This window comes from Salvia hispanica, chromosome 3, assembly GCF_023119035.1.
Source record: "Salvia hispanica cultivar TCC Black 2014 chromosome 3, UniMelb_Shisp_WGS_1.0, whole genome shotgun sequence".
Lineage (NCBI taxonomy): Eukaryota > Viridiplantae > Streptophyta > Magnoliopsida > Lamiales > Lamiaceae > Salvia > Salvia hispanica.
The window spans coordinates 2457897-2594812 of record NC_062967.1 but is presented as its reverse complement, the minus strand read 5'-3'; the positions used below and the strand labels follow the sequence as shown (position 1 = coordinate 2594812).

Here is a 136916-nt window from a genome sequence, read left to right as displayed (position 1 = left end):
CAACTCAATCACTAGTTTCACTTGCAGTTTCGGTTACATTTTGGTTCATTGCAATTTTCAGTTTTAGCCCTTTCTTTTATACAAAGGTACTAAGAGAGGAATCCATCAATTCTATAACCCTATAATGTCAATTTCATTGCAATTATATAATAGGGCGAAATGCAAGCAAAAAAACTCCCTTACTCCGCCGTTAAACGTCACATTTTAACCAGGCATATGATGTTTAAAAACTGTAGTAATAGAAAGTGAACTGAAAAAATTAATATTATTTGAGTTATATATTATATTATTATTTGTTTTACAGTAAAATAAGAGGAGATTAAGTTAGTAGAATATGAAATCCAATAATAAAAAAGTAAAAAATAATTGTAACAAGTATCGTCGTACGGATCAAATGGAAACTAATGACAAATAATGACTAATGGAAGGAATAATGATTAGTCAAATTGGTCCTTCCGCAATTTTAAAAATTAGTTGGGAAAATAACTTACGTCGAAGCTTTAGTATGGGCTTTGGGGAAGTGACATTCCGGCCAATACATTATCGAAATCAAAAATCTCATTCTTAGACGAGATATCTGTCCTACCAGACATGCACTTAATAGTATTCCCTATCAATAAACATAGTATCATTTTTTTAAAATTTGAGATTGTCCACAAAAATTAGCCCATCAATTTTTTTTATTAGTTATCTGTCAAATGAGGCAATGCTCGCTTAGCTAATCTCAAACTAGAAACAAATTCATTTTCAGCCGAATTATTTGCGTTTTCTCTTTCAGCGGCTGCAGCGACACCGCAAATGTGGTGGCGCTGCGTATTGAGTATTGATGGATAAGAACGTAACAATATCTAAAACATAGATATTGCATTTGATATTGGTCAAGGTAAAATAATAAATTGCACGTGAGTGGCAGGGGATGAGGTCACGTGACATCAAAACTGGAGGTTGGTGTGCGCCAGCGCCCAAAAACTGACGCTTACTTGACTATGCTCTTTCGTACCATTATCACTTCTTCCAACTCATCATCATTTCCCATTGTATTTAAAACAACATCTCAAATATGGAGTAGATATTTCGATTTTGCCTTTTTACCAGTATTTTGCATAATGATTTCATGATTATCGACAAAAACCAATGATGATTTGAACTCATCATTCTCCAATTATATTTGTGGCTCTTTTGGGGTGGGGGGGGATAACATGTTCGACTTTTGACTTGTGGAAACTTTTTCTATACTAAATTTTCTATACTACTCCATAATAATATACTCCTATTAATTAGAATCATTTTAAATTTTTCTAGGTTTATGTGCTTGGAAATTAGTAAATGAATACAGTTCCACATCCAAAAGCAAGCACTTGATACTGGAAGAATGAAGCTCTTAAATATTGCGGTTTCCAAGTGAGTGAAAACAATCCAAACCATTCAAATGGCATTAAAAATTGGCTACAAGATTTTTCAAAAGAGCAAAATCAATTTAATTAATGACTTTCACATAAAAAGAAGGGAAAATATTAAATCTTGATATGATAGATGTAGATGGTATGGAAAAAATGCTAGTAACAAGTAGTGAAGTGGGATCCAACTCGTACTGTGGTAGCTCAAATATTATTCTTTATATATTTATTATTTATACGTCACACACCTATCCCTAGCTAGCCACACACTCCATATTCTCTTCATTACAAGTCAACCAAATATTCTAACATAGGAGTAGTAAGTATTATTGCATCATATCTAAGTCTGTAGGTAACATTAATTGTCTTGATTATAGGTTGTTGACATTGTAATCTTTATAAGCGATCACTATTGTTATTCGTGCCTCTTTTTGTCCATGTTTGAGTTCATGTATAGCTTATAATCCCAATCTAAGAATGATTTTATAGATATTAATAAAATATTTTATTTTATGAAAAATTGAACTTTATAAGTTCTAGTGCTTATAATGTTTCAATTTTAGCTAGCGATCGATAATTTGGCATTGGAAAGTTGAATTTTCCCATCTCCTCGTGAAAATGTTATTTTACCATCTTCTCTATTTTATTTTTCTTAACGAGAATCCGAGGAGCTAAAATCATTAAAACTTGTGATGTGCACCGTTTCTCAAGTTACATATGAATGATGCTTACTTCAAACTTGATAATTTTAGTGAGATTCAGACTTATAGCAATAGATGTTCGCATGTGCAAAAACTAATTAAGCAAAAAACCCAAAAACCACCTCCAACCATGCTGCAAATCACATCACCTCAACATGGTATATATCACAACATGGACTTTAAATACCAATGTACTCCTATCACCTAATATTTACAACTAGTAGTAGTGAATTTACGATTATTGTGCTTTGACTATTGTGACTTAAATGTTACTGATAGTCCGCAATATGCTTTAGAGCTAGATGTCGGAGAGAGAGAGAGGTGGCTGAAGACTGGAATGGATTAAATTTGGAAGCTTAGATTTTATATGTGTCCAATTTGCTCCATTTGAAGTCACGATCGTATTCAACTTATAGAAAGAAGAAGAAAAATTAAACGTGATAATAATTTATTATCACTACTATGCAATGTACTGCCATTGCGTATGATTTTGAAAGTTTCTAATTTTGTTCTAGCTAGTTTCTTCCTTCATAAAATTATTATTTGATTTCACTTTTTTTCTATTTTGTTAAAAAAATCATGGAAGAAAAGTTAACCATCTACGATAGTAATTGATCCAGCTTGGGCTTATACTATGTAGCAAGTCCCAAACCACTTTATGTCTAAGATTAGCATCAATATGTGGTGTTCAGTTTACTAGATAAAATATATAGTAGTAACAATATACTATAATCTGGAATTAACTTGTGAGATTATTAAGTAAGAGAGGGTTGGCTATTACCCCATCCGTTCCATAGTAATAGAGTCATTTTGCCATTTTAGTTCGTTCTGATAATAATAGAGTCATTCCCCTTTTTAGTAAAAGTCAACATATTTTTCCACATCTGTTTTATTCTCTCTTACTTTATTCTCTCTCCATCTCTCTACCTTTTTTCATTTTCCACTTTACTCTTCATTTACTTAACTCACCTAACACAATTTTTATATTCTCCGTGTCGAAAAGAAACGTCTCCATTACTATGGAATGGAGGGAGTACTAATTATCACATGACTATCCATCTATAATTAAGTCACGAGATTCAATCTCATAAACCAAACATATATAATAGTACAAATTTAGTCATAAGATATAATCTTGCAAACCGAACACCCCGTAATTTACTACTTTTGCCTCCACTCTCATTATAATTGAATTAGAAAATCATACCGTAAAATTACAGACTTGACATCCCCATAAGATGTAAATACACATTGTAATTAATTTATAGATCTTCTATGTATTTGTAATTAATTATGTCTTCATTAATTTCCCAACATCCTAATCTCACTATCCATCATATATTCATATTTGTATGGATGATCCAATGATGAAACCCTTTAAGGAAACATATACTATAAAGTGTACCCCTTCCAACAACTCCACCCATTTCATGATTCTCATCCTCACATTACACATAATTATCATATTAATATTATTTGCATGCAAAAAAAAAAAAACAAAAATAATATCCCACTCCAGCAAATAGAAAAAGCGCGTGCCGTACAACTCAAATTCCTCAACAAAATCCATGCCCCTATAAATTCCCGATCGCCGTAGCACGAGAGTACAACACCTCAAAGCACACCCCCTCTCTCTCTGCAAAAGCCTGAGAAGAAGAAACCTCGAGCAACAGAAAACCAAATCATTTCCTCATCCAAATGGACCAACTCAAGTGCGTCTTCCAACACGGCCCCATCATCGTGGGCGCCGGCCCCTCCGGCCTCGCCGCCGCCGCCTGCCTCCACCGCAGCGGCGTCCCCTCCCTCCTCCTCGAGCGCAGCGACTGCATCGCCTCGCTGTGGCACCACCGCACCTACGATCGCCTCAAGCTCCACCTCCCCCGCCAATTCTGCCAGCTTCCATTCCTCAATTTCCCCAATTACTTCCCCAAATACCCCTCCAAGCACCAATTCCTCTCCTACATGGACGACTACGCCCGCCATTTCTCAATTCGACCCAAATTCAAGCAGACCGTGCTCTCCGCCCGCTTCGATTCCGTCACCGGCCTCTGGAAGGTCCAGACGACGGACTCAATTTACGTTTCGCGGTGGCTCATCGTGGCCACTGGCGAAAACGCCGAGCCCGTGATTCCGGAGATTCACGGGCTTGGGAGGTTTAAAGGGCCCGTGATTCACACGAGCGAGTACAGGTCGGGCTCGGAGTTTGCGGAGAAAAAAGTGCTCGTCGTCGGCTGTGGGAATTCCGGGATGGAAGTGAGCTTGGATCTCTGCCGCCACCGCGCTTCTCCCTCCGTCGTCGTCAGGAATTCTGTGAGTAATTATTCTACTACCAACTTTTTAGTTTAATTCATTTTTTTTTTTTTTTAATTAATTTTTTTATTAGGTCCATATATTGCCGAGGGAAATGTTGGGTGTTTCGACGTTTTCAATGGCGATGGTGTTGCTGAAATGGCTGCCGTTGAAGGTGGTGGACAAGTTTCTCCTCCTCGTTGCGAATTTCGCCATGGGAAACACCGCGAAATTGGGCCTCCCCCGCCCCAAAACCGGCCCTCTTGAGCTCAAAAACGCCACCGGAAAATCGCCCGTGCTCGACGTCGGCGCCTTCTCTCTTATCAAATCCGGACTAATTGAGGTACACATTACACTTCTATTTCATTTTTCACTAATAATATTTTAATATTATCGAGCTCTAATGTTCTAATGGTGTAACTTTTTTATCTATCCATCTTGTACTATTTCACCAAGTTCGCATTAAAACTCGTAATTTAATCGTATATAGGTAGTGGAAGGAGTGAAGGAGATTACAAAGAATGGTGCAAGATTTTGTGATGGCCAAGAACGAGAATTCGACTCTATAATTCTTGCTACGGGGTATAAGAGCAATGTGCCGACTTGGCTAAAGGTATTAAGATTAATTTTCAAATTTTTTCATAAAAAAAAACAAATAATTATTGGTTTATTTATTGGCAATCAAACATCGCTTTCGGCCTTACACATACAGTGGGCTACAAAACGTTTTCTTAGAAAAGAGTAAATTTGATGCCATTTGTTTGGATCATCCTTCCTACCAATGCTCACAAAAATAGTTTTTTTGTTCGCATTTTATGATATGTTACTGTCACTCAATATACACATTCTGATTTTTATTTTTATCTCTATTCAATTTGGAAATTTTTGTGTATTCAAGAAACTGAATCAGAAAAATTAAATGCCACAATTACTTCTAGTACTTGATTCCATTTTATTAATCTAATTAATTTGGTGAAAATGTAGGGAGAGGATTTCTTCACAAAAGATGGAATGCCAAAGACACCTTTCCCTTGTAGTTGGAAGGGAGAGAACGGATTGTATGCGGTCGGGTTCACGAGAAGGGGGCTTCTCGGAACATCATCCGATGCCGTTAAAGTTGCTAAAGACATCGCGGATCAATGGAAGAAGATTAATAACAGTAAATATTCAGCAAAGGAATTGAAGTTAGAAATATTGGGTAAAATTAGAGAAAATCTCGATCGTGAAGGAACTTTTTAAGCTTGTTTTTGTACTTTTTGTTTTGTAAATCATTCAGTTTTGTTTTGGGGGGAAATTGTAAGAATGGCGATGTTGATGTTTAATGGTTCTTTTTTCCAAAAAAAACTATGTATGATATAAAAAATGTCTTTATTTTAGCTCTTCATGCAAAAATTATTATATTAGTATAACATGTGTAAATGGAAAATAAATAAGTAAAGAGAATTGGTGGGTGGGGAAAGGACAAGAGGAAATCCAAAATTTGAATCTTACTATATGTACAGCTTTCAAGGACAAAATGAATTGTCGACTTCATATGGTTAAGAAATAACTTTGCACATCATTTATTGCCAATATAGACAAAACAAAAATAAAAAGCTAAGTCGAGGCTTTACGATTTTGGAACCATATTGATGATTAGAAATTCGTGCGACCCATAGTCATAAGCATGCAAATTTTATTCCATAAATATAACAACATTATTGTTCAAGAAAATGTTATGGTACAAGTCAAATGATGGGTTATTGACATTTAATTTTTAATCTAGATTCTACACGTTCTTAAAGAGTAAATTTTCCAAGAAAAAAATCTGAATCAGTCCCACTTGTGCTTAAATTCTTATATTTCATGAATGTATAGTATATACTGCCTTCGTTCATCATGTTTATGCGTAATAAATAATGTGATGGAAGAAATTGATGGCTTATGCCTTATGTTATACTAGAAGAATAAAAAAATTGACATAGATAGGGATAATATATTGTGTATATTATGAGAGTAAGGTTACAAATATATTTTCTCTAAACTCATGACGATCAATTCATTAGCCTTTGCCAAAGTTAGATATTGGTTATCTAAAATAAGAGCAAATTTACAGATTGCTACTTTCGGAATTTAGCAATTTTTTTATTCATTTATTTTTTCAGTTATCAAGTACACTTTTACACGCAAAAAAGAGAATCTAAGAAATTTGCTTTTTCTGAGTTAATGATTGCAACACGATTACATCACCAACCTCAAAAACTTTTTTCACTTTTTCAACTTTTTCAATTTATTTCTTTTCCAAATATTAATTAATTGAGTATATTTTATATCTAAAATTACACTCATGTCATTACAATACCATGTGTTGATGAAAAGGCCGATTGCACCTTAACCTTTTGTCTAAATCTCAGATTATAGTAATTTGCTTTTATCGTTACACAATTGACTTCACTTATAACAGTTTTTATGGTTCGTTAAAGATGTAATGCACGTCTCTATTCTCCTCTTTTAATTTTACTAATAACAGTTTGGGAAATATTGAAATATTACAGCGAAAGTCAATCCAATTTCTGAAGGCCATTTCCATTCCTTGGTTAACATTAAATTTAGTGTGAATTTTGCACCATTTCTCCACCACCTGAACTCTATTTCAAAAATTAACTTAGTTGCAAAAATGAATGTTATGAATCATGTTGATTAACTTTGACCCTTTGTATGTAGTCATAAAGTAAAACTAATCAAATTACATAATTCCTCAAAGACACCTGTTTATCCAGTGGTTTCATAATTAAATTGTTACAGTACTCTGACTTAATGTTAGTTAATCCAATCTGGTACATTCAGTTCCAAGTTAAGAGGATTTTAAAATCCTACTAATTAACAAGTGTCTCATGACAACTAATGGTAGTACTAATTAATTTATTTAGTACTACTAACATCGGAGTATTATAAAGAACTAAAATGAAAAATGTGCTCTCTCTCAATTTGTTGTGGTAATGCAAATAGTAGTGTAGCATGATGCATGCTGATTATAAAGACAGTGATGGGGTTCTGACAGGGGATTGTCAGAAAGCAATAAGTTAATCACCAACTAAACCCATTATTATTATAATCTATTAGGTGTTTGACTATGATAATTCAATACAATTAAGGACAAATTGCCACAATAACTATGAATTTTGGTCAATTGGTGGACTAATAATAATGATTAGAATCTCGAACGATGTATCACTAATAAACATCACTAAGTATATCTAAGGAATAATTGTTAGAATTCTCAAATATCAAACTCACTCCTCCAAAATTACTCTGGTTACAAATAGTTTACTCCCCCGTCTCCCCCACGATAAGAAGGTTCCACATTACACTAATCCACATCACTCGCATTTTATTATTATATAAAAAATAGATCTCATATTATACTAGTACTAATTTGTTCAATCCATTATTTTCTATATTTCTTATAATCTGTGTGTTCATATAAAAAGTTGATTCATATTACGTGATGAAGAGAGTATTTAATTTTAATTATATACTACCTCCGTCCCACATTAAAGATCACATTTCGTACGGGCACGAGTTTTAAGAAATATAAAGAAAAATAGATTGAATAAGTTAGCTGATTACGAGTCTCACTTGTATATATTAGTATTATAGTAATAAAATGTGAGTAGAATTGATTGGTGAAATGTGAGGTCTACTTATTTAAAAGAAAAGTGAAATGTGACTCTGACTCAACGAAAGGTAAAAAATAAGGTGTATAAGAGTGTCCACTATAGGGGAGCCGCGAGCGCCACGGCTCCCTATAGTGAGTAGGGTGGGCAGCTGCAGCGGCGGGGGGGGGGTGGGTGGGCGCGTGGAGATCGTGGCCCGGCCGCGGCTCTTGGGCGGGAGCCGTGGCCCTCCTATTGTATTGGCCACGAGCCGCGGCTCTCCATATTTTTTTTTTTTTTTTTTAAATTCTATAAGTATACACATTTTTTTACCTCATTCCTACACAAATTCTATAAATATACCCGTTTTTAATTAAATTATACACAAAATGAAAAAAATAAATTATTTGGTGACTTGGGCATGTCCACTGTAGTGTAAAACATGGGCGTTGGTGGTAAAACATGAGCGTTGCTGGCCCGGCCACGATTTTATGACTTGGCCACGTTTTATAGCTTGGCCCGGCCAACTATAGTGGACATCCTATGGAATGACGTGAGAGCAAATGAAGAGGGGAGGTTGGAGAATTGAATGTGAGAAAATAGAAATGGTGTGAGATGACACGCTTCCACAGCACGCCTTATTACAAGCGTCACTCTCTGACATTTTTTACTGACCGCCATTTCTTCTACTGTCCTCACATCATTGCACGAGGGTCTCTCTCTCCCTTCTGTAAAAAAATTCAACTCCAATTATTAATTCATCAATTAAATTGCCCTTTTTTTACCCATCTCATTTCACCTCTCGCATTTGTACTTTTATTTATTTTTATACTATTAACTTTATTTAATACATTTAGAAAATTAATTTATAAATAGGAAAATAATGTTTATTAAATAATGTGTAGCAAAGCACCTGATCTGACGTCGTCCTGTATTTCCCTCTAGTCTAGGTTGATGTCAAAACCCTTTTGCCTTTCACTTCACTGACATCTTTTTTTCTCTACTACTACTCCACACTACTTTTTCTTGCTTTCCATTTCTAAATCCTATAAAAAAATTCTTCACAGAATTTGTTGACTGCTAGTTACGTTTTACTCTATTTATTTTACTAAAAAATTATTTTTTACTACATGAGGTGAATTTGATTTTACATAGGCGGTAGTAATTTTGTTAATGGCACTCATAGCGAAATTCGAATTTTTGTCCATCATTTTGATGGTTTTAATTAACTTTGGTTGTTAAATAAAAGTACTCTCACCGTTTCTAATAATTTATCACCATTTAACTCTGCATGAATTTTAAGAAATGTAATAAAAAGTGGATTGAAAAAGTTACTAGAATATGAGTCCTACTTTTATATACTTTTTATGTTCCATTAAAAATAAAATATTTTTCTTTTTGGGTTGTCTCATTAAAAATAAAAATAAAACCATCTCTACATTTATATTTCTCTTACTTTATTCTCTACTCTTTAACTCAGTACAAAACAATCCTACATAAAAATTCGTGATAAAAAAGAAATATTTCATTTCTAATGGAACGGATGGAGTACTAGTTTTATGAGATAATAAAACATGAGTGAGAATGAGTTAATCGAATATGAGTCCACTAAAAATAAGAAAAAGTGAACTGTGAATTTTTTTTTACAACAAATAAAAATGGAAATTAGTAATATTGTTATTGGGATTTTCATAATCCCATCTATGCAAAATCTCAACTAATTTTAAAATATTTTAGTTATATATTCAAATTACATAATGAATAAATATATATATATATATATATATATATATATATATTAAATTGAAGACAAATGAAATTAATTGATCTGGGTATGAGTGCCCTGAGCGATAGTTTTCTTGATTTAATAGTGCTGTCTTAATTTTGGCCTATATAGAGTATTGAATTCGAATATTGAACGAGAGAAAATCATTCTAAGATTTGGAATTTGACTGGATAATTTATTGGCAGGAGTTATTATTCTGATTTTTTGATAACCCCCCACTTACTAAATTGTCAGGTTGATTCCTGCTTACGTATGAATATCAACATAAAACCAACAATAAACGAATTAATGCCTTTCTATTTGCCTCAGAAAAAGTTGTGGAGAAACCCACCATTTATAAAAGGAGGATTCAGGATTGCATAAACTGAATGTCATGAAAGAGACTTGAAGTTAATCATAAAATGAGTCCAATTTTTTTTTTGGTCGTTAGAACAATTACTAGTAAAAAATTAGTTCAAATTTTATTTATATATACGCCGGAAATACAATTAATTTGCATAAGTACAAACTGAATGTCATGAAAGAGACTAGAATTCATAAATAAAATGAGTTCTAATTTTATTTTTCTGGTCGTTAGAACAATTACTAGTAAAAAATTAGTTCAAATTTATTTACATATACTCTGGAAAAACAATTAATATACATAAGCACATAATTATATATAGGCAAGTTTACTATACATAAAATCAAATTAAATACCTCGTATACAAAACATACTTACTGAACTTATGCTAAATTAGAGTAATATTCGAGATCAACAATAGCTCGAAAAACTGAATTTAACATAATTTTCTCAAATTAATTGGGCGAGTCCGTTATCAGCCGACCCCGCACAACCCCACCTAGCTAGGATGTGTGTGTGAAAATATGTTAAATTGTGTGGAAAAGTGTGTGTAGAATGAGTCATACTAATCAAGAAAACAGTAGTTGGGCAGTGAGTGGCATGCATGCCATTTTGCCATGCATGCATTTCTCAGACGACAAATCCTCATTGTATCTATTTCCTGTCAATTTCTTCTGTCTTTCATTTCAGCCCCCAAATTTGATTCTTCCATTAGGGTTTCTTCTTCTTCTTTCTTCTTTTTATGTCGATACGATTTTGTCATCTATGTTGTACATACATAAATTTAATTATAGTTACTCACTTTATTTGTAAATTTACGGAATAGTGGTGTTTTTTCGCAATCGAGTTGGGCCTAGGCGAGATCCAGGACTAGCCAGGACAGCCGCATAAAAAAAATTAGCACTACATCATGCTATGCTTTCTAAATTTTATACGAAAATGTATTTTTTACGTGATTCAGATCATTGATAAGTGCTTTTTCATAACGATATCCAACGAGACTAGCTGCCGCGTGTTTTTGGGTAGGGCCCACAAGAAGGCAGAATGGGGGAAGGGAAAATTGAAATTCCATTTTGTTTGTAAGGAGAATTGGGTCCACAATTTAGAAGAGCAGTGGAATGTAGCTTTACCAACTGCAATGTATTGACTGCCTCACAAAGGAGGGATCGATGTGTGCTTCTATATGAATATCAGAGTATGTGTACCTAATAGTACCTCTGCTGCCTTTTACTAGAGAGACAACTCCTAGGATTGTCACATCCTTTTCACACAATATCTCATTTTCTTATTTTATTTTTATTTTATTACTATGCTACAATACACATTTTGGGAGAATTTCAAATTTTAAAATATTTGATCTCAACCGCAAGATACTATAGTGTATACACATGGCAACAAGGGGTACACCCGACGGCGATACAACGAATTCGGAAATATGCAGAAAAAACTCACGTAAAGTCTATTTTTTCTTGAATTTCTTCAAGCTTGTAGCTTTTAAACGAATTTGGTACATTGCAAGGTATTTTATGTATCAATTTACGTATAATTTGAATAAACTTTATATTAAAGTCATTTTTTTATTAAATTAAAGTTCCATATATGTGTGTACATCATAATTTCTAGTGATGGGCCGAAATCCAATAGCAATTATTGGGCTGAGGCCTTTATTGGGCTAAATTCAACATTAACATAAGAATTTTGAACTTTTATCTAATATAATTGGGTCGAGGCCTTAATTGGGCTAACCTGAAAACTAATGAAAATAAAGGCTCATATTTTAACGTGAAACTGAGTACGTTTGTGGATATTTGTTTTAAAAATCCCTTTTAAAAAGTACTACTCCATTAAAAAATTATGTCAAAACAAAACATAAAAAAAAGGGATTAATTAGAATCATGTCGAGAATCATATATGATATATAATTATGTTGAGTTTTATCGGAATTTTAAAATAATCATGAAATTAGAATGAAATACTAGTAGTAAATTTACAAAACTACAAAGGGGAGCAATGGGCCGAACATGCTTTATATACAATATGGGGCTGAGACAAATTTTTTTTATTGGAAATTCGCCTTTTTTTCTCTAATAAAACAGGCTTTCATTGATATACATACAAATCTGGCAAATATCTTCTAAGAGATTAAGTGATAGTATATCTCTTACAAGTATCACGAATCCTAACATATCTTTCAATCCACTAAAGAAAACAAAAACGAATGTTTTTTTATAAGTAATTTTAATTTACACGCTTATATTATTAATACCTGCGGAGATCGACTAGCAATGATTAGATTAGTTCGTCGCATTTATTTTAGTAACTAAATAAAAAAAATTATTACTTTGACCCACCAAACATGTGGTAACGCAAAGTTTGTTAAATTATAAATTTATAATCCACACGAGATTTTATTCTCTAATTATGATTATGGGTTGAACAGCAAGCTTAATTTTTTAAAATTGGGAAATAATTTATTTTTTGAAAAAAGGTCTCTTATTTCAGCTACGATCCAAACAAAACATTATTTTAGGTAAAGACTAAGGAAAAGGAGGTTAATGGTGGTGGGTAGGGAAACCACAAAGAAAAAAGGTAGTATCATCGAAATGTCACTCCATTGATCATTTACTTTGTTATATTCATGATATGATTGGATTGTGACATACTAGTAGTATGTATTTTACCATCGAAATTCTATTTCTTCATCTTGGTTATTTGTAATTAGTGGATGTTTTACTTTTTTGGACCTTTGTCTTAATCAAGATGGGTTTTTTTCTAGTGATTTGGAGACAAAACAAATAATAAGATACAATTCTATTTCATTTCAATTGTCAATCCTCATGTCATTTCAACTGAGTTTTTTTGGTGATGTTAATTGTAATTAACATAAAATAAGTACAAGTATTGTCGGACATATATACCAGTCTGTCTATCTTCATTTTCTGACATAAGATGTATACATTCATATTAAACATAATACAATTGTTGGTGAATAATTATCTTGGTAAAAGATAAGTGACAAAAGCTGTGAAAAGTGGAGCAAGCTCTGGTTCTACGCAAGCACATTAGATCATGTTTTAGCTTTCCATGTAAACAAAATTAATTAGTAGGAATATTGCATTGTCATCGAATTATTTAAGACGAATTAGAATAGCTAGATGGATACAAATAATAATGAAGCATTTGTAGGCAATGAGCATTCATGGACGGACGCAGAAAAAAAATGTTAGTAGAAGTACCATTAAGTCTATTTATTACGAATATATATGTTAATTATATTTAATGTAAAAATTGCTTTTAGCATTTTCTTTTTTCTCTCAAATTCATCTCTTAAGCAAAAAAAATTTAGTTCTTTCACTTGTTCAAGCATAACCTAATTCTTCACAATCCTTCAACCTAGCTATAACAATTTAATCTTTAATAACATCAATTTAATAAAAACTTAATATAGTATTAAGCAATTTTTGACAAAACTAATAATATTAATAAAAAAGATATTGGTAGGGACACAAGCCTTCTGCACTTGCGTCGATGCTTAGATACCAATAATAGTTTCATCTGATATAAAAAATAATTATTAGAAAATTAATTGTCGTAAATCATACTACTACTATTATAAAAACACAATGGAAACATTTATCTCTTCCCTTTGGAGTATTAATTTAACCATAATTCCTAAATAATGTTAGTGATAAAATGTTTGGGCTTTAATCAAGTATAGCAAGTCGCATCGCACTGTGTGGACCAGCTAATCACGTAGAACGCACGTGAAATTCTTTACATACAACAACCCCATTCTCACGTATTTTATATTTTTAAATGCATTTCACGAGTCACCACCAAATTCTTTACATACAACAACCCCAAGTCATTTTCTCTGACTTAAATTGGCTCGATTATTGAATAAATAGATAGAATGGGAGATTATGTTTGACACTCAATTACTACTATAATTTAGAACACATACTAATCACTATTTATGTTGTGACATTTTTTTTGTAGGATTATTCATATCTTAGTGTAGTCTATTTCGAGTGACATAATCTTTAATCGGATAATAATTCTATAAATAGGTTTTTAAGTTTATTAGACCACTTGTATTTCTCTATAAGATGCGTTTGGATTTAAAATGAAATGTGGCGAAGAAAATATGAGGTTCACGTGCACTAAAAAATTGTACTCCCATTATTGATTATTGAAATGATTGGGTTAATTTCTGACGATTTTGTTTAATATTTCTATATTTGACCAAAACATTTTGATTTTTATAAAAAGTGGGGGTTAGAACCCTAAATGTATATCTTGAAAATAAAAAAACATATTGAAATTAAGAATATTTTTTCTCCTAAAGAAAGCGGCAATGCCCGGATACAAAAAGGAACTAAAGCAGTAAAAAACATTGTATCTATCATGTAATAACCAAATTTTCATTCTAACGGCGGACTATCTAGAACATAAGAGCATCTCCAATAGCGGCTAGCCCACCGGCTAGCCGATTCGCGTCGCTAGCCGAACTATTGGAATCGGCCAGCGCAAAATCGGCGAGAGAATAGGCGAGCGCTGGCCGATGCGCTGGCCGCCATTGTGGCTGGCCGATCGGCGAGCGATCGGCCAGCGCTATTTTTTTAATTTTTTTTATATAATTTTTGAAAAACTATATAAACGCGATTCTAGATGACGGGCTAGGCCCAGTCAGCGAGACCCCTGTTCGCCTAGCGGCAAACTATAACAGATTCAAGGCATACTAATATTTTTTAATGTATTTTTTTAATAAATTAGTGAGGAGTAGAGTGGGGCGGTGGCTCGTGTGTGGAAGCCCGAATTTTTTTTTATTATGTAATTTTTTTTAGTTAATGTACTTTTTTTTATTTAAATAAAATTAACGAATTTTTCCCGTGTATGTGTCGTAAATTTAATTCTGTATTTTGTGTTTAATTTCGTAAATGTAATTGTTTTTGAGTTATTTTTATTGCAGCTAGCCTATGGCTGGCCTTAGGCTAGCCTATTTGAGTAAAATAATGATGTGGCAGGTGGTGATGACGTGGCAGAGATTGAGAGTGGCTGGCCTAAAGCCATTGGAGATGCTCTAACTCCTAGAAATTATACACGTGGTGTAACAGAAAAACAAAATCAAAGTTATCTCCATGTACACATGTTACCTTGGCCTGATAATTTATGGTTACGCTGAAATGTCCCATGACCACAACGACCCTAATAATAATCCATTCTCCACTATTAACTTAGAACACCATCTGCAAGAATAATTTCTGAATGTGAGTTTGATTAATGGAATGAAACCAAAGCATTAATGACATTATATCAAAATCTTTTACAAGTGAAAATTGGGTGAATAAATATAGCATATACTTGTGATAGAAAAAAAAATGTTGTGCGAGGATTAATCACTTGTTGACCCCAATCTAGTAAAATTTTGTATTACCAATGGCCTTAGAAAATCAAAATACTAAATAAATTATTTTTTAGATTACAACATTCCAACGGACATGAATTAAAAACAATAATAGCTTGAATTCCTTATCAAAATAAGGAAGTGTTGGACATACATGTATTAATTAATCAATGTTTAAGTAATTATACATTTAAAAAGATAATGAATGATTGGTGCTCCCTTTATCCCGTTATGATAGACAAGTAACATCTGCTAAACAAATTTAAATGACATGTTACATGTATATCCCATGAAATCAGGAAATTATATATGCATATTGCTACTTTATCTGCATAAATAATTACAATTGAAAAATATTCATGATTTTAAGTGAAGTGTAGTTTTGGACATACCTAAATGGCTAAATAAGATAAATATTAGCGTAACTTATATATTCCCATGCTAGTACTACATGTGAGGCTTGTGATCACGGTTATCGTTTATTTTGTTTTATTTATTTATTTATTTTAATTGATCACTCAAAAAATATTATTGATATCATTATTTCTATTGTAATATTTATTGCCTAAATAAAATGAATATATTTGGACCGGATATTAAGTTTATCTAAGACACCAAACTAAGCCACGTTTACGTGCAAACCACATGTAAAATTAATCACACCATATGGTGACTTCAGTCACTTTTAGTCACTTTATTCCGAGTACTAATTTTTAGTGGCTTACTCTTAATAATTTATATAATTTCAATTTAATTGTTTGTACTGTAATTTTAATAATTAGGATTCATTATGTTTAACTAGGACGTTTTCTTATTTTATCTTTTTGCATATAATTTGTGTTTTGTGTATTCCATGAATTGGTAATCATAATTAGTGCTTCGGATTTTTAATAAATGTCAATGAAGTTTCACTTTATTATAAGTATTTTGTATTTTTGTTATATAGTATAATAAATTTAATAGTGAGAATGAGACATAAAAACTGATCGAAAATAGAATGCAGAAAATAAAACACCGAAAGTGGCTTGAATGAATTTTTCTAATTAAATTGTTATAAGAGCATTCCCAATGGTCCGGCGATAACACTCGGCGATTTTTTCGCCGAAAATCGCCGAGTTATCGCCGACCGTTGGGAGTGTTTCGGTAGAATTAACGCCAACTCCCGTTTCATCGCCGATTTATCGGCGAATCATCGGCGCCCACTGTAGGCGCGATTAGGCGATTTTTCGGCGTTTTATTTTATTTTTTTTTCCAAAATAAGGGAGAAATAAGGGAGAAACCATTGGAACAGTTGACTAAAAGTTGGCTAAAAACTGGGGATAAATTTTGGCGCTGATGTGGCAGGAGTTAGGGAGAAATTAGAGAGTTTTTAGGGAGAGCATTGGGAATGCTCTAAAATCATTTATACCTCCAGTTCTAACTATATGTGGTAGATATATTCTAATTCTAGTAAGTATCTTGTTAATTTAATTTTACATAATTCATTAATTGTAGCCTAGATTCTAGCCTCTAATAAAATTATAAAATCTTATTTCCAACAAAAACCAGAGGATAATGTGAAATGGACTTGAACACATACTAAAATTATTCATACGGTCATAATGGGGTTGATCATACAAAGAACATTTTTATAAATTTTGATTGAAGAATAAGAAATATTGATTTTATTTAGCATTAAAATCTTTATATATATTACCTTTGTTTTATAGAGAAATATTTGATTAATATATGGCATAACAATACTAATAAGTGAATTAAAATATTCTGATGGACAAAAATACTAATTTTGAATTGGAAACGCAGGCAACTTTATATGTGGATCAATTATTTATACAATACTGATGCACCTAAGTGTAAAGTAAACTAACCATATCTGTAAATCGTTACTTTTGACTTTCTTTACAGTAGAGGAAGTGATCAGCTGTTAATTAAAAATTAAAAATAAATAAAGGACAACTCTATGTTTTTTCTTTTACTGAAAAAGAAATAATAAAGCATGACTCTTTTGAATAATATTCCACCTATATATAAACACACACAAATTCCTCATATTTCCTCTGTATTCGCTTTCTCTCTCCCACTCGCAGTTTCTCTCTCTACAAGTACCAATTCCCTTTTCCTCATTGGGTTTGGCAGAGATTCATTCCTCTCAAGTTCAACACACTGCAGCAGTAGCGAGTGAGAGTGAGTAAGAGAGAGAGAGATGATTACATGGCACGATCTCTACGTTGTGCTAACGGCGGTGATTCCGCTCTACGTGGCGATGATCCTCGCCTACGGCAGCGTGCGGTGGTGGAAGATCTTCACGCCGGATCAGTGCTCCGGAATCAACCGATTCGTCGCAATCTTCGCGGTTCCGCTGCTGTCGTTCCATTTCATCTCTAAAAACGATATCTACACGATGAATTTCCGATTCATCGCGGCGGATACGCTGCAGAAGATCGTGATGCTGGTGGTGCTGTCGCTGTGGGCGAATCTCACCAGCAACGGCAGCCTGGAGTGGTCGATAACGATTTTTTCGCTCTCCACGCTTCCGAACACGCTGGTGATGGGGATTCCGCTGCTGATCGCGATGTACGGCGAGTACGCTGGGGATTTGATGGTGCAGGTGGTCGTGCTGCAGTGCATCATCTGGTACACGCTCCTCCTCTTCCTCTTCGAGTACCGCGGCGCGAAGATGCTGATTATGGAGCAGTTTCCGGAGACTGCGGCGTCGATTGTCTCCTTCAAGGTGGAATCCGACGTCGTCTCTCTCGACGGGCAGGATTTCCTCGAGACCGACGCGGAGATCGGCGGCGACGGGAAGCTGCACGTCAGGGTGAGGAAATCCAGCGCGTCGCGGCGGTCGTTCTCCGGCATTACGCCGCGGCCGTCGAATCTGACCGGCGCGGAGATTTACAGCTTGAGCTCGTCGCGGAATCCGACGCCGAGGACCTCCAATTTCAACCACTCCGATTTCTACTCGATGATGGGGTTCGGAGGGAGATTGTCGAATTTCGGCAACTCCGACACCGGAAGGCTGTCGAATTTCAATGTCGGTGATATGTGCTCGGTGCAGTCGTCGAGAGGGCCGACGCCGCGCCCCTCCAATTTCGAAGAGAATTGCGCGCCGGGAGGGCTGATGACTTCTCCTAGATTCGGATACTATCCGCCGCAGCCCGCGGTTCCAACTTCTTACCCTGCTCCCAATCCCGAAATCGCCTCCGCCATGCCTAAATCCGCGAAATCTCACCACCAACCACTCAATAACAAGGCTAACAATCACGACGCGAAAGAGCTTCATATGTTCGTATGGAGCTCGAGCGCGTCGCCGGTGTCCGAGGTCGGCGGCGGCGGCGGCCTCCACGTCTTCGGCGGGAACGATTTCGGCGCTTCCGAGCAATCCGGGAGGTCGGATCAAGGCGCGAAGGAAATCAGGCTATTGGTCACCGATAATCCCCAAAATGGGGAGACCAAAGGTGAATCAATTTTGGTGCTATTCAATTTCAAGCGTGAATTACTGGAAATGTTTATTTAATTTCTATTTTTATCTATCTATGTCAGCAAGGTGTTTGATGATATGTCTGTGTTGGTATTTTTTATGCATTGAAGCCGTTCCGCAAGGTGGGGAGTTCGTTGGGGAAGACTTCAGCTTCGGGCGAGGAGAGAGAGATCACGGAGATGATCATCATCATGTGATGAGAGAAAAAGACGTTCCCCACAGGCTGTCGAAGCTGGGGTCCAGCTCCACCACCGAGCTCGACCCCAAGGCCGCCGCTGCAGGCGCCGCCGCCACCAACAAACACATGCCGCCCGCTAGCGTGATGACACGTCTCATCTTGATTATGGTCTGGCGCAAGCTCATCAGAAACCCCAACACCTACTCCAGCCTCATTGGCCTCATTTGGTCTTTGGTCGCTTACAGGTCTAATTTACAACCAATCAATTTCAATGTATTACTCCCTCAAATTCCAATTGAAGATTGATGAACCCTAATTTGATTTTCAGGTGGGATGTGCACATGCCTAAAATCGTGGAAGGGTCGATCGCCATCCTCTCTGACGCCGGCCTCGGCATGGCCATGTTCAGCTTAGGTTACTACTATTACTCAAATTCACTGGATCAAAATGTAGTGTTTATCCCAAAAGGGGCCTAATTAATTGAGAGCTGTGTATGGGCCCTTGTATGGTTGCAAATTGATTTTGATTTGATTTTGATTTATAATCAACAGGTCTGTTCATGGCCCTTCAGCCTAAGATAATCGCCTGCGGTAACTCGGTGGCGACCTTCGCCATGGCCGTGCGGTTTCTGACCGGCCCCGCCGTCATGGCCGCAGCCTCCATCGCCGTCGGCCTCCGCGGCAGCCTTCTCCACGTCGCGATTGTGCAGGTTAGCGCATCATTCATCACATCCTCAATTGTAAATTAACATGTAGAATTGAAAATTGAAAATTGGAAATTTGAAATAGGCTGCGCTTCCACAAGGAATAGTTCCGTTTGTTTTTGCCAAAGAGTACAATGTTCATCCAGCAATTCTCAGCACTGCGTAAGTCAATCGAATCACACTCTCACAATTAAGTTAAATGTTGCTAATTAGTGGGTGATTAATCTTGGATTTGGGTTAATCTTGTTCAGGGTCATTTTCGGAATGCTGATCGCCCTCCCAATCACTCTGGTCTACTATATTCTCCTAGGACTATAAGATTTTAATCGAGGAGGAACAAACAAACGGTGTCGTTTCATATAATTTTTGACTTGGATGATGATCCCCTGCTTCCTGGTATAAATCCGAAGTGGAAATGGAGGGAAATGCGGTGATTGGTCGGCTGCGGAGGGGGCGCAAATGCAGAGGAAAACAGGGGGATTAAAGAAGGCAGAGATAACCTAAATTATTATCTTAGTCTCGTCTTTTTGCAATGGGATTTCAATTTTTAATCTCTCTTTTTTGGTTTGTTAATATTTTTTTGTAATTTATCGTTTTGTGGAAGGGGAGAAGAATAGTTCTTTTCCTGTAGCGTTTCCATTTGTTTTGATCATTATTTTACTGTTTTGTTTAGGGCAATTACTTTTGCTGTGTTTGTGTTTTGTCGTTTATTTGACACGGTGTAAATTACTTTTAGGATGACTAATGATAATTATTCCAATATTTGGCGTGTTAATTACTTCCATAAGATGGTAATCATATGTTGTCCTGTTTGATATCCTATCTTCGAATAAAGTTAAACTTTTCAGATCTATAGTGAACTTTCCACTTTGTGTAAAGCATCTCACGTTTATCATTTATAATATTAATACTCGGTAATAATTACTATATCGTGTAATAAAGCGCAATTTGATCTACTATAGTATATTTTCGAAATTCAAATCGACTATAGTTCATAATTGTTGTAAGAATTAACACTTCGGAAAAATTTCGAGCATTAGAGAGTTCATGTGTCATGCCTTAATTAGCTAATTTGTGCAATCATGTAATAATAATAGTACGTAATAAATTAAGAAAGAAAAGCAAATGAAAAAGGGAATTCCTCTTTGGGGGAATTGATGTTCCACAATCCTACCTTGTGTGCCCCTTTGCTATTGAGTGGTCTATGGCCATAGCCCATAAGGTGATCATGGTGGTGCCTCAACAATTCCTAATCTTTTTTCTTCGATCTGACTTTTAATGCAAAATCGATAAAATATCATAGAAATATAGAGCAAGTGATTATAGGTATGTTTAATATGGAGAATCAGACGTCTCATTAAATAAAGAAATTCGTCAAAATTATAAAGCGATTAATTTTTATGGTCGAGCAAAAATGACAAACTTCGACTAGACTATTGATTAAGAATGAATTTAGTAGTACGTGGGAAAATGTTTGCACTCTGAGAAATACTTGTGTTAGATTAGGTGCTAGTATTATTTTTATTGTTGGTTTTACAATGTTTGCTTTCTTCGACGATTTTGTATGCTTCGAACTTTCCCGCTCGCCATTTTTATGGCCCCGAGCATTTTACTTAATGAAAAAGGCGCAACTTTTTTTGTACCATAACTAAATGTCGAGATTGTTCCCCATTTCACAAAAGTACAAGTGCTACGGTTCGAATACATAGTGTTCTTTCACAATAATTGTAGAAAAATAAACTCAATCGAAACCCTTTTTCCCCCACATTTTATTTGATTGGGGCACATTGCATGTTACTTGGTACTGTATGTGTACATATACATACATTAAATGCAAGAAGGCGTGACAGCATACATATATAGACAAAGAACACTGGATAGTTGTTATATATGTTTGTGCTGTGTTTGTTGTGTGTGTGTATTTTGTTATGTCAATTCTTGGCTCAAACGTTAGTGAGTTGTTTTAGTCTGAGTTTACTCACTACCATTTTCGACTGTCTTTTGTTTGTCCTTGTGCTTTACAGACAATATGGTCCCTCTCAATGTCTCTACATTTTGCTTTATCTCTCACACAATTTGCAAATCATTAATCTAATTTACTATTTGAGTTTCGATTGATGCTTTGTTGGAAACTACAATGGAGTTAGAACATAATGCAATTAAACCTCCAGTTAGATTAGACTAATCTTCGTTAATTAACTTGACTTGACAAATTTAATTAGGTATTCTTAATTTTATATATGATCAATTATCAATCCAAACTTGGATTGAGAGAATTTAATGAACATTATAATTGGGGATATTTTCTTGTTCAACATTATGTTTTGAGTGTATATCATAATGTACATTTCTTGTTTTGTTTTTGAGTTATGTAATTATACATCATAAATTTGCATCCTCAAACCAAAAGTTCTGGATAACTCATCGCATATGTACGTATATATCTACGAGTGTGCCTAGCACTACTTACAAAACAAAGTACACATCAAATTTAACCAACCATGAGCTCAAGGGTTCGATCCACTGACCATGTGAATGAAGCAAACTATTTGGCTAGTCCCCTACCGTTTAATACACTGACCGTTGGGATGAGACAAGACATTAGTCATCTAGTTGTCGACAAGAGGATACATCTAGAAACAAAAAAAAAGTACACATCAAATTAGATAGTTCCTAGTGTTCAAAATTGGTATGATTAATCAATAATAAAATTAATAAATGATTCAAATATATGTTTATTATGGAATTATCATATAATTTAAACAATTGAAGCAACTTATACACACACACACATGTAGGAGAAGAGACAAGTAACAACAACCTAAAAATCTAAAAAAATTAATTTCCACTACATGATATTGATAATTTGTGTATGTGTGTTTGAGTGCATGTGGGTCGGATGAATGAATGCATGGCGACAAGCTATGCGCATGGATGCATGCATGTGTCCATCGTCGTCGTCGCCGTCTTAGACCACCACCACCGCACCAGCTGTTTCCTCGCCCGTACACTTACCGGCTATAGACAAAGGTGGCCTCACCTCATGTGGATGCCCATGTCATGTTCATGTGTATTATTTTCTTAATTAGGGTTTTCCTCTATTCTTTTTTCTAGAATTCATTGATTGAAAATGTCACAAACCATGCATTATTGAGAGGATAGGGTTCCAAGTTGGTGTCACAAATAAATTTGGCAGAGTTTTAGTGGATTTTTGCTATGTAGTGGGGGCCGCCCCCTAAATATAAAAAAGTAAAAGTATTGAAATTAACTACTCCATGGCTCTGTCTCCATATTATGGTAAAGACTATCGAATTAGGCAAGAAATATGTATGGGCAATTGAAGCATTGCATTGAGAGAGAGGGGGAGTCCCCACATTGCTTCTTTTTCTAAAGTTGAATCTAAAAAATTTAATCTTGAACTATAAAAGAATAAGCTGGACATGTGATTAACCAAAAACTTTTTGGGTTGTATATTTATTATAGATTTATATCGAGTCTAAAATCGTACACCACGTGTGTTTAATATATTAATTGAGTGTGTAACATAGAAATATACACATGAAAAGAAATTTCTTTTGAGCTCAGAGATTTTTGTTAATTGAATGTGAAAAAAGAGATAGTACTACTAAATTAAGAAAGGATAAAATAATTAATTTAAAAAGAGTAAATTAGACGAATTAATAAAAGTACGAGGAGATTGCATTTGTTATTTTTTGGTTATAAAGGGAAATGAATTAATTATAGTAGGTGTTGAGAGTGTAATAAAGAATGATGTAACACTAATAGATAGAGGTAGACTAACTTATATACAAGCATATATGGCAATTTTTTTATGATGTAAGTATATACGATCATTATTTTGCCTAGTGGCAAATTTTATTTTTTTCGAAATATCATTATATACCAAAAGTGTCTTTTTCGTTATATTCTTGGGATATCGCTTGAGATGATCAATGTTACACACATGCATGTCATTATAGTGACACGGTGGTAATTTAAAAAATATTAGTAGCCCTCAAATTTATGATGGAAGAAGTGTTTTTGGACCAATTACATTTAAGCCGTGGCCAAGATGATGAATATGTGATATTTCATTAGTATTTTGTAAAAGCCTAAAACCAAAGATGGCAATAGCATATGTATGTATATATAGAGAGAGAAAGATGAGAGAGAGTGTGTAGGGTGAAAGGCGGACATGGGGTGGTGTGATGGTCTAATTTGGACCACTAAAGGTGGGTTTGATAAGGAAAATAGAGGGAAAAAGTTGCATGTCACAAATTCAATTTATGATCATACAGCTTTCATTCACATCTTGGTATATGCACATCTCACCCAACCTATGGGCCCTTTTGTTGCGTTACGCTTTTTTATTAAATTATAGTACTAGTACTATTTCATTTCTTATCTCATAACTTATATTGATTGAATATTTATAATTATACTAGTATCTATTTAATTCCTCAAAAATTAAATTCGAATTGGTAATATTTAGTAGTAGTAGTATTTTAATGAGGTGGTCTCTCGTGAGCGTGCAGATGGAGGAGGAGGAGGAGGAGATGAGGGAAACGGCGGTGGAGGAGGACACCGTGCACGCACTAGAGTAATTTTTTTTCTATGTTAGTCCTCTAAAATAAATGTATTTCAGAAGCATTAAAACACAAAACAAAAAATTGTGAAAATTTTTGCACCTTTGCTACAATGGCCCAAGTCCATATAAATAATCTTGGGCCTTTGAAAATATGAATCTAACTGTATTGATAAAACCATTCACTACTAGAAGCTCGATCTCTCCTTAGATTTTGTTATGCCTATCAAATTATTAAATGGGTGTTTACATTTTAGGTCCAAATTATTAACCCAAAAGATAATTTTAGCCCAAATTTGTGTGGGCTTGAGGTAAACGAGATGTTTGGGGTTGGGTAATTAAATAGTTTGTGCTAGGGATAGATTCAATAATGTATTTTTCAAACTCAGTTTTATTTAAATAGTTGTGTGTATACTCGGCCTTAGATTATGAAGGGAAAAACATTAGAAATGTAGATTAATGGATTTTATAGGCCCATTTGTCTATTTTCTGCAACAGCGAAACTGTATCACAAAAAAAAAGAGTGGATTAAGCATCATCTCTTTATAGTATGGTTAACACATTACATATATGGCAATATGGCATTGCCATTAACCCAAGAAAACTACACATTCTTTTCTTAAATGTTCCCCCGTCCATTATAGAATATCTGATTTAGCTAAAAAGTAAATGCTTATCATAAAATATACTTCCGTTTTCACTATTTTTAAAAAATACTATCATTCATAATTTACTAACTTATTCAACTCACATTGGTATTACAAGTGTAGTATATAAAAGTGTGACCTAGATTATATTAACTTCTTCTATTAATTGTTATATTATGTGACAAGTATAAGTGTGACAGTATTTGGTAGATGAATGGAATATTTTATTCGGTATTTCGGTTAGACTTCGTGTGATGGAATTCCCTAATATTGCCAATTCTTTTTCCTTTGAAATTCCATGTTTCTTCTCTTGTTTTATTAGATTAGACTCCGTGTGGTGGAATTCCATAATATTGTCAATTCTTTTTCCTTTGAAATTTCATGTTTCTTCTTGTTGTTTTACGGACTCTTTCTTTGGGCTACTAATCCGACTAGATTCATTTACATATATAGTACAATAATCAACCAACTGTAAAATTGACATATGTATTAATAAGTCAAATATACAAAAAGATTTGAGTCTTGAGATATTTCTTTTATTAATTTAACTAAATGAAACTATGGAGTAATTACTAATTATTTCCACCATAGTCTGTGACGTTAGCCTTGTAGTTTTATTTTCTATTTCTTGTAGTACTAGTTTGACCAGTACACAAGAGCTAATATTTCTAGTTTCGAAAATAAACAAACAATTTGATATTCATGATTTTTATTATTTTTAAAGAAAATTTATATATGTGCATTTAAAAGGGCAAAGTTGATGCAAACAAGTAATACCTTTGAAATTCGTGAGAGGTTTAACGGATTGATTTAATTATTTGCTCTTCCCAAACTTTATATTTTTATGATTTAGAAATTCAGAATGACCCACACTTGCAATAAGAGGAGCATATTTGATAAATTATTGTTTTAGTTTTAGTGGTCTAGTTTATTTGATGGAAACAATCAAATTTTTTTGATAAAGGGTAACTTTAATTATATCACAACTGTGGTGACAAATTCAACTTTTATATAACTGTTGCAAAATAAATATAACATGAACGGTCAAATGTATTAGAAAACCTAATTAATGCAATAGAAAAAACAAATTAGATATGACTACAAACTCGAGTCAAGAAATATGACATTATCTATTTTGTTCGAGTCGAGATCAATGAGGGTGTTTCGGGAATTACATATATAAACTTATAAACTGATTAAATTTATTTTAAAAAATGATTTATTTGGGCATCAATAGCTCGAACACAAATATCTTTAGCACTACATTATTTGCACAACCTTTATCATTATTCACAATCATTAGGCACTAAGGATTGATATTATTGGCATACTTTTCGTATTTCCTATTTATCTTATTGTTTAATTCATTATTATTCACTAATTATAATTAAATTGATTTACAAATGAACAAAACTACTAAAATCACAATAAAACAACGAAAATTTTATAATTGAAACAATTAAATAATTACAAATTTTAATGGGTATCATTTGAATTCACCAATTCAGTGATATTGTTCCATCACGTAGCTACAAAGATATTGAATTCTAATGAAATTGATTTACAAATGAAAGAATATATTTAAAATTACATTAAAACAACCAAAGAATATACTAATTATTCTAATTTACATAATTAGTAAACAGTTACGAAGTTCAGTAGGGCATCTATATTGAATGGTATATCCGACCACTTAAGTCACCGAAGCTTAAATATTGCAGCGATTGTGTTGAGTTTTCGTGGGGTGTATATAAGTTGGTCGATAATTTCTATCCAACACAATGACATAATTATCAAACAATACATTAAACTGAAAAAAGAATTTAACTTCATATTATGGGAGAAAAATAAGGACAGTGTGAAAGCTTGAGAAAGTGATAATGAAAGTATTTATAAATAGAAAAAAATAAATTAAGTGATTTTGCTTTAAAAAAACTAAAGCATACTATATGTAGTTTTGGGTTGACCCAAAAAGAGTGTGCTCAAATAGTGAAAATGATTGTCTTATTAGGACTATGCAACTTCGTGTTCGTGTTCAATAAGCACCTCGTTGCGAATGATCTTGTACCGAGAAAAAGAAGGAAAAGAAATACCCAACTCCTGCAACTTAACCTGACAAACACCAAAGGGTAAAAACGTAAATCACATACTAGAATAAAACTACGACAATCTAGAAAAGAATGAAGGAATGCGAGATTACCAAAGCTGAAAGGGTTAGAAAATAAATATGACAAAATACGAGCCCCCCAGTCGAAAGCCTGTTCCAAAAGCAAAAGACTAAATAAAATGACATTCTCACCCCCGCACCCTCCAGCCCCTCGGCGCCCCACAGGGCTATAATGGTCAATTCAATACTGGCCTCTTCTGCAACCATTGGTCAAAACAGTAAATTCGAGAAACTGAAAGGGTCTCGCGAGTAAATTCATGTCCGATAGCCATTATGATATCTGCAACAGCCCCTCTTCAATCCCACCAACAAAGCTAAATCCGAAATAAAAAGAGAATTTCTTCTTAGTTTTCTGCAAAACCGAACAGCTACAGCTACTTCCACTGCTGCTCTCTTCAATTTCATTTCATTCCCCTAAAAAACAGCGAGAGAATATAAAGGGAAAATAAAGAAAGAGAGAAGAAGAAGAGGGTTCTTCTTGTTTTCTTCTTCTTATTTTGTTATGGCGTTTATAGGTAATAATCTGTGTTTATCTTCTTTTCAAGAGATAATTATATTCGCGGATGTGCGTTTTTTTCAACCTTTTAGTGTGTGTTAATAGTTCTAATTTGGTTTTCTGGAGCTTATTTTGCACTTCTATTAAGATTTCGTGGTTGGAACTCAGTTGGTTGGGTGTATTTTAACCCTCGGTATTCAAATTTTGTACATCTTGGGAGGAAGTGATAAAAGATTGAATTTTTATCGTAATTGGGGTTATTTTGAATTGGGGTTTGATGCAATACTATTTGTTTCAGATGATAGAGGAGGGAGAAATTGAAGGAAAGATTGTTTCCTGAGGATCTGACATTTGTGTCCTGCTCTACTGGGCTGCGGAAAAATGTCTCAAACCAACTGGGAAGCTGATAAAATGTGAGTTTTTGTTCACTTTTCGGTACTACTTTTTGCCTGAAAGTTGTTCTTTTTGGTGGTTTATGTTCCTACTTCATCGTATTGTTCTTGCTGTTTTCGTGAAGGGTTTCTGATTTTTCAGGTTGTTTTACTAGGTCAGTTGGTTTAGGGAAGTTGTGTAGTCTTGGAAAGTATGTATGCTCTTATTTTGGGGTTAGGCAGGATGAATTTAGATTCCCCTAATAATAGGGTTTTCATTTGTGGTGTAGGCTGAAGATGATGATTATCGTTTATGTGTTTTTTTGTTTTGGATATGTAGCTATTCTCATGGTTGAATTCTGTCATTTCTGGCCTACATTCTTGGTTACAGAATCATAGTTGACCCTTGTTTAATGCATGTGCTTTGATTTTTATGGTTTGTGTATGCTTCGAGTAAAGGTGTGCATTTTAAAGTTGTTTCTTGACTCTGGTTGTTTTCAGGTTGGATGTCTATATTCACGATTATTTAGTGAAGAGGGATTTGAAGAAGACTGCTCAGTCTTTCCAAACCGAAGGAAAAGTATCATCCGATCCTGTTGGTCTGTACACATCACGCCTAATGTAGCATGTTTTGTTTTATGTAGAGATTCTAATTATTTATTTTTTGCTTGCTTCAGCTATCGATGCTCCTGGTGGTTTTCTCTTCGAGTGGTGGTCTGTCTTTTGGGATATTTTTATTGCCAGGACAAATGAGAAGCATTCTGAGGTTGCTGCATCTTATATCGAGGTTAGCTACTAACTCAGTACAACAGTGTTATAGGAGTAGCCCCTAAACAATATGATGATACTCCGTTTTGAGTCTGTTGGTTTTCTTGTAATATAAGCACCTATTTATTGTTTTTGACTTTTTAGTTTTTACTAATTTAGTGCTTAATAGTTGTTATTGCATGGTTATCAAGAGTTAGATAGTTCTTTTCATGATGAATATCTCTCTTGTGGTTGAAATCTTATGATTTTTTTCCCGAATAAATCAGACTCAGTCAATGAAGGTGAGGGAGCAACAGCAGCAGCAGCAGCCACCGCAGTCGCAACACCAACATCAACAACAGCAGCAACTGCAGATGCAGCAGCTTTTATTGCAGAGGCAGGCTCAGCAACAGCAACAACAACATCAGCAACAACAGCAACAACAACAGCAGCAACAGCAACATCAGCAACAGCAACATCAACAACAACAGCAGCAGCAGCAACAACAACAACAGCAGCAACAGCAGCAGCAACAACAACAGCAGCAGGCACATCAGCAGCAGCAGCAGCAGCAGCAACGGCGTGAGGGTGGCCACCTTTTGAATGGTTCGACTAATGGGATTGTTGGAAACGATCCTCTAATGAGGCAAAATCCTGGCACTGCCAATGCTTTGGCAACAAAGATGTACGAAGATAAATTAAAGCTCCCTGTTCAGAGGGATTCCTTGGACGATGCAGCCTTAAAGGTACAAGACTATGTCAGGCTTAAGAATGAACCACTACTATGAAGTCAGTTTCTAACACTGTGATATTTGCTTTCAGCAAAGATTTGGGGATAATGTAGGCCAGCTTTTGGATCCTAACCATGCTTCGATCTTGAAGTCAGCTGCAGGAGCTGGCCAGCCGTCTGGGTATGATAAATATCATATGGATGCTTTTACTTATTGATGCTTTTCTGACCAGTGGTGAAATTTATGTTTCAGGCAAATGCTGCACAGTTCTGCAGGTGGAGTATCTCCGCAAGTGCAAGCAAGAAGCCAGCAATTTCCTGGGTCTGCACCGGTCAGTATATTCATTGCATCTTTGTTTAGATTTTTTACTTGTATCTTAATTTTGTTTTATGCATGTATACACATCACCAGGAAATCAAAACTGAAATGAATCCTATGCTCAATCAAAGAGGTGCTGGCTCTGAAGGCTCACTGATTGGAATCCCTGGTATGCTCTTATTGTTCGTCCTGCTTCCAAGTAATATTTTTTGGGAATTTCTGTTAGTGAAGCCATTTAAACTTTAAAGAAACTAAAAGGCGAAATCCTAGACCACAAGCAGAGTTTGTACATGCCAGCTCCATTATTGATCGTATATGTGTTATAACTAATAGTACTATTCTGCATGTTTTAGGGTCAAATCAAGGTGGTAACAATTTGACGTTGAAAGGATGGCCTTTAACTGTAAGTACATTAGTTCTGACACATTGGTAAAACTCCCTTTGAAGCAATTTATGTTATGCCGAGGTTGGATACTTATCTATCCTCTTCTTCTTATGTTCTGTTTGTTTCTTTGCAGGGTCTTGATCAACTTCGTTCTGGTCTTCTCCAGCAGCCAAAGTCGTTTATGCCGGGTCCTCAACCCTTTCATCAACTACAGATGCTGACACCTCAGCACCAGCAGCAGCTTATGCTTGCACAGCAGACTCTGACTTCACCATCCGCCAATGATGTAGAGAGCAGAAGGCTGAGGATGCTACTGAATAACCGAAGTATGTCTATGGGGAAAGATGCGCTCTCTAATTCAGTCGGAGATGTAGTTCCTAATATTGGATCCCCACTGCAAGCTGCGGTTTTGCCTCGCACAGACCCGGAGATTTTGATGAAGGTATCTACCATTGACAGTTGTTTCTTGGGTCATTTCACATTATTCGAAACAGGTAAGTAATGGCATTTTTTTATTGTTGTATAGATGAAGATTGCACAAATGCAACAACAGCAACAGCAGCAAAGCAATAACCAAACGCTACAACAGCAACATCCACAGCACAGTCTCTCGGGTCAGCAACCTCAGAGTTCTAATCACAATCTCCAGCAAGACAAAATTATGGGTGGCGGAAGTGTTACGGGTGATGGTAGCATGTCGAATTCATTCAGAGGGAATGATCAGGTCTGTCATTTTAATTTTAAAATAGTACTTCATAGTAGTTTCTTCTGCATCAATCTGTGATCTCTTACCAAAGCCTGAATGCAGAGCTTAATAAGTGCATGTTATGAGTGTTGAGTTAGTGAATTAACACGGTCTTTCATGCGTTCGTTTCAAGGCTTCTAAAAACCAGACTGGAAGAAAACGAAAGCAGCCTGTGTCGTCTTCTGGACCTGCTAATAGCTCAGGAACTGCAAACACGGCTGGTCCTTCTCCTAGTTCAGCTCCGTCGACGCCCTCTACTCATACACCTGGGGATGTGATGTCAATGCCTAATATGCCACACAACGGTAGTTCTTCGAAGCCTATGATGATGTTTGGATCTGATAACACTGGTACCCTAACATCACCATCGAACCAGTTGGTGAGAACCGTAGCCACATCCTAGTTTTTATGGATTAAGTTTGTTCGATCCTGAAGTTTCTCATTTATTTGTTCGACAGTGGGACGATAAAGATCTCGGGCAAGCTGACATGGATCGTTTCGTGGATGATGTTGAAGACAATGTAGAGTCTTTTTTATCCCATGACGATGCCGACCCACGAGATGCAGTTGGCCGTGGTATGGATGTTGGCAAAGGTAAGTTAAAGGTTTCCAATGCAGCTTTCACTATATAGAGTCCCCTTGAGGAATGAGGCTTGGAAGATATTCGTCTTCTGGGAAATTAATATGTTCTGGTCCTATATTCAGGATTTACATTTGCTGAGGTCAGCTCTGTTCGTGCTAGTACAAGTAAAGTCGTGTGTTGCCACTTCTCATCAGACGGGAAGTTACTTGCCAGTGGTGGTCATGATAAGAAGGTATTCATTGGAATTGAGTCGTGATTGAGATGACTAGCTGTGCACCGATATGCACCTGTTATCGTTTTTGTCACTGCGATAACAAGTCATACTAATTGTGCAGGCTGTTTTATGGTTCACGGACACTTTGAAGCCAAAAACTACACTCGAGGAACACACTTCGCTTATTACTGATGTGCGCTTCAGCCCTAGCATGGCCCGCCTCGCCACATCATCATTCGACAAGACTGTCCGTGTCTGGGATGTGGAAAATGTTAGTCGAATATATTCTTCTTAAAAAATTTGTCTTCTACTAAGATTTCTGTTATGACTATCTTCGTATTGCAGCCTTCGTACTCTCTTCGGACCTTTACAGGGCATTCATCTGGTGTAATGTCATTGGACTTCCACCCGAACAAAGAAGATCTCATATGCTCCTGCGATGGTGATGGCGAAATAAGATACTGGAGTATCAATAATGGTAGCTGTGCACGAGTTTTCAAGGTACCCTACAGCGAAACGACAACCTCTTTCTCCGCTTTGCCTTTGTCTTTGCTTCACAGTCGAATGTTGTGTCTTTATTCAATGCAACAAAATTTCTTGACCTCCCTCGTCTGGTTGGATTAGGGTGGAACTTCCCAAGTAAGATTCCAGCCCCGACTTGGACGGTATCTTGCAGCCGCCGCTGAAAATGTCGTGTCAATACTGGATGCAGAGACACAGGCCTGCCGGCATTCATTGAAGGTACATACCTTGAGTCGAACAATTCCTTGCATGTTCGTCATTTTCACCTTTGTTCTAATCTTGAGTACAGGGCCACACGAAACCTATCCATTCAGTCTGCTGGGACCCATCAGGAGAACTCCTGGCATCCGTAAGTGAGGATTCCGTGAGGGTCTGGTCGATGAGATCCGGGAAAGAAGGGGAGTGTGCGCACGAGCTTAGCTGCAACGGCAACAAGTTCCACTCTTGCGTTTTCCATCCCACCTACTCCTCGTTGCTCGTCATTGGCTGTTATCAGGTAACTAACTCGACTCATTAAAATTGCTGTTGCTCATAACGTTGAGATTGACTGGGGCCATGTTGCGGTTTGTGTGACATAACAGTCTCTAGAGCTATGGAACATGACTGAGAACAAGACGATGACCCTCTCCGCCCACGATGGGTTGATCGCGTCGTTGGCCGTCTCCTCGGTGGCAGGCGTGGTTGCATCGGCCAGCCACGACAAGATTGTGAAGCTGTGGAAGTGAGAACCAGAAATGCTTAGCTTTTGTGGATGGATGTATTTTGTCTGATTTTGTGATTTTATTTTGAATTTTCTTTTCTTTTCTTGATAGGTTGTTATGGGAAACAAACTTGGTAGGTTTAGAACTAACTGTTAATTTGTTATGTTGCTTTTGCTACTCACTAAATTTCTACTGTTTATGTTGGTTCGTCTCTCACAACATTTCTTGCTATTTTTTAGTAATTTTTTTCAATGCACTTTCATTTTAATGTAAAATAGCTTCATTTTTTCGATATAAAAAACAACGGCTACTTCTACTTGTATGATTGTATTTCACACGTCTCTCTTAAAAAAATTATCTAACTTTTTTTTTTTTGCCATCTGTCAAATTTAATCTATTTGATGATGTGCCCGAAGTTTATTTTATGGGACGAGTGGAGTAACAATTGTGAAAACATTTAGAACAATACTAGAGTTCAATTCTTTAAATGTAGTGGAGTAACAATTGAGAAAACATTTAGAACAATACTAGAGTTCAATTCTTTAAAATACATTTAAATGTTTGATTACTAAAATAAGTGAAATCTAAAACTAAGGGATAATAATCGTGAAATGTATGTATTTTGAAATTTTTGTAAATATAATATGATTCAAAGTTCAAACTTTTTTCTAATTATAGAATGGAGATAGATGTTATGACGATATGCAAATTTGAACTTGCATGATACTCCAATTATTTTTAGTTAGTCAAAATGTGAATTATGTTATGGTATCTAATGAGTCTTTAGGGTTTAATAATATGATATTACTATTATTTTTTCTTTCTTCAATATTTTTCCTCTCATATTTACTCGCTTTCAATTGTAAATATCTTAACTATTTTTTTTTTCTCTTATCGATTTTGCAATTGAAATTCATCATCTACTACCGGAATTAAATTTTAATGGTTGATGGAGGGATTATAATTCAAAAGAACTAGTTATTGATCAAATTTAAAAGTCAAGTCCAAAACTTTAATACTAATATATACTCCTTGAACGTAAGATAAAATTCAATTGTTTTGAAACAAAACTCATAAATCATAACAAAAGTAAGTTTCACTCAAAACATTCACCTATAAATAGGCGCTACCTATTTTTCCTCATTAAAGAACTAAAAACTGGACGAAGAGCTCAAAAAACTATAACCAAATGTATATTGAAACTCGACTCATTTGATAAACGGTTTCATCTCTAGCAAGCCAGAGTTTGAGTCATCTCGAGTGTGTGTATCGTTGTACATAAATAAAAACATAATTGTAAACAAATGTGATGAATTTCTCCTTAAAAAGATAGGAAAAAAATGGGGACTCAGATGAAATATGTCATCAAAGGCATCAAAGCCAAATTATGAACGACGAGCGAACCAAATGATATTATCTTCATTGTCCCCTAAATTTCAATACTTTGATTTAACCAAAATATAACAAAAATCAAAGAAGAAAGAAGCAAAGAGAAGAAAGAAAATTACCCAAAAAACTTAGACATACAATAAGGGAACTAAACTAAGCTGAATAAAATGATTGAGATAGTACAATTATGTGGAGGAATTGAGTTAAATAGAGGTGTCATTGCGTTTCCTCCAAGTTGTGGATAATAATTAAATAGTCAATAATGTGACTTTATTCCATGTTGTGATATAATATTATCATTAATTTTGACGAGAATGATGGCTGGCCAAATATACCTCTTCCTTTTTCAAAGAGTTTTCATGCTACTATGCATATTCAATTTTAAATGTTAAGTGCCTTTTCTCTTTTGATAATTTAACAAGTATATATGAATATTGTTTAGAGAAAAGAAATACAAATTGATATACTAAATTCATATAGAGATGGGCGGAGGGAGGGTGGGGCCAGGGGGCCCATGGTCCCCCCACTAATTTTAAAAAAATCTAGGAGTATTTTTACAATTTCATATTAATTATAATTTATAATATATATATAATATTAAAGATAGATTTCAGCAAAATTATACTCCATAAATCGTTTCCTCTTAATTAGTTTTCTCCTTCTGCCGCAATTCTACTTCTTCTGCAGCATAATCTGAAATCTGGTTATCTAAAACTAGGTTTTTTTAAAACTCAAATATAATTCAATTGATTTTTCTATATATGTTGTTTTTTTGTTTGGCTGCAATAGTTATGTAAATCGAGACCTAAATAATCATATTCAAGCTCTAAATTGTTACACATAAAATTCAAATAGGGAGAAAGAAGATAGCTTATGTAAGTCAATGGCTACGGCGGTTCTGTGTTGAAATTCTTTAACCCCTATTCTTAATTTGATGTGTATGTATTAGTAGTTTTACACTATTTGATTAGTGGCAGCAACATTTTAGATTTGAGCATATTGTATATTTTGTTTACTCTTTATTCTTTTAGTTGTGAAGCATAAGATGAACTTTATCCTTTTTTGTGTATGATTTATATTTTGCAAACTTAATCAGTGTTGACTATTTTAATAGGCATATGGATCGTTATTTCAAGAAACTTAATTTCGTTGATTCTTCATCAGTTGAATGATTTCTTAGTTCCTTATATGGAAAATGATGTGTTTGTTAAAGTTACCAATGAACTTAATATGCAGCGATTTCAAAAGATGAAGAATAGAAGACAAATGTTATGATGTGATTGCATTTAACTTTTATATTTTGAACCTTATAATTTAATTTATGTAATTTTTTTTAAGTTTAAATTTGGACCCTCATGATGAAATTTATGGCTCCGCCACTCAGTTGTGTCTTTGACTCTTGATTGAGAAAGGTGACATATGACATTATAAATAAACAACATAAACTAACGTATAATGATTAAAGTGTTTGGAGTATTAGGATTTTTTTGGAGTATAATAATTAAAGTGTATCATATTCTTATTACTAATATTTTGTTGGGGAAAAAACAATCCTTTACAAAATAAAAATATTAATTATTACTCCCTTCGTCCCACAAAGGTTGTCCCATTTTTTCATTTCCGTTCGTCCCACAAAGTTTGTCTCATTTCACTTTTACTATTTTTGGTAGTGGACCCCATATCCCACCAACTCATTCCTCCTCACATTTTATTATAAAACTAATACAGTACTTTAAAAGTAAGACCCACATTCCACCAACTTTTTCAACTCACTTTTCATTACATTTCTTAAAATCCGTGCCGGATCAAAGTGGGACTATCTTTGTGGAACGAAGGGAGTATAATTTATGAAATTATGCATATCACCTTATAATATTATGCCTAGCACAAATCTTAATTATATCATATAAGCTCTAATACATTGCACCAAACAAAATGTCATTTCGTTCATACAATTTCATTCCTAAATGAGTTATCTGCTATATTAAACATGCGCTGATAGGAGTAGTACATGGCAGTAGTAATATAATAAGTATTATGCATTAGTACAAAACGGAGCTATTGCATATACATTCCATATTATGTCTTCACATTCCAAAAAAAGGTGAACTTAATTTATTTTTATGATATCACTCGATTTAATAATAGTATGATAGTATTCAATATTTTGAAGATTCATTAATTGACAGTTTGAAAATATATAGGACGTGTTTGACTAATATACTAATCACACTCCGATTTTAGCGAATTGTAATCAGCATTCAGCCAACTGTATTAGAGTAATGCAGATCTGCCAAACAGCGCCTTAATTGTTTCTCCAAAATAAAATGTCAATTTTTTAAATCCCGATTCATTTTTACGACATTTTTTAATCAATTTCTAAAAACTAAAACAATTTTTATAAATTCATGATAATTTAAATTTTTATATGCTTGGAAGTTGGAACTGGTTTCCTCCATCAGCTGCAAAATCCAAACAATGGAAAAAGACGAGGTAACTCTGATGAATTTGTTTACTCAATTCATCGAAGAAGATCTCTTTCATTGATCAATTGAATTTTACGCTTATCCAAACATGTACAGTTTCTAGAATTTTTTACTTGCCTACTTGAATTATCCGGTTGTGGGGAACTTGATTAATTTAGTCGGAGAAGAAAGTTACTCGAAGAATTCCAGCTATAGCGGTAGAGAATTGATTGATTCGGTGAATAATAGGCTGTATTTCTATCTTGTTTAGTTGTGATCGTTGATCTATGCTTAGCATACAGGAAAATGTAGTTCATAAACTCCATTTGAAGAATTTGGGCCTTTGTATGTATTTGCTGCTGTAGCGCTAGAATTAGATGGCAAGTATTGCAGAATGTGGTTAAATTATTAAATCGTGATTGTGTTTTGCTTATTATTGGGATGAACAGGAGGAGGATGTTATGGAGGAAGTGCGAATTCTACGCGAAAAAATCGATAAAGAGTGCCCTAATTCAATTGGATGGAGACTGATTTCACTTTTGGGGTCTATGAAGGTCATTTCACCTCTTCATCATGTGCTTATCTTCATCTCTAATTATTGGTTAATGATCACAAAGTTCATATCCCCGAGCGGAAGCTTGTTATAATCCTTTTTTATGCAATATGTTGAGTTAAATGATACGGAACTATCACATTTCTGCAGAAGTCTCATCACTTCCTTTGCAGCAGTTTCATTGCTGGGGCAGATTGTTATCTATGGCTGACTTTTACTTTTGTTTCTTAGGAGCTTGAGAAACAAGAATTAGATTTCCAGTCCCAATGCAGTTCAGACTGCTCAAGATTGCAGAAGGAGGTTGATGAACTTGATAAGATGTTGAATAGTGGTGCAAATTATGAACATTCTGATGCATTTCACCATTCTTTTCAAGACTCCAGTGAGAGACTTGAGTCGGTAAAGAAGGTTAGACGTAAAGCCTTTCCGCCTACCACAAGTAATAGATGGATATTTCATGAGCAATGCTTTAGCATATTTCTTGTCTTTGGGTAATCTCAATGAAAATTGTTGTATTCCTATTTTTTTTCTTTCAGTTGGAGACAATTTTTGTCAATCTGACATTTTGAATGCTTTATTTCTTTTGAGCAGTGGGAGATTTTACTAGTTATTTCTCCCACTCTAAACTGGGTGATCTTTTAGATTTGAGCCTGTGAATTTTTTCCTCATTTACTCTGCTTTGCTTCTAATTTTGTGATCTCGTCTTCTGCTAATTCTGCCTTCATTTAACTCGTATTTTATTTATGTTTTTCTGTTCTACTTAACTGAGTGCTGGTAAGCATTCAGCTTAAACGCTCTAATTGATGCTCTCTCTCGGTGTCAATTATAGGAACTCGCCACAAAACTAAGAGCGATTGTGTCACTAAAGAGGCAGCTTGATGAAGTACCATCACAGGCTGAACTAATACAGTACCCTCCTAAGCATCTCTTTCTACCACTTCTGAAATTAACCCCACAAAATTCTTACTTGCTTAGTTTCCATCGTTTTGTTTGAACTTCTGATTAATGATTCAGGTACGAACTTCGACTTTCTGAACTCAACACTCAAATTCAGGTAAAGAGTTGGCATTTTGAAACTATCATGAGCATTTATATTCTCTGTGTTATTGCTTATATATAAGGCTGAACTGCACATAGATTTGTTTTGTTTTTTTCCGTAGAAAACGCTCCGACAAACACGGAAGCACTATGATACATATAATGCTTTATTGGAGATTAAAGATTTGATGCTCAAAGAAACATCCTTGTTGAATTCAATTAATTTGCAGGTAAAGCTTGTAGAATTAGTTCATCTTTTGTTTTCCCTCAGCATCCCATTTTGTGCTTGGTCTTAATAATTTGCTTGATTCATTTTCATTGTGATTGGTACATTTGTCATGTTGAATCTGCTATTACTTCTAGTAAATTGCCTCTCTGAAAGTCGCCATATGTTTTAAAAATGACCTCATTCAGTCAGTTTCCCCCTCATTTGCTACTACTTACTGAGACCAAGTTCAGTTTAACATGCTATTAGTTCCCTTTATAAATACTCAACATGTCCATACATGTGGTGTTTACAGAACTACAGAAGTCATCAAGAAGTTTCACAAATTGTGCTCACAATTGAAGTTGAAGTTACCTAGAATCCAATGTTATTAAAGGATGTGAGTCTGTGACCCACTATCTGTTAATGCACTGGCAATGGCTAGTGTTACTAAACTACAGACGTAGGTGTTCCACTATCTCATTTATCTATAAGGAGTATTGCTATGGAGGGAGGACCTACAGGTTGGATGTCAGAGATAGTAAACAGTTTTTAAAATCAAGCTTTAACCCATCAAAATGCTGATTGAATAGGAAAATTTTGGAATGTTTGAAATGTGCGGTAGGCTTTTAGATGAAAGGAAATAGCATGTGAACAACATACCTTTAATCTCTTTACTGAAATTATGTCCCCATTAGCTTTTCTTTACGTAAAGTTTGTAGTTGAATTGTGATGGTGCCACTCACATTTATTATATGTTTGCCCTTGTAGTTCCAAAATGCTATTACTAGTGCTGATGGAAGGATAAAACTCACGAACTCCCTGGAAGGAATTTTAAACGGGACTCAACAGGTATCCATTTTGTACGTGCATTTCTACAAAAACTGAAATTAATCTAACCATATAACTTTAACTAGCATCTTGAAGATTTCATTCCATCCACTACTATCTTGGGAAAGTATATTTTAGAAAAATGCTTTGAGAAGGTTCATGCAGAGTATATAGATGAATTTGGAAAAGTGAGAGCTGGAAAGTTTGACCAGTTGAGTCGATAACTTGATTAGACATTTTATTTTGAGACGTGTTTGATTTACTTGGAATGAAATGACAGATTAAGAGAGTGTTCTGCTTATGGGCTTTAGTTGTTGAAAATTAGGATATGTACTCTTGAGAATAATAATATCCCAAACTCGAATGTGTATTTTTGTTCACTTAAGGAAATTCATCTTATAACAAAGAGTGAGTAGTGGGAACTCATAAAATGGTAACTGTAGATGCAAATAGTAGTGTCACCAGACTCACCCTTCTGTCAGAACTTGTGAAACTAAAATCTCTTTATCAGTTTCAATAGCCATAAACTTGATCTATAGAGTGACAAATGTTTCATGTTGCTTGTTATCATCTAAAATCTGCTGTCTGTTTCCGTTCATGATCACAACTTTTACAAAATTAAAGTTCTAAACCTCAACTCTAATCAACAGTTAACCTTTGAACACAACATAACTTGCTAATGTGAAAATTGGGTATGAATTTGTTGAGATGGTGTCGTTTCCCTTTTCCCTTTTCACCTTCCAATGTTCCTTGGTTTCTGGTGTTCACAACAGTTAGTTCGCCTAATTACTCACTGCTTTCTAGTGATATCCGCATGCCCTAATGTTACAGAAACTTGAGAAGGTGCAATTGACACATGAATTAGAACAAAAGTCTTGCAATTCTATTAAAGAAAAGTACACCGCTGCAATTTCAGAGCAAAGACGGAGCTCTTCTCTCGTGAAGCTTTTCCAGGTATTATATTCCTCCAAATTTTCACCTCCTAAACTAAGAGACCCTTGATTATATCTAGTTCGTACCCTTTTCATTTTAGATTATCAGAGTTCCCAACATTGTCGTATAGTTCAAGATCGGTTCGAAATTTTTTTGGCATAGTGTGCTCACTATACCTACTCAGTCAAAGATATACACGCAAATGATCAAAAAACGTTATCCATATCTCATAAGCAATTAGTCAATGATTCTTCTGTTTGGATAACATAGCATGTTTTTAATGCTCCCCCTTATAAGCAATTAGTCAATGATTCTTCTGTTTGGATAACATAGCATGTTTTTAATGCTCCCCATTGCACTCTCTATTGCTTTGATGACTCTAAAGCAACTCTTTTGTCTTATGTTGACCAGTTTCCTTTTTTTCGACTAGCTTTGATGTCGAATTCTCCACTTAGTTTTGATCAGTGTTTATTTATGCTACACCAATATACATTTTCAGGAAGAATGCGCAAGGAACGAAAGGCTTCGATCTCAAATGCATGAACACAGGATATCATAAATCATTTTCCCTCTGTATACTTAAGCACATTTTTGAATATGATAACATTTTGATTTTATAGTTTAACTAAATGATCTTTACATTTCAATATTATCACACCATTGTTTGTTTGTGTAGAGAGGATGGACTATATTTATTGTCTTTTTAATGATTGATGATGACTTAAAAAAGCCTAATGCAGCCAAATATCCCTATTCTTACATTAATGAGGAAAGAAAAAGATGGTTTCTCTTTGAAAAAATTACTATAATCTTGAAATGTTTTTGTTTCAGTTGAGTTGATGTTGACTAGTGGTTTAGAAGAAGCCAATCCACCCCATGTTTTTCTCAATAGTTTGGTAGTGTGAAGACAAAGCTAAAAAGACTAAAGTGATCAATTTTGGAACTATTAGTACTGAAGATTAATTAAATCGATTTGAGTACGTAATCGCAGCTAATTAATTCCTCAAAAAATTTGTCACTACTTAAGCATTATCATCTACGCTTGTGGGTAGCCACTAGGTTTGTTTTTTTGTGTGTTTGTTGTAGATTGTTAGTCTATTTAATTTCCATTTAGGCAGCTGATTAAGTGAATCAAACACAATAAGACGTCACTCTTAGATATCGCAAGTAATATTTAAAAAGTATATCATTCTCAACAATAATGTTCATTAAATAATTAATATATAGTCTCAAATTTTAATACACTCTCCAAATGTTAAAAGGTTGGCAAGCCATAAATATATTGATTATTAACATGTGGCGCATTTATAAGCAAATACATAAACCTAAATAAAGAAGAGAGCCAGATAGGTAATCTTTGTGTATGTATGTTAAATTAAAATTGGTCACTGAATTTTCTAATCTCTCCAAAGGTGATAAACAAATTAAATGGACTTAATTATGAAGTAATTGACAGAACCCTACTAGAATGGGGAGAAGTTTTGGGACCAGCACATGATTCATGAAAGTTTCCTAAGTGACAAAAAATGCATATATAGATTTTTGGATTTTTAAAATCAATATCACAATCAAGCTAAAAATAAATACAACAAGCATTGACCATTTTTTGACAATTTACTTTACATAGTTCTACAAATCATATCAAATTGATGCCAATTTCTAGCTTGCTAGCTCTTTTCTTGGTAAAAAGAGAAATGCACGAGTTTCATGCAATACTTGTTACAAAATACAAAATGAGGTGTTGTTTAAACTGCTAAATTAGTTCAACATATAATTAGCAACCTTATAATAAATAAAATGTGACCACAATATCAATTTTTCTAAAAAAAACCTAGTCAATCAAATCGAATGACAAATTAATTTTCAAACCACTAGCATGAATCCAAATTAATAATCAAGTTTGAATAAAAGAAAGAGCTTTTTCAAGATGCTTGTTCTTGAGGCCAATGTACTCCTTAACCGTGACGGCTCGGAACCAGGATGGCCCGGGTAGCTTAGGCAGCGGGGCCAGCACAGAATCAGCCGGAGGGCCATAGAAGTATGCCATGGTAAATCTATGGCTCGTCTCATTTGGGACAACACGATGGTACATATTGTTGAAAGTCGCGTTGGACAAAATGTGCATGAGGTCACCAATGTTGACGACTAGGGCTCCTGGGGTTGGTCGGATTGGAACCCATCCGACCCCCTCTTGCATGATTTGGAGGCCATTGGTGTCGTTCTGATGCAAGATAGTTAGTAGTAATGAATCGGTGTGTGGTGCTAGGCCGATCGCCTGGCTAGGGTTTGGGCAACTAGGGTACGAATTGAGTTGCAATGCACCATCTGATTGATAGAGAAATGACGATGAAAGTTTTTCATGATCTTCTTCGTCCACTCCCAATGCCTTGAGCATGATGAGCAAGATGTTGTAGGCTAGTGATTTCATCTTCTTCTGGTACTTGTCCATTGCATCACTGTACAAATAAGTACCAATTTCAGTCTCGAATTTATTTGATAACAATTCATATTAGCAATTAAAATTAGGATGAGCTATTGTTTCAATTTTGGCATGCCTTTTATGGGTTGCTAGACTTTTATAGATATATTCACTTTTTCATAAAAAAACATTTTTTTTAAAAGTGGACTTGAAAAGTGGTATGTATGATGATATGGCTAGCCTTCAATGGTGGTAAGGACGTGATATTTGTCGTACATAAAATTAAATTATTTGTAGTGCGATTCTTGAAGAACACAGACAAAATGAAAAGCAGTTAGAATAATAATCTAAATAAGATTCTAATAACAAAAGGAGAGAATATATTAAATATTCCGATTCTTAAAAAATAAAATTCTCTGACATATTATCAAATCTTTAAATTAAAAGATGCTCAAATGCATATTCTTATACACAAGAACATGACTCCAGGAAGAAGGGAAATCATATAATTTGGTGAAGTCCGATTTTCGAGGATTAAAAAATATGATAATCCAATGATTAAGATCCCATTTAGATCCAATCCATCAATCACACCCCCAACCAATTTGTGTTGCATTTGAAAAAAAACACACATATTTACGTTTATTTAGATGCAAACTCTACGTCAAACACTCCATTAACAAAACAAAATTTAACTTTGAAAAAAACAACCAAATAATTTCATTTCTTTGTAATTTTATTAGTGTATTAATGGGTTTTGCGGCATTACTCAATTCATAAACAAAATAGTACACAATCCAAATATTTTACACAATACATATATTTTGTGAGGAAAACCTAACCCAATCTTGTCTGTAAAACTGCAAATTAATAAAGCAAAAAATGTTAATTATGGAAACACCAAACAGTGTAAACTTAAAATAAACATTATATATAAAATACAGTAATAGTGCATGAACATACCAAAACTCTTCATATTGATGGGGCCAAAGCAGCTTGGCATGCTCCATGGCTGACCCCATAATAGTAAAGCCTTCATGCCACATTGATTTTGGGAAGAAAGGAGAAATCCGGGCGACACCGTACCCGGTCACCCCGTTCTGGGCCCGGAGCGCCTTCAGCTTCTGGTAGGTCGGAAGCTCGAAGAGCCTCTGGGCATGCGCCTCGACGTCCTCCACGAGGTCCCGCGGGACCTCGTGGTTCGTCACCTGGAACACCCCCCACCTCCGGCACGCATCTCCCACGAGCCCCACTGCGTCTGGGGCCCGCAGGTCGATGACCGGAGGGGATGCTGGTTCCGCACGTGGCTGGCGCGTCAGCCACGTGCGATGGTCATTACCTGAGTCGTCATCGTCTGTCCAGACGTGGGACTCAGGAAGTTGCAGGATTGACCCGAAATCGAGTGGGATTATGTCATTGAGATGGATGTTGGTGTCTTTGTAGGCGTTTGAGAGAGATGTGGTCATTTTTAAGGTGTGGGTTGTTAGGGTTGGAAATGAGATGCCATTTTATAGGTTTATGTCACCATTGTTGTGTGAGTGTGATAAATTTGGGAATTTGTTTAGGGGGGAGAAAAGTGGAGAAGGAATGATGATTTAGATTTGGTTTTTTGGATTTGTGATTTGTTGGACACGTGGCGTTTGGACGGCTGTGGACTGGGTGTTGTCGTGTAGTGGTTTTGGAATTTTGTGTGATTGCGAATCTGTGATGACCACATTCCAATGCATTAACGTTTAGGACATTTTGGTGTAGCAAAAATTGGAGTTGTGGTATTTTAATTTGTAAATGTAAATTTGAATTTATTGTAAACATTAAGTGTGCGCAATATTACATTAATTTAATGCTATTTTTATGACCGACCCTTCTTTATCTATATATACTCGTGATCAAATGGATAATTAATTTGTTTCACATATAGTATAATAAATTATACTAATATATAAAAAAAAGCAAACTATAATCACACTCTAAGACGCATTAGTATAATTTAAGTCAGTAGACATTTTAAGCATCTTACTAATTAGGTCTATGGAATCATTGAATGAAAGTTATATTAACCGATAGGTGAGCATTGAGGAATATAATTAATTTCTAATTCCATAATTAAGTATTATCAATATTATGAATACAGATGCACACATTAAAGTTTTTCTTTAATTTTTATGAAAGTGTTGGTCTTTCATGCTCGACAACCATGATATATGCAATAGATAATTAAATACATATACGGAGTATTAAAGTAGGACAATTTTCGAAACGAATATGCACTAGGTTTTTGATAAAGTCATTGGATTGGTGTTCCTATGAGATTGACCCGTTAGAAATCCAATAACTTTTTATTGAGTTGGGTTTGTTGACTCGAATTATTTTAAACACGAGAATTACTCGCCAGTGTACGGGGCTACTGTAGCAATAAGTAAGTACGGGTATCGTATCCACGGAGACAAATTGTGCAACTCAAGTACCACGAACCGATTTTGACTACTATCTAGAAAATCCAGAAAGGTTAGTTTTGATTTTGAAAAACAATTAAACATAAACAAAATAAAAGCACGCAACAAAAGACGAGTTTCAAATAAGAGAACAAGGTAGAGCCTTGGATCCAACTACAACGAACACGATGTGAACAACTCAACAACTTCGATTACCCATTTGAGTCTCTAGGATTACTAGGAAAGCCGCTAGTCTAGACTAAACCCTCTCTCGAGTGCACTTAACCAGTTGATTAACCATTAATATTGAAGTTTCCTTGTAATATTTCACAATTAACTCCTTAAAACAAAAGGCTCATTGATCATTCCTTGAGACACTGTAAACCCCGGAAGGTGACTGCAATGCGTTGTTGGGGTTCACATAGGAGAGGTTGGGATGTGGCTTATTCCCAAGTGGTTGAAACCTCCACCCCCTTGATTGGGGCGGGAGTTGTTATAGTATCTGTTGCCCCTTGGTGTATGTAGTTAACATCTTCTACACCTTCTAGATTCTCTTGCACCGATGATCCCATTCCCATAAGATCTAGCTTCTTGTGGATGAGCTCCAATTGATTCGCAAACTGCTGTCGGGACTGACCTCTGAGGCAAAGCTATTCTGTGCACCTTGCTCCTTTCATTAGTCCAGCCTCCATCATTCGAGGCAACTCTCTCGATCACCTCCATTGCTGCCGCCTCACCGATCTTTATTAGTGATCCCCCAGCGCTCCAGTTAAGCTCGCTCTTTGCATCAGGCAAACACCCCTTGTAGAATGCGAGGACTTGATGGGTTGGACTCAAACCATGATTAGGACACCGTTTCAAAAGGCCCTTGAACCTTTCCCACGCTCCTCGGATACTCTCTTGAGGAGTCATCTCAAATGCTAAAATCGTTGATTGCCTATTCAAAGCTTCACTCGGAGGGTAGTATTTTGCTAAGAATTTGGCCACCAATGCATTCCACGTACGGATGGAGTTGGGCTCCAGATTTTCCAGCCAATCCCGGGCGTCATCTTCTAGAGAAAAAGGAAATGCCCTCAATCTGATCTGTTCATCTGAAACTCCATTGATTTTCGTCGTATTGCAGATCTGGATGAACTTGGTGATATGTTTGTTAGGATCCTCCGTGGATCGGCCTCTAAAAACATTATTCTCTACCATCTGAAGGAGCCCCCTCCTGAGCTCAAAGTTGTTAGCATCCACGTTGTTGCTAACAATTGCTGGATTTGACACCCCATTATAGGCAAACATATTCTGCACTGGTATCCCATTCTGCCCTTGATCTAACCGCCTCTGCAATGATGCGAGTTGCTCTTGAAGTTGAGCATTCGTTAGAGGAGGTGGTAGGTTGTTATTCCCATTGTTTCCCCCGTCCATCAGAAAAGGAGGATGTGGCTCAAACTGAATAGGAGAGTGAACTGGTGACGGAGTAGGTGACGGTGGTTCTTGAACTGGTGAAGGTGACCGTCTCTGGACCGGAGAAGAAACTCGGATCCGCTGGTTTAGCCTCTTCAAAGCGTTTCTCCTTCTGTTGGATGCTTCGATTTCAAGATCGATAGGCTCTAAAGGTAAACCCTTAGAGCGTGTTTGCATACAACCTGAAAAAGACAACACAGATCTGAGAGCTCAAAAATAAAAACAAAAATTAAAGCAATAAAATCTAGAGTAGTAATCTCTATCTTTACCACGATATTAAGCTAAAAACACAAATTGTCCCCGGCAACGGCGCCAAAAACTTGACTCGATTTATTTTAAACACGAGAATTACCCGCAAGTGTACGGGGCTAGTGTAGCAATAAACAAGTACGAGTATCGTATCCACAGAGACAAATTGTGCAACTCAAGTACCACGAACCGATTTTGACTACTATCTAGAAAATCCGGAAAAGTTGGTTTTGATTTTGAAAAACAATTAAACATAAACAAGATAAAAGCACGCAACAAAAGACGAGTTTCAAATAAGAGAACAAGGTAGAGCCTTGGATCCAACTACAACGAACACGATGTGAACAACTCAACAACTTCGATTACCCATTTGAAGTCTCTAGGATTACTAGGAAAGCCGCTAGTCTAGACTAAGCCCTCTCTCGAGTGCACTTAACCAGTTGATTAACCATTAATATTGAAGTTTCCTTCTAATATTTCACAATTAACTCCTTAAAACAAAAGGCTCAAGCCCTCACTCTAGAATTCCTTCTCTCGAATGCAAATTATCTAGGTGTTGTTCATTCTTTTATCAATCCTAATTAGGTATCTCTCGATTACTCATAACTAGGTCAACAAACTCAATTGGTAGCTAAGCAATTGGATTGAAAAAGCACAAGAACGATACAAAGAAATCACAAGAGCAAAGGTAATCAAAAGTCCTTGAATTAATCAAAAGTATTCATTGTAGTCTTCACCAAAACTCTACAAATGATTTAGCTACTCATATTCAAAGCAAATTCACAAGAGAAATCCATAGAAAGTGAATTGAACATAGGAAAACTAATAGAGATACTCCCAAAGGTGAATTGAATGGGCAAATCGTCTTCGTCTTCAAACTTGTTGATGAATCGAACTCTTTGTCGCTTCAATCTGCTCTCAAACGTGGAAACTGCTTCTGGGGCGTGTGGAAAGTATGCTGGAGTCGAAACCCTAGGTCCCTTTTATACCCGGGGCGAAAATTAGAATTAAATCAGCTTACGAGTAAATCGCCCGGCCGGGCGATTTTTGAGTAACAAAACGCCCGATCGGACGTTCTTCTTAAAACCGCAGCTCGCTCAAAACGCCCGACCCGGGCGTTTTCCCATATAAAAACGCACGATCACAGTGAATACGCCCGGCCTGAGGAGCCAAACGCCCGGCCTTCTGTACATAAACGCCTGATTTGCTGCAGTCAATCGCCCGGCTCGATCTTTGGCTACTATTTCGTCCGTTTCCACCTGTTTTGACTACAAAAACTCGACAAACTTATCAAAACACTAAAGTAGGGGATCATAGAAGAAAACTCAAGTAATGTGACACATAACACTCAATTAAACACTTTCAAACATCCTAAACACTTGCTAAACTACGAGTTTATCAATAAATACTTTAATTTTATTCTCTAAGTTCATATAAATTAGGTCTAAATCATGTAAATCAGGTTTTATCGTGTAAAAATCATGTTTTAATAATGTAAATCAGGTTTTTATCGTGTAACATCAGGTTTTAATGCGTAAATCACATTCGGGCTGTTATTGTGTCGTGTCAAACAAATTATATTTTGTCGTTAACGAGTTCATGTCATGTTCGGGTTTGAAAATAGTAGGTCGGATTCGTGTCGGTTGAAAATTTCCTTAACAAGTCGGTCTTGCTTGTTATCAAGTTGATCCTATAAGGACTCAACTCGCACGATTCGTCACCCTGTAACTAATGCTTAGTGTCATTATATATTAATAACGATTCAATCTACATGATTTGTCATCATATAACTAATGTTGAATTTCATAATAAATTATAAAAAAAGTTGGAGCAAATGTAAAACTAATAACAATAATTAAAGTATTAAAATACTATTCACCCAGAATAGAAGGAAAACGTTTGTAAGCTCAAGAATCCAAGACACATATCTAATTAATTAACCATATCCATATGTTTGGTTTAAAATCCAATATGTATGTATTTACATAATGTGAATAATTATAAAATATTTTGGGATGTGATCTAGTATGAAAGTGTATTTATTCACACATATATTGTTACCCTACAAAAAAATGGATAAAGGTTGGTGTGATGCACATAGGCTAAATTTTATTTGGTTGGTGTGCATCCACATAGTCTAAATTTTAATTGGTTGGTGTGATGCACATAGGCTAAATTTGGATTCAAATACGACAAATATAAAAACAGTGCCATGTAGAAAGTGTAGTGGCATGGCCTGTCTAACAATATTATATTCCAACCCCATTATCTAACAATCGACGAATCGAGTTTTAGAATATTGCAATTTTTAAATATATGAATTAAATATTAATTTTTAATATAATTGCTTTTCTTTTCAAGATAATTACTTATTTTCAGTTGTTCTATTTAAGAAAAGTTGCAATATCCAATCCTAATTCCTATATATTGCGTTTAGATTCATTGTGCTCATTGACTAGTGACTGATTGGCTGATTATTGAATTCAATTTCTCATTTTTAAGAAAAAAAATTAAAAGCATGTGGTGAATCATTTCATATAATCATCGTGATTATAATGTTGGTGGATTGATTCAACTTTAAATTCATGACCTGTGTTATTTATATTAAAAGAAGAGGAGGAAAGTTTATTATGGTAAATAAGTTAAAATTGGTGAAATCGGCATCATGTTACGTATATATTTTTATTTTTATTTTGCTGAAAAACAATTGGACTTGCTGAATTAATTTAATTTGATTCAATCAATTACGTAGTTATTTTAGTTTATTTCCTTATTTCATCTAGAAATTTAAATTACTATTTCGTGATTTAAAATGTAATCTAAGTGTACAAAATAATGATTTCACTATATATTGGGCCATTTCTCATTCGATGACAAAAAATATATGTATGAATGAGCATAGCACTTGCTTAGTCAATCCCACAATTAAAAATCGAAGTGTGTCGGCAAAGACAAAAAGGTCATTAATCAAATTATCTAAATTATTTGTCTACTATTTTGTAAGTATGCAAATTATATTGCCATTTGTTATATTTATTTGCCAACTTAAATAAGAAAATGAATTCCTGCATTGTTTTATTTGAATAAGAAATTGAAGGCTATGCACCCTTTAATTTACTGATTTGGCAATACATTAACTTATTTCTTCTATATTTTGGGCTTAAAACTAAAGACTTATCTCATGGTGATAGTATGGGCCTCAAGGTCTTTGAGAATGCTTTTAATCTTATAATTAAAAAAAACATAATACACACAAACTAAAATGCAAAATATTATACTAAGAAGAGTGATAAAAATTAAGTCACCTAGCATTTAATTTATTTCATTTTATTTTATTTGGGTGTACAACAAAATTAGACTCAGTCCATGTAAAAACTGGTGATAAATTTTCTAATTAATTTGCTAAAACATTTTTTTCCTTCACTAAAAATGTGAAGTCTAAATGAAGTTGCAATAGTTACATAGCTAATGATGCAATATGACTGATTGTCTTCAAACTTAAATCAATCAATCAACAAATCAAACATAAACCTCAAACTCAGCTTCTCCTCCTCCTAGATTCCATCATCAAACCAAATGCAAGAAATTTTGATGAGATTCCCCCCCAGATTCTTGGGTGATGGATCCCTCTAGAAGTTTCCGTACCGATTGAGACGAAAAATATGTGACGTTCTGGAAGACTCGCTCAGTCGGCTGATGCAAAACCGCGGTGGGTGTCACCTTTGTCTGATGGGCCACCGTGCAGCTCCCTCAGCATAGCAATGCCGACGTCACTGTTGCTGCTAGGTAGGCGGTTTTCTCCGGTTGATGGCCTGACTGCTGAGTTGGGCGTGTAGGTTGTCGACCAAGATCCTCCGTTTGATCCGGCCAACGCCATTATCACGTCCGCCTGATGTGGATCACAAGAAACAAAACTCAAGAACTGCAAAAAACATAAATGGATGATAATAACAAAGTCTCTAATGTGCAACAAAATGAGACTGTTCTGAACAGTGCTGACATGGCGCCCGGTGTTCTTGTTGAAGAGAAAGACTACGCATGCAACAGAAACAAGAAAGGGTCTCATAAAAGGCTAGATCATCTAGAGGAGAATGAACGAGCGCCAAAAACCAACTTCATCGGCCATTCATTCTCATCAACGGCAAGCTAGACAGCATTAGTACTAATACGGAGTGTAAATATTCTAACAATTGGAACCAAAGTAGTTTGAGGCTAGCAAGCGAGCAGAAAATGTCAGATAGTGAATTCTATCTCTTGAAACACTTCTCCAGTGTCATACTTTCTTTTGACTCTTTCTTGAAAGTTGAAACGTAAACAAGTACAGAGAGGCATTGTGATCTCTAAAGCAGTCATCGGTGTCTAAATCTTTTCTCGGACAAGAGGACTTCTATCTTGTCTACTTTTTATGTTTTCCTTGTTTTAAGCTACCAATAGCCATGAGAAAAAATGTAATGAGATGTTCATCATTTCAGTTATGCGACAAAGTCATAGGTTTTCACTCCCTTATGAGCCATAAAGGCAAACATGATGGACCCTAAATATGAGTTATCTAAAAAGTGACGCTAAACTAGAGACGGTAGAGCAACCATATCAATCTAGGGACTAGTTTTCACTAAAAATTATTCAAGAAAATGCTTCTTGACACTTACAAGTTCAGAGAAGAGGAGTTCATTACACAGGCCAGAGAGTAATATATTAGGCTGATCAAGATTAGAGAGTGAAAGAGACTTTATTGCATGACATCATTTATCGATTCTGTTGATTTCATACTGAGAAATGCCCCTTGCTCGATCATATTACCATTACAACATACAGTTCAGCTCTCTTCGTCAACATCCCCAATGCAAGTCTATCACACCACAAAATAATCTTATCTCATAAACCAATTTCTCTACCAAATTTTCATAATTCTGGTATAAACATGTACATGTGTTATAGTTATATGTTTCAATTTCTATTGGCAATAAAATTTATGATCCATCTTCACTTGAATAGAAAAATCAAGTTCTAAGGTTGACAACATTCTCCGTCAAAGAATCAAACAAAACAAAAGTAGCCCACTTTTCTCAAATACTGCAATAGAAGTTTAACAATAGTCTCAAGGCATGATTAGCTCCCAAGAAGCATATAAAGGCACCTTATTTGGATGAACATTGTCAAAAACGTGCGCTTGACCTCCATAAAATATTGTCATTTGACGACCAGCAGATTCTGTTCCACGCCGGCTGTCATGAGATCAATCAAATCATAGTTTATCGACCTTGGCTCGATAGATAAATAGAACCTGAGTCCTGAACTACTAACCTGGGCGTAGTAGAAGATTCCGGTTCGGAAATGCAAGTGCCGGATTTACTTTTACCACTTCGTATGAGTACCCCTGCAGGCTGTCTCCCGGAGATAGCACCAGCTGCATTGACCGAGCTCAAAAGTCCGGATCCTTTGATTCCAGTCCGTGATCCTTCATCAGCAGCCGTTTGTGACATTAGAGAAGGACCGATGTTTGTTTCTTTAAACCTATTCGCCTGAGCATGGTAGCTAAACGGCATGACCTGTCCAGTACGTGGAGGATATTGCATTGCTGTCCCAGGGTTTAGCATTGTTGCTCTATCCCATTTGGAAGGATTGTTATCAGTTCTACCACCACCGGTTGAAGTCTGAGATATAAAAGAGGCTGAAAGTGGCCTCATTTGATGCATACCAAAGGAAGCCTCCTCATCATGTGGGCGTTTAGGCCGCTCGCCCCCTGAATAGCGTAGCAGCTGATATAGAACAAAACTCCCAATATTAGAGTATGCTGTGAACCACACGAAAATTAGCCTCAGCCATCATTAGACTGCAAACTTGTTATATGTGTAAACTGATTGTGGCGAAAAAGAGAAGATGAAAGGAACAAACCTTAGTTAAGAGCTGGCTGTCTTGCGAATCAGTAGGCCCTTGTGGAAATTTATCCCTTGACGACATCATGAAAGAATCAGAGTTGCTTCGTTTGTTGTTCATGAACCTATTACTATTTTCAGGCCCAACAACATCGCCTCTTGATCCATAAAACGGTATTCCTTCCAAGTGATTGCTAACATGTCTTTCTAACATTATTGATGAAAAAAACCATCAAACAGCAATCTTTTCAAGTAGTCATCAAGAAGCATGACATCATAGAACACCAAAAATGAAGACCATTCGATTTATTCAAGTTCTTCCGCATGCTAAGTTCACGGAAAGAAATCCAATAAACACAGTGCACAAACACATGCTAATGGACACTTTTAAAGTGGAGCAAAGCTTTTTTCCTATAATACCATAAAAACAGTTGTACAAATGCAATATATACCAAAATAAGTAGCCCAATGAACTACTCCACCAATGACCTCACACACGAAACCACTCCACTCTCAAAATAACCAAATTCACAAAAAAAGGGAGCTGCATAATTCAAGACTTCAACAAGTGGATTTACCCTAAGTTAACTCCAAATTAAACTTGAAACAGAAACATAAAGTCCGTTTATCATCTTGTGAGTGAAAATCCAGATCACACTCACTCTATACACCGGCCCAAACAAATTCGAGATAAAATAGCACAAATATATCTTTCTAACATGATTGATGAACAAAACTATCAAACAACAATTTCTTCGAGTAGTCATCAACAATCATGGCATTATAGAAACATCAAAGTAGGAACACCATTCAATTTAATTTCAATTTTTCAAGTGCTTCCATATGCTAATTTCACAAGGAAAGAAACACAACAAAACACAAATTATTGACACACATAAAAGTTGAGTTTTAAACCATAAGAAACTGTTGTCCAAATGTAAAACTCCATACAACAAAAGGAGATGCACAATGAACTACTCCACCAATGAACTCACACAAAACAAAACAAAATAACTCCACTCTCAAAGCAAATATCACAAAAAAGAGAGAGATGCATAATTCAAAGACTACTACAAACATACCTACCCAAAGTTAACTACAAACTGAAACTTGAAATGTAAGCATAAAAGCTACTCCACTACTATAGTCTATATAATGTTCCAAATGAAAATCCAACGCACACACACTCACAGCATCACACACATACAATACACTAACCAAAACTCGTAGAATTCAAAGCATGCTTGCCTCCAAACAACTAACTAAATTTTCCAGTTCCCACACAAAGGTAAAAACAAAAAATGGGTATTAAGTAAAACTTTCTTCTCACCAGAGCCCAGATCAGAAGTGGCGGACGGCGACACTTCCGGTGCCGGCCGGACACCCCCGGCCGGCGGCGGAGCAGAATCTTGGGGCTGTCCCTTATCGCCAAGAAAATCATGAAAAGTTGTGGGCTTCACTTCGCTTTCGCCGCCGGCACTAACAGCAGCAGCTGCTCTGTTATTTTTAGAGTTGCTGTGAGCATGAGCCATTGAGGGCTAGGCTATATATGCCGCATCTGAAGTAAAGATTGTATTTTTAGCATTTCACGATGAAGCCCGGAGCTCAAGCTAGTGGAAATTTCAATGGGATTGTGGCTGTGGTTGATGGGTTTCGAGAAAGGTGAATTCTTTAGCGAGGAAAGGAGTGAAACACTTGAAGGGAGCACGAATTTCGTGAAAAGAGAAAGAGAGAGAATTGTTGAGCTTTACTTTCTTTTTCCATTTTTTTTGAATAAGGAAAAGTATTTTTCTGGCATTTCACAGATACAGATGTGCTTTCTTCTATTGTTAACAATATCTTCTGTGTCTACAACTAAACTTATTTGTAGTAATATTAATTCCCACTAATATTTAAAGATAAATGTTCAAAATTAGTTAATACAGTATTTATAATTAGAATATTTTTTATTCTAACAAGAGTAGTATGAAAAGTAGAAATTTAAATTAAATAGCATTACTTCAAATTAATATTCAAATTAAAAATATACTTATAGATGTTGGATGTGGTAGTAGTATGCAATTTGTAAAATAGGAGAAATAAAGAAAAAAAATGCATATAATCAGAGATAAAACAAGAAAATTGAGTAAAATAGGAACCAGAAAGAAAAAATAGTGAAAAAATTCTATAAATTAAAATAAGACTGATTTTGTGAATTACAAAGAATAATAAAAATGAGATTAATTTTGATGGATAGACTTTTTATTGTCAAATTTGGAAATTTGAAAATGAAAAAAAAAATTATAAAGGGGCCTTTTGGGGAATGCAGTAGGCCCTGAATCTTTTCTACAATGATTGTGTTGGGGAAATCACGTGAATTTTTTAAATAATTTAATCTCCTATCCAAGAATTCAATTACTCCCACGGATAATTCGTCCCAATTTTCTATTTGTTCGTCCTACATAATTTGCCTTACTTCATTTTTACCATTTTTAGTAGTGGATCTCATATTCTATTACCTCATTCTTACTCATATTTTATTGTAAAATTAATATATAGAGGTAGGATCCACACTCCATTAATTTTTTTAATCCACTTTTTTATTAAAATTCTTGAAACCCGTGCTCGGTCAAAGTTATCTGAATTATCCGGGACGGAGGGAGGGAATATAAATTACTCCTCCCCTCTTATATTGGAAAAATAAAATGAAATTAACAATCAAAGGATATATCATTGAACTTGTGAAAAGTCCCATCGTTCATCATTTCATGTAATAACAACTTTAATTATGGAGCATGTTGGAGTTTGAGTGGCCAATGTTATTTTTAATATTAAACCGAATGGTGACAAAATTTAGTGAGCTTCACTCCTCGGATTTTAATAATGACAAGGCAATAAATTATGGAGTAGTTGTATTTATTACTGGACTTACAGTCATCGAATTTATGGTTTATATATAAAATAAATCTGGAAAGTATATATACCAAATTTGTATTTTTAAATTAAAGATTCAAATCGGGAGATCTCGAATATATATTATGGACTTACTCAAAACCTCGAATAATACTAACAAATTATCAATAATATAGAGAAAGAGTGTGCTATAAAATTCCTTCCCCACACACTCACTCACTCTCTCTGTCTCTCTCTCTCACACATACACACACACTAATGTTAGTGTGTGTATCTACCTCTCTCTCTTCGTCATATAGTGTATGTGTGTGTGTTTAGAGCGTCCACAGTGGGAGGGCCGCGGCCCTTGGCCCGGGCTTGGGCAGGGCACGGCCCCCCACTACTGAGCCGAGAGGTGGACGGGGCCATGTGGGGTGGATGAGAGAGAGCCGAGCTCTCGGCCAGGCCGAGGCTCTTGGGCACGCAGCTCGGCCCACCACTGCAGGGGCCGAGAGCCGCGACCCTTGGCCATCGATTTTAATTTTAATTTTAATTTTTTTTTCAAAATTTTTTATATATTCATCCTTTCTTCTCCATTTTTTTACCCCAAACCAAACTCCACTCTTTCCAATTGATTTCAATTTAGTTTCAAAACATGGATTCCGACGATGGAAATTTTCAACGAGCGATCGATGAGGAGTTCGAAGAACTCATTGCAACGGTGCAAGCTGAAGCCGACGAGGAGGAGGCGGCTTTGGCGGCGGTGGCGGCCATCCCTCGGCCGAGATACCGTCGCCGGTATATCAACCGTGACCATGCCGGAGCCGACCAGCGGTTGATGGAAGACTACTTCGGGGTTCAGCGTGATAGGGGTTCTCTTTGTTGTTCGCGTTGTATCAAAAATTTTCGTTGTATAATTTTCCATTTTATAATAATACAGCGAAAATTTTGTTATAATTTTTATTTATTTTAATTATTTCTATGTGTTTTAATTATTATATGCAAATAATATTTTTGATAGTTAAAATTAAAATATAATAAAAAAATGTTAAAAATAATTTTAATTGGTGGCCCGATGGGCCATCATTGTGGTGGCCAAGTTTTCATGGGCAGGACCAAATTTGTTGGACATACCCAAGAAATAGTGGCTTGGACATACACAAAAAGACCACCATTGTGGATACCCTTAGTTCCATAGAATGTTGACTGCACATTTTCTCTATCTTAGTTCCCTTCTTTTTCAATCAGCCCATTACTCAGCCGTCGTTTTCATACATAGGCCTTCATTTTCTACATTTTATGGATGAAGTTAGTTGTTTGAAATTTTGAATGCTCACGCATATACGAATACTTAAATCTTAAACACTAATTATTCAGATTTAGTATTTATTCATTCCACAATTTAAAGTTTTGCTTTAATTCAATACAATTGAGAAATAATGAAAGAAAAGGAGTGGAAGTGGATGATGAAATATGGATTTTTTTTTAATAAAATGTGAGTGCAATATTTCAAAAAAGAAAAGAAAAATGCATAAATAATTATCACTATATTATTACATTAGATTTAGACTTACTAAGCTACTACAACATAAATGACTACATTATAAATTATGCATTAAAAGTGATTTACACTTAAATACGTTTGTACGTATATTGACATGCCACAATCAAGTATTCAAGCATCAATCCATGTTCGATAAAAATTTGATCTTGGCTAATCAATGGGGCCATTGCCCTTTCATGTTGACAAATTATTCGTCACATCAATTTTTTCTCTTTAAAGCTCTTGACTTCTCATTTTCAATTATTTCAAACTAAAATCAAATTATTGGACACTCAAGCAATAATTAGATTTAACATCTACAACCAAACAATGACAAAAACAAAATGAGCCACATTTTTATTACTGCTATGATATAAATATAGAAATGAGTGCTGAAAATGTCCCTGCTCAAATTATGAAACATGCCCATGATCAGAAAATGGGCCCGATAAATAATTATTCTTCACATCTCAATAATGAAACAATAAAACCTTAACTCCGGCCAACAAAAAAAAAAGTCGTAGCTTCTTGTCTTTGTGGTCCAGTCCAAATCATGCCCACTTCACTAAGCATCAATTTATACAAATTTCATCATAATCATAAATCATAAGTTAAATAGGAGTAGTGAGGAGTTCTCTCGCCGTACCTAAAAAATATTAACTCTTTTTCTTTTAATTCGTCCTTGAAAAGATGAATTTTCTAATTGTAGAAACTCATTCTCTTTAACGAGATGAGTCTCATTCTCCATTAACAATATTTTAAAAACTTTTTTTTTTCTATCTCTCTCTTACTTTTGCCAAGTATGCATTAAAACTCGTGTCAAACCAAATGTTCTTGGCCTCAGAATTTTCTTTTGCAAATTGCATTCAATCATCGAATGTTCTCCACTAGACTTATCATCAATCTTGAATCCGGTATATCACACTCCTTACTCGATTTATTTAATAAATCGAATAAATAATCCCGTTCCAGTACAAATTTCATACAAACATAAAAACTCTAGTATTTTGGATTGCCTCAAGATCTTACATTTATATTTCTAGTATCAATGTTATCAAATGCAAACTCTAAATATGTTACAAATTCCAAACTATGATCTGTACCATTAAAAAATGTCAACAGATGACAAAATACCAACAATAGAAAATATCAACACAGTGTCAACGGTTGACATCATGGTAACATTGTGTTGACGCCAAAATATTGAAATTTTACTCTGTGTTGACACTAAAAATTTAGAGTTTGTACAATATATAAGTTTGCATTTTATCACTACACTATCATAATATCCAATATCTTTGGAATTCCCAAATGCAACAATTCTCTATTATCTACCAATACTTCGAAGCCGTGAAGTCGTGTATCTCCATGTGACCATGCTTTTTGAACATAAGTCCATGCTCGTTGTTCCCTTCAAGTACTCCCTCCGTCCCGGATAATTCGTCCTACTTTGACCGGGCACGGGTTTTAAGAAATCTAATGGAAAGTGAGTTGAAAAAGTTGGTGGGATGTGGGTCCTACTTTTAAAGTAGTTTTATAATAAAATGTGAGTAGGAATGAGTTAGTGGAATATGGGGTCCACTACCAAAAATGATAAAAGTGAAGTGAGACAAATTATGTGGGACAGATTAAAATGGAATACTGGGACGAATTATCTGGGACGGAGGGAGTATTTGACAATTTTTAACACAGCTTCCCAATGCCTCCTCTTGTAGTGAATGCATGAACTAACTCATTGCTCCAACTGCATATGCAATATCCGGTCGTGTACTGGATATTGGCGGAGTATCCAGTATGCTCGGACTAAGCAAATCCATCATCTGCTCCAGTGTGAATCTATCTGCTCATGAAACTATCTGCATCAAACAGGGTGGATTGGAAAGAGTGAGAAGGGATACAACTATCTGCATCAAACAGGGTGGATTGGAAAGAGGAAAGAGTGAGAAGGAGTATCCGAACGTGAATGATTAACCGCGTTCATGTTGAATGAGAAAACAAAAAAAATGTTTAATTAATAGAAAGGTCGGCCATGGAGCCAACCCTAGAAGTTTCCAAAAATGATGTCAGCCATATATGTCTTGATTTCCATACAGCACTAACCGAACTTGGGCTAGCATGGCATATTTAGCCAACCGACCCTTTTATTTTTCCACAACTAGTGTTATCACCCGTGCTATGCACGGGTCAAATTAGTTCTCACATAAAATGAGAAACAATATTAGTGTTATGTGCGCTTTAAAAATCAAATTTGTATATACTCCTTCGTCTCATCCTTCGTCGCATAAAAGATGTTTGGATGATAACATGATGTCATTTTAGAAAATGTTACACCCTTCATCCACAATAAAATAGAAAAATTTGTGTATGGCACGGGTTTTAATTTAGAATTGGTAAAGTAAGAGAGAAGGGAGAAAAGGTAATTGAGAAGTAGTTTTTGTGGAATGATGTGTAGGATTATTATTTGTTGAAAACTTTCCATAAATGAATGTGCTCTATTTTTTGTAGACATCAAAAAATGGTAAGAGCATCCGCAGCGGTACTCTTACCGCCGTCCGTCCGTGCCGCTGAGCAGGCGTTGTCCGTCTGTGCCGCTGAGCAGCTCTACGTGGCACGATTTGATTGGCCAACGGCTTAGCCGTTAACAAATTCAATTTTTCTTTTTTTTAAAAAAAAAATCATAAATAATTCGAAATAATACCAAAAATTGAAAAAAAATATATTTTTGGGTTCCCAAAAAATAGAGCCATTTTTTTGACTTTTTTTTGGATTTTTGTGATTTTTTTTATATCCCAAAATCATCTATAAATACACACATTCATCATCCACTTTTCACATCAAATTATTTCTCATTCATACTTTTTAGTTATGCAATTTTTAATTTTTAGGATTTTAATATGTAATTTTTAATTTTTAGGATTTTAATTATGTAAATTTTAATTATTTTATAATTTGTAATAGTATTTCGGGTATTTTTAATGTATTTTAATATTGTGGAAATGTTTTTATTTAAATTGAATAATAGAATGGTGAGACCCTTGAGCTTGGCCTTAGATAAGAGCACGGATGTGGGTGTCGTGCTCTTAGCTAATGACAAGGAGTAAAAGTGGGTCCAGGCCCACTTCCGTGCTCTTAGCTAAGAGCACAGATGGGGATGCACTAATTGTGCTCTATTTTTTATGGACGGAGGGAGTATTTTATTTGTAAAGTGGAGAAAAATATAATATATTTATATTAACATGGGGTGTTTTTTTTAAAAAAATGTGACATCTTTTGTGATACAACCTAAAACGAAAAATGTGACATTAATTATTTGACTTAAGAATCCGACTGTCACTAAAAAAAAAAGGAAAAATGTGACTATGTGGAGATGCGAAAAATGTGACATTAATTATGTGACTTAAGAATCCGGCTGTCACTAAAAAAAAGGAAAAATGTCACTATGTGGAGATGTAGTATATGATCAAATATATTAAAATTTGATGATATGTGTATAAATAACGATGATTTTTATTATTTTAATTTTAATTTTAAGAATTATATATTCTTTAAGAATTATATATTTTTGTTTTAATTCTTAAGCTTCCAAATTTATAATTTTATTATTAAATTATTAATATTTTGGAACAACATTAATATTATTAGCAATACAAAGAAAAAAACCTTTTCCTCGGTAAGTAAAATCATATGATTAAATTAACATTAAATTTGACGGATATGCAACTAAGTAAGCAGTTTAAAATATTCATAATGATTCCCATTTGATATAGATACAATTTTATAGATATGCATTAGATGAGCAAATCTTTTCCCAGAATCTCCAATAAGAAAGTAAAATATATTTACAGAACACTTCACTAAGTATTACAAAAATTTGTGAAACCTCAAAAATTAAACCAATCTCCACTACGTACTAAATATACTGCCTCTAGCACTTTAAATAAATATATAGTACGTGCTATTTACAAATTACACGGCTTAAATAGTTGATAATATCAAAGCCCAAAACTAAGTCTCATTTAAAGTAACCCTATATGAAAGTGGCACCACATTTCTTTCTCTCTCGATCGGCGCAACACGCATCGCTTCCACACCAACCACGCCTTCAGCTCCTCACTAAACGTCCTGATAGCCGATCCAGCCAGCCACGCCAGCTAACCTTCCGTCGCCCACCTGCTTCACAGCCCTGTCACATGGCGTGGATTCAGAAATGCTCAAGCCTCAAACGATTTCTTAAAAACCTTCACCTTTAATGCTTATTTCAAGAGGTTCGCTTTAATGAGAGAGAGAACGAAGAGGAATTTCTCCAATACTGGGAGAAAAAGAGGGCCGATTTTTGGAATACTCAATTTCAGAACCTCTCCGGCAACGGCGAGCAAATCGATGCCGAACTTAACTCCGATTGCAACTTCTTAATTATTGTGATAGGCATTTATATGATTTATCATCTGCTCCCGTATGAGTTCTCACCAGTCCAAGTAGTTTATACTTGGCGCGGTGGCGCTCGAGACAGTCTTAATTACCTTTCTAGATTTTCTTGCGTGGAGGCATCAGGAGAATTGTTCCAAAATTTTCTCCAATCCATTTCTCCAGTCTCCACCACAGCACTAATAAAGAATTATCTAAAGTAAAAAAGGGGAGTAAGAAATACTACTACGTACTTAGGTGAATTGTATCTTTACAACAATGTGAAACATCAAACCTAAGAAATTCCTAATAATGTTGATACAACCTACCAATTCACAATATCAATTCCAAAAAAACAAAACATTGTAGGGCCTTTCATTCAACTGAAAGGAAGAGAAAATCAACTTAGAGAGAGAATTTTTCGTTAATGGAGTTCTGTTAGTTTTGCTCGGTATTTATAGAAAAATATTTCAGTATTGCTCAATTTGCTCTCCTAGAAGTTGTTGGGCAAATTGAAAGTGTGGCGTGCAAACTTTTTTCTCAAGATTGCCAGCTTTTTTACTTTTTGGAATATGTACCATCTCTTGGCTACACACTGTTCTATGTGAAATTTACTTTTGCAAAGAAGACAACATCTATTTCTGTAGACTTCATACACATAAATCTAAAAACTTTTCCATATACACTCCCATTTTCCCGCCAAAATTGACTCCCAAAAACTGCCACTTTATATAATGAAAGATTCCTAACTAGGTATTTATACTGTGTGTTCCACTTCAACCCTTACTCCCTTACTTCGATATGGGATAATAATCGGCGATTTGTGACATCTGAGCTTGAGATTTTCGATGGTTCGCGAGGGTTTTTTGGAAAATGGTTGGAGGTGGGGATAGGAGGGATGAGGGATCGTTTACCGTGAGCAACACCAATGTTTTTGCGGCGCTGGAGACTTTGAGGAAGATCAAAGAAAGGGGAGGAGAAGCCGGTGTACTGGGCTCCGGCACCTCTGACAGTGAAGACGTGGGCGGATGTGGATGATGAGGACGACGATGATTACTATGCCACCACGGCTCCTCCCCATGCGATGTGGGGTGGTTCTGGTGTGGAAAAAGTGGATGAAACTCAGAAACTAGATCATTTGGAGGTATAAGGCATGAGCACTATGGTGTTTAATATGAAAATGTTTGTTTGCTTAAATGTTTGCTTTGGTTTCCTTTTCTTTACTGGGCATCTTTTGTCATTTTACAGTTAAGTCTTGTTACCTACTTGATAATATTCATGTCAATGTCCCTCATTATTTTCTTTGCTGACTTCAAACGATTTCTGAATTCTTGCATGATCCCTTTTCCCCACACCTGCACAAAATGGTGTTTTTTTATCAGAGATGTATTCTTTGAAGATTTGCAAATAATGATTTTGCCAATTGCATTTCAATTGTGCTTGTTTTCTCAACACGAGAAGTTATCCTTTCTTCTAAGGAATGGTTATTGTTGTGACTTCTGTTTAATATGCAACTTGACTGCTATGCTTCATCAACTTCATAATTTTCTTCTTCCTACTGAACTGATAATGCCAAAAGTGAGTGTAATATTGTATTTTCCCTTACGTTGTTATGTGATTTATGTATTTAGTTTGTTATAAAAAAAGTTGGACTGGCCTATCTGGTGTCACATGCATACAAGTGTTTTGGTCTATCATCCTTTCCTTTTGTTTTGTTAACATCTCCCCGATTCAATATTCTCCCTGTTCAGCATCATATAGGATGTATCTACATGTTGGTTGTATAATGATCAAACAATCTCAGACTAGTAATTATCATTATTGATCAAAATTGTAGCTTTTCAGCATGTAGTTTTCTCTTGTTCTATTGTACTGTTTCAATCTGGGGTGTCTCTCTCTTCATATCATTGTCAGTTGCACATTTATACTAATTGTAATGTAATCAATTGGGTTGTGTCTCGTTCGTTATCCTTGTTACTTGCAAATTTCTACTGATTGCTATTATGCTCTTGGCTCTTGCTGCAAGAGATCATCTGTGGATATGTAATGGCATTTAGAGATGTCACATGACTTCATAGGTTTGCAGAGTATGGTATTTGTTGCAAATAAGCATGTTGCTCATTGAGTTATGTTATATTGATTCCTTTTCTTCCTCTATTGGAATTGAGTTTGTGGTATGACTAAATTTTGTTTGGGACTTATCTCGATTTTCCATCCAAAATTTAGGAAAGTGAGAGTGAAGATGAGCTTCTTGATGAAGGTGATGAAGAACCATTATAACCAGCAGCCAATCCGGTAAGAAGAAAGTCAGAGGTGTGGTTATGGAGCTCGGATCAAATGGAGATAGATGGGTTTCTGTGGTTAATAAAACTCCGAGCTCTTGCCCTCTAGTTTTGCAGTAGACGAACTTCGAATATAATTTTGCATTTTGAACATGTTTTTTTAGTTTTTTTCTTTGTAGATTTGCCTCAGCTTTGGTTCTTTTGATGCCATCACAACTTTATATTCTCCTAATACATATCACATGTACATACTCCATATATTGATGGTGTTAGCATTTTATTCTATTGGGGAAGGCATATTGGGCTTTTATTAATTAAGTTGTTATGCAATTTATTGGTTTCTTGGGCTTATATATTCACAATTGTCATTTGATTGGTATCTATTTAATCAACATTCAAAATGTAATGTTTCAATTTTATCCACAATAACTTTATTTTACTGTCATATCATGTGTACGTCATATTCATTTCAATTTTGACCATTGTTGGACAACTGCAAAAATTAAAAAAGTTACGAGACTTGCATAACTCAGCGAAAAGTCATTGTTTAAATAATAGTAGGAGGGGAGTTATATCCATAAAAAAAAATTAAATACATATGGAATTAATATAAAATTGAGAATATGTGAAATTTCCAGTTGTGTTTCAGTACCACTAACATTAAGTGGTACAGTAAATATTCCAACTATAATTATCGCCTTTTTTTAGGCTATCGGGAAAGTTGCATCTATGTGTAAATATGTAAGTAGGTCTAATACTACAAATCAAATGATTGAACAATTTAATCGATAACAACTATTATGAAACATTAATTAATGCAAGTATTATATATGTATAATTATGCTGCTCTACTGTATTTAGCGGTGCATTATTGCATCTATGTATGCCTACTATGTTTCTTAAATTGGCATTAATTATAATCTGATAAATGATAATGACGTTTGACTTAGATTGAGGGAAAAAATAGACAAGGATGCACTTTTCAAAACATCAAATCTCAAAATAATACACTCTACAACTACTTGTCTAAAACAAACTGCCGCATTGTACGCAGACTAGATATCTACTTAACAATTTTTTCATGGTCCAATTAAAAAAGAAATTAGTAGCTAATTTTCGTGAATATAGAGAGTAGGTCTTTGTAACTTTTTGGAATAGAACATTTTAAAGCTAATAAAACATTTTAAATTGATAGAAATAAGCAGTATATTTCCATCTACACGTGTTTACTTAAGAAATGACAAATACGAAAGTAAGTAGTACTTATATAATTATATTGTTGAGGGTAAAAATAGCAGCTGTCATATTTATTTCTGAATAAAATTTCCACCACCCACTCACTATTAATTCATATACTATACATTATCCAGCACATGCACGACAATTTACCTAGTGTAGATGGCAATTAGTAGAATGCATTTATATACTTGAATAGTTAATGTACTTTACGAAATTTGAATTGGTTTGATTTGCTACAATCATTATTACTTGAATATTTGGAAACAGTGCTTTTATATTAATTTTATTACTCCTTTTTTTTTTTTACAAATACACCATCAATAACTACATTTTCTGTATTTTAGTAATAAACTAACACTAGTAACTTTTGATATATGTAGCCAAACTTTACTTGTCCAAAAACACATTCTAACAACTATGATGACTAATATTTAAAGACCAATTTGACGCTCTCTCTCTATCCAAATCACAAACCTCCACGTGTCCAAATAAATTTAATTACTTCTAATCATGTGAAATTTAAATTTGGTCTTTGGTCTTCGCCAAATAAAATATAAATAAATTCAACGTTTTATTTATACTTGTTGCGTACATATATAGAGTAATTTAAGTCTAGTACATTAACATGCTACGTTGTCAGAAATGGTCCAGATTAAATAAAATATCAAAGGAATTGTGGTGATCCACTTTGCTCAATAGTCTGGCCCAGATATTAAATATTTTAATTAAAATAATGGGTTATAATTATTTTTATACTCTCCCCAATAAAACAAACCTTCACTGCAAAAGTTGGATACAGGAATTTATTGAGTTTAAGATAATAATATAATATCCTCATTATTAATTTATTATTGTTTTGTTAAAGTAGAGTGATGCGCTGTAAAGCGACAGCGACCTGTTTGGTCAACACCGTTCAAATAAATTAGAGTGCCCCTCAAATTTCTAGTTTTACTTCATTTCGTAGATCTCGAAGTTTCGCCCAAATTTTAAACTATTCAAATGACGCCTTACCCCGTTGCTTCATTCTCATTATTTTTATAACTATTTATTTTTAAAATTCATTTGCTACTTATGTTTCATTGTTTCATTCACTATTTGATCAAACGAAATTCAAGTTAACTTTGGGGTGTTTTTTATCATATGAGATAAAATATAATAGGAAAAGTAATATATATAATAAAATATGACAAAATATAAAGTAATAGTATAGATTAACAGTGTCGATTTTGTGATAAAAATAAATCACTAAAGTAATACTTACACCATAAAAAAAATACTAGAATATTCAAATAAGAGACTGGGAGCATCTAAAATTCAAAAATACTGTAAGTATTGTTGATGGTGCTAAAGTTCCTTCCAATCTCACCCCTTGAATCAATCCATTTCTATGACATGAATAGAGATATTAACCTTAGTAAACATTTGAAAAAAAAATTGGCCCCCAAAATAATCTAGTAACTATTAGAAATGTCACTCCAAAATTCATAAACTACTAGAAAATGCTACTCAAAAATTCAAAAACTACTAGAAAATGGAGCTTAAAAAATTAAATCATGTTGCTATATGATTATGATCCGATGGATAAAATAAACTTGGGATTTCATAAAATTGCTATAAATTGATTGCATTCTTATTCATTTTATCTCTCCCTCTTTTTTTATCAACTTCACAATAAAACTCATATTGCTATAAAATGATTATTATAAGATTTATTTTCTCTTTGAGTAGCTCATTTTGTATTTATAAAATGTCAGTCGTTTCTTATGGTCTTTTTGTGTTTTGAAAAAGAGCAAAATGACAATATTAGTGAAATACGAAATCTATATTCGAAGATTCGGCGAGATTTAGAAAATTATTGGCAATGTGACTGGATTAAGGTTGTACAGTCGAAATGAAGAGATTCTACTGAAATTTATATAAGATGATTTTTTTCATGTCGCATATTTGCTATGTGATTTGAGCAATTGTAAATCGAGAAAGTAACCCTAACATTTTTAAAGAGATTCTACTGAAATTTAAATATAATAGTATTTTTTTACTTCTCGTGTCGCATGTTTGCTATGTGATTTGAGCAGTTGTAAATCGAGAAATTAGCCCTAATATTTTGAAATTTGAGCCTTGTTGCTTTTCAACCATTTTAAATTTTAAAGAACTAATTACATATATGTAAAAACAACATAGCAACAAAACAATAAATCCTAAAACCTAAAACCAATAGTATAAAAATATTGCTCCAAAATACTAAGCCTTCAAAATCAATAATAAAATCCAATGCAAAATTAACACCCACAAAACAAGGACAAAATTTAAAATAACACTCAATTAGTAAAGGGATATTGGCACCTAATATTATGGAACTTTTAAAAAATTGGATTTTTCCCACGAACTTTGAAATTGACAAATAATATCACTAACTTTACATTGAGTTTGTTATTCACCACCAATAAAAAAAAATCGGCTACATTAATATATTGAAGAACAAATTTGGAGGGTGTGTTTCAAGAAAAACTATTCCCAAAAATTGAAAATCTTGAAACTCTCGAAATTGTTGTCGAGAAATTTTTTTACAAAAAAAAATCCGTATCATGATATTATTAGCCGGAATTTTTTCATTGATGGAAAATAACAAGCTCGGATAAAGTTTGTGATATTATTTATCAATTTCAAAATTCGTTGAAAAATCCAAACTTTTTGAAAGTTCCATAATATTATGTGCCAATATCCCATTAGTAAAATAGAAAATACTAGAATAGTAAACCAATCAATTTTTTCTTGGTGTTCAAAATAAATGAAATTTAGGCCCAAAAATTTAATCATTTTTTGAAAATGACAAATTAGATACTCTCTAGCCGTCATTTCCAAACACTACTTTCTTTGTCACAGATCTAAAAAATTACTTCATTTGTCACATTTTGATCCAACACGGATTTAAGAAATAATTTAAATAATGAATTAAAAAATATGTGAAATATAAATTTTATTTTTATATATTATGTGAAAATATTGGTTCCACCGGATAAAAGTAAAATATGACCAAATTGTGAGACGAACATTATTAAAAATACGTGATAAATTTTATGGAACGAATGGGGTAAAAAAATCAAATCCTCTCGATGATTGATTGAAGAACATACATACCTAAATTGAAAAGGTGATACATTCCTTCCATACCATTAGTACACGTATTTAATTAGTGATACATTCCTACTACCATTTATATCCATTTTTATTTTTTATTTGTTTTTCTTGTTAAGGTATTTCAGGGACTAAATATTTGACCAAATTGGGTTAATTCAAAATAGAAAGTAAACCATGAAATCGGAGAGGGCGTGGCCGTAGCAAAAATCAGGAGTGGAGGTAGCGGAATTGTATTATTTGGAAATTCAGAGGTTTTGAACTATGCCTCAGCCCGCTCTTATGCAACGCTCCTCCTTATAAATATCCTCACACACATTACACGCACTTCTCCCTTTCCTCCACACTCACTCAACGAGCTCACTAAACCTATACATACATTTTGAATTTCTGTATCGACGCACTTCGCTTGATGATCGATCTGCTCAATTCGAGAGGCTAACGCTGCTCTACAAAGCTCTGTAGCTGCAGTAGCGAGCTTGGTCCTCCGATTTTCTGTGTGCGTCTCTGTTTTTTCTCGGTGTTCACGGAATTTATGCATTTTTTTGCGTTTATTTATATTTTTTGTGCTGATGTTTCTGCTTTGTGTGAGTGTTGCCGTGTTTATGAGTTTTGTTTGATTTTGAAATGAAAATGTTGTTGCTCATTTTTTTTTCGAGCATTTTTCTGCTCTGATTTTGCAATTTTGAAGTATTTTGCATAGATCTGAGTTGGAGGCTCGATTTTCAGTTTTGCGTTTCTGGTATTAGCTTGAGCTTTGAGGAGCTTTGTTTTCGCTAATTTTGTAGCTCATTTTGTGTTTGTAATATGTCTGGTCTTTTTTTTTAAAAAAAAGAGCGGAAATGGCAATGTGAGTGAAATAAGGAAGTTATATTTGAAGATTTGGGGAGAATTAGGAAACATTTTCACAATGTGGCTGGGTTATTAGTGTTTAGTTGAAATGAACAGATTCTACTGAAATTTGATTAGAATTAGGATTTTTACTTTGTATATCACAGATTTGCTAAATTTGATTAGAATTAGTATTTTTAATTTGCTAAGTAATTCGAGAAAGTGACCCTAACATTTTGAAAATTTATAGCTTTGTTGGATTTCTTGCTTTCCCATTTGTAATTTGAACTGACATTGACTTTAATTTTGGTAAAGTTTGAATTTGCGATTTGTTTGACTTTGCAAATCAATGTAAAATGTGGCACAAGATTTAGTATATTTACTTGTTTTCTTGGTTTGTGTCTAAAGCATGTAATGATTAAAGATGTATGACTTCAAGTTAAAACAAGTATAATTTGCTTCAATGCCTATTGTAATTTAATTTCTCTATAAACTGAATAAAAGCTCAGAGTTAAAAGGCATGAGCAAAGGAATAAAGCACCAAATGCTAATCTGATGAAATATTTGAATATGCACAGTGCTTATATTGATAGGCTACGTTTGAAAGGAGATCTAGCTTGTTTTTAACATGCATTCTTTGTAATCCTTGCAGCAATCATGAAGGCATGCTAATTTGGTTCCAGAGACTCTTATTCAATGAAGCATGCAGTCATGAATGACGAGAATAGGTCATCCAATCTTGGGGAGCCTACTGCAAGAGTCACAAGAGCACGAGCGAAATTATTAGGCTCATCAAGTGGATTGCCACCACTATATCCTAGAGCAAAACAAGATGACAAACGGGTCTCACGAGCAAGCTTGAAAAGAGCTGCACCTGACAAACAAGCAGAGAGTTTGGCCGCTTGTCGCCCGCACAAGAAAAGGGCTGTTCTTAAGGATGTAACAAATGTCAACTGTGGAAAATTGTACATAAACTGCATTAATGCAGCGAAAGGTCAGGTGAGAACGATACCACCGGAGGTTCTCCACCTCTCATATTTCACTTTGTCATTTTCTTCTCCAATCTTCGATCAATATTTGTGGAATACTGTCTCATAAGTCATTGCATTGGACATTATCAGCCTATCAGGCAGGACGGAAAAGGATCTTTACAGAAGAAGGGAAAGGTGGAACCTGCTTGTTTGGCTAAAGAATCCGAGGGTGTGGAAGTTAAAGTTGAAAACATTGTGGATGAGATACACGAGGTTAAGGCGGAGGGATCCCAGGATATTTTTCCTGCTGTAGACTTGCCAACTGAACCAACTGAAATTACAAATGAAGAAGTGTCAGCTGCAGCAGATTTGGTTCCTCTGAAGTTAGACATCAAAATTTTTCCATTACGGGGTCCATCTGATAGAGGTTAGATTTTGTACCTAGATTCTCAATACAACATACTCACCTACATAGCTTGGATTTTAGTCACTGCAATTGATGGGATTGGTACTTATATTCAATACTCAAGAGATTCTTGAAGCAAGGCACTTGGAAAAGATCAAATTAAAATAACTGAAGATAAAGTTAGCTGAAACTGCAGGTGTTTAAGTAGTTTGATCATTTAACCCATGGAATTCTGTGTATTCATTATGGTGCTCAATACTTGCCATAAGGTGCAAATTTAACTGCATAGAGGTTATAGAAATCCATTCTAGTTTAAACTTAACTAGATGATCATATTATGTTCTCCTAGCTACTTTTGACTCCACACTTGACATTTTTTGGCTGACCATGCAGGTGTAGGTGCGCTTTGCATAAAAGAGGAGAGCTTGGAAGAAAGGGGAGTTATTGATATAGATTCAAGACACAGGGATCCGCAGATGTGTAGCCTCTATGCAGCTGATATATATACTAGTTTATTTGCAAGACAGGTTTGTGCAGACTTTCTAAATGCTAATAAGCCATAATTTGTTTCTTCTTTTATCTGAATATGTGGGTGGCTCAGCATGGGATTATCAGAGGTCTTGCGTGATATTGCTTTCACAAGTACTAGTTGATTATGATGAATTATGTGCAAACTTCTTTTATCCATTATTAATTATGTTTGTTCTTTCAGGTTGATCGAAAGCCTTCACCAGATTACATGGAAAAGTTGCAGCTGGACATCACCAAGGGCATGCGGGGTATTTTGATTGATTGGCTTGTTGAGGTAGTTTGCTTACTCTTAGACCAGCTGAGCTCTTATCTATATACTACCACCATCTTTCCTTTGACTTGCTAAAGATTTTCCCATATGAACTCTATGTAGGATCGGTTAGATGTTTATTACAATTTCACAGAATATACAATCAGATTTTACACATCAATCCCTTTTGTAGTCTTACATTTTATTTATACTTCCTCTTTCTCAGGTTTCGGAAGAATATGCGCTGGTTCCTGATACTCTCTACCTCACTGTAAATCTTATAGATAGATACCTGTCTGAGAATTATATTGAGAAGCAAAAGTTGCAACTTCTTGGTGTAACATGCATGCTAATTTCATCGTAAGTTGTTCACCATTTTCTATTTACTTCAAGGAAAAAAAATGCAACAAACTGTATGGTTTGTTTTTTTGTTACATGCAACCATATTTCATTTTCTTTTCTATGCACCACTCATATTAAAAGGTGTTGGTGGTCATTAGATCAGTTTTCTTCAATTATATCAAGATAGTGAGTTTAGTAAGCAGGAGATTTTGTTTTCATGTTTTGTCAACTTTGTATACTGATATATTTACTGCTGATTATCCTGTAGGAAGTACGAAGAAATTTGTGCCCCTCGCGTGGATGAATTTTGCTTTATCACCGACAACACGTACAAAAAGGAAGAGGTGCTCATTTCTCTTAAAAACAACCATTTCCATCTTGCATAGCTATTGAATCATTTTCTCTATTGTTAGTTTTATCTTAGTGCTTCCTTTTACAATACTTAGGAAAGATGTTGCTCGTGTACCAAAATTTGATAATAGCATAGCAGTCCTAAACTATTCTAATTTTAAGTTTTAAGTTAACTACCAAAATCTCTCATTCTGCATATGCTAAATTGGTAGATATGCATTGACAGGTAGTGAAAATGGAAAGCCGTGTTCTGAACCTCTTGAGATTCCAAATATCCGTGCCCACTCCCAAGAAGTTCCTCAGGTATGCGCGGCATCTTTAACTCAGCAATCTCTACCTGTTTTAATTTCACACCGAGCGCTGACTCTCTTTAACTTTTCATGTGCTTGTTAACTGAAGGAGGTTTATTCAAGCAGCACAAGCTTCTTATAAGGTAGATAAAAAGCCTCTGAATTAGTTGCTCGTTTCTATCGAAAGAAGTTACTTCGACTTGACAAAACTGCTCCCATTTCTCAGGTTCCTTCTGTAGAGCTGGAATTCCTGGCAAATTACTTAGCAGAACTAACTCTCATCGAGTACGGTTTCCTCAAATACCTTCCATCCCTAACCGCCGCCTCTGCCATATTCCTAGCTAGATGGACTCTTGACCAGTCGGAAAATCCATGGGTTCGTATTCCTAACGCCACTCAATCCTCTCATTCCTCCCATTTTCGAGTTCAACTATCAAAATACCAATAAAATCATCTCTTGCAGAACCCGACTCTGGAGCACTACACGAGGCACAAGGCATCAGAGCTGAAAAACACAGTTCTAGAATTGCAAGACTTGCAGCTAAACACAAAAGGAAGCATGCTCAACTCCATCCGTGACAAGTACAAGCAACCTAAGGTAACCAAGACAGAATCCTTCTATCCACAAACAAGTTAAGTTGCAGTTTTTCGCATTCATCTAACGTGTTGTTTGTGACAGTTCAAATGCGTCTCTACTCTGCGGTCACCAAAATCTGTTGAGTCGCTATTCTAAACATAACAGCCTCGTCTACTGATAATATTTACTGCAACCAGCTGACTTGGTGAAGACCAGCCACCCCCGGCAGATAAGTGGACACTAATGGACGCCGTCCCCATTCTTTACTTGTACATCTTGCAGCATCTGTTAATCCCACCCATTGATTTTGTAAACCAATCAACTCTGGTGCTTCCAGAAAGGCTTTTGTAACGGCATGAATGTAATGTGGAGCTACTACTATTTTATAAAAGCACATAATGTTTCTCATCTTTTTTTTTTTTTTTTTGAGTTGGTTGTGAGAATTCTGGTAACTTAGCTAAAAAACAACTTAGCTGTATTTTCTTGCTTCTTGAATCTGTCGATCAACATATTCGTCATTACATCAATGGTGGTAAGTTATTCCTAATAAATTTGACTTCTCTCTCTCATCTCCAAACTTCTGAAAAGAAAGTTTAAAATTTTAGGATCGGTGGTGTGATCTTTGGGTTTATAAATTTTATCTTTGCACTAAATTTTAACGTATGTTATATCTAACCCATTCCATCTCCTGAAATTTCATAGTCCAAGACTCCAAGCCATGTTACATCAAATAATTTAAACCTCGACTGATTTTTTTTTCCATACAGGTCTTAAAAATTAATTTGTTACTACTAGTAAGAGCGTCTCCGGTGGCAGACTTCCCGGTGAAGATGCTCTAATAGTTTAAAATAAAAATTTGTTCATCAATTATTCATTATGTGATTAAAAAATTAAAATTCAATTTTAACTGTTTTTTTTTTGTAACAAGTCTGTCCCATAAATGGGACCCGAGTTTAACAATTTTGGAGATGGGTTGTATGAAAGAGTGAGGTTATAGATGAGTTGAGAGATATACAAGATAATAATTATAATTAAGTTGGCCAAAAAAAGGTAGGAAAACAAGAAACAAAGTGAAAAAGGAAATGACTAACAAACAACAGTTAGTTCAGCAAAAATATGAACTAAGGCAGAGACCCTTCCCATGCCCTTTCTGGGGAAGAGAAATAGACATTTAAACATTGAAACAGCAGATTCTGATTAGGGTTTGTAACACCAGGCTGGGCGTCCTTACCATGCCAACGACAGCGATTCCGACACGGCTCCTTCTCGGTTTCCCCCACCGCAAAAACCCCCAAGGCAAGCAGAATCATCAACGCCGACTCTACACCAAGTTTACCAGAACTGCAGTCCTACCCGTCACCGGCTGGAGACTCGCGGCATTCTCCAGACGCTCCCACACTTCCTTCCGTCTCTCCACCTCCGACTTTTTACGCGCTTGGTCCTCCTTGTAATTTGCAATGCAGGCCACAATCAATGTGTCGTCCATCTCTGCCAGCATCCGTTTCACGTTTAGAGTCAAGTTCAGGACAGCCTGGTTCCAGTGGTGCTCTGCGTTTCTTTCCAGAGCTGGGAAGACTATTGGCACAATGACTTGCCGGTTGTGCGCGATTAGGTTCACCACTTGATCGTTGTTCCACAGGAAAAGAGCCCTTTCGGCTACCTGCATAGTCACCATTGATGTATAAAGACGAAACTTGCTAAAATAGAGAAGCTCTCAAGAGAATAAATGAGGGTTCAAGAGCAAACAACGTCATGTGAAATACACCGACCAGCAAAAATATATCTCGATCAAAAAAACCATTCCTGCAAACTTGTCTTAGAGTGTACACAAATTGAAGATTTGCACTAGAAACAAATAGTATTAAGCATAAGTAACTACACCAAACAAAACAATCGATATCGTGTAACAAGTTGAACTAAACTCCAAAAGCCAACGAAGGAAACCATTTACCTGAAAATGGTAGCTATTAATGCAGTGACCAAGACGCCAAAACAGAGGAACCATGACTTTTTGAAACTCGGCCATGTTAATTATTTCAAGAATCTCCTCCAACTGACCCAAAAACATCACCTCCTTCTGGCTATTCGTGACGGGCCAATATTTCAAAAGCCCCTTAATCACACAACCAGCCAGCTTCGGTTCCTTCTCAATAAACTGGCTCACACAATATGACAGCTGCTGAAAGTAAACCGCCAATGACTTTGGCTTGTGCAGAGGAATCAGTACCCTTGAAAGAAAGATCTTGTGTTCCTCCTTTAGAGGCAGAGCGAATCCGGTGATCACACTCCCAAAAATCTCTAACAACTCTGCAATCCCATTATGTTTCTCCGTCTCAAACACGAATCTGTAGAACACACTGCTCATACACTTCCTTATAAATGGCCGATGAACCATGAACTTCCCATATACCCTATGAAGAATCGCCTTCAAACAGTCCCTTTCCCGGGGATCCTCTGAATCAAACAAGTCGATGATTTTCAGAATAAAGGCGCAATTGATATATTTCTTGGCGACTTTAGTTTCCAAAGAGGGCGAAGTCACAAACTTGAGCAGGAAATCATACACCATCTGTAAGTGCGCCCAGGCCGGATCAAATGTTGGCTCGTCATCATTGTCATTCTCACCTGAATTCGAGCTACTAGACCGAATACTTGGTGGGAAAACACGAAACAAGTTAACTGAGCACATCTTGCAAGAAGCTAAAATCGCAGGCTCTGTGAATTTCAGGGGGCACTGCGATACAAAATCAAGCAGCTCGAGCAATGTGGCTCGTTTAAGCTCCTTTTCTTGAACATTCTTCATGGGATCAGTGAAATCAAACACTACACAGCAGAGGCTCAGCTTACTTATGAAAAGATTCATCTTCTCCGAGGTCGGAACGTCCTTGAAGGCTTGTAACGGCTTGATTCCAGCAATCACACAGGCCGGAAAGACTGCGGCCGAAGCTTTTTTCGCAGCAGGGCCGCCAGCAGATGACGAATTCGGCCCCGGGCTAGGGCTTCTTGGAGAATCAGAATCTGATTTCTGGGATTTCCGAGGCAACTTACCAAGAATTTGTTTCCACATTCTGGCTTCTCGAGGATTTATCTAAGGAAAAGCTCAAGAATATAGCTCTAAGGAAAAAGACTGAAACTTTAGTGCTTCAAATTAAAGGCATTTTGGAGTAAAGTATAGGGAATGAAAGAAAACCTAACCCACAAACATAATAACAACCAATGATGATTAAAAAAAAAATTGGGCACCTGAGAAAAAAACCAACCTAAATTGAGAAATATCCTAAACAATCGCATAAACTACACAAAAATACGAGATCTCTACACAATTTCTGAACAAAATAGCTATAAATTCATCAATGCACCCCCAGAATTCCTCAGCTGCACCCAACCAGAATCCAATGAACAACCCACCGCAGCAGAAACCATAATTCAAAAGTGAGAGAAACTGAATCAATCCTTCAAGGGCTAAAAAATCCGAAGAAATCAACAGATAAAAACCTAGGATTCCCCAAATTGAGGAGAGGGGACAAAATTGCAAAAACCACAAACACACATTATGATTAGAGGGGGGAAAAAGCTGGGATCTTCAGTTACACATATACATTGTGTTATGATATATGTGCAATAAAGGTGTATGTGTTCGTGGATGCCAAAAACCTAGGAAATTTGCCATTGATGGGCTGAGAAAGAGAGGGGCGTCGTCAATAATTTCATCACAAATTTTCTTTTTTTTTTGCGGTTGTTTGTTTCAAGAATTCAAAATGGAAGGGAAGAAAACAAATTGGGAATTGGAAGGAAATGAGAAATGGAAATGATGATGCTTGCGCTTTTTCACAGTGGTTCAGAGTGAAGATCCACCATCACCACGACATGGGATTTCGCCTTTTGGTCCATTCTTTTTTATCAAATGTTTCCTATTTTTCATTTTATTACAAATTTTGTGATGCATATTTTATCATACTCCGTTTTTTCATAATTTCAATAATGATTTTTTATAGAATCACAATAATTTAAATATAAGTAGTCTTTTAAAAAAATGAAAGAATTTTAATTCATTTAAAGAAATTGTAAATGTGGCATGTGCCAAGATTGTGGGCTCTCAAAAAAGGAACTTTTATCATTGGAAATTTGTGTCTCCGGATATATAGGCAACCTATTGATAAAATGTCATATGGTATAGTTCATTTCATATTTATGAAGATAGTGTCATGTATCTTGCATATTAGGCCACTCTTGAAATATCATGATTATTAGGAAGTTGATATTATATTACTACTTCACCATGTTATTTCAAAATTTGCAGTTACACGATGATTGTCAATTTAAAAATATTTGAACCAAGATTGGAGTAATAGAACCGATAAGACCGATCTAGTTCAAATTGAGAATGTTCGATTCCAAAACAAAAATGGTAATCATCAATCAAAATTGTTAGTTTCAATCCGCTACCCAAACATCTCTTAACTGTACACATTTTTCTTCAATGATAGGTAGGAGTATTTTTTTTCAATATACCTACAATTTTTTATTTTATGATCAAATATGAAAAATACAATTTTATAGTACATCTTTAACACAGAATATGCATTTAAAGTTGTAGTTATAAAATGTGAAACAAACTCCATCTCATATAAATAAGATCAATGGATGAGATTGAGTCATACCTACTACACTAACTACAAGAGTTAGTACAAACTCCATCTTATATGAACATTTCCCTACTTATGAATTTAAGGTTATGAACTAAATTTTGGAGACAAATGTATCAATAGGCTAAAATTTTAAAAATACAAAAAATATACTTACATGATCTTTCTTTCATAAAAAATGTAGTAACCCGTAAGTAGGTCCGGATCACCTAATGCATTCCCTAATCCATTTCCTTCTCCACCCCTCACAAACATATTACTCCCTCCGTCCGCGAATAAGAGTCCCGGTTCACTTTTACCATAAATGGCAATAGGGTCCCACCTTCCACTAACTCATTTCACTCACATTTCATTAGGTGATCCGGATTGCCCGTCCGGTCTGAAAATTGATATGGATAGCCCGAACTATAACATGAAAATTCTAAATTTTAAAATCGCAAACCAACCTATTTTCGTGATAGAAGCTCTCAATTCTCATCATCTTCTGAAAAAACAATAGAAAAATAATAAATGCAAAACTTGTTTAGAACAAGACTAACTTATGTATAGGTCAGAGAAAACATTTAAGACAACAAAATATAGAATATGAGGATTAATCATATTTTTCATGTGAAAGTGGAGTAAGTGCGTAATGACGTTGATCATTAAGAATGTACTATACTTAATTACTAATTACCCACCTAACCATAATCAGGGGTACAATAGTCTTTCTCGTTTTTTCCAAAAAATTTCCAAATCGAACGGCTCAAAATAAGAGAAATAATTAGATATGAAAAATCTGACGTCATAAAATTATTATAAAGAGATGAGGAAGAAAAATGAGCCAAAGAGTCGTAAATACTACTCCGTATGTAAATAATTCCAATATTTGGAAAATAGGAAAAATCCAACTGTTGAAGAAGCTTGAATGACCCATCAACAAAAGGAGCTTCCATCTACCAGAAAATTTGACTCTGATTCTCAGCCTTCGCCAAACCCTAGTTTGAGGTGATTTATACGGGTGAGTAATTAGATTGTTAATTTGATTAGTTGCTAGTGTTAGTACATAGGTTTTGCACATTTTTAATTCGTGAATGGTTAATTGATTAATGGCTTCGTTTTACTTCTCCAATTCTATACGGTTTTGATTTTGATTTTGAGTTTACTATGTGTTTGGACTGTGGGCGGGTATTGCGGAGATGGTCAACGATCTAATGGTTCAAAAAATATTCAATTTGGGGTTGTTGGAATTAGCTGGGGTTGTTGGAAATTGGAGTAATTCTGCTATTTCTTTGGTATTTTTGGTGTTGTTTTTAGCTTGTGTGATGGTTTTTTGGTTTCAATTTAACTTTTTTAGGTAACTGGAATTGTGTAGACTAATTCTATTTCTGTTTGTGGAATTCTGCTTCTAATTCGGTATAGTTTGAAGATATAAGCGTTGTTCTTTGAGCTATTTGGATATAATCTTTCTCCAGAAGCTTTTCTGCGGTGATTATTTGGCTTTGTTTTGATTGAGAGATGTAATTTGTGTACGAGTGTAATGAATGGAACGAGTTAGCTTCTAATGTTTATGCTTTATGTGGTGTGAACAGATAAGGTCGAACAACGCCCTTAAGCTCGGAGATATTACTGCTACTTAAATTTCAGCATTGTAGGAAAGGATCTGAAGGTTTTTACTAGGCCATTGTCCCATGTTTCCAGAGTGTTGTCTAGGGTTGGCAGACTTGAATGGATTTTCCCATTCTGGGACATCATCATAAAATTTTAACTGACGAAACTGATTTGTTGATGGAGGGAGTTAACAGTCGCAGTGATACTGAACACGTTATTGACATAACAAGCAGTGGTAGTGCTTCTTCATCTAATTCATCCCATGAGAGGCCATCACCTGGTTTGGAACAGCAAAGAAGTGAAGACCTGCCATCTACTAGTTCTAGGGTTCCCCTTTATCAGCCTCAACCTTCTACTGCCAGTGGGTCAATCTCAAGGAATTCACTAAGTCGAAGAGGAAGTACTCGCAACCGACAAAGAAGTCCATTAAATTCCGGGTTATGGATATCTGTTGAGCTTATATTAACAGTCAGCCAAATTATAGCAGCTATTGTTGTCTTTTCCTTGTCAAGAAGTGAGAAACCGCATGCCCCTTTGAGAACATGGGTTGTTGGATATGCATCTGGCTGTTTGGCAATACTTCCTCTTCTATATTGGCGTTTTAAACATCGTAATCAAAGTCAAGAGCAGGACTCATCTCAGAACGGACAAGATGCTTCCCTGAGCAATAACTCTGCTCTTCCTTTCTCAAGGAGATCAATAAACAGAGAAGACAGCTGGACAACTGGTACAACAACTAGAAGCACTCAAAGTAATGAATTGCTGAATTCGAGGTAATGGGTATTTCAGCATTTATGAATGCAATGCTATGTGGCTTCTTTTGACTCGTCATCTTCATGATCAAAGATTTTGCATAGCAGCTATGGAAAAGTTTACTGATCCTTATATGGTTGTCATGATAAAGGAAAAGTTAGGTAACATGTCATAGAGAAGCTTATGTTGAGTGGGCTTTTAGTCCCCCCCAAAGATTGGTTCATACAGATTTTTGTTATTCATTGGAGATCAGGGTTGGGGCTGGGTTGCTAAAGATACATGCTGGAATTATTAATTTTTATTTGTTTTTTCTTCTGGTTGTTGGTTGGGGACGGTATTCTGGCTTTATATTGAAGCTGCTTTTAACTTATTTATAAAACTTGATAAAACATTCTTTGGAAATGTTTAGTGGGGCCATACACTCTACACTTGATGTTGCTGATATTCGAGCTAATCTATTAGTACTACAGTTTACACATGCTTCTTCCACAACATAGTTGTAGCGTTGGGTTATCTTTTTGCCAGTCCTGTAGTGTAAGAAGAAGACATGTTGACTCTTGGAAGCTGTGTCACTTTTTCTATGTAGAAACTAGGAGTCTTATGAAAACTTTCTTGTGATATTTCAAGTACTTGCACATAGGCAGCTAATATATCTGCGCTTAATGTGTCAGGCTTAAGGTATTTGTCGAATATTTAAAGCTAGCTTTGGACTGCTTCTTTGCTGTGTGGTTTGTCGTTGGAAATGTATGGATTTTTGGAGGCCACTCGTCGTCTGCTGAAGCTCCAAATTTATACAGGTACTGCATGGGAAATATATTTACTTGCTAGAGCCAGTATGCATGGAAAATGTTTCTTATCTAATGATGCCAATTGGTTTGCAATTTTTCTACTTGCAGGTTGTGCATAGTGTTTCTGACCTTCAGCTGTATCGGTTATGCTATGCCTTTTATTCTGTGTGCTACGATCTGCTGCTGCCTCCCCTGTATAATATCAGTCCTGGGCATCAGAGAAGATTTTACTCAGAACCGTGGAGCTACTCAAGATTCGATTAACTCTCTCCCAACCTATAAATATAAAATCAAGAAAAACAAGAACAGTAAGGAACATAGCTCTAATGCAACCGAGGGTGGGATAGTGGCTGCTGGAACGGAGAGAGAGCGCGTAATATCAGGAGAGGATGCTGTAAGCTTCACATATCTCCATCTTAAACAATGCGATTAAGTTTCTCACAACTCTCGCTCTTGATCAGCAATTTGGTTGTTGATACGTTATCTGCAAATGCATATGACCTTTGTTTGAATTATTATGCTCTCCTCAACAGGTTTGTTGCATTTGCTTAGCGAAATATGTCAACAATGACGAGCTCAAGGAGCTACCTTGCGCTCATTTCTTCCACAAGGACTGCGTGGATAAATGGCTGAAAATCAACGCCACGTGCCCACTCTGCAAAGCCGAGGTTGGTGATACCCTTTTCAGCTCGCTCACTGCAGCAACTGCCAGCCTGCAAAACAGCACCATGCTGTATCGGTGAGGAAAAATAAACGCAAAAAAAGAGCTCGGATGAACTTACAAATTGTTCGTTCGCCAACTGTGCATAGTCGATCATGAGGAGGCCTAGACCCGCAATCCTATCCTGTGGTTTTTGGGCCGAAATCGCAATTCTACTGTTGTACTTTGATCTATAAGTGTTCTTTGCCTAGTATACTGTGAATTGTGAAGAACATTGCCATGTATTTAAGGATGGGATAAATGAATTTATGTAATTGTAATGTAATATTGATTCATGTTCATTCACATACTAAAAACTGCCAAATTATTGAAAGGGTAATGATTTCACAATTCTAGAAAAAAAATAAAAAGCAATAATAGTACTCCATTTATCAAGCTAACTAGTACTACTCATAGCAAATTGTTACGATTGTACACTTCAAACCTTTTTCCCTCTAATATTTTTTCTTAAAATTCCACAACCTGAGGCTGCCACGTGTGATTTCCTCACCCTAAAAACAAAAAAAAATAATCTTTTTTTAATAAAAATATTACACTAAATAGTTATTCCATTTTTTACATTTTGAATAGTTTAAAAAATTAATAGTAGGAGTATCTTTTTATTTTAATAATTTTTTATTTTCTTATGGATGAATTTCATTTTTCAGTAATTGTTACTCCTTTAACTTCAAATTTGTACGGATAACGTGTCACCGTCTAACACGAGTTCGACTACAAATTAGCGCTTTCTCGATTACCATAAATGGCAAACATATCAAACATATTTGCCATTCTTTTTAGGGCTTCTTTTATCTCTCGCGCGCATACACGCAGTCACACACACACACATCTGTACTTGCGAAGAAATGCTTATATCCATCACTCAGCTGTTTCGTCGTCTTCATTCGTAGATTCGCATTTTCTACCTCCATTAGGTAATGCTCTGATTCTATGATTTCTATCTCATTTTATGCATGTGCCTGAAAATGCCTATCGTTTTATGCATATGAGTCGGTCGATATCTACGAAGATTGATTTGAATTTGGGGATTTTTTTCGTCAGTTGTTAATGTAGGGATAGGGTTTTAAAAAAGTAATGAATCTTTTGTAATTTTGTTCTCAGTTTTGGCTTAAAACGAATTCATTCATGGCTTAATTAAGCGAATCCAATGACAACTGATTCCAGTGTAGTAAGACATGAGTATATTTCTCGGCTATGAATATATGATATTAGGGCTCATCAGGTGGTTCAGATTTAAAGCATTTTTCATTCGTGTTTCTGCATGTTCAGCTCACGCGTTGCATTTGTTTTTAGTCGGTTTCTTGTTTTCTTAAAATTAGCTACTCCTATGTTTTATTTCTTTCATTGGTTGATTAATTTTTTTCTCTTTTTTAATGTTCTAATTTTCATTATTTAGGTAGTATCTTGATTCACTAGATTGCTTTTCTGGTTGTGATTTATTGAATACAATGTGCATGTGCAGGTCGATTTGGAGTATCAACAAATCAGTTACATCTATATTTGTGGTTTTTGCTTATGTTTTTCAACGTTGGTGCATCATGTCCAACAATTTGGTTTCCGAGTACCCAATCTCAGGTAGGCAGTTGGTTCAGATGGAGCATAGTTCTAGCTCTCTGGAATTTCCTATGAAAATGGTGGGCCAGGTATCAAGCAATCCTGAATCACACCATTTCTATGTACCAGCAGATCAAAGTGGTCTGTTAGAGTCATTCTCCAGCTCTGGGTTCACTACTCCAATGGTGTCTAATAATATGTTGGGCCATAATGAATCTTCAGGTGTTAGTATGGGATCAAACCCAGTTTGGACGTCAAACCATCTAGGTCCCAAGCATGCAAGTTCACCAAAAAGCATAGCTGCACAGAAGGCTTCATTCCCATTTAAACGGAAGGCTGAGGCAGAACCTTTGGCAAACAGTGCTACTTCTCAGCAGTTGGCACAGCCTCACAAGCGGCCAGCACATGTGGGATCTGATGCTAATTTCCCTGGATTTATGCAGCCTTCAGCACATCAAAAGAAAACTGCACAATCACAGTCTCGATTGAGCTCTCCAGTTACACCTGCTCAACCTATCAAGAAAATGATGCGGAATGACTCTATGCCCGGCAAGTCTGGCTTACAACAACGGGGGCAAACTGGAAAGAGGCAAACTGCTCAAATCAAATCAGCATCCAAGGCTCATTTGGATTCATCAGAAGGAGTAAGGTCCAAAATGAGGGAATCTTTGGCTGCAGCATTGGCTTTGGCTTGTCAGAACCAGGCGAATGCCTTGCTAACTGAGAAAAACCAGAGGGATACGGATAATCCCATGGACTCCCGGGATTCTCATGTCTCTGGTGCTAGTGAGGGAGGTCAGGTTCCTGTTTCTCATTCCGCAGAAGTTTTCCCTTCAAATGAATTGACTACACTTAACAAAACCAGTGGTTCTAAGGTGTTTCAGTACAGTTTACCTGATGAGGATGTTCCGTTTGGTGATAACTTCTTTGCTAAAGATGATCTTTTGCAGGGCAATGGGCTTTCTTGGGCATTTAATTTTGATATGCATATGGAAGAGGGTAAGGAAAGTCAGCATTCTGAAAAGTCTTTGAAAGAGGATGCTCTGGGGCACAAAGGAGGGGTTGAAACTTTGACACCAGAAGACTTGGCTTTCAAAATTGAAGCTGAGCTGTTTAAATTATTTGGTGATGTGAACAAAAAATATAGAGAGAAAGGCAGGTCTCTTTTGTTCAACCTCAAAGATCGTAACAATCTGGAACTGAGAGAAAGAGTCATGTCTGGAAAAATATCTCCGGAAAGGTTATGCTCAATGTCAGCTGAAGATCTTGCTTCTAAGGAGTTAACAGAGTGGCGTATGGCAAAAGCAGAAGAGTTGGCACAAATGAAAGTTTTACCTGATACTGAGGTTGATATAAGACGTTTGGTCAGGAAAACACACAAGGGTGAGTTTCAGGTAGAGATGGAGCATGATGATCTCATTGCTGCAGAGGTGTCTGCTGGGAGTTCTTTGTTAACACAACCTCACAAGAAAAAGGCTGTCGAATCTCAATCTCCTTCCGGGGCTAGTGTTAAAGATAAAGAGAAGGTTGCAGGCCAAGTGAGCAGTTCAGAAGGCCAGGATTTCACGGGCAGCCTGGTTATTCAGACAGATGAAACTGATCCAATGCAAGGAATGATGGTGGATGAACTGAAGGATGCTGACTTGCCTCCAATCGTTTCGTTAGATGAGTTTATGGAGTCCCTTGATACAGAACCTCCATTTGAGGATCTATCTGGAGATGCAGGGAAGAAGTCTCCTGAACCATATGATCCATCTAGAGAAAGCCTAAAACGTTCTAACAACCTTAGGGCTTCTAATCAAGCATCAGATGTACATAAAGATGCTAGCACCAAAAAGGCTTCTTTTTTCGAGAAACCTGACATGATGAAGGATTTGAGTGTTAGTCCTGTGAAAGAAACAGTTTGTCCTAGTGATGTACGGAATGCTGATTTGGTCTGGAATGGTCTCCTTCAGCTCAACACAGCATCCTCAGTCACAGTTGGTGGGCTGTTTTACAGGTATGCATAATTGAGGTTGTAAACCACAATCTAACATTTCAATATCTTTGCTCTGATCTTTAGCTTCATAATTAACAGCTTGTATTCGGTCTTCTTACAGCTACCCTTCTCCTGTTTGGATCCTTCGGGGATGCTGCCCCATGCGCGGATTGTTTCACCCAGTCGAGGGCTGCTTATTACCCGAATTCTGATGACAAAGGAACAGAAAGTGAGTTTTGGCTTAGGGCCTTTCAGGAGATTAACAACAAGACTTTAAGAAAGAAAGAAGGACTGTATTCTCTATTAGTATCTTCCATTTTCAAGAAAATTTACCAAACATATCGAACTCTATTATTTGTATAGCTTGAAGGAAACCTTTCATCCAACTCTTTAACTGCTTCTTTCAATGGTTTATAAGAAGCTTCATTAGGTTCACGTTCATCCACATTCATGTCCTTAAACAGATTGATAATTTCCCAAGAACATTCCTCTAATGAGCATTGCTCTGATTATTGTGTTGTAAATGAAGATATTAGGAGGAATGGCATTCTCTCGCAAATGGTCTCGCAGATGAAGGGCAATACGAGCTTTAAGCAGTCTGTTATTTTGCCAACTGTACAATAATACTGAATCAGAGATGTTAAGCTCACAACGTCAAGTTTTATTCCTTCATGTTCCATCTGCCACAAAATTCTCTGAACAATGGCTGAATTTCCTAGTTTACATGCAGCAGACAAAACAGTATTCAAGGAAATCAAATCAGGGCCATTGCTAGGCCACAAGATACAATCAAATAACTTGAAAGCTTCATAAAAATTTCTCTCTTTGCACAATCCCTTAAGAATTATGTTGTATGATCTATTAGTAGGTCTAAAACCCTTTTCCATCACACTCTGCATCAAGGACAAAGCTTCTCCAGAATTACTATCACAACACATGGAATGCAGATATATGTTGTAAACGGCAGTATCTACAGAGCAGTGCCTTAGTATAATATTGAGCAACAACTTATTGACGAACTCTACATTGCCCCTTTTCAACATGCCTCCAGCTAATGCGGCATGAGTATACATGTCAGGTGACAAGCCCTTTTGATCAATAAGTTGAATAAGATCATAAGCATCATCTACTCTACCTTGAGTGCAAAACTCACGGAGAACTATGTTGTATACAACTAAGTCAGGGTTATATCCGCTCTCTTCCATCTTTCCCAAAAGGTTCAGTGCCACATCAATTTTCCCGTCATCACAGAGAAACTTAATAAGTACTGTATAAGTGACCAGACTAGGCTTACAACCAACATTTTCCATTTCCTCTAAACAGAAAAAAGCTTCACGCCACAGCCTATCCTTACTAAAACCATAAACCAACGCAGTATAAGAGTAAACAGATCGCACGAATCCCTTCTTTTCTAAGAAACCAAAAAATGCTAATGCGACAAAAGTTTTACTGGATTTACATAAAGCCCAGAGTATGGGATTATAAATAATCCCCCCACAAAAGTATCCCTTTCCTGAAATCTTCACAAACAATGAAATTGCCACCTGAACCATCCCTACATGGCAAAGACCTTGGATCAAGACACTTATATCATACTGACTTGGAATATAGTTGACACTCAACATAATCTCAAGCAACATAACAGCATCAACTACACTTTCTGTTTTCAGTAGCTTTTTGAACAACTTTGACATAATTGTAAATGAAGGGGAAAACCCAGACGCCATCATCTCGCCTGCGATATACATTGCAGCTTTCGATCTTCCAACATAAATGAACCCATTCAAGAGTGTTTGATAAGTTAACAGATTCGGGCTTGGCCCAAATCTTTTCATCCCACTGTACACCTCAAACAACTCATCGAACGACACACTACCCGACTTTAAGAAATACCTGATCATAGCATTATAGTCATAAGTGGTAGGTTTACCCAGAACATTATCCCTCATGAAGTTCAGAGTCTCGAGGGCTTTGGTAATGCACCCCGAGGCAGCATGCCGCTGCATTCTCTGCTGCAACTCTCTGTATTCGCACGATTCCAGCAGCACATTGTCATCTGATGAGAAACCAGTATCTTGAGCAGCACAGCAAGAAGTGGAAATCCTCATAAAGTGGGACAGCGAAAAAAACCATCTTTTTCTCTTGGGTACAAAAGAACATTCTACAGAAAGTTCAGAAATTTTGCATAAACCCCAAAAATTAAACTGATGACTTATCATGCTGCAGCATATCAGCTACATTTTCAGATTCAGTCCAACGCCATTCTCATAAAATCAATCAACTTTGATTGCACCAGATAGCTTCAATGAACAAACAGATGGAACTCCACTTTGGGAAGGAAGAGAGCTGATTCCTCTGCTGAATGAAAAGACGTAAATTGAATTGTGCCCTTCGAAAATTTGGGAAGATGAATTCACACAGAATTTGATTGAATTGGTGGATAAACTCTATTATTAGCTTCCCGCCACGTTATAAATGAGTAATTGAGAGCACTACCTAAACCCTAACCCTTTTTGCCAAGAAATCTGGACGACAACGTTGTAATTTAGTTCTTGTATTTGGTACTGTGATTTTTATTTAATTATTGAATAAAAAATATTTTAATTAATTTTGTTCCTTTATAAATATTTCTCTGTAATGGATATCCAGGAAATGACAATTCTGCCCCAAATAAACCACAAATAAAGTATTCCAAGATGAATAAAGATGCAGTTTTTCAGTTATCTTTAACAATCCACATTACAATAGTGGATGAGAGAAGAAGAGAATGGCAGTTGCAGCTCTTCCTACACTGAAATACCATCATTCTCTCTCTCCAAGTTTTGTCATTTTTGGGTACCCCTTTCCTCTCTCTCTCTAAGCTAAGAACTGCATCAGTCTGTAGCTTTTGCTGTTTCACCTCTACACGTGTTACAGCATTTGTATTTTTGCAGAAATAATGCTCAAAGCATGCCCATTTCAAGGAACCGGAAAGCCCAATTAAGTGGGAAGTCGCGCAAAATAGTTGGATGTTCAAGTAATCCTTCAAGACCCTGTTTGCAAGATGGGATTTTGAGGAGGGATTTGATGTTCTTGGGCTTGTCCTCCTCTCTCTCTCTTGCTTTCCCAGTTTTAGGTAAATGCTGAGGAATATTGTTTTTCCCCTCTTATTTGATTTGGACTTCATAGCAACATGACTGAGTGAATTGTGCAGCTTCTTTCTGACATTGTTGGGTTTTGAATGAATTGTGTTTTCGAGCTAAGATTTTTGTGTGTGAATTTAAGAGTGGCTATATTATCTGAGAGAAAAAAACAGCGTAGGTGTTTGAGGAAAATCTAAGAACATTGCAAGTATACACTATCACTATTATAAAGCTTGGCCCCTTTTAACAGAAATAGCCTCTCATTAAGAAAAAGTGTTCATAAAGTTTGAGTGTCTTAAGTTAGCACATGCTAATTGGACTGGCAAGATTGATGTGTGGATTTTACTAACAATTCGACACTGTTTTGTCATCCAATGTCTCCAAGAGCTTGCTGACTTTTCTTGGATGTTGAATTGGTAATCGTACAGGCGCTGGTGCGGAAGAGGAACTGAAAATGGATCTATTTGTTGATGAGACAAATGCTTATTCATATTTGTATCCGAAAGCACTGCCTTCCGACAAATTTGTCTTCAAATGGTAACCAGCAGTTGTTTTTATCAACCAAGATTTAATGATTGGTCATTCTGTTTTACCAACTGAATTATATGATACTGATCTAATAGCTTAGGCATTTATGCCAGTCTTGTTATGGTCAATATTTTTTCTTCTTTTTGTACTATAAACTTAGTCCATTGTGATGTACTCCTATGATAATGAAAAGATGGTACACATACACATCATGCCAAAAGCTATTGCAATGTGCATATTTTTGTCTTTCTTTCTCCCATATTGCTCATGTGTGTGTGTGTGTGTTATTCATGTGATGTTAATGAATTATATACTTTACACGAAGAAGACTTGTTTTCCTTCAGTTCACAACGTTTATTACAAAATGTTCTCTATTTCATTTTTCTTCCATCGCTAAATTGTAGGAACCTCACTCTTTTCATCTATTTGAAGGGTGGAATCTAGAAAACCGGAGCGTTATTCATCAGCTGCACCATTGTCCCGTAAGTCACAATAATTATATCTTTCCTGGTCGATTTAGAGAGCTCGTAGTTTTCCATAATTCTGTCTTTTAAAGTAGGTACTCATATGCTAACTGTATTAATCCCTTTGATGAAATCATGATATTTTAACTGCGTTCTTACCCACACATTTCTTGACCACCAAACAGCTGATGCTCGGCTTCGCATTGTGTCTGAGAGGGTTGATTTCATTGATAACCTCATAATTTCAGTTTCGGTAATATGATCATGCAATCTTTATCTCCATAGTGAAAGAAAAAATGCATTTTCCTGACTTTTACTTCTACCTTTACTCCTATATTCAGATAGGTCCCCTAATCCATTGTTCTTGAAATCTAATGACAAAAGCACGTGGAGTGCAAAAGACGTCGCTGAATCTGTTTTAGCTGACAAGTCTGCACTGGTATTTTGAAATTCATGCAAGCTTCTCTTAGTGAAATACCCTTAAAAACGTGTCGGATTTTGGAATGACGCTCTACTGTTTCACCACAGCGGGTAACTACAAGCCAACGGATGGATGAAAGTTCAATCCTTGATGCACATTCTTCCACAGTAAGTCTGTTTCTGCCAAGTTTTTTCTTGTTTGTGACAATGCAATCAGTTTTTCTTACACAGGGCTGCTTGTGTTTTTCACTAAGGTTAGATACACAGCAAGAAGAGAAGAGGTATTGTATGATACATCTGATCTAACAAGCAAGTACCAATTGAAAAGGTTTCTCGATATAAAAACAAAAAAAAAAACTAAAAAAACATGTTCAAAATGCAAAATTATATTGAAGTTCGTCTACTGCAAAACTAGAGGGCAAGAGCTCGGAGTTTTATTAACCACAGAAGCCCACCTATCTCCATTTGATCCGAGCTCCATAGCTCTGACTTTTTCCTTACCGGATTGGCTGCTGGTTATAATGGTTCTTCTCCTTCTTTTTGGCAGCTGCAAGTTTTGCACTGCGTGCTGCAGCCTCCATGGCAACAGCTCTTGCAGCAGAGTCAACCTCCTTGTTCGATTTCTTTTTCTTAGCGGAAGCCACTTTCTTGAGCCGCTCCTTCACATCAACAGCAGAAGATTCCCCCTCCACTTGTTCAGTCTCATCTTGTTCGTGGGGAGCATCTGAGGTATTGGGCTGGTCCTGAGGTTCCTTTGCCTCTTTGGAGGCCTTCTTCTTCTTCTTCTTTGCGCTCTTGGATTCTGCAGGTGCAGCACTCTCTTTCTTCTCTTCAACTCCATTCAGTTGCACCTCTTTCCCGTCTTTGTTCACATCTGCAAGAGACCAAGATCAGACTTGTATTCCTAGTAATTAGAGAGGGGCAAACTGAAGATGCATTATTTTGACACACACACTATGTGACAGGCTCCAAAAATGCGTGCAAAATAACAAAATGAAGAGCCAGGAAAATCATATGTAGCACACACAATTTTCATGCTCGGACCAGCAGTTCCACATAGATGATAAGGACACATCAATTACCATTTGTCTCATCTTCAGCTTTCTCTTTGGGGTTTACTCCAAAATCGGCTAAAATGGCCTCTAATTCAGCAAGCTCCTTCTTCCTTCTCTCCTTCTTGGAAAGCTGTCTTTCTGTCTCCCTAGGTGCTGGAGATTGTTCAACCTGTGTTTCAACTATAGGTTCAGAAGGTTCTCCGACCTCTGTTCCATGTTCAGGCTCCTCTTCTACATCATCATCACCTTCATCAAGAAGCTCATCTTCACTCTCACTTTCCTAAATTTTGGATGGAAAATCTCATGCCTTATACCTCCAAATGATCTAGTTTCTGAGTTTCATCCACTTTTTCCACACCAGAACCACCCCACATCGCCTGGGGAGGAGCCGTGGTGGCATAGTAATCATCGTCGTCCTCATCATCCACATCCGCCCACGACTTCACTGTCAGAGGTGCCGGAGCCCAGTAAACCGGCTTCTCCTCCCCTTTCTTTGATTTTCCAGAAGCAGCACCACTGCTCTTACCCCCCTTATCAGACTTCTTCTTCTTCTTCAAAGTCTCCAGCGCCGCAAAAACATTGGTGTTGCTCACGGTAAACGATCCCTCATCCCTCCTATTCCCACCTCCAACCATTTTCCAAAAAACCCTCGCGACCGATCGAAAATCTCAAGCTCAGATGTCACAAATCGCCGATTATTTTCGGGACTGGATTTCCCGAAACCAATCAACAATCACTGCTTCCAGAACAACAAATAAAAAAACAAAACAACACGCAATTTGATAAAATCCTAATGAAAAAAACAATCCAAACTATAAGTGAGTTTATTAATCGAACAGAGTGTAGACGGACGAATATCAAATTTCCCGATTATAAATCGCAATTGCTATTCTCCCTAATCCAACAGGCCCGATGAGCTCGAAAATGCGATTGCGAAATGTAGGATTCACACAAAAATAGGGTTTCGAACAGGACAAGAGGCGCAGCTTCTAGGGTTTGGTGTGTCAAATGCGTTACGTTATCTGCCGATTGTAGTTGTGCATCTATATCCGTATGTTAATGCGTTACATATATAGATACACAATATATATATAATATGGAGAGAGAAAGAGAGAGATGACGACAAAAGGAGGAGCTTCTGGTGCAGATAACGTGAGAGAGGAAGGCAGAAGTTAAAAACTTGCTAAATTCAAATTGTTATTTCATTGCATTTCTTTAAGAAATTCATTCTATCCATGTTTTTTGCCTCTTTTTTCAATTCTAATTTAATCTATAATACTCGTAATTTAAATTTCATTAATAGATTAAGATAAATGAAACACAGCAAAAAATATGTGGAAGCAACAAAGCATTATCATACAAACACAAAATTAAAATATAGAATTTTTCATTACACTTCAAACCGAAGTTCTTCTCTTGAACTTCACCTTATAGTAAGAATACACATACGAAGCTCATGAAAAATAGCGTTTCCTGATATACAAAAGAAAGAATTTTACTACAAAACATTTTGGAAAATTATACGGCAGACACACGGCGATGAGTTATCTTCCTGTGTGAGAAGATAAAACGGCTCATCACTAGGCCACGAAGAAAAGGAATATCGTGAGGAAGAAAATCAACACAAAGAATATCTTGATCATTAGCCACCGATTCGACGAGATGCTATTGAGGTACTTGAGCAGAGCACCTTGTGCTCCCTCCACATTTGCCAGTGTGTCTTCCATGTTTTCATCGATCCTATTAAGATGGGGTTCGCGTGAGAACAATGATATCTAGGCATGCATTCATAAATGCTAGTAGTAGATAATATGATCAGATATTTCGATGCATAATTGACTGCTTTTAGTTCATGCTAAAGCTACCTGATAGCAATCTCTCCTTGCTGCGATACAAGAGTAGCCAACTGATTGAAGATACTTCCCAGCTCATGAATTGTAGACTCCACATTTTGAAGAGCCTCAGCTCTACTCTGCATGTAGCTGTCCTGTACGGGAACAATTTGCTGTTGTTGTTGTTGATTTTGTTGCTGCTGCAGCAAAGGCTGGGACTCCCCATCGACCTGATTCCTGTTACAAAACATAAGCTGTGTAAGTAAACTAATCTGTGTATACATAGGCAACTCGGTTAATTCCAAGTTTTTCTGCTCAAGTATTAAGTCCTAAATGGCATCTGACTAGAACCACATTCAAGACCTTGAAAAACTATTTATCAAATACTATCAATTTCAATCAGCAGAAAGTTTAAGAGGGAATATGGCAAAAAATAATTCAATGTAGGCTGTGGTGGGGATACCAACTGGCTGGAACTGTGTGTTCTTACTTGGGAAATAATTGGGATGAAGTTTGTGTGCCGTCAGACCATGGAAGAGGTGTGGCAGCTGAGTTACTGGTCGAAGCCTTTGCAGCCAAAGGACGCTGGCGAACAAAAGGATTTGCATGGCTCTTGGAAGCAGAAGACGAAAACAACTGCCTTCTGTTGTCATGAACCTTGAGGTTCTGTTGAAGACCAAGAAACACAAATTGTGTTAGTAGCTATCCAGGAGGCCAGGATTACAAAGGTTGTGGTGAAAGCATTGAGATATGGATTCACCTCTGTTCGCATGGTTAAAACTTCCTTGAACTCCTTTGTGGTGCTCATCAAACGATTCTTTAGATCATCGACAACCGTAGTGGAATGAGTTGTGGTGTCACTGGAGGTGCTCTCATTGCGTGAATTGGAGAGAAACTGTAGATCAACTACAGCAGAGTTAAGAGCTGTTATATCTTGCTTGATGAGTGCAGTAAGCTCCTGGATTTCCATGGTAGGATCATCAAACACAGATGTCCTCTTTGCCACTGTAAGAGATATACACATTACATTATCAATTCAAGCATGCCAATCGAAAGACCAGACACAGGAAAAAAAGCATAGAATGACAAGCATTGACCATCAATGTATGTGATAAACTAGCCTATGCAATATTTATTCATCTAGAGACTGTTTATTTTGAATGATAGAATATATTGATTAAAGTGTGATCATAGTTTGAAGGATGAGATGGTCAAACAATCTCAAAATCAATCATTCCATCAAAGTAAAAGGACGATTAGCTTGGACTATTTTTATTTATCCATCCTATAACTGAAAAAACACGCACGCCCCCGAAAGGTGTAAACACCCTTTATCGTATACATGGATCTTTGTCCAAAAGATCACAACCATCCTCCAAGAAAAGACAAACTATGATCTCTTAGAGTTTGCTTATTCAAGCACCTAGAGTAATCATTACAATTATACGAATGATCTCATGCTCCTAAAAGTAGTAAAAAAACCAAGGGGCATATATACAAACTTGTACGATTGAACATATGATCTGCAGAAGAACTCATATAATATGATAAATTAAAGAGACAAAAACACCGCCAACAAGCATTTGATCATATTTAGTTAATCAACAAACAACACGTTTTAAGATGCATAACTGCTACTAATTTACGATAAATCAAATCCCAAACACTTCATACAGACAACAAAATAATTAGTATAAATGCAATTCAGTCCATATGCATCTGATAATAACTTCTAAAATTCAGCAAATGCAAAGCATCAGCTCACCACAACAGCCTATTTCTCGATAAACAATAGCAGGATAAGCTACAATTGAATCACTCACGCTTTGCCAGCTTAGCTAGCTTCTGCGACGTCTGATGAATCCCAAACCCAATTTTGGATGCCCTCCGGTTAAATTCCGATTGCATCGCCACCGCCGACCGCGGCGGGTCCTCGCGCTTGGATCGGCTGCTGCTGGGGCCATTCTGCAACGATACTGACTTCTTTGCCCTCTCCGCAATCCCTAAAAACTCCTGCGTACGATCCCTAATCGAGGCATTGCTCTTCACCGACATTGTGCCAGATCAAATTATCAACACCTCAATAACATATATGCTTGATCCCGATGGATTCAAAGTTTAGGGATCGAGAAACAGGAATTCGGAAATTTTAGCCTGGATCTCAAACCCCTGAAATTATTGAAATGGACGAAATCTGCTAAGCCCTAGATCTACGAGAAGAGGGCAAAATTGATTGAGGTGTATCACGCTGTTTATTATGTGTGTATTTCGTATTTTGTAGACGTTTCCACATATGTTTACTACCCTTTATTTTCCACCATTTGTTTAAATGTTAATGAATAGCTTAAAAATCTTGATCATTCATAATTTCATATTAGTAGTGCTACTTCTTTGTTTGATTGAATCCAAGTTTCATGGTTTTTAATATTGCATGTTGACTTAAAAATTCTCAAGCTTAAAAAAAGGCATTGTTAGATTGCATATAAATTGAATATAAACAACTTTTCTCAGAATAGACGATTTTTAAAATGAAAAATGTGAGTGGAGACAATTTTCCCAAAAAAATTGAAAAATTTGCGGACGTAAACTATGAAGTCTTAATATTTAAAATTTTAAATACATCAAATTTACTCGTATTATAGTTTTGCGCAATGATTTTGAAATAAAATAAACAAGATTACAATTTTTTCGAATCTCTTAAGCGTTGCTCAATTAAAATCCGTCATGTGTCTTGATTTTAATTTTTCCATAACCCCAATAAATATAACGATTGATTATAGAGTGTAATAATATCATATAGTAAGGACTCGTTTGATACAAAAGATGGGACATGAGAAGATATGTAAAACAAGATAAGAAATACGAGCTTCATGTTAAGATATGCAAAGATATGATTTTTTTCCGTTATTGTTTGATAGAAAAGAAATTATCTAAATTTGTATTGTATATTAAATAACATGGCTTAACTTGACAAATTGGTGAGATACATAAACAAGGTTAATGTTATAATTTTGGTAAAATTAGATAGGGCCCTGGTCTTATATTAGACTTTGAGTTAAACTTAACTATGATATCAAACAATTAATGTCCATATATAATTCTCTATCTTGATATTACTAACTTATCAAACATGTGTAATACAGATTAATAGGTGTCAACTATGTTTTTTTTTCTTGTCATGTATTTTAGTATTTTGCATTCATTAGTAATATATTTACTTATGTGGACATAGTATATGAACTCAGACCACTCAAGTTTCATCCGTTGTGCTATGCATACATTGGGCTTAGCGATCAATAACTTTACAGATTGCACATAGAGTTCGGGAGCTGGAAATCAAAATATAGAAAAGTAGAGTGTAATGTTAAGTGTCAATTTCGACGAAAGCTTGATTCATTTTAAACGGTTCAATAGTTTGAGTAATCAACCACAATGAATCAATGATGGATTTACATAGATTGGGCCCGACTCCAATCAATATAAGAAATTATGGAGTTGTCCTTCACTGGGGAAGGTATGCAAGAAAAAAAGTTAAAGCTTTTGCAGAATTTTCGGAGAAAAAAAATGGAAGAAAAATTGTGATTCAAAAGAATGTGAAAATTAGAGAATGTGATTAGACTCCACCGACTAGTATGAAAAACAAGTCAGTTTTGATTACAACTTTAGAATATAAATACAAATAAAATAAATTTTTTTACATCGAGCACGTCAACCAAACAGGTACAATACCCAGGATACAGGATACTGATCAATAACAATTGACAAGGGTCACCACACGTCGCATACTTTTTAGATTTTACACAGCAAAAGCGGAGGTAATTTTATTATGATTCGGACGAAGGGTTTATTAGTATTTATTATTGTAAAAAAAAAAAAGTCATGCATAAGTGTATATTTTAAGAAAAACAAATATGAAAACTAATGTAAAACATGAAGAAACATGACATGTATTAAATACAAGAATGATGAGTGCATCATAAAGTAATAGTTTTAGATGCCAAAAAAAAGGCTTATACACTCGTTCGTGACCTCATAGATAAAATCATTATGATAAACATTTCATATGTGATACTTTCTTATTCCTTGAAACATAATTTTACCTACTTACAAAAGAAAGCTGCTACTCAATATCTTCATCGAAGGTCTAACAAAATATGCTAAGGGAACACGCAAATTTAGCTCGGTGGGATTGACTCAACTCATAACCCATGTAGGATTGACTTACAACCCGGTGGGATTTTCATGTGTGCAACTATTTTATATACCCACTTAAATCCTCTTAAAAATGTTTTAGACATTGGTTTTTTCTGATGCCATATAGTATTTTTTATGTCTTTACTTTTATAAGAATAAAAAGTAGCAGTACCTAATATTCATTATTAATAATTTCTCCTGTTAGTTTTTAGCTTGAGTGGTCAAATGAGATAGTACAAAACCAAAATTTTAGCATGACCGATTAGAAATTAATGGACTGCCCAGAATATATATTCAGCTGGGCCTAGAAGCTGAGATCCAGCCCACACAAGAAAACCCTATATTTTTAGGGTTGGAGTTCAGTCTCTCTCATTAAATCTCGCTGCCGCCGTGCCTCTCCGCCATCGACGATTATCCAATGGTGCGTCCCGTATTTCTGCGTTGTAGACATGTTTAATCCATCGTATATTTGTCATCGCGTTGGAGGCTCCATCGATATGTCTAATCTCTCGCGTATTTGCTATGTTGCAGGCTTCAGAGAAGAAATTGTCGAACCCGATGAGGGAGATCAAGGTGCAGAAGCTGGTGCTCAACATCTCCGTCGGAGAGAGCGGAGATCGTCTCACCAGAGCTGCTAAGGTACCGAGCACATTGAGCTCCCGCCGCCGGAGCTTTGATTTTTCAACAATTCGATGTTTCTGAGCTCACTGGTTTTGTTTTATGTACCAGGTGTTGGAGCAACTCAGCGGTCAATCTCCTGTTTTCTCCAAGGGTATCTTTCAATCATATTTTAATTTCTAATTTTTTTTATGTTTTAAGACGCATGAATTCTTCAGTTTTATGTTTATGTTTTACTGATTGTTTTGGTATAGAAATTTAAAGCATTCTGCGCAGAACCAATAAATCTATTAATTCACTGAATACATCTCCATTTCTAGAGTAGTTTTGACCCCCACTTATTAAATCATGTTGATACAATAAATAGAATATTGTATTTGTAGTAGTACACATCTGAATATGTTTGACAAGAATCTTATTTGTATAGATTGAAGCTTAAGCAAATGATCAAATTGAAATGTTTGCGACTCTGATTGAGTTATCTTTCGTAATTTGTAGCAAGATACACTGTTCGATCTTTTGGGATTAGGAGGAATGAAAAAATTGCTTGCTATGTTACTGTGAGAGGTGACAAGGCAATGCAACTCCTCGAGAGTGGCTTGAAGGTCAAGGAATATGAACTGTTGAGGAGGAACTTCAGTGAAACCGGATGCTTTGGTTTCGGTATTCAGGAGCACATCGATCTTGGAATTAAGTAAGCAAATCTGTGATGTGAACTTATCTTCTTTTAGCAAAGCCTTCCATTTAGACTACACTTATGTAGTCTAAAGTTTTATGTTTTCTAGGCTTATAGTAGTAGATTCGCTTTAAATTTGGTTATAGATTCGCTGTCAATTTGCATATTGGTGTTTGTATTTTTGTGATACATCATCTAGTTGCTTGTTTGTATATACTGTATTGAAAAATGAAGATTCCTAACATGTTGCATTGATAATTTATAGGTATGATCCATCTACTGGTATCTATGGTATGGACTTCTATGTAGTCTTGGAGCGCCCTGGTTATCGCGTGGGTCGTCGCCGTAGGTGCAAGTCCCGTGTTGGAATCCAACACCGTGTCACCAAGGAGGACGCGATGAAGTGGTTCCAGGTGAAATATGAAGGTGTGATCCTGAACAAGGCATCTAACATTGGAGCTTAAAATGATCATTATCTTTTATGGTTTCATTTGTTTCACCTTTTTTTGCTAAAAGTTTTGTAGAATTTTATCAACAGACAGGTCTTGCTTCATGTTAAGATTGAAATTGTGTCTTAAATTTCATTACTGGTGGTGTTTGATATGCTTATGGATGTTGGTAATGATTAATATCAAGATTGGTTTTATGTCATTTAACTATAGTAATTTAGTATTTTGTTGGATATCAACAAAATGAAGCTATTGTTTTTACTTTTAATTGAAAATTTGGTTGTCTTTTCTTAGCGAAAATTTTGTTTTTGAGAGTTCAATTTTTAATAGAATAGTCGGATTTAGGTCTCGAATATTATGGATTTATATCTTTAATTAAAACCTCCCTTCCCTCCTATTTAAGAAATTTAAGAAAGGTAAAGAATGGTGGTATGAAAAAGTTAATGGAATATGAGTTAATTTTTTTATATTGAATTTATAGTAAAATGTGGGTGAAGTAAGTGAAATGTAGAATCTATTTATGATAAAAGTAAAACGTGGCTTTTATTATGACACAAATCGAAATGGTAAAAATGTAATTTTTATTGTGGAAAGGATGTAGTAACTCTCAGTCTCAGTTATAGTAATTGGTAAATAAAGCAGTGTGCTGCATGATTGGTGTAACTATAGTTATTCTTCTTTTTAGCGATAAATATTAAAAGGTGAATCTGAAATGTAGGATTATATGCATTGGAAGATTTCCATACAAGTTACTAATACTTAGAGCCATACCAATAGGAAGACTGGAAGAGCATTAGCCAAATCCTATCCTAAAATGCCTTGCCTTAACAAATAGAAATAAAAAATCAGACAAAATTCGGAGAAAGTTCGAACATACATCATCAATAAAATAAAATGAAGTGCAACGGGCCATATATATATGTGTGTATATATATAGGAAATAATAATAATAACAAAGAAATGCGGCTAGGCGGTGCTCGGTGCGCAATAGGCGCCGAGAGACTGCCTAGCCCACCGCCCAAACCTGAGCTCTCGTCTTTTCTCTCTCCTCTTTTCGGTTGGGCTCATGCAATAGGCGCCCAGCCAACCGCTAAATCGCTTGCCGATGGCTAGGCCGCCTGTTGCTATTGCTCTTAATTCGTATACATCACTGTGACTATAATATAAATTTATAATGCTACCCTTCGTCCATAAATAAAACTTCCATTTCATCTTAGGGTTTTATGAAATATAAAAAAAATGTTGAAGTGTATTATTTATTATTATTATTATTATTATTATTATTATATATTCCTTTCTTGATGTCCATGAAAAAATAATCTGAGAGCATGAGTTTTAGTAGTAATATGAAACTGGTAAACTATATGAAATTATGAAATTGGTAAAATATAGAAAAGAAGATAAAAAAATATGTAATTTTGGTAAAATATAGAAAAGAAGATAAAAAATATGTAATTTTATGGGAGATAGGTAGAAGATGAGCAATAAATTAGAAATAACTTTTTGTTTTTAGTATGGGATTAATTCTGATGGATGAAAATAATAAAATGACAAATTATTTTTTGTAAATAAATGGAATATTGATTTTATAAAACACGGATTAGTTAGCGAATAGCATGAAATTCATTTAATTAGAAGGAGCAAGCAGAGTTTTAAATACTGTCGAGCTCGTGGGGCCAGACATGTAAATTGGCGCGTCATTAACTTCCTCAATTTGAAACCACAACGGTATTGATCATCGTAATTTCGCCTCTTCCAAAGGTTAATTATGTCATTCACAATTTTCAAAGAAATTTTCTACAACCACGTCAACATTTTCTAGAGTTTAAACATCGAACAAGTTATTCGTCAACGCGTACAAACAAAGGCCTCAACAACTGGATTTTGATCAAAAAATTTGGTACATTATTTATTACCCTGCAACACCAACTTCTTGATCTCAGCAGTCAAAATTAAGAATCAACGTTGTATATATGGTCACGTGGAACTCTTGAATAATATAATTTCCACTTAATTGCAAAACCTTACAAACCCTAAAATTTTTCCCTTCTCTTTCCGGAAAAAATAAAATTAATAATTTTATTTTTAGAAAAAAGGGAAAGGTTTTGGGGAAAAAACAAAATAGACAAAAAAGAGCAGTGAATCAAATTAGGGCTTCAAATCAAAGCTGGAAATTTCTCCTTTTCCCCATTCTCTCAATTCCTTTCGAATTAGAACTCTTTCATGCTCGATCTCCACTTCTCTAATGGCGTGGGCGCCGTAATTCTGATTATAGGTACAGTTCATGTCTATATGTCGCCGGATACATACTTGCATGTATAATCTGTGCATTCATTTTCGTGCTTTTTCTTAGTTTGCCTATCAAATCGGCGTATTTTGATAAATGAATTGCCTTTTGGTGTATTCCAGGAGAGTTTGATGGGTTATTCATGGATATTTTCCTTTTTCTTTTCGTCTGAAATTTGTGGCAGATCTAAGTGGGACATGAAAACACAGGAGATTGTGTATACTTGATTAAATTGAGGGATTATTGATGGAAAGCAGCAAAAAAAAGTCTGGTGGCGTTGAAATTCCTAAGAAAAACCGTTCATTAGATCTCAAGAGCCTCTATGAACCCAAGTTTTCTGAAGTAAGGAATAGTAAGAAGAAAGTTTGTGATGAAAATGATGGGGAAAATGTTAAAAAGAAAAAAAGGAAGAGTAGAAAGGAGGTTCCCCTGAGTAGTCTCGAGAGTGATGCTAAGAAGAGTAGGAAGGAGGATGTAAATGGTGTAAAACCAGAGCTAGATTTTGGAAAAAAATTGAAGGACGGGAGTGAAGGTCTGCATGAAATCTCGTTGCCTTTGGGAAACAATGGAAGTTCTTTTAATATCCCAAAGCGTCCACGGGGTTCTGTGAGGAGGAAAAAGTTGAAAAGTGATCAAGGTTCTGAGCCGACCAGACATTCTGATTCTGCTGATTCTGCAGGAGAAGTCAAGGCTGAAGTTACTAAATCTGAGGATGGGGAGGCCCTCAATGACCGATTAGCTCAGGTAACAACCCCTCTATTGGGTAATGACAGTGTTTCAACTGTGAAATCCAAGAGAAAGATAAATGGTTCTAGTTCAAAATCAAAGCAGAAGTCTGATTCAAAACCTGCTGTGAAGTCTAGTGGTTCAAATGTGAAATCAAAGCAGGAGGTGGGAGCTGAAGAAGTTGAAGATGACAGGAATAGTGAGCCTGGTTCAGCTTGCCACACAGGGAAAGAATGTAATCCAGTTGTAAATAATAATGTTCCACCGCGTAAAAGAAAGCAGAGAAACAGTCAGAAGAAAAAGGATGTAGTACTTAGCAGTGATAGAGGTGGTGCCGAGGCTAAAACTAAGAAGTCTCAACCTTCTATGGGTAGTTCATCAAATAAGCTGTTTGTTGATTTTGTGGATGAGGACGATGATGATGAAGAGAATCTTGAGCAGAATGCTGCAAGGATGCTCTCCTCTCGGTTTGATCCAAGCTGTACTGGCTTCTCATTGAAGAAGTCTCCAGTTTCTCAGAAGGCCGATGGATTGTTGTTTTCATCTTCATCTGCTCGGGTCTCTTTTACCCGACAGGCCAAGTCGTTCGCTGATGGACCGTCTGCATCAGCTGATGATCAGAGCAGAAATCTTAGACCCAGGAGAGGAAATGCAGGGAAAGGCATCCCAAGGAAACGACGCCATTTCTATGAGATTCTTTCCGAAGACTTGGATCCATACTGGGTTTTGAACCGGAGGATAAAAATATTTTGGCCACTGGATGAGAGTTGGTACTATGGCCTTGTGAATGATTACAATTCGGAAACTAAGCATCATCTCATAAAGTACGATGACCGAGAGGAGGAAATTGTTAATCTCCTAGATGAGAAATTCAAGCTTTTGCTTCTCCCTAGTGAGGTTCCTGACAATTCGAAAAGTAAGCGGAGAAGGGCCAAAGATTTACATAGTGGACAAACAGCTCCATCAGCGGGTGATGATAGCTGTACAAGGGACCCTCTTGATTCTGAACCCATAGCGTCATGGCTTGCTAGTCAATCTCATCGTGCCAAAGCTCCACCAAAATCTTTAAAGAGACAGAGGACTTCACTGAAGCACCTTCCTTTGGCCTCTTCATTGTCATCCGAGAAAACTGACTACTCAAATAGTGATGTAGTTGACTCAATGATATTTAGAAGTAATCCAGATTGTGAATCTGCATCAGTAGATAGCTTACTTGATGGCCAAAGGGGTAATAACTCTCTGCATACTCACACATCTCCAAGTGAGAAACATGTGGTTTATGTTAGGAAAAAATACCGTAAGGCAGTTGAAGGAGGTAATTCTGTGTCTAGAGCTGTTAAAGCGTGTAGAACTTCTCCATGGACTGTACCACCACTTTCCCCTGTTGGTGTTGGCTGCCGACCTTCTAAAGGAGGATCTGGCAAGCTACTATGGTCATTTGACTGTCAAGGCAAATTAAGACTGAAAGATGCTTTTCTGGAATCTGACCAATTCAAATTCGAGATTTGCTTACCTGGATTACCATGTCTAGGGACTTCATTTGAATCAGGGATTTTTTCACTGCTTCATGACATACTTATGCTTCAACATGGGGTGTTGGTGGCCAGTTCTCCTGCTGTTGTCCTGGAAATGCTTTTTATAGATACTAATTATGGCATGAGATTTCTCTTATATGAAGGCTGCCTGAAACAGGCTGTAGCTTTGATCTTACAGATCTTGATTGTCTTTAGTCAATTTGATGAAAAGTGTAATGACGGCATGAAATTACCTGGAACCTCAATAAGGTTCCAACTTTCTAGTTCTCAAGATCCAAGGAAACAGCATGTGTTTGAATTCTACAGTTCCTCCAAGCTAAAATGTTCAAGATGGCTTTACCTGGACTCGGAGATTCTGCAACATTGTTTGCTCATTAAACAGCTGCCCATCTCAGAGTGCACGTATGACAACATTAAGGAACTTGAATGTGGCAATTTCCAGTCATGCGTACCTTGTAATGGTTTAAAACACTCGTCAAATGAGGTATTCTCTTATCTTACTTATTCATATGCTATTTATACTTTTGAAATATTGGTTTTATATCCCTCTTTTTTCTCCCTAACTGTGTTTGTAATAGCTAAGATACTGCGACCTGGAAGTTGCCATGGATCTGTTATTTAACAGTAATGGTTCTCCTTCTTTCACTTCCAGGGTTTCAAAAAGAAATATGTTTCTGGCATTTTGCCAATGGGTATTTCCCGAGAAGCCCGTAATAAAAGGATGACTCAGTCTGCTTTTAGTCTGGCCGCAAAGCCTGGAAAAGTGCCTCAATTCGCTCTTTCCTTTTCTGCTGCACCAACTTTCTTTCTAACTCTACATCTCAAGCTACTGATGGAACATAGTTTTGCTTGGGTTAATCTCCAACATCAGGATGCTCTCTGCTCTTCAGAAAGTTCTGATGCTATTTGTCAACCAGGTGCAGAATGTGCTCGATTTAAACCCAGATTCAGTGCTCTTCAAAATGGTACTACTGGTAATAATATCAGAAAATTGGATGCTAAAGCTCCTGGTCTCATTGGTTTTCAACAAGATTCAGGAAGAGGTGTTATCTTGGCAAGCAATGCTGCTGAGAATGCACGTTCCTCTAAAAATATCCAGAGGGAGAATCCTGAGATTGATGGAAGGGGTGGATGTCTCAAAGAATTTGCTGGAAATGCATCATCCAAAATTATTAGTCAACCATGCCAGGATGAGCCTAGGAAAGAAGCGCACCAACTGATTGATGCACCCGAAGTTTCATCTATGCCTACTTCAATCACATCTCAAACTCCCGCCCCTAGGATTAATTCCACACCTGGTGCCCTGAGAGTTGACATTCCATCTTCTGAATCAAGGCAGGCCTCTGATGTGGATTGGAAAGTGCATGATGAATTTATGCATAAACCCAACACTATAGGCTTCAGAAGCTCATGGCAGCATAGTGGAAGCAACTCAGTTTCTTCTCCATTTGGACATAAGCCCCCAGTGTGGCCTGATGGAAGCCCAAACTTCAAGCCCAATGGATTCAGTAATGGACCAAAGAAGCCACGCACTCAAGTTCAATACACATTGCCTTTTGTAGGTTGTGATATCAGTGAAAAGCAAAAATCGCCAAGCACAAAATCTCTTCCTTGCAAACGAATTAGGAAAGCTAGCCTGAAGAGGATATCTGATGGTTCTGGTAACAACCAGAAAAATGTGGAGTTGCTTCAGTGTGTTGCAAATGTACTAGTCACCATTGGGGACAAAGGATGGAGAGAATGTGGAGCACATATTGTTTTGGAAGTTGATGAACATAATGAATGGAGATTGGCTGTCAAACTTTCTGGGGTTACAAAATATTCCTATAAGGTTAAACACATTTTACAGCCTGGGTCTACCAACCGCTACTCACATGCTATGATGTGGAAAGGAGGGAAGGACTGGGTACTGGAGTTTCCCAACCGGAGCCAGTGGATGCTTTTCAAGGAGATGCATGAGGAATGCCACGATAGGAATATCCGTGCAGCATCCGTAAAGAATATCCCCATCCCTGGAGTACGTCTGGTTGAGGAGAGTGATGATCATGGAAATGAAGTTCCTTTTGTTCGGAATCCTATAAAGTATTTCCGACAAGTCCAAAGTGATGTAGAAATGGCAATGGATCCTTTGCATATTTTATATGACATGGATAGTGATGATGAACAGTGGTTGATGGCACACAATAGTCGTGCTGACAAACATGATGAGATATCTGAGGAGTCCTTGGAGAAGGCGATAGACATGTTTGAAAAAGTTTCCTATTCTCAGCATCGGTTGAACTTCACAGATGAAGAAATTGAAAAGCTTCTGACTGGAATGGGGTCAACTGGGGCTGCGAAAGTTATACATCAATACTGGAGGGAGAAGAGGGAGAAAATTGGCATGTCTTTAATAAGACATCTGCAGGTCTGTCAAAAACTCAGTTAATCAAATTGTAGAATTTGTAGCATTACATATCGTCTGTTAAAAAACTTTTTGTCATATCTAATACACTAGACTGTTAAATAATTTCTCATTTATAGCATGAATGACTTTTCAAATGCATTTTAGCTGTGTTTCTGGAAAGGAGAATAAAGCATCAATGAACGACTTCTTTTAGAAATATAATCCTCTGTGACATGCATGCTTTAAGTTGATCTCATAGATTTTATTGTTTGTCGGTACCTTGTCTCTTCAGGCGAATATATAGAGCTCTTGGATCATGTATCTGATTAAGCCCATGACATTAGGTAGGGATCTGGAAATAATTATATAACTGAGTGCGGCTCTTGTTATTTTCCCAAGCCTGTCGAGCAACCTTTGACATAATTAAAGCTACAGACTTAAATGGTCAAATATATGGTTTAGTTGTTCATAGCAGCCTCAGAGCTGTTATATACGAGTGATTTCATCTGTCATGTATGCATATAGTCTTTCGTATTGTTGCTCCTTGACTCATTGCTGCTATTGTTTTGTACTCAGCCTCCACTTTGGGAGAGGTATCAACAACAGCTGAAAGATTGGGAGCACAAGGTTTCTCCTGGATTATATGCCTTTTCTGCTGGTAGTCAGGGGAAGGTTCCTCCTGAAAAGCCACCCATGTTTGCATTTTGCTTAAGACCACGGGGCTTGGAGGTTCCCAATAAGGGTTCCAAACAACGGTCTCACAGGAGACTTCCAGTTTCTGGACACCATCATGCTTCCTTGGCAGACCAGGACGGTTTTATATATGGTAGTATTCACTTCTTTCCTGTTGTAATTGTATCGATGTTTATTAATAATATTACCATTGTCCTTTTTGTTACCTATTAACACTCTATCATGGCAGGGAGGAGATCCAATGGCCATGTTTTCGGAGATGAGAAGATGTTGTACGCAAGCAGTCTCCATCACGACTATTCCGATGTTTCACCATCAACGAGGGTACTGTCTCCACGAGATGCACATTTCTACTTGAGCACCGGACCGTCAGGCAGCCCAAAGTTTTATAAAAACAAATCAAAGAAGCTCGGATCATACCCCTCTTATAGCAACCAGCAGATGATGATCCCCTACACCCCCAGGTCAACAGGGAAGAGAAACGCGAGCCAGCAATGGAACACGGGTGTGCCCGAATCACCCAGTCAGAGGCCTTATTTCCTCGAAGGACCTGATAGTTACGATCTTCCCGAGTTCAGGGTACGTGATGCATGTGGCGCAGCGCAGCTCGCGTATAAAATGGCCAGGCTCAAGAGGGAAAAGGCTCAGAAGCTGTTCCACAGAGCTGACACAGCTGTCCAGAAAGCTGTGGTTGCTCTGATGAATGCAGAGGCCGTCAAAGAGCCCTTTGATGGCGACTCGATCGACATAAATTAGGAAAGAAGACGGCGTGGTTCTTGTTCCGTTCGAGGAGAATAACTCTCCCATCAGCCGAGAGGGCACGATCCTATCATCGTCCTCGTCTCCGCTGTGGGTGCATAGAAAGCCGCGGCTTTCCGATAAGCGAGTTTCGATACTTTGTCCATAATATAAAGTCATTTGTAGCGTGATGGCTGGGCAAGAATTTGTAGATGGCGACCTGTCACCTCTGCCTAGTCTGATACAAAGACTCAAGGGCAGTTTTGGTAGACGCATGCTTCCTTTTTTTTTTCCAGCCAAAATGATGCAAGAGGCGCCTGGAATTCTAGTATTCAATCACTGTACATAATTTTGTTGCCTTTTTTGCCCTCTTCATGGTTTTCTAATTTCTACTGAAATTATTAACCTTTAGAATTAGGCTTTAGTGCTGAATATTGAAGGAGTTAGTGGCCCAAAATAATATACTGTTGATTGCACTATGGTTACGAGTTGTGATCCATCAAAATCGTCGTGTTGGTCCCGATAAAAAGGTTTTATTTTATGAATTTAAGCAATAAAATCAGTTTGGTGGGTAGACTATATGATTTAAAATGTGTATTTTTATCATGTTTTTTAATTTCTCTTTCCAATCAAGTAACTATAGTTTATATTTGCTGCAATATTTCATCAATTGCATCAATATTCTAGTACAATTTTTTACTCAATATTTTAACTTTGGCGTTGCCTAAGAAACCTAAGTGAAAACTTACCAATAAAGAGAGGACAACACTTCTACCATCTCTTTAGTTAAGTGGGCTGGACCGGGCCTGTCTGAGATGAGTTGTACATAAATTTATTTTTTCTTGCATTTATGTTTTACTTAGTGAGTAACACTAATTATGTAGTAGTAGTACTACTATAAGATTTGACTTTTGACCAAAAAATGTACTTAACTCCGTTTACGAATAGGAGTCTCATTTCTTTTCGGTACGAATTTTAATAAATGTTAAAAGAAATTAATAGAAGAAAGTTAGGCCATGTTTGGTAGGAGTGATAACTCATCTATCTATGGAAATCCATGAACAAAAATGACCAAACATGCCATTAGTGGAATATGAATCACACTTATTCACACTTGTATATGGAGAATTAATATTAAATGAGTGGAATGATATAGTGGGATGTGAATTATGAACCAAGTCTCCTATTTGCGGGCGGACCAAAATTAAAAAACCAGACTTCTATTTGCAAACTGAGCGAGTAGCAGTTAATGCTCGTGAATCTCATAGCTGCACTGCAATAAATCAGTTGACTTATGGTGTAACAAAAAAACCCAAGAAAAGTATAAAAAAAAACATGGTCATTTTCCCTTCTCATTAAATCACGTAACTTCTACCTAATCAGAAAGTAGATGTTTTGAACATTTAGTATATTACTACATGAGTCAAAGCAACGATGAATTCAATTTTCAAGTCCAAATAAAGTCTACTAATGTTGTGGCCTTATATATAGAGCTCCCATCTTCTGCACTCTGCAGCAAAAAAAGAAGAAGATGAAGTTGGCCGTCGTAGTCGTCTTTATTTTGATGGTGCTGGGAACTGGTGTGGATGCACAGAGATTGTACAGCTGCTGGGGTGGGTGCTACAACAAGTGCTTCATACAAGGAAGAAACACCATGACTCTATCTCAGAAGCTTGCTTGTAAATTTTCATGTCTCAGGGCCTGCATTCCTTCTACTCCTACTGATTATGCCTACTACTGTCGCCGTCGTTGCTCCCTCAGACAATGCAGGCAACTTATCACTGGTCGCTACTCTCTCTCTGTTACGAACTCTAATATCTCGTATCAGTTGCGATTGGCCAACTGATGTGTGGTTTATAGTCATTTGAAATGAGTTCTCCTGTTTTGTTTTGATGTTATACTATTTCTTTCTCTCATGTGATTATTGATTTATTGCAGATGGTCCAAAATTGGAGGAATGCTTTGGTAGGTGTACTGATTTCTGCAGTGACAGTGTAGTAGCTCCATGAATAATTTTTGGCTGCCTTAATTTGATGAAAAATGGTTGGCTGTTGTGATTGATGATTCTTCATCTTGCAATGAAATAGTAGTCCACTACTTTACTACTCTTGCATTTTTCCCAATTTCATCTTACATATCCATATTCTAGCAATAAGTCTCTAATTCGTCCCACAAGAATATGAACAATTCATCATTCAGTACGACGCTCCATAGATGTTTGCGTACACTAACTTTGTACACTATTTCAACTATATACTCCTAATTTCTAACCCCCACTTTCCAAGCATACTCACAATTTTACAACAAATGGTCCACCACTATTCAGTCTCGGTCTTCATTTACAATACACACTCACCTTAAAATTTATTTAAATACGTCGTATTGAACCAGAGTGTACACACGCTTACGGGACAGAGGAAGTACATTATTCTTTTTTATCGATTTGGGCTAATCATGAATACTATACGTTCCGATCAAACCAAAACTCCGAGCATGACTTCACCTCCCCCGCCCTCCTCACCCGGAGCAACAAATGCACCACCATCCCACACAAGAACCCTAGCGCCGCGCTCGACCCGACCAACGACACCGCGGTGCACACAAGCATCACTAGCGCCTCGCTCTTCGTGCTCATATCCCTAGCACACATGGCGAGCTCAATCCCAGCAAAGAGCAACAAAACCCCCAACACTCCCACAGGAAACTGCACCAAAACCTTCACCAACGAGCCCCCCAGAGCCAACCCTAGCACCAACTTAGCCGCCCCTAACAGCGCCACGCAGCCCCCTGACCGGCCCCCGAATTTATACTGCCCGGCCAGCCCGCCCGCCCCGTGGCAGCACGGCATTGCCCCGAACCAGCACCCGGTCAGGTTCATTAGACCGACGGTGATCGACACCGACGTCGCCGAGACGTCCTTTTCCGGGAAGAGATCGGTGGAGAGCTTGCAAACGGCGATGACGGAGTTGAGGATCGATAGCGGCAGCTGTGGAATTGTGCCTTTTATGAACCCTTCCTTCCATGAATGCTTCGAGATTTTGATTACACTGATTTTCGACGGCCCGAATTTGAAGTGATTGATTGCTTGAGGTCCTCTCGCGATGGCGAGGATTAGCCCTAACAAAAAAATTAGGAATGCGGATGGAATCGATGCGATGAATTTTAGGAATTTTCTACTTCTCCTTCGATTTGGCCGATCGATTTCGATTTCGATTCCGTCGATTTGGTTGGTTTCTGTTTCTGTTTCGGTTTGGTCGCCGGAGCCGTTGATGAGGAGGATGAAGGAGGCGCAGGCGAGGGCGAGGATGAGGCCGTCGAGGCCGAGCCAGGGGCGGTCGCCGGCGGATTTGGATTTGGCGAAGTTTTGCTCGGATTTGATGTATTTGACGGCGGTGATGGCGAAGGAGAGGCCCTGGGCGAGCTGGATGCCGCGGACGACGGCGAGGGGGATGAGGTTGTAGGCGAGGTGCATGAGGCCGGTGGCGCCGAGGAGGAGGAGGGCGGCGGAGGTGAGGATGCCGGCGGCCATGACTTCGGGGATGGCGAAGGAGGGGTTGGAGATGGCGACGGCGGCGATGGATTTCATCGGCTGGACGGGCATGGGGACGCCGTAGAGGGCGCCGGTGAGGAAGTTGTAGAGGCCGGTGAAGATGAGGGTGGTGCCGAGGTCGAGGTTTTGGGAGAGGGTTAGGGCTAGGATGATGGGTATGTAGGTGCCGAGGTCGCCCATGGCGCCGTTGAGCTCGCCCCATTTTGATGGGAATTCTAGGTTGCGGCGGAGTTTTTGCGCGAGGTGAGATGGGGATGGGGATGGAGAGGTGGCGCCGGCGCCGGAGTTTTGGGGCTGCGACTCCATTGTTGTCAGTTGCAGTGAGGTGCTTGAATTTTGCATGTGAAACGATGACATGTGTATATATGCACCCAAGTAGTAGTAAAAAAATTATTACCGGTAAAAGGTCCTCTTCTAATGCTTATAACATCAAATATCAACGGGTAATATCGTCATTATGTTATCATATGATACCCGACTCGGGTATCCAGTCCCGAAAAATCGGGTATCCAGTCCCGATTGTGATTTTGATTTTTAAAAAAAATTAGTTACAAACTTTAGGAATTTATTTAATATTCTTATTTATCCCGATTGGCAAATTTAATACAAAGTTGAATCCTCACCCTCTTCCATATACATACTATTATTTTTACTGTTAGTTGGATATTAAATATATGTATAAGAAATTAAACTATACAAAATCAAGACACCTTTTTCTTTAGTGTTCAGAATCCAGACACCATTTTTCTTCTGATTTAGAATGAAGATCCAATTTTCTTGTGTTTTTAGAATCAATACACCATTTTTAGTGTGTTTTAGAATTAAGGCTTTGAATTATAAACTTATTGTAATTCTCAAGACATTAAATTTTCCCTTCAAACATAATCTAAGAAATCCAACTCAAATAAGGTGGAGGTGGCAGCAACTTTAATTTGACATGGGGATTTAATACAATGTCAATAAGAGCCAAAGAGGCAGTGACGGGATCCTACTATTCCGGCGTCTTCCATGGCTTTGGCAGTCGCGGATGGCAGAAGAAACGGAGGGCGGCGACCGGGAGGAGAGCACGCGGCGCTGGGAGAGGAGACGACACGGCGGCGGGCGGCGGCGGCGGAGGGAGGCGTAGGCGAGAGAGAAGAGCAGGAGAGGGGAAGGAGAGGGAGGCATTATGAATTTTGGGACCTACGCTAATAATTTACTAAAATGTACTATAATTAAGAAAGATAATTACATTTAATTAGAATAAAACCATAATTTATTAATTTTAAAAAACAAATCGGATAATTCGGGTATACCCGATCGGGTATCGGGTAACCCGATACCCGATAATCCAAATTTTCACTACCCGATCCCGATCCGAAACCCGAAAAATCGGGTTTCGGGTATCCAATTACCCGATTTTTTCGGGTTTGGATATCGGGTATCCAATATCCGATACATGTGTATATATGCACCCAAGTAGTAGTAAAAAAATTATTACCGGTAAAAGGTCCTCTTCTAATGCTTATAACATCAAATATCAACGGGTAATATCGTCATTATGTTATCATATGATAATTTTTATATTAACATAATGTATTACAAATATTAATAATATGACGTGGGGATATCAACACAAATACAAGAAAATATCAACACAATTTTATTAATATTTTACATACACTAGATTTAAATACACTATATTGAGATTTCTTTGTGCATTTGTTGATAAAATCTGTTTATCAACATATACAAAAAATTAAAATATAAATTATCAAATTTTATCATCCGACGTCGGAATATATGTAATTGAGATCTCATTGGAATCCTTATAAAATTACCTTTAATTTGATACCCCCTCTGTCCCAGTTTTGGAGTCACATTTTGCCATAAAAGTCCGTCCCAGTTTTAGAGTGACATTTAGAATTTTCTATATTTGGTCATACAATTTTACCCCACTGTTCATCAAAATGTCATTATCTACATTAAAATAAACCAAACAAAAATAAAAAATCAAAAAGTCAAAAAGGGACACACCTTCAACCAACTTCCTTCATTTATTACACACTTCATCATCTCAATTCATTTATTACACACTCCATCATCTCACTTCATTAATTATATACTCCACCAATTCCTTAAAACTCATGTCGTAACTAAATGTGACTCCAAATGTGGGACGAGGGGAGTATATTTTTTGCAAAAAAAATAATTTAAATCAAGAGAATTATGTTAATTTAAAGTTTTGAGATGATTTTAATGAGAGAGAATTGATGTTAATACCTTTAAATTTATTTACTAATTATTTAAATTTAGAATTTGAGACACTTGTCATTATTTTAATCATTAGATCTCTTTATTTAATGACTAATAATTGATCTTATTTTTGAATTATTAATTAGTTAGCCATTGATTATAATCCCTAACCAAAGTTAAAAAAAATAAACTAATGAGATTCATGATTTTGTTATTAGCTTGAATCAATGAGAAAAAAATGATAGTACACTGTAATGCAAATATATAGTTGCATATGAATTCAAATGTAAATCAACACAACATTTTTTAACTTTCACAGAAATTTTACAAAGCTGATTTCTCCTTGGTTTCCCAAATAAACTTCTCCCAAAATACAATATTTGTAATTGATTTGACACGTCTTGGCATGATAATATAACTCCACTTGGGAGTTTAAAATCTGCAAAACAAAAGTTAAAAACATCAAAAATAAAATTGTGAATAACAATTTCAGGCTATAAGTTTAAAAGTACTAATACTCACTGGGTGTGTAATATGTCTAATAGCGAGTGCATAGTATAGATACATCGGTGCACTTATTGCGTAAGGTAAACCGTGTTTTTTCCACTGGTACAAAAAAAATTTGTTTTGCACCCTCGAAACACTCTGATTTGAACAAATTTGGCCAATATTATGATATTTCATCCTTATATAAAATTAAGTTAAATAAAAATACTAATTAAAAAAAAAGTAATTAAATCCTTTCCAAGCTCCTGCGATCGTTTAACTTTCTCTTTAATTATGAGATTCTTACGATCACATTTGGTGAGCACAATTTCTCAGGCATCAATTTGCGGTCAAATGTGGAGATTTCGAGAGAGGTTAGATTTCAGTTTGTATTTATAAATTAATTTGCACTTTAATGTATTCTTTCTTTTGAGTTAATCTAATATTGAAGCACAAACACAAAGTAACGTACTATCTTAACTATCGTTGAACCATAAATGTTGTAGATGCTTATTGGGCCATTTAGATAGTGCTTTCACTATAGCTAAACCCGAATTATTTATAGCTGATATGTTTGAAATTAATGACTTGATCTCATCAACACAATTTTTTATCTACGAACATTACCACCTAAGTTAAATTTATCATGAAAATATTTATAGATTTTTCTTTCATGTTTTCACTATTCTAGAAAGAATTTATAGAACGTTTCCTTTTCTTTATTTATATTTATGTTATATAATCGGAATTTTCTTCCAATATGTTTTTTATTTTCTAAAATTTACTCCTTTTCAATCCTACTTTATGAGATGTTTTTTGATGCACATGTAGCTTGGAGGGGTTGCTTGTCTTTGGTTGTTTTCATGTCATCATCTCCCGAACAGCGTCTTCTGCGTTCACTCGTGTTTTATGCGGATAGAATATTTATACGTCAGTCAAATTTGACTTTGTAAGTTAAATATACGTTTGACTTCAATTTTATATGACAAATAAAATTTTATATGAGCAATTTTATATGAAAAATAAAATATGAGCAAGAGAGAGAATAAACATAGAATAATGAATGAAGAGGGGCCAAATATATGTGCACAGTACCCCTAAAAAGTTTGAGGGGCCGTTTGTGAAAAGATTGAGTAATAGCCTCTTAATGAGGCATAGAGCATAATCTTCTGTACAATGTTCTTTGGAATAATTAGCCCACTATTGATGATCATGCTTATACTTCAAAACCACACGCCATTTATAACTAATAACTCCAATATCACCACTATATTTACGATATTAATAATTGTTTGTATGCTTTTTTTTCTTTCTAATTTTCAAATACTCAAAGCTGAGCTTTTTTTATTTTAGGAATGATTTCTAAAGTTGCAATTAAAATCCATAAGTATAACTGAATCTAACAGTGTTTGTGAGTGTTTAAATTAAAAGTGTTCCTAAATTGAAAACAATGTCAAACAAAAATAGAAAAGTGGCAACTACTCCCTTTAATTCCCATTTACTTTCGAAGTGAATAAATTTTTCCTTTTTCTGTATTTTTCTCTCTTTTTATGGAAATATTTTCTTCTTTGCTCTCAAAATTGTGTATCAAAATTGGGTTGGACCATAAATTCATTTATATCTCCTCCCTTCTCCCCATTCTTTTTTTTCTTTTTATATCCATATGGTGATTATTGGATCAAAATAATGGCCCATTCTTTTAACTCTATAGTCTCATTAGAATAGAAGCCCAAAATTAATCTGTTCCCTCTATTACGAGTTATGACCGAGAGAAAGCTACATATGAATTGATGGTATGTTCCGCCTCAATATAGACATTTCATTTTTACATTCGCTTCTTTTAAAAATAATAATAAAATAAATAGTTAAAGTGAAGAAAAAATAAAATAAGATAGAAAATAATAAGTATCGAAAAGAGTACTTAACTTTTTTTTGTAAAATTATTTCCAGTTTTTGTATCGTGAAAATCTATATATATTTTTCTAGATGAATGCAATTACACTTTGATAGTGTTGGCCTAAGTCGAAATTTCAATCGGCATAATTTAATAGTGTTAGCCAAGTCGAAATTTCAATCGGCATAAAGTAATGGTTAATGTACTACTCCCTCAGTCCCGCTCAAGATGACATGTTTTCCTTTTTAGTTTGTCCCAACTAAGATGACACATTTCATTTTTTGGTAATTTTATCTCTCCAATTAATACACTCAACCATTTTTTCTCACTTCTATTAAAATATCATTCTTTTTTTATCTCTCTACTTTAATACTTACACTCACCTTCTATTTCTTCAATTAAACACTTTAACCAATAACTCCTAAAATCTCGTGCCGGCTAAGCAATGTGTCATCTTAGTCGGGACAGAGGGAGTAATTTGTTAGTGGCTTAAAACAATTCATCAAACAAGAAAATCAGTCCATGCCCATCCGAATTGAGAATCTATTACGGGCCATGTTGATAATTTAATTCGTAAATCAAATAGAAAATAAAATCATGAAAAATCTATTTAGCCAGACAAAATTCTCCATGACACTGCGTCCATCCATGAAAACTAATTTTAATACTACTAGTAAATAGCAGTATGAATTTTAATACTGATATGAATTTTAATACTAGTAATAGTACTGTTTTGATACAAAAATAGTAAGTATGAAAGATATGAAAACATTTATTAAAAACTAATTTTGATAAATGTTCTAATTACAGTAAATATTTTTTGAAAACCAAATCATGAAAATCTCTTTATCCATAGATTTAATATACTACTTCCTCCGTTCCATAGTAATAGAGGCATTTCATTTTGCGCACTCGTTTTGAATAAATAATTATAAATAGTTAAAGTGGAGAAAAAGTAAAAAAAGAGAGAATAATGTAGAGAAAAGTCTTATCTATAATATTATCTCTCTTACTTCATTTTTTCTCCATTTTAACTATTTATAATTATTTTTTTAAAATAAGTATACAAAATGAAATGTTTCTATTACTATAGAACGAAGAGAGAGTAGCATTTGTCTGACAGGAAAAAGAAAGAAAGAAAAAAAAAAGAGTATATGAATGGCATTGAAAATGAAAAATGGAAAAAAGAGGGGAGCAAAATAAAATAGCAAAAACCCGAGAAAACAAAACACTTTGAAGTTTGTGATAATTGAATCATTGAAAATCCAGTGATTTTGCATCCTCGAATGTCAAGTTGAAGTTTTGTAACCTCACTTTGCAGAAAATACACAACTTTTTTAAGTCAATCAGCTAAGCTTTGAAATTCCGGTAAGTTCACAGCATTGAATGCCGAGTTGAAGTTTGGCATCTCGCTCTCTGCAGAAAACACAGAATTTTTAATTCAATCACCGAAGATAAGCGTTGAAAATCCAGTAATTTTCACAGCCTTGAATGATAAGGTTAAGTTTCGTACCTTGTTTGCAGAAAATACAGATTGCTTGAATTCAATCAACGAACATAAGCGTGGAGGGGGAAAGGATGAAGGGTAATGAAGCAAAGGTACAATCACTCTCCACTCTTTGTCTGCTTTTTTTTTAATCTATTTTTTAAAAAAATTGTTCATCATGCCATCTTTATGCTAATTTCAGTGTTTAACTGTTGAATCAACATTAGTCCTGTTAAAATTGAACTATATAGAGAAAAATCATAGCTTGTTTATTGATGTTACATAGCATTTTGATGAATGCTTACTTGCTTGTATTTCTACAATTCATTCAATTGTGTTAGATGGCGAGGATGGAAGACATACTAAACCTACCGGTTCAAGATCCTCCTTATTCCGAGTTTTCTGCAGCTCATATCAATTGGTTTAAAGTCGAAGGTGGTCGACAAGGTGGTGATGATATTGCACTGATTCCCTTTTCTAGAGTGGATGATTTTGTGAAAGGTGAATCCAGCAATGCTGACTGCCCTGCTAGCTTTCGTGTCGAATCAAGAAGGAAGAGACCCGAGGGGAGTCTTAGCAGACCAAGAGTCGATGGCTATCTTGAGTATACATTGTATGTAAGTAGGAGTACTACTTTGTATTGCTTAATTTGATATCACATTAGAGATTGTAGAGGTATTGACTATTTCTGTGTCTAGGTATTGGTGCTCTTATGGTCCTGAAGACTACAGGGATGTCGAACCTCATGTAGGTGAAAACTCAAGCATCAAACCTGCTTCGGGTAAGGGAAGTAGGCCAGGGAGAAGGCACATGATGCGGGGATGTCTTTGTCACTTCACTGTTAAACGTTTATACACCCGGCCTCTACTTGCTCTCATCATATACAATCAGAGGAATCATGTGGATAAAACAGGAGCTCCCTGCCATGGGATACTTGATCAAGAATCTGTGGGAACTAGAGCTATGTATGCTCCTCGAATATCAGAGGAACTTCGTCAAAAGGTGATGGCCATGCTTCATGTTGGAGTATCCTTGGATACAATAGTCCAGCATCACATGGAAGAGGTGCAGAGGCATGGGGGTCCCCATATCCGTGATGATTTCCTGACACGCAATGATGTCCGTAATATGGAAAGGCTTATACGCAATGCCTCCCATGAGTTGCATTCCAATGTTGAATGCAGTGTGAAGATGTGGGTACAACGCCACCATAAGCATGTGTTTTACTTCGAGGAGAGTTCTGGTTCTGAAACTTTTGTATTAGGGTTACAAACCGATTGGCAGCTGCAGCAGATGCTTCGCTATGGACATAGTGGATCCATAGCTTTTCATACTGCATCTGGATCTAAGAGACTTAAGGTTCTGTATGATTTGTTACTTTCCTTGTTTATCCGGTAAAGGATAGAGTGTCACCCCAAGTAGTTCTAATTTGGACCTTTACAAAATTTTCTTAGAATCACTCATTTAAAAGCAAATACACGATTCTTCAAGTTCTGTCGATTTACCATGTGAAAACATTAATATTGGGTATGAACTTGTAAGGTATACCTCAATTTTCCGTTGGATACAAATAGGGGTTAGATAATGTTTTGCTTGCACTTTGATATATGGAGTATTCAACATTGTTTTCTTTTTGTGTAGAATTGCTATTATGTTTTGCCTGCACTTTGATATTTGGAGTATTCAACATTGTTTTCTTTTTGTGTAGAATTTCTATTATGTTTTGCTTGGACTTTGATATATAGATGGAGTATTCAACATTGTTTTCTTTTTTGTGTTTTGGGGTTTATTCTTTGGTTTCCTCATATAATTGGGTGTTTGTGTATCTTATTTACATATCATTTGTTAGGTAGACAAAAACTTCAAACAGCGAGATAGAAATTAACAATACGCTTGCATATGCTATTAGATTCAGTACTTATTTTGGTACCTTAATGATGAAAGCATTATCTTGAGTTTTTCAAATTAGAGTTTTTGTTAATTTACCTCACTCTTTTGACTTTTACCATATCTTTGGACTTGTGCAGGATACTTTATGCTCTCTACTGGCATTCGATTCGTCACATAATGCCGTTCCAGTTGCCTGGATTATTACTTCCTCTTCTCATGGTAATAGTAATACGCACAAATGGATGCTGTCCCTCGTTGAGAGACTACGTGGCAAGGACACAAGCTGGAGACCTCATGCAATTATAGTGGATGATCCCTCTCTTCAGCTCTCGGTTATTCGGTATGTGGTTAATATGGAATTGTTATGCCATTCTATTGTAGAAGTTGATGTAGTATCATCCATCATCTAACTCTGCAATTTATTCTCTCAGTGAAGCTTTCCAATGTCGAATTCTATTGTGCCTCTGGCATGTTCGTCGTGGTTGGCTTAAAAGCCTATTAAAACACTGTCACAATTTTGATGCTCAAAGAGAGATGTTTAAGCACCTAGGCCGGATATTGTATTGCACAGGGAATGTGTCGAGCACTGCAGTTGCGGTTGAAGAGTTCCTGCAAATATATGTTGATCAGTCTGAATTTGTAGAGTATTTCAGAAGTAAATGGCTGCCAAAATTAGGTACAGTTTTTCCTAATTATTCTGTTAGACGAGGATACTTGTTCCTTGCTCTTAATCATGGAATGCAGACTACAATATGATAATGTTATGTTGCAGATTTATGGTTCAATTGTGTCAGGACTCTCCCAGTGGCAGGATTAGAGCATTATGCTTCAATAGAATCCTATCACCTGCGATTAAAATCGAGGGTCCTCTCTCTGTTGGTGGAAAAGTCACACAGAAATGACTTGTTGATTCACGCGTTGACAACCCAATTTCACTCCTTCTACTGGTTCGACACATATATAGTGGATACGGGGTATTTTGAAAATCTAAGGGATAGATTCAGTTTAACCAACCCATGGTATCAGGACTTGAACAACTGAAAAAACCTTCTTTTTCTTTTTACCTTTTTCATCATCTTCTATAAGTTCCCTGATCAGCTTTTGTACAATGAGATGCTGGAACCTTGTGTTTGAATTGTATCTAACACTGTTTCATACTCCACTTGATGTGCAGGAACGATCTGAAGATTAAATCTCATTGTCTCGGGGAATGTGTGGAGTCTGAAAATGGAGGTAATCAAGGCTTCGGTGGTGGATTTGATGGTTGTTGACACGGACACAATGGTGTTGTAGAGTTTGGAGCAGGAGGTGAGGTTGGGCTAGGAGGGATGTCAGGCTGAACTTGTGGTGGTGATGATGGTTGTGGTGGTGGCACGGGCTGTGGCATGGTAGGTGGAGGAGAAACGGAGGGCTGAGGAGATGGAGATGGAGATGGAGATGGAGATGGAGATGGAGATGGGGATGGAGATGGCTCAGCAGGGGTTGGAGACATTGGGGGTGGTTGTCGGGGCGGGCAAGGCAGCACCTTTGGTGGTGTTTCTGGGTCAGAATGATTACATTTGTAGCTGCTACAATCAACCGTCCGAGCCAAGAACCTTTGACACTCCAATGAAGATCTTTGGTTTGGCCTGTCTTTTAAACAATTCATTCCATCATCAAACTTGTGCAGTTTTGGGCATGAAGAAGACTCATTGGAGAAGAAATTGAAACCGTATTCAAAGTTCACCAAATTCGGAAGTTCACATAACCGATCACCAATCTTTCCAGACATCATGTTGTGTGCCAGATTCAGCTGTTCTAAGCTGTTCATTTCCCCGATACTATTAGGTAATGGACCGACGATCTTGTTTTCGCTCAAATCTAACACGGTCAAGTTCTTCAGCTTCAGATATTTCACTTGGGAAGCACGACGAAAGACCAGTGTTTATGAGGATCAGCTCGTTCAACGTCTCTCCCATCTCGCCTAATCCTGCTGGAACGCACCCTCGGAAGTTGTTGTTAGCTAAAACGATGACAGAGACGTGAGATTTGCCTATGTTGTCAGGCAAAGCAGAGGAGAATCTGTTGTTGTTGACAAATATGGCATCAAGGTCTAACTCAAAGAGTTTTCTTGGGAGTTTGCCTTCGAATTCATTGAAACGGATGTCTAGGTACCTCAGGCTCGGTAGCTGGAGCATGACTTTAGGGAACGTCCCTGCAAAGCGGTTGTTGCTGAGATCCAGCTCGTAGAGGCGCTTCATGTTGACAAAACCTTTGGGAATCGCCCCACAAAATCTATTCGAGTTTATGTGAACCATAGCAAGATCATACAGCAGGCCCAGCTCATTGGGGAGGCTCCCCGCGATGTCTCCGTGGTTGAGATCAATGCCCGCAACCGTGAGCTCGTGTGGATACTCAGGCGTGGGCCAACAGAACACACCGGTGTAGTTACATACGTCTTTTCCGACCCAGTTGGCAGTGATGTTCTTTGGATCAGAGAGCATGGATTCTTTCCAAGCTTGCAATGCAATGTAGCCATTCCGCAACCTAGGGTTCTCAATCTCGACCTCGGGCTCAACTGCTAGACGTTCTCCCTCGTAGGACTGGAGCCGGCTCTGTTGGTGAGGATCGTCGTTTGCTGCAATGGGGGCATGATATTTGTCAGTCTCCACCGAGGTGGAGACGTTGGGGAGGAGAAATATGGTGCAGAGAAACAAGATTTTCGAGGCATGAAAACGACGAAAATGGTAAGCATCTCCCTTCATTGTGTTGTGATTGTTCAGTTATGAGTTTTGGAGCTGCATTGAGTGGGGCTTTGATGTAGATCTGCTGTTGTGAATAACTGAGATGGAGCATGAATTTTGATTGTTCTGTTGCTAACAAGTTAGTTTAGATGAGATTTTTGTGCATTTTGTTACTCTATGTTTGCCTTTTGCTGTAATGTCCACCACAAATATATTTGTTTAATGGATTTCATATGCTATTAGTATGTTTTTATTAGGGAATGTGTCAGTACTTAGTCATTGAGCGCCTGCAAAATAGCATTCAGTTTGTATATTTCTCCTCTCATCATAGAAATTGTTTATATGTGTAATTATATTCATTAGTTAAGCGATTTAGATTTAAATTTTAACATGTTTTTTCTCTTAACACTGGCCCAACCGGGTCCTGAATTTTTCTGAAACTCGATCCCAAAATCCAAAAACCTGAACCCGATCCAGAAATTGTACCGGGTACCCAACACCCGATATATTGGATATCAGATACCTAATACTCAATGTCCTATTGGACATCCGGCACATGATATATTATCATGTACCCAATACTCGATATCCTGTTAGACAGACCTAATTGTATGCCAAATCGCAGTACCGTTGACATGAATTTGCACTATATTGGCAATTAATTAGTCACATTGAATTAGTCATAATAATTCTTATTGTGTAAAATACTCTGCTTATTCAATTGTTATTTTTTGCAAATCACACTATTTCCATGCAAAGCAAGTGTGAACGTGTTGGATAAATTTCTACGTTTAAATCGTTTATAATATTATACTCATGTCAAAATTATAATATGATGGGATAATTGAAAAACAGGTCAAAATTATGATATAATTAGTCGTTTAAAAAATTGCGGGATTATAAAAAATTAATCAAATTATTATATTTTTTCTAACATTTTGCCCAATTTTATATTATCGCATGAAACTTAGAGTGATGGTAAGAATATTACTATAGAATTAACCTAATATGGAGAAATTGTTGGCCAACACAATGCTAAGAAAATAAAAAAGACAAACTTAATTTTCGTTGAGAATGAAACTAAACTAGCTCATCTGTTACATATACAGTCCAGTATATACTCTTGAACATTTGTTTCTATGTCGTTTTTTTATACAATTTTTTTTCTTTTATCCATACTATACTTATATTCACAACACATACTACTAATTAGCAATACAATCTATCAAATAAAATACAATATATTTCCCGCAATATGTATGAAAACTAATGTACGTACATTATTTTTATTAGAATATATTCAACTTAATATTATTAAAAGTTGTAAGATAAGCTGATCTCAATACATTAATATCTTCTCCTTCAAAAAAATTAATATCCGGCAGTCTGGCACGCGACTACAGGGCAGTAATGTAAATTCACGCAGAGCTGTCACAATCGCTCAACTAACTTCCTCGGGTCGGCGGTCGCCTCCTATGCCCCTGATTCAGATATTGACACCTCCGATGTGAAAATCACAACGCAACTTTTTTCCCCTCTCTCTCTCTTAGATTCGTGCTCTCAAAATTCTCGACCTCGTTAAGCTACTTCCTCATACACGAAAGAAGCTTGCTGTGATCCGCGTCTTAATATCTGCATTGTGTGATTTTTGCTTGTATTTCTGCTCCAGTCTCTGATCTCTGTATGTAGGCTGCTGGAGATTTTGGCGGGAGGAATTCATTGCTGCCAAGGAGTATCGCTTTCTAAAGTTCGTTTTCCTGAATGTGTTAATGTTGATTTCGTTTTTCCGTTTGTATATTTTGGTTCCGTTCATGTTTTTATCGTGTTCTTAATTTTTGGTAGCTTTGCGCTCATTTTTGTTCTTTTTTTCTTCTATCGTAGTGAATTCTCTGTCAGAAATATTGCTCGATTGTTCGTGAGGTTTTTTTTTAATATTTAAATGAGTGATATTATTCTCAGTGCATTTTTGTATATATGCGACGATGGAGATGAGAATCTAAGCCTTAGCCGTTTGATTAAGATAAACCAGTGTTAGATGTCGACAGCTCAACTAAATCACTGTTTCAGCGCTAAATTGAAGTTATAAATACTTATTTATTGCTTAGTTTGCGACAGCGATAAGTTTAATGTGGAAAATGACGTCCGTAATAATTTGAGGGTATCTGAATGGGGGAACCTTTTTGCTGGCTGCAAGTTTTTCGGTGGTCTTATTTATATTTGGTTGTTTTCTTGTCGAGGAGTGAAGTTGGAAAGTGCTTTTTCACCTAGCAACTCTCTCCGTGGACACTGAACATTTTGTCCACTTCTCACCTTTTGGACTGAATTAATGTTAACACACTAGCGGTTGTCATTCTTTATGGGAATTTTGTGCTCCATCCAAATCCAAACAACTTGATTCCAAATAGTGTTCCTCGCATTATCATTCGATTATAGTGATATGTCTGTCTGGATATGAGACAGGGTGACTCAACTCCTAGATAGGTGATATATGCTATTCTTTTCTTTAGTTGGGTTGTTTCTGTCCTGATTCTAGTGCCGCTTGCTCAGATAGTTCGGTAAGAATGTCACTATGAGAATATATTAGGATTTATTTGGAATGGTTAAAAGAATATTTTGGCTAGAAATTTGGTTTGGGAGAAGATGATGCATATGAAATGCATAAAATTCTCAAATTTCGTGCCAACAGTGTTTGCACGTCAAGAATCAAATTCCATGCAATAGTCATCATAGGTAGCTACAAAGCTTTGAAGTTCGGGAATGCTTGATTTGTTTGTTACCTCTCTTGTATGTTTGGTTACGTGGATGAATCGCTCATCTAGGTTTTTATGAATGGAGCCTTTAACCTTGGATTTGTTGTTGCTGATTGAGTCGATATGCAGTGAATGCAAAAGATAAGCTTCATGGTCTTGAGGTGTTCCTCATTTGGAGGGCAGCTATATTAGAAATGCATGAATAGATTTAGGCATTGATTTCTTAATGCAGGTTTTTGGTGTATTGCATAGCTGCTAGATATTCCTATTTTCATACCACAGTCCAATGGTGTCTGTTGCTGTTAATCACGATCTTTCGAGCAGTCTACAAGTTGAGTCCAACTTCACAGAAAAAGGGTTGGCTGGAGATAGTGTGGTTACAAATTGCATTGAGGTTTGTGAATCACCTTTGGAGTCTTCACATGAAGAGCATATTCCTACTGGAGGAATATGTGATGAAGAAGTTGCTAGCACCGAAACATACAATAAAGGATACCTGAACTATGGGTATGGCTTCTAGCTTTGTGTACCTTACTCTGGTTTGTTCTTCCCTTATTGATTAGGTGCTCATGTTTGTATACTGGCAGTTGTTCCCATTATCGTCGGAGGTGTCAAATCAGAGCACCTTGTTGCAATGAGATATTTGATTGCCATCACTGTCACAATGAGGCAAAGGTATGAGTCATTCTTTTCTATAAAGGTTTTCCCTGCTTGTCTGAGCTTATATCTTAAGCATGTCAGATGGGGGCAGAATATTTTAGTGTATCTAGACATAACTGAAGCATCTACTCATCAACTCAGCCTCTAAGATAGGGTGGACGTGAGAGGGATTCTCCTTGTTTGATTTGATATACTCTCTGTTGGGGATTGGAAATTGATGCTTAGTTATTTACATTCTGGCAACAGAACAATATTTGCGTTGACCAAAAGCTCAGGCATGATATCACTCGCCACTTAATTATGAAGGTACGCCAGCTTAATCTGGAGGATTTGTCTTTCAGTTTCTTCCTAAGCTGTATCCAGTTTTCTATCTTTTTCATTTTGTGCGCCCCTCTTTCTAGTTATTCCTGATAATCCTCTAAAAACCATTGTTTTATGTCACGCAGGTCATATGCGCGCTTTGTCACACTGAACAGGAGGTTAGTTTTACTCATTTTTCTTTATACACATGCATCTCCATGTCTATACAGCTATCAATAGGGTAAGCCTGGACAAGAATTTGGAAACCTCCACATTACCTGCAACAAATCACCAATGCTAGAACTGGTCTGTCTCTTAGACTGAGTACAGTTTTTTTATATCGTAAGCTCTGATCTCACACATATATATAATCACCACTGCTAGAACTGTTCTGTCTCTTAGACAGAGTACAGTTATTTTATCTTAAGCTCTGATCTCATACATATATATGTATATAGTTCAAAACATAATATAAAAAAATGTGTCTGGGAAAGTTAGCGATGCATAGTCTTGTCTGCACTTACAAATGGTTCATGTGTGTCCAGTTCAAATGAGCTAGGCAAGATTAGCCTTATCAGTTGTGGAGGTTGCCTGTATTAATAATGTTTTAGCTCTAGTATGATGGCAAATGATCTTAAAAGTCAATTTTTCTTGATGTGTTTTATGGAGTTTTGGGTTCGACCATGGCATCAATCTCTTATTTTGTTGATTTGGGGTGTTACTCTTAGGCTCAACAAGTTTGCAGAAATTGTGGGGTGTGCATGGGAAGATACTTTTGTGGAACTTGCAAGCTGTATGATGATGATGTGAGTTATAAGTACCTTCTTGATTGCATGCTGAGCTTTTGTTTAATAGTTTGAATCACCGAAATATTTTGCACATAATTTTGTGAAACTGCACATTTGTAAACGTGTAATGGGTGGTTGACAGTGCAATATCTCTCAATTTGCAGATATCTAAAGACCAGTATCATTGTGATGGCTGTGGTATTTGCAGGTACATTTCCTTACAGTATTTCCCTTACACTCTTTGGTTTGCCTTAAGCTTCTTTAGTGGTAGATTTCAGCTTCTACTCGAAAGCTGTTCTCTCATAAGTCAAGTTCTTTGCCAACTGATCTTTCTGATCTATATGTAGACTTATAATCTGGTAGAAATGACCTGTTTGGCTTTTCATGACATTTATTCATGCTTGGATAGAACACTATTGTAGGGTCGGAGGCTCCAATAATTTCTTTCATTGCGATAAATGTGGTAAGTTGTCTCTCTTTTTTTGTTTATACACTGATTAGAAGCTAATTTGTGTGTATCTCACGTCTTGATTCTGATATTTTATGTGCAACTCAGAATGCTGCTATTCCATGCTTTTGAAAAGCAGCCACCCATGCATTGAGAGGGCAATGCACCAAAACTGTCCTGTTTGCTTTGAGGTTCTAACTTCACTATATTCCTCTTTTTCAAATCCCTTTGTAAAAGAATAGCCCAACTGATGTGAAGTACCATCCCATACAGTATCTGTTTGAGTCGAGAAATGATGTAGTTTCTATGCCATGCGGGCACACCATACATCGAACATGCTTGGAACAAATGCAGGATTACTATCAGTGAGTGATCAATATCGAAGTGTGTGGCTAATTTCTTCTTTGTTTCATACACTATGTAAACTGGCATAATTCCGTGACAGGTACGCTTGCCCCATCTGTTCAAAGTCAGTTCGCAATATGTCGAAAGTGTGGGAGAAGTATGACTTGGAGATTGCAGCTACTCCTATGCCACCATATTATGAAGATAAGATGGTCTCCAATTCCCTCCCTCTTGCACACACAGACACACTCACACACACAGTCAAGCTACACATTCAACTTTAATAAGCATGTGCGAGAAGCTGCACACACCCACACACTGACACACACATTCAAGCTTGAGCTTGAAGCATGCATAATTTGAATGATGGTCCTTCAACTACAGGTTTGGATTCTTTGCAATGACTGTGGAAGTAACTCTGAAGTGAAATATCACGTTGTCGGCCAGAAATGCCACGACTGCAAATCTTACAACACCCGGCAAACAAGAGGCCTTGGCAGATAGATATGCTGATGCTTCATTCAATCACATATGGGATTGTTTCCTTAAACTAACTTCTACAGTAATTTAAGCAAACAAATCCTAATATTCTTTTTGTTTTCTCAGCTCATCTTGTAGCTGGATGCTGAGTGCATAATGTGTTTGTGTCCATCTTCCTTACTATTCTTCTCTTCCCATCTCAATAAACGTGTTTTTTAGTAGTATCTCAATAAATGTGTTTCATGAGTTTTTTGGTTTTGGATGACAATGTTCTAGGTAAATCTCATTTTTTCGCAAACCACATGGGATAATATTGTTGATACAACACAGATTTGTGATGAAAAAAAATAGTAGTAGTAAGTTTTCATATTGTACCAATAGACCACTGTTGAATGAGTTTTTTTGCAATTCTAGCGCCTGCGCACTAAAAAATTGGAGGTTAAAAATGAATTTTAGGTAAATTAACAACTGAATATGAATTAAAAATGCATAAATAAAATAGTTATATTCGATCGTTAAATTAATGATCATTTTCCATGACTGACAAGTTAGTTATCATTACATTAAAAATTAAGTATATTAATGATTTGGTGATTTTGATTGATTTTGATAAATAGTTTAATGATCGAAATTCGATCGTTAAATTAATGATCATTTATACGATCGCTTATCAATCATTAAACCTCGCTCTTCTAGCAGTGATGATATTAGTTAGGTTAGGAAGTTTTAGATATTATTGAAATAGGAGTAATATGTTTCCAATTTGTTGTATATAAAATTGAAAGTGGGAAATTTGTTGCATTCGTGGGTTTTGTTGTGTACAGTATAAAAATGAAAAATGGAAATTTGCTATATTCAGTGGGTTCAACTGCACCTGCTTCATGTGGGGGGATGTAATTAAAGAATTATACTTAAGGAACATTTTCGCCACGTTTCCTCTTTTTATTTTTTTCAAAACATGCCACGTATCCATTTCCCCGTTCGGTTAGATAATTTGTCATGCTTTCCTCTTTATCCAAAAAATCTCATGTTTCATAAATCATCCCCAATATATTTACACAGTATTTACTTTTTCTTTCCCGTAATAATTATTATGTCAGTGTAATAATTTAATTAAATAATAAAATCTATTTATCCAAAATGAAAAAAATTTATATATTTATCCAACAACGCAAGTGTAATAATGATACAAATGGAATACAATGAACTCAACAAGAATTATACTCACGTGACATTTCAATCAATAACAACTCAATTGATTAGATATCTCCCTTCCATCTAATAAATTGTAGTATGTTCAAATCATTATTAGAACATACGAGGCACCATTATTGATAATAATCTTTTACAAAACAAGAATGATATTCTTCCCGTCTTACATATTGCTCCATAACTATATTGGATGACAATTATATATTCCTACGCCCCCCCAAAAAAAGTTATCTTGTTTGTATGTTAAAATTAGACTAGTGAGTAATATTTTTTCTTTTCCTCTCATATTTTACCATTTAAATAGAAGTTTGTGACTCACAGTTTAATTTCAGTGGATGGAAGAATTATACTCCCCTGTCCCATTAAAAATGAAACGTTTTTCTTTTTCTGTTATCCCATTAAAATTGAAACGTTTTCTAAAATGGCAACAACTCTATTTCTATTTTTTTATCTTTCTTATTTTACTCTCTCTTCATTAACTCGCAAAACAACACTACATAAAGTCCCGCACCGATTCACAAATGTTTTATTTTAAGTGAGACGGAGGGAGTATTTAAAACAAGATTATGGAATGAGAAAAACTCCCCGAACCTTGGAACCTTACGAGCCTAAATTCGGTAATTCGCCCACTATCCGTCTCAGAATCGCGTCGGCGCCAGCCAAAGACAACGTTCCCCCAAAATAGAAGGGCTAAAACTGTCATTTCACACCCTTTGCACTGCTCCACTACCCAAACTTCCATTTTCCTTTCCACTCGCACACTCTCTGCTCGCTGCAGATTTCTTCAATTCCCAATCCTTCACAGACTACTCTGTGTGTATGTATGCACCATGATCACCTGAAGCAGGAATCCGAAGGCTCCGGTATCTCCACCGCGGCGGCGACGACGACTCCTTGGTAGTATTAAGTTATCGGTTTCATTTTATATTTTTTTGCGATTTCTGTATCTGCAATTCGCGTCGATTTGTTGCTGATTTCTGGAAAATAATGTTTGTTGCGTTAATGCAGCTTCTGCGGTGACCGATTCCTGCGATTCGCGTTCGCATTCGATTGATCGGAGAGACTGCTTCAGGTATTTCTGCATGCTTGTTTTGTTTGTGTGGTTGCACGTCTGGATTCGTGTTTTGATCATTGTGCGTCTTGTCGGTTACTTGTTTGTTTTCCCGTTTTTCATTGTTACTGTGTTGCGGTTGCTGTTAGGACTTAGGAGTCACCAATTTTTTCATTTTTTTTAGCTTTTGCAATTTTTGCCCTAAATTTATGTTCTAAAGTTGGTATATGTTGTTCTGTGGACGCGTGTTTTGGTAGATGGAAGAATATTTTTGTATATTTGTTGTTCAAGTGATCCCTAATTTTTTTAGCAAACCTAGCAATTTATTCTTTACTATTATTTCTTTTGGTGTGTGTCTGCTGTCTGGGGGTTCCAGTCTTAGTTTTACTGTGTCATTGTAAAAATTTCTATCTAAATTTTCAGGTTCGAACTTGACTTCTTTGTAGCTATTGACCTCAGAGAATGATTTCATTTACAAATGGTGGCTTGTCTAATGAGGTCTCATATAAGCGGCCCTTGGAGAATGGTTTTATGCCTAAATATAATCCCAGGAAAGTATCTGCCATCCGTGATTTTCCGCCTGGGTGTGGGCCCAATGCAGTGCCAGTGAATTCGAGATCAGAAGAAAGTTTTGCTGGTGAGGTGGCTGGGAGTAGAGAGGCTCTAGGCGCCGCAAGCAGTAGCATAGACGTACACCTGGCTATGATGTTTGATAAACTAATCGAAAAGGCAAATGAGAATGTGGGAAATGGGGAAAAAACGATAATACACGGCCTCACAGATGAAGTTCAGGAAGCGATGCTAGAACCAGATCTTGTTGGAGTTGACATTGTGAAGAACATAGATACTCTTGATCATTCTGGATCTCAACTAGTGGTGGAAGAGTTAAAGGAGGATCATGGTGTAGCTTCATTTCAGAACTCTAGTGTTGAGGTGGATAAGTCCTTAGGTGGTCCTCGGGAATCTTCTGCCATTTGTGGTAGTATTCAGCACAAAGACAAATACCGTCCTAGAAGAGTATCTGCTGTTCGCGATTTCCCTCCACAATGTGGCATATATGTTTCTTCATTGATTGAGGAAGAAAAGAGGATGGCTACCCCAGAATTGATTCCAGAACCAATTATGCTGACCGATGTCTCAGAGATGGAGATAACAAGTGAGATGCTCAGGACCTTTGATGAATGTCTTGATGGGCTTCACAATGTTCGTGTTGAAATTGAAGAAAGCGAAACATTGGATGCTAACGCGGGAAGGGGATTGCTAGGAGAAATGACAGTGGCCACAGCAGAAGGGGGCGTGATGGAATTTGAAGAGTACAGCAGAGATTTAGAGCACGACATCACTGAAACAAATGGAGCGTCCACAGGATCATATACTATGTCTAAGGCAATGGTGAATATCAGGATTGAGGATGCCAGAGCTTCAGTTGGGAAAGAAATTGCCACTTTTTCACCAGATAGAAATGATAAAGATATAACTCCACCTAGTGATTTTAGCTCCAGGAATGACTTAAACAGGGAGCTTGTACATGGTTTGATTGCTGCTCCACTTGGCTCATGGAGGAAATTAAAAGCTGCTATAAGCAGCCCAGATGGCTCAAAGGATGATGTTGATAGGAAGGTTGTTCATGGTGTAAGGGGGAAGAAGGAGACAACAATATCCAACTCACATGGAGGGACAAGTGGAGCAAAAAAGAGGAAGCATATTTTGTTTTGGCAACAGAAGGGCAATGCTGTTGCCAGAAAAAGTAAACCTGAAATTAAATCTCCGGGCTTGTCTTCTAAGAAGAAGAAAAAGGTTCGTATGTTCAATGATATAATTAACGGGTCTGGTTCTTTGACACTTAAAGATGATGGTGGTCATGATGGAGATTCTGCTACAACTTTTTCTTCCAGCCGCAACCTAAAAGAATATGAAATAAACTTCCCTCGCTTTGGCCCTCGCTTTGGTCCCAAGAATTCTTCTCGTGGTGATGACCGTAACAGAGTGAGAGAAACTCTTCGGTTGTTCAATGTTACTTGTAGAAAGCTCTTGCAACTAGAAGAAGAAGAAGAAGCGAACCCGACTGAAGGAGAGGAAGGAAGATCAAAGCTGCAGGGCCGAAAAGGCAAAAATAGGATTGATCTAAAGGCTGCAACGGCGCTCAAGAGGAACAAAAAATACGTAAATACAACTAAAAGGATTGGAGCAGTTCCGGGTGTTGAAGTGGGCGACGAATTTCAATACAGAGTGGAGCTTGCTGTTGTTGGCATTCACTTCCCATTCCAGTCTGGTATAGATAGTATGAAGGTTAATGAACTTCTACTTGCTACCAGTATAGTTACTTCCGGTGCTTATAACGATGACGTGGAGAATGCTGATGTTTTAAGATACAGTGGGCAAGGTGGAAATGTCGTTGGTAACAGTAAGTCTAAACAACCTGAGGATCAGAAGCTCAGAGGGGGGAATTTGGCTTTAAAGAATTGTATTGATACAAAGACACCAGTGCGTGTTGTTCGCGGTTGGAGAGAAATGAAATATGTTGACCCTCTGGATTCCAAGCCTAAATTGGTCACTACTTATGTTTATGATGGCCTATACACTGTGACAGATTGCTTTACAGAAAAAGGGCCACATGGTAAGAAGGTTTTTATGTTTGATCTGAGGAGGAACCCTGGTCAGCCTGATCTTGCTTGGAAAGAATTGAAGAAGTCGAGTAAGTGCAAGACCCGCCTAGGAGTGTGTGTCGCTGACATTTCTTATGGAAAAGAGCGCATTCCTATTTGCGCGGTGAACAATATAGACAATGGAAAACCGCCTCCATTCAACTACATCTCAAAGATGATGTACCCTGATTGGTACCGTCCGGTCCCCCCAGAAGGTTGCAATTGTGTCGGGCGATGTTCTGCCATGGAAAAATGTGCATGTGCAGATAGAAATGGGGGCGCAATCCCATACAATCATAATGGCGCTCTAGTTGAAACTAAGACTCTAGTATACGAGTGTGGTCCTCATTGTAAATGCCCCCCTTCCTGCTACAATAGGGCCACACAACGCGGCATCAAGTTTCAGCTCGAGATCTTCAAGACAGAGTGGAGAGGCTGGGGTGTGAGGGCCCTGACTTCTATACCTTCCGGAAGCTTCATATGTGAGTACGCAGGAGAACTTCTTGAAGATAAAGAAGCTGAGGAAAGAATTGGCTATGATGAGTATCTCTTTGACATCGGCCAGAATCTTCAAGATTCTTCCCCCACCAATTCTGATGATGATGAAACAGTTGCTGAGGTTAAAGGAGGAGGTTTCACAGTTGATGCATTGACATATGGGAATGTTGGGAGGTTCATTAATCACAGCTGTGCACCCAACCTCTGGGCGCAAAATGTGATTTATGACAATAAAGACAAGAGAATGCCCCATGTGATGCTTTTCGCGATGGAGAACATTCCGCCTCTCCAGGAGCTCACCTATTGTTACAACTACTCTCTGGGTCAGATCCGCGACTCTGCGGGAAACGTCAAGGTGAAGAACTGTTACTGCGGTGCTGCAGGGTGTACCGGCAGGTTATACTAAGGTGTTTGGGATTATGCTGTTCATGCCTATATCTTTCTTCGATTTCTATGTTGCTAACATGTGTTTGTGGCTCCAAGTTCTAAATGAATGAATTGCCTATACCTAACTGCAGCACAATTTTTATGTGCTTGGCTACGCTACCTGACTTGTAGGATGTACATTCTCGGAAGATCGAAGGACTTTGGCAGCATGAATTCTCTGTAAGCATTGTACATTTTGATGCATAGTTATGGTCTCAAATACTGAATCCTCTGTAAACATTGTACATTTTGATGCATGGCGCAAATACCTTGCTTAAGGTTTGATGATTAGCACCTGTTTTTAAGCATTTTGCTTGAAGAGTTGAAGCCATAACTGAAAATATGCATAAATCTTAGGTTTCTCTCGGTTTTAGTTTTGCTTTCATCTTAGATAATTTTGTCACATTTCAAGCTAATTTTTGCAACCTGAGCTGATCATATTGTCTTGAAAAATGAAAATACTTGTATACGTGTGTATTTCATATAATCGTATATATATATGTCAGCGTGCTGAAACAGTCAAAAATGAGTTGGTGAGTCAAAATAGACATACACATCCCCGTCCACGATTTATAGTTCAACTTTGACTCCATGAAGATTTTAAGACATGTAAATGGAAGTTCAACTTTGACTCGATGAAGATTGATTTTAAGAAATGTAAATGAAGATTGATTTTAAGAAATGTAAATGAAAGTCGAGGAAAAAATGAGTGGAATATGAGTTTCACTTTTATGATTTAGTAGAGTATGTGGTTCATTTGTTCCAAAAGACAAAAAAATACTCGGTAAATGATAGTACTACATTAGAGCGTGGATATTTTAAAATGACCAAATATGACATTATTTTGTGGACGGGTGAACGTATTAGCCCACGCCTTCCTATATTAAACGCAACTTATATCCATGAGATAGAATTTCCACTGCATGATTAAATTATGCTCCATTAATTGCTCGAATTATTCTAGGAGACTACCAAATACCAAAATTGTGCAATTCGAGGGGCAAGAAGGTAAATTCTGATAATTCGAGTCAAATTCTTGGTCAAGAATACCAATAATAACATGTAATAATGATTAGAGTTATGAGTTGTACCAACCTTATTTACATTTAAACAAATCGTTTTCTTTCATGTGCTGCATCGTAAATTTGGTCCCCATCTCCTAGTCTAGTAAATTGTATTGTTAACAGTAATACAGAAGACCGAAATAATGTTTGAGAAGAATTGTTTGGATTGATGGTGGTGAAACACAGATAAAATATTTTGGGAGATAAGAGATGGGGTGACCACACGCATCGCCTAGCCAAAATTTCTTCTTTATTAGTAGTCCACTTTTGTTATAGAATTTAACTTTTATGAGTGAAAAAAATTAATGAACATACTCTATTAATAACACAGGTATAATCCTCAGACAGCTCAATCTCACTCGCGGGAATGGAACTAATTAAACTATTTCCCGGTGGAGCAGCCCGACTCAGCCTCTCCCTACTTAGGTTGCCTAATTTAGGGATCACGCCAACCCCTCCAGACTCCGAACGAACAGATTTCTCAGCACCAAAGCTGCCAGACCCAAGCTTGGACTTGAGGTTTCTGAAATCTGTCAGGTGAGGTCCATACCTTCCAGAATCCACTGAACGAGCACGGATGCTTCCAGAAGCCTCCTCGTGCTTGAACGGGACCTCCCCAATCTCAAACACAACATCAGAATCGCACTTCCGGGCATTGGCTGGCTTAGCAAAAATAGCAACATCTTTAGGCAGTGACTTAGGTGCCTCCAAAGAACTACAAAAAGTTGGACTTCTAACACTCATCTGTCTCCCAAAAAGAATATTCTTATTATCAGATGACCGAGCAACACTCTGATTAAGCTCATGGTCGAGGGAATCTATAATGCTTAGACCTACTTTGGTACAGTCCCAGCTCTTGTGGTGGCCCTCGTTCTGTGCTTTTAGACACCTAAAGGGATTGCCTAAACTCGAAAAAATCCTAAAATCTAACGTCGATGTGGGGCTTCTTACTGCATCAGAATCTGAGCTCTTAGCATTGAATCCCACAAACAAGCCAGGAACCTTCAAAAGGGAGGTATCTTTATGCTTCGGATTTGATCCATCAGAGGGAAAATACGACTCCGATATAGAATCAACTAATGTATTATTCATGTTTTGCACTTTTTGCTGTGATCTAGTTCTCTTCCTCAGCATTTTTGTAAAGAAAAATTAGACCTCCCAAATGCACCAAATGACCAACTCCCTGTATCCACATTTCAAGAATCCATCACAAATTAGTCCATTCTCGAATGAATAAATAAATGCAGGACTGAAACCAAGACAAAAATACAACAGGAAATTATAATATGAATATATGATAATCAAAAGCTGCATTGTAGAATCAACCCAACAAACAAATAATAATGGCAAGAAGACAACAACCCTAACTCAGTTTAAATTACCAATCAATCGGCACAATTTTTAAATATCAAAACTAGAAAAATAAAGGAATTTAAATATACTTTAGCTTAAGATAATGGATATTTCCAGAATCAAATAGAACAATGATTTATTGATGTGAATTAAAAATAATCAACAGTTCACCCAGAAAATACTAAGTCAGACAAATAGTGAGAAATAATAGAGAAAAAGAGAGAGTCAACTTGATACTCAGATACAGTAATGAGGAGTCAAAGAAAGAAAATGAATCCAAATGTTGGTAGCAAAAAGGAAAAAATAGTGCATTAACAATTTTGACTCATCTCAACACACCTAACATTAATCTACATCTAAAAACCAATAGATGTTGAATTCGACACAACCAAACTCAGAAATCCATTGATTCAGCCCTAATTGAAGCAATGAAGTAGCAGAAAACAATCTAGAGATTGATGAATTTCTCAACAAAAATACAATCAACAGCAATCATTTTTTTTGTATAGATTAATGCAGACTGAAAATAATTAGAAGTGATCAAAACAAAGAAATGGGGGGAAAATCCCACCTTGTCGCGAAACTGAGAGGAATGAGAGGAAAAACCCCAATGCAGTGAAGGATAAATGGAGACCCTTCTCCTGTCTTTATCCTTGTTGTGTGTGTGTTGTGAACCTTGCACAGTACTCACTCTCTCTGTCTCTCTCTCTCATCAAAATCAAGAATCAATGAGCTTCTCTTATACTCTTCCTCCACACTATTTCTCTCTTTTTTTCTCCCACCTGTTATTTCGCGCAGAGCAATAATATCCTAGTAACGAAGGCATTTCTTTTCAGCACGGGAATTAGAAAAATGGTGTTAAGTGAGTTAAATAAATGGAATGTGTTAAGTGAGTTAAATAAATGGAAAACAAAGTGGAAAATGAAAAAGGTAGAAAAATAAAAGAGATAAAAAAGCAAGTAAGAGTAAAGTAGGTGTGAAAAAATGTGTTGACTTTTACTAAAAGGGAAATTACTCTAATAAACATACCAAAATAGCAAAATAACTCTATTAGGAAGGGAGGGAGTACTTATTAAAGTTTAATTGGTATATATATATATATATAGTATGTATGATGACATTTCCAACCATATTAATACCAATACCAATTTCTAGTGTACTACTAATATGCGTGTACTACTAATATGTGTGTTTCACTGTTTTGCATATTATTCTTTATAATCTCTTTAGTTATAGTAGTGCTAATGTATGAATATGTACCTTTTTTAGAATATTATAATTAGATACAGGATCTTGATAATAATTCATAAAATATCAGTAGTTATCATTAATTTTTTAAACAATCATAAAGCTAAAAATCTGTAACTCGACATATTTTACTTTTATAAAAGGTTGGGTAGCGAAAACCGTGTTAATTACACATTTAGATTTAGCCAATTTAATGATTATTTACGTGTCTCCTATTCACAGCTAATCAACTCATATTAATGCCTCTTACATTTTAATGTAGAAAAAAAAAACCGACGTTGCCTTTATTAAATTATTATTAGGGTTGAAGAGTAGAATGAGCGACATTCGAAATATTATGATAAAATTAAATAGTACTAACAGTTTATCATAAAAATATCATTGTTTTGAATGCCATGGAGCTCATCAGCTCATGAGATATAGCTAAAATGAACAAAATCAATCACAGCTCGTACAAGTATTCCGTCCGCTATTAAGTATCTTATTTTTTATTTCATTATTTGTTTATTAAAATATTCTATTTCACTTTTACACTTTTAAGTAAGTACATTATATATTCCACTAACTCATTATACTTATAAATTATTATAAAACTAATTATATAGAAGTAAATTCCCATTCTATTAATTTTTGT

At 36.3% G+C, this 136916-nt stretch overlaps 23 protein-coding genes, 1 long non-coding RNA gene and 1 other non-coding gene across 31 annotated transcripts; 15 read left to right on the top strand and 10 right to left on the bottom strand.

Annotated features, from left to right (window-relative positions):
* Positions 1–3796: 3796 nt before the first annotated feature.
* Positions 3797–5763, top strand: LOC125216721 (probable indole-3-pyruvate monooxygenase YUCCA4). 2 transcript variants are annotated; one of them, XM_048118482.1, is made up of 4 exons: positions 3797–4408; positions 4482–4730; positions 4878–5000; positions 5372–5763. In XM_048118482.1, exons 1-4 carry the CDS (start codon positions 3797–3799, stop codon positions 5624–5626), a joined length of 1239 nt encoding a protein of 412 aa, XP_047974439.1. In that variant the 3' UTR covers positions 5627–5763. The 2 variants fall into 2 exon arrangements, with proteins under 2 accessions (XP_047974439.1, XP_047974440.1); XM_048118483.1 differs by having other exon boundaries at positions 4482–4740; positions 4882–5000.
* Positions 5764–17618: 11855 nt separating this feature from the next.
* On the top strand, positions 17619–20682 carry LOC125214754 (auxin efflux carrier component 7-like). Its single transcript, XM_048115893.1, has 6 exons — positions 17619–19016; positions 19150–19462; positions 19546–19631; positions 19769–19926; positions 20006–20082; positions 20172–20682. The coding sequence occupies exons 1-6, from the start codon at positions 17762–17764 to the stop codon at positions 20236–20238; spliced, it is 1956 nt and encodes a 651-aa protein (XP_047971850.1). The 5' UTR covers positions 17619–17761; the 3' UTR covers positions 20239–20682.
* A 6935-nt stretch (positions 20683–27617) lies between these two features.
* On the top strand, positions 27618–33313 carry LOC125213764 (transcriptional corepressor LEUNIG). Its single transcript, XM_048114491.1, has 19 exons — positions 27618–27834; positions 28114–28228; positions 28688–28785; positions 28864–28973; positions 29221–29679; positions 29756–29844; positions 29917–29995; positions 30076–30151; positions 30336–30385; positions 30501–30809; positions 30894–31091; positions 31246–31491; positions 31571–31706; positions 31818–31927; positions 32031–32180; positions 32255–32410; positions 32534–32650; positions 32721–32927; positions 33013–33313. The coding sequence occupies exons 2-19, from the start codon at positions 28197–28199 to the stop codon at positions 33154–33156; spliced, it is 2766 nt and encodes a 921-aa protein (XP_047970448.1). The 5' UTR covers positions 27618–27834; positions 28114–28196; the 3' UTR covers positions 33157–33313.
* Positions 33314–36884: 3571 nt separating this feature from the next.
* Positions 36885–41221, top strand: LOC125212333 (coiled-coil domain-containing protein 93). The gene is made up of 9 exons (XM_048112466.1): positions 36885–37014; positions 37436–37540; positions 37771–37947; positions 38369–38448; positions 38554–38593; positions 38700–38807; positions 39554–39634; positions 40445–40567; positions 41046–41221. Exons 1-9 carry the CDS (start codon positions 37000–37002, stop codon positions 41103–41105), a joined length of 789 nt encoding a protein of 262 aa, XP_047968423.1. The 5' UTR covers positions 36885–36999; the 3' UTR covers positions 41106–41221.
* A 952-nt stretch (positions 41222–42173) lies between these two features.
* Positions 42174–44512, bottom strand: LOC125216049 (gibberellin 3-beta-dioxygenase 1-like). The gene is made up of 2 exons (XM_048117656.1): positions 43929–44512; positions 42174–43002 (listed from the first exon to the last, which is right to left on the bottom strand). Exons 1-2 carry the CDS (start codon positions 44429–44431, stop codon positions 42441–42443), a joined length of 1065 nt encoding a protein of 354 aa, XP_047973613.1. The 5' UTR covers positions 44432–44512; the 3' UTR covers positions 42174–42440.
* Positions 44513–50465: 5953 nt separating this feature from the next.
* On the bottom strand, positions 50466–54776 carry LOC125210904 (protein TIFY 8-like). Its single transcript, XM_048110534.1, has 5 exons — positions 54305–54776; positions 52994–53181; positions 52403–52857; positions 52236–52323; positions 50466–50987 (listed from the first exon to the last, which is right to left on the bottom strand). Exons 1-5 carry the CDS (start codon positions 54504–54506, stop codon positions 50784–50786), a joined length of 1137 nt encoding a protein of 378 aa, XP_047966491.1. The 5' UTR covers positions 54507–54776; the 3' UTR covers positions 50466–50783.
* Positions 54777–59404: 4628 nt separating this feature from the next.
* On the bottom strand, positions 59405–59532 carry LOC125217224. Its single transcript, XR_007175642.1, has one exon. It is a non-coding gene; the product is annotated as a U11 spliceosomal RNA (small nuclear RNA).
* A 2934-nt stretch (positions 59533–62466) lies between these two features.
* LOC125216471 lies at positions 62467–64388 on the top strand. Its single transcript, XR_007175421.1, has 2 exons — positions 62467–62936; positions 64019–64388. It is a non-coding gene; the product is annotated as an uncharacterized LOC125216471 (long non-coding RNA).
* A 4387-nt stretch (positions 64389–68775) lies between these two features.
* On the top strand, positions 68776–73405 carry LOC125212642 (cyclin-A2-2-like). Its single transcript, XM_048112858.1, has 12 exons — positions 68776–68947; positions 69932–70278; positions 70401–70677; positions 71050–71183; positions 71369–71461; positions 71664–71797; positions 72048–72123; positions 72357–72433; positions 72530–72563; positions 72647–72796; positions 72884–73018; positions 73100–73405. The coding sequence occupies exons 2-12, from the start codon at positions 69976–69978 to the stop codon at positions 73151–73153; spliced, it is 1467 nt and encodes a 488-aa protein (XP_047968815.1). The 5' UTR covers positions 68776–68947; positions 69932–69975; the 3' UTR covers positions 73154–73405.
* Positions 73406–74061: 656 nt separating this feature from the next.
* LOC125216104 (serine/threonine protein phosphatase 2A 57 kDa regulatory subunit B' kappa isoform-like) lies at positions 74062–76876 on the bottom strand. Its single transcript, XM_048117729.1, has 2 exons — positions 74949–76876; positions 74062–74657 (listed from the first exon to the last, which is right to left on the bottom strand). Exons 1-2 carry the CDS (start codon positions 76062–76064, stop codon positions 74319–74321), a joined length of 1455 nt encoding a protein of 484 aa, XP_047973686.1. The 5' UTR covers positions 76065–76876; the 3' UTR covers positions 74062–74318.
* Positions 76877–78483: 1607 nt separating this feature from the next.
* On the top strand, positions 78484–81776 carry LOC125216105 (E3 ubiquitin-protein ligase At1g63170). The gene is made up of 5 exons (XM_048117730.1): positions 78484–78643; positions 79215–80006; positions 80658–80783; positions 80883–81168; positions 81308–81776. The coding sequence occupies exons 2-5, from the start codon at positions 79351–79353 to the stop codon at positions 81515–81517; spliced, it is 1278 nt and encodes a 425-aa protein (XP_047973687.1). The 5' UTR covers positions 78484–78643; positions 79215–79350; the 3' UTR covers positions 81518–81776.
* A 515-nt stretch (positions 81777–82291) lies between these two features.
* Positions 82292–85082, top strand: LOC125216103. Its single transcript, XM_048117728.1, has 3 exons — positions 82292–82409; positions 82958–83190; positions 83272–85082. The coding sequence occupies exons 2-3, from the start codon at positions 83034–83036 to the stop codon at positions 85056–85058; spliced, it is 1944 nt and encodes a 647-aa protein (XP_047973685.1). The 5' UTR covers positions 82292–82409; positions 82958–83033; the 3' UTR covers positions 85059–85082.
* Positions 85079–87549, bottom strand: LOC125214941 (pentatricopeptide repeat-containing protein At3g04760, chloroplastic-like). The gene is made up of 4 exons (XM_048116179.1): positions 86958–87549; positions 85612–86582; positions 85403–85482; positions 85079–85235 (listed from the first exon to the last, which is right to left on the bottom strand). Exons 1-4 carry the CDS (start codon positions 87244–87246, stop codon positions 85079–85081), a joined length of 1497 nt encoding a protein of 498 aa, XP_047972136.1. The 5' UTR covers positions 87247–87549.
* Positions 87550–87742: 193 nt separating this feature from the next.
* LOC125210957 (psbP domain-containing protein 5, chloroplastic-like) lies at positions 87743–89817 on the top strand. Its single transcript, XM_048110608.1, has 8 exons — positions 87743–87862; positions 87961–88142; positions 88578–88686; positions 89110–89159; positions 89327–89394; positions 89483–89580; positions 89670–89729; positions 89793–89817. The coding sequence occupies exons 1-6, from the start codon at positions 87795–87797 to the stop codon at positions 89507–89509; spliced, it is 504 nt and encodes a 167-aa protein (XP_047966565.1). The 5' UTR covers positions 87743–87794; the 3' UTR covers positions 89510–89580; positions 89670–89729; positions 89793–89817.
* A 4-nt stretch (positions 89818–89821) lies between these two features.
* Positions 89822–91728, bottom strand: LOC125210956 (neurofilament heavy polypeptide-like). The gene is made up of 4 exons (XM_048110607.1): positions 91469–91728; positions 90931–91352; positions 90644–90896; positions 89822–90435 (listed from the first exon to the last, which is right to left on the bottom strand). The coding sequence occupies exons 2-4, from the start codon at positions 91249–91251 to the stop codon at positions 90059–90061; spliced, it is 951 nt and encodes a 316-aa protein (XP_047966564.1). The 5' UTR covers positions 91252–91352; positions 91469–91728; the 3' UTR covers positions 89822–90058.
* Positions 91729–91951: 223 nt separating this feature from the next.
* LOC125210955 (syntaxin-32-like) lies at positions 91952–94716 on the bottom strand. Its single transcript, XM_048110606.1, has 5 exons — positions 94272–94716; positions 93209–93453; positions 92939–93114; positions 92482–92685; positions 91952–92356 (listed from the first exon to the last, which is right to left on the bottom strand). Exons 1-5 carry the CDS (start codon positions 94501–94503, stop codon positions 92197–92199), a joined length of 1017 nt encoding a protein of 338 aa, XP_047966563.1. The 5' UTR covers positions 94504–94716; the 3' UTR covers positions 91952–92196.
* Positions 94717–96940: 2224 nt separating this feature from the next.
* Positions 96941–98587, top strand: LOC125208962 (60S ribosomal protein L11-like). 2 transcript variants are annotated; one of them, XM_048108508.1, is made up of 5 exons: positions 96941–97063; positions 97174–97281; positions 97372–97414; positions 97759–97954; positions 98202–98587. In XM_048108508.1, exons 1-5 carry the CDS (start codon positions 97061–97063, stop codon positions 98398–98400), a joined length of 549 nt encoding a protein of 182 aa, XP_047964465.1. In that variant the 5' UTR covers positions 96941–97060; the 3' UTR covers positions 98401–98587. The 2 variants fall into 2 exon arrangements, with proteins under 2 accessions (XP_047964465.1, XP_047964464.1); XM_048108507.1 differs by lacking the exon at positions 96941–97063 and having other exon boundaries at positions 97165–97281.
* A 1924-nt stretch (positions 98588–100511) lies between these two features.
* LOC125212787 lies at positions 100512–106994 on the top strand. Its single transcript, XM_048113046.1, has 5 exons — positions 100512–100660; positions 100857–103417; positions 103586–105340; positions 105896–106145; positions 106242–106994. Exons 2-5 carry the CDS (start codon positions 100919–100921, stop codon positions 106766–106768), a joined length of 5031 nt encoding a protein of 1676 aa, XP_047969003.1. The 5' UTR covers positions 100512–100660; positions 100857–100918; the 3' UTR covers positions 106769–106994.
* A 1287-nt stretch (positions 106995–108281) lies between these two features.
* On the top strand, positions 108282–108839 carry LOC125212211 (thionin-like protein 2). Its single transcript, XM_048112307.1, has 2 exons — positions 108282–108534; positions 108689–108839. The coding sequence occupies exons 1-2, from the start codon at positions 108282–108284 to the stop codon at positions 108757–108759; spliced, it is 324 nt and encodes a 107-aa protein (XP_047968264.1). The 3' UTR covers positions 108760–108839.
* Positions 108840–108971: 132 nt separating this feature from the next.
* Positions 108972–110620, bottom strand: LOC125212210 (molybdate transporter 1). The gene has a single exon (XM_048112306.1). The coding sequence runs from the start codon at positions 110604–110606 to the stop codon at positions 109212–109214; it is 1395 nt and encodes a 464-aa protein (XP_047968263.1). The 5' UTR covers positions 110607–110620; the 3' UTR covers positions 108972–109211.
* Positions 110621–116122: 5502 nt separating this feature from the next.
* Positions 116123–119332, top strand: LOC125214938. The gene is made up of 7 exons (XM_048116176.1): positions 116123–116283; positions 116440–116514; positions 116743–117014; positions 117100–117760; positions 118429–118631; positions 118723–118967; positions 119064–119332. Exons 2-7 carry the CDS (start codon positions 116494–116496, stop codon positions 119330–119332), a joined length of 1671 nt encoding a protein of 556 aa, XP_047972133.1. The 5' UTR covers positions 116123–116283; positions 116440–116493.
* On the bottom strand, positions 119333–121252 carry LOC125210988 (leucine-rich repeat extensin-like protein 3). The gene is given in 2 exon segments (XM_048110656.1): positions 119333–120176; positions 120178–121252. Coding segments are annotated over 2 exon segments (1506 nt in total). The 5' UTR covers positions 121036–121252; the 3' UTR covers positions 119333–119528.
* Positions 121253–122452: 1200 nt separating this feature from the next.
* Positions 122453–127043, top strand: LOC125209047 (probable E3 ubiquitin-protein ligase RZFP34). 3 transcript variants are annotated; one of them, XM_048108634.1, is made up of 12 exons: positions 122453–122761; positions 124017–124271; positions 124352–124439; positions 124671–124730; positions 124871–124903; positions 125453–125530; positions 125677–125720; positions 125935–125975; positions 126069–126151; positions 126234–126325; positions 126406–126517; positions 126690–127043. In XM_048108634.1, the coding sequence occupies exons 2-12, from the start codon at positions 124051–124053 to the stop codon at positions 126807–126809; spliced, it is 972 nt and encodes a 323-aa protein (XP_047964591.1). In that variant the 5' UTR covers positions 122453–122761; positions 124017–124050; the 3' UTR covers positions 126810–127043. The 3 variants fall into 3 exon arrangements, with proteins under 3 accessions (XP_047964591.1, XP_047964589.1, XP_047964590.1); XM_048108632.1 differs by having other exon boundaries at positions 122454–122761; positions 123997–124271; XM_048108633.1 differs by having other exon boundaries at positions 122454–122761; positions 123834–124271.
* A 1736-nt stretch (positions 127044–128779) lies between these two features.
* On the top strand, positions 128780–132990 carry LOC125214922. 3 transcript variants are annotated; one of them, XM_048116155.1, is made up of 4 exons: positions 128780–128894; positions 129006–129069; positions 129472–132598; positions 132750–132990. In XM_048116155.1, exon 3 carries the CDS (start codon positions 129511–129513, stop codon positions 132595–132597), a length of 3087 nt encoding a protein of 1028 aa, XP_047972112.1. In that variant the 5' UTR covers positions 128780–128894; positions 129006–129069; positions 129472–129510; the 3' UTR covers position 132598; positions 132750–132990. The 3 variants fall into 3 exon arrangements, with proteins under 3 accessions (XP_047972112.1, XP_047972110.1, XP_047972109.1); XM_048116153.1 differs by having other exon boundaries at positions 132710–132990; XM_048116152.1 differs by having other exon boundaries at positions 129495–132990.
* LOC125214935 (FCS-Like Zinc finger 10-like) lies at positions 132730–135776 on the bottom strand. The gene is made up of 3 exons (XM_048116172.1): positions 135606–135776; positions 133997–134864; positions 132730–132795 (listed from the first exon to the last, which is right to left on the bottom strand). The coding sequence occupies exons 2-3, from the start codon at positions 134813–134815 to the stop codon at positions 132730–132732; spliced, it is 885 nt and encodes a 294-aa protein (XP_047972129.1). The 5' UTR covers positions 134816–134864; positions 135606–135776.
* Positions 135777–136916: the final 1140 nt, after the last annotated feature.

Coding starts and splice junctions, on each gene's coding strand:
- LOC125214754 (XM_048115893.1), top strand. CDS start 17,762: ATGATTACATGGCACGATCTCTACGTTGTGCTAACGGCGGTGATTCCG. Junction 19,632..19,768: donor CATGGCCATGTTCAGCTTAG/GTTACTACTATT, acceptor TATAATCAACAG/GTCTGTTCATGGCCCTTCAG. Junction 19,927..20,005: donor TCCACGTCGCGATTGTGCAG/GTTAGCGCATCA, acceptor AATTTGAAATAG/GCTGCGCTTCCACAAGGAAT.
- LOC125216049 (XM_048117656.1), bottom strand. CDS start 44,431: ATGACCACATCTCTCTCAAACGCCTACAAAGACACCAACATCCATCTC. Junction 43,003..43,928: donor CATCAATATGAAGAGTTTTG/GTATGTTCATGC, acceptor TTATTTGTACAG/TGATGCAATGGACAAGTACC.
- LOC125212787 (XM_048113046.1), top strand. CDS start 100,919: ATGGAAAGCAGCAAAAAAAAGTCTGGTGGCGTTGAAATTCCTAAGAAA. Junction 105,341..105,895: donor CTTTAATAAGACATCTGCAG/GTCTGTCAAAAA, acceptor TTTTGTACTCAG/CCTCCACTTTGGGAGAGGTA. Junction 106,146..106,241: donor CCAGGACGGTTTTATATATG/GTAGTATTCACT, acceptor CTATCATGGCAG/GGAGGAGATCCAATGGCCAT.
- LOC125214935 (XM_048116172.1), bottom strand. CDS start 134,815: ATGCTGAGGAAGAGAACTAGATCACAGCAAAAAGTGCAAAACATGAAT. Junction 132,796..133,996: donor ATACCTGTGTTATTAATAGA/GTATGTTCATTA, acceptor CAATGCTTACAG/AGAATTCATGCTGCCAAAGT.
- LOC125214938 (XM_048116176.1), top strand. CDS start 116,494: ATGAAGGGTAATGAAGCAAAG. Junction 117,015..117,099: donor GGCTATCTTGAGTATACATT/GTATGTAAGTAG, acceptor TTCTGTGTCTAG/GTATTGGTGCTCTTATGGTC. Junction 118,968..119,063: donor TAAATGGCTGCCAAAATTAG/GTACAGTTTTTC, acceptor GTTATGTTGCAG/ATTTATGGTTCAATTGTGTC.
- LOC125216104 (XM_048117729.1), bottom strand. CDS start 76,064: ATGTGGAAACAAATTCTTGGTAAGTTGCCTCGGAAATCCCAGAAATCA. Junction 74,658..74,948: donor TTAATAGCTACCATTTTCAG/GTAAATGGTTTC, acceptor GTGACTATGCAG/GTAGCCGAAAGGGCTCTTTT.
- LOC125208962 (XM_048108507.1), top strand. CDS start 97,165: ATGTTGCAGGCTTCAGAGAAGAAATTGTCGAACCCGATGAGGGAGATC. Junction 97,415..97,758: donor ATCTCCTGTTTTCTCCAAGG/GTATCTTTCAAT, acceptor CGTAATTTGTAG/CAAGATACACTGTTCGATCT. Junction 97,955..98,201: donor CACATCGATCTTGGAATTAA/GTAAGCAAATCT, acceptor GATAATTTATAG/GTATGATCCATCTACTGGTA.
- LOC125212333 (XM_048112466.1), top strand. Junction 37,541..37,770: donor CACTTTTGGGGTCTATGAAG/GTCATTTCACCT, acceptor TTTGTTTCTTAG/GAGCTTGAGAAACAAGAATT. Junction 38,808..39,553: donor TGAATTCAATTAATTTGCAG/GTAAAGCTTGTA, acceptor TTGCCCTTGTAG/TTCCAAAATGCTATTACTAG.
- LOC125214922 (XM_048116152.1), top strand. CDS start 129,511: ATGATTTCATTTACAAATGGTGGCTTGTCTAATGAGGTCTCATATAAG.
- LOC125210955 (XM_048110606.1), bottom strand. CDS start 94,503: ATGTCGGTGAAGAGCAATGCCTCGATTAGGGATCGTACGCAGGAGTTT. Junction 93,454..94,271: donor GCTAGCTAAGCTGGCAAAGC/GTGAGTGATTCA, acceptor TATCTCTTACAG/TGGCAAAGAGGACATCTGTG. Junction 93,115..93,208: donor TTTTAACCATGCGAACAGAG/GTGAATCCATAT, acceptor GGTCTTCAACAG/AACCTCAAGGTTCATGACAA.
- LOC125210904 (XM_048110534.1), bottom strand. CDS start 54,506: ATGGCTCATGCTCACAGCAACTCTAAAAATAACAGAGCAGCTGCTGCT. Junction 52,324..52,402: donor GAATCTTCTACTACGCCCAG/GTTAGTAGTTCA, acceptor ATCTCATGACAG/CCGGCGTGGAACAGAATCTG. Junction 50,988..52,235: donor ACAATGTTCATCCAAATAAG/GTGCCTTTATAT, acceptor GATCCACATCAG/GCGGACGTGATAATGGCGTT.
- LOC125209047 (XM_048108634.1), top strand. CDS start 124,051: ATGGTGTCTGTTGCTGTTAATCACGATCTTTCGAGCAGTCTACAAGTT. Junction 125,976..126,068: donor CTTTCATTGCGATAAATGTG/GTAAGTTGTCTC, acceptor TGTGCAACTCAG/AATGCTGCTATTCCATGCTT. Junction 126,326..126,405: donor CAAATGCAGGATTACTATCA/GTGAGTGATCAA, acceptor ATTCCGTGACAG/GTACGCTTGCCCCATCTGTT.
- LOC125210957 (XM_048110608.1), top strand. CDS start 87,795: ATGGCAGTTGCAGCTCTTCCTACACTGAAATACCATCATTCTCTCTCT. Junction 89,160..89,326: donor ATCAGCTGCACCATTGTCCC/GTAAGTCACAAT, acceptor ACCACCAAACAG/CTGATGCTCGGCTTCGCATT. Junction 89,395..89,482: donor ACCTCATAATTTCAGTTTCG/GTAATATGATCA, acceptor TCCTATATTCAG/ATAGGTCCCCTAATCCATTG.
- LOC125213764 (XM_048114491.1), top strand. CDS start 28,197: ATGTCTCAAACCAACTGGGAAGCTGATAAAAT. Junction 28,974..29,220: donor TTGCTGCATCTTATATCGAG/GTTAGCTACTAA, acceptor CGAATAAATCAG/ACTCAGTCAATGAAGGTGAG. Junction 29,680..29,755: donor TGGACGATGCAGCCTTAAAG/GTACAAGACTAT, acceptor ATTTGCTTTCAG/CAAAGATTTGGGGATAATGT.
- LOC125216103 (XM_048117728.1), top strand. CDS start 83,034: ATGTCCAACAATTTGGTTTCCGAGTACCCAATCTCAGGTAGGCAGTTG. Junction 83,191..83,271: donor TGTACCAGCAGATCAAAGTG/GTCTGTTAGAGT, acceptor ATGAATCTTCAG/GTGTTAGTATGGGATCAAAC.
- LOC125212210 (XM_048112306.1), bottom strand. CDS start 110,606: ATGGAGTCGCAGCCCCAAAACTCCGGCGCCGGCGCCACCTCTCCATCC.
- LOC125216105 (XM_048117730.1), top strand. CDS start 79,351: ATGGATTTTCCCATTCTGGGACATCATCATAAAATTTTAACTGACGAA. Junction 80,784..80,882: donor GAAGCTCCAAATTTATACAG/GTACTGCATGGG, acceptor TTCTACTTGCAG/GTTGTGCATAGTGTTTCTGA. Junction 81,169..81,307: donor TAATATCAGGAGAGGATGCT/GTAAGCTTCACA, acceptor TCTCCTCAACAG/GTTTGTTGCATTTGCTTAGC.
- LOC125216721 (XM_048118483.1), top strand. CDS start 3,797: ATGGACCAACTCAAGTGCGTCTTCCAACACGGCCCCATCATCGTGGGC. Junction 4,409..4,481: donor CCGTCGTCGTCAGGAATTCT/GTGAGTAATTAT, acceptor TTTTTTTATTAG/GTCCATATATTGCCGAGGGA. Junction 5,001..5,371: donor ATGTGCCGACTTGGCTAAAG/GTATTAAGATTA, acceptor GTGAAAATGTAG/GGAGAGGATTTCTTCACAAA.
- LOC125210956 (XM_048110607.1), bottom strand. CDS start 91,251: ATGGTTGGAGGTGGGAATAGGAGGGATGAGGGATCGTTTACCGTGAGC. Junction 90,897..90,930: donor AGAAACTAGATCATTTGGAG/GTATAAGGCATG, acceptor TCCAAAATTTAG/GAAAGTGAGAGTGAAGATGA. Junction 90,436..90,643: donor AGCTGAAGATGAGACAAATG/GTAATTGATGTG, acceptor GGTCTCTTGCAG/ATGTGAACAAAGACGGGAAA.
- LOC125214941 (XM_048116179.1), bottom strand. CDS start 87,246: ATGATAAGTCATCAGTTTAATTTTTGGGGTTTATGCAAAATTTCTGAA. Junction 86,583..86,957: donor CATGAGGGATAATGTTCTGG/GTAAACCTACCA, acceptor TTTGCCATGTAG/GGATGGTTCAGGTGGCAATT. Junction 85,236..85,402: donor GTTAAAGAGTTGGATGAAAG/GTTTCCTTCAAG, acceptor CTTTGTCATCAG/AATTCGGGTAATAAGCAGCC.
- LOC125212642 (XM_048112858.1), top strand. CDS start 69,976: ATGAAGCATGCAGTCATGAATGACGAGAATAGGTCATCCAATCTTGGG. Junction 70,279..70,400: donor TTAATGCAGCGAAAGGTCAG/GTGAGAACGATA, acceptor GGACATTATCAG/CCTATCAGGCAGGACGGAAA. Junction 70,678..71,049: donor ACGGGGTCCATCTGATAGAG/GTTAGATTTTGT, acceptor CTGACCATGCAG/GTGTAGGTGCGCTTTGCATA.
- LOC125212211 (XM_048112307.1), top strand. CDS start 108,282: ATGAAGTTGGCCGTCGTAGTCGTCTTTATTTTGATGGTGCTGGGAACT. Junction 108,535..108,688: donor ATGCAGGCAACTTATCACTG/GTCGCTACTCTC, acceptor GATTTATTGCAG/ATGGTCCAAAATTGGAGGAA.